Source organism: Lutra lutra, chromosome 12 (genome assembly GCF_902655055.1).
Source record: "Lutra lutra chromosome 12, mLutLut1.2, whole genome shotgun sequence".
In the NCBI taxonomy this organism is placed as follows: domain Eukaryota; kingdom Metazoa; phylum Chordata; class Mammalia; order Carnivora; family Mustelidae; genus Lutra; species Lutra lutra.
Window position 1 is genome coordinate 40,114,132 of NC_062289.1, and position 144,179 is coordinate 40,258,310.

The following is a 144,179-nucleotide window of genomic DNA, read 5'->3' on the forward strand; positions in this document are numbered from 1 at the left end:
GGACCATGGGAGATTTTATCAGATACCGGGTTTTTTCTCCTCCAGAAGCTTATAGTCTAGCTGAGACCAAAAATATATTGACCTAAATAAGAAACAAACATACAAAACAACATAGAAAGTGGAAAACAATTAATGTCAAAAGAGTGTTACAGGGAATAAGTACTATAAGGAAGTTAGAAGCCTGTTCTTTCCACTCCAGTAGTTCATTGCACATACTCTTATTAGAGCAATTATCACACTGTAATTATTCACATGCTGTGTCTAATTTACCTGCCTGTCTCCTCCATTAGAATGTTAGCCCCTTGAGGGCAAGAATGCAGTTTTACTCATCATCATATCTTCCACGTTTAGCACGTTGTCTGGGATGTAATAATACCTTACATATGGTTGATGAATAAATGAATGAAGTTCACAGAAGGCAGGCACTTCTTTCGTGGCTAGTGTAGCCGAATGGTTCATCTCTGGAGTCAGGTTGTGTTAGTCTGGGTCTTAGCTCTATCTTGGAAAAGCTGTGTGGCCCTGAAAATTTTACCTGATTTCTCTGCACTTCATTTTGCTCGTTGGTAAGATTAGAATAAAGGTACCTTTCTTTATTGGCTAATTTTGGGGGAACAAGTCACCCCCAAAATTAATGGCTCGAAACAGCAGCCATTTATTTCACTTAGAGCTCTGCATGTTAGTAAATTTGAGCTACATTGGTTCTTCTGTCCCAGCCGGGCCCATTCCTACATCCTAGGTCAGCTGGGACCATGTGGTTTCTCATCTGTCACCAGGTTAACCTGGGCTTTTTTATATGGACGTGGACAGGACTCAAAGAGGGGAATCTGAGGCATATAAGGCCTTTTGAGGCTCAGACCTGGAACTGGCACAAAGTTCCTTCTGGTACATTCTATTGATAAACAAGGGACAAGGCCAGTTCACTTTCAAAGGGTGGGGAGGTAGACTCCGCTCTTACAGGGAGAACAGCAGAGCCTCTTTATAATGGGGTATTTATATCCGGAAGTATAGAAAGTTGGCTCCATTTTTACAATCTACCATACTCTCTCACAGGATTAGCAAAAGGATTAAGAAAACAAACATCTAAAGGATTTAGGCTAGTGTCCACCAAACAAGTAATGAGTTCGATAAAAATTAGCTATGGTTATTCTGTCCCCAGTTGCCAACAAGAGTTTCAAAGTGGAAACAAATCTGAGTTTAGTCTGAGATTAGATGGGATTTCTCTAGGTAGAAAACCAAGGCCTCTCCTAAGGATACAACATAAAGATGTACTGTGAGAGTGGGGTGTATTTCAGAAAGCAGACAACAGACTTCCCAAAAGAGCTACAACAGTACCTGGGTACTGGCCAAGGACTTTGATTTGACCCTGGGACAAGAGTAAACCATTGGCTTTGACTAGATGCTAGCCAATTGTACCATTTCTTATCTTTTACTGTTATTTCAGACTTTTTGTTCTTCCAGAAGCTTCCTGAAGCTGCTGGTTTTGCGATATTTCTGGCCATGCCTACCCAAGTAGAAAACCTATCATTTTTCTCTTGGTTTTGGCACTCCTTGGCTTTGGGGATCTAGGGGGTCCTTCTTTGCTCAATTTTATGGTAAAATGGAATAATTCCTCCCTTCATCCATTTTACAAAGGTAACCACCATGAAGGTCAGCCCACAGGAAGTAGTGTTTACTCACCAAGAGCAACACGGGACAGGTCGGGCGTTGGTGTTTCTATAATTTGGTGGTCACTCCTAAATCTTAAAGCAGAAAAGTCAAGAACGAGGAAAATAAAGTTTCAGTGTGACTGCCCCTTCACCTGAAGCAGAAAAAAACCCTTCTGGAACTGTTCTGAAGATAATCTGAAGTTCCTCCAGTCCAGTGAGGTGGTCCTGAGATACCAGAGCCACTGATCCCCCCTGGGTCCCTGCCACCGGGGACGGCTGACCAGACAAGCTTCGAGCCAAAACTCGAGTAGAATGCTCAGTGGCAGCAGTTCCAGAATCTCTCCACTGTACATAGTTTAAATGCAGATTCACTGATGAATAATTTTGATAATTCTGTCGAAGTATGAAGACTGCTTGAATTAGACGACTACAGGATCCTATTTAGCTTTTTTCTAAGACAATTCGGGCTTCTCTTATGCCATGTGCAATCCGTCCTGCTGAGTGCTCTTCACTAGTCACGTCCTTCCTGCCATTTTAAAAACAATAGTGGCAGAGATGCAAGCTGCTGATAGTGCTCAGCAGGACAGATCAAACACACAGATGCAATTTCTGTACGTTGAACAGTGAAGTAGGATAAAATTCAAATACTTACAATCGCTTAGTAGCTAGCATCTGATTGCTGCAAATTGAATCTTTCATAACGGGATTTATTGTAAATAGTGTCATATCATTTGTGAGTTCTGCAATAATTTCAGTCAAAGCCAGTGCAAGATATTGGAGGTGTGAGACTTACATGATTTATACACCACTTTACACATAGATTATGAAGGGATGTTTAATCATCAATGTTATTTTTAGTTGCTTACAAAATAGCTGTAATTGTCATTTTTTCTCTGAAATCTTAAACATTCTCATGTAGTGTAACTTTAAAACCCAGGAGAAACAGCCTAGCCACTTCCTTTCAACAGCTGTTTTAGAATTGCAAGACCCCAACCCAACCCTTCTCTTCCCCTTCCACTCTTATTGTTAAATAAGCATCAAAATTATAGTTAAAATTCTTAAAATGTGCATTTCATGTTGTTTGGGAGCAACAAAGGTCCTCATAGTCGTAATTAGTGATCAATATAGCCTATTAGTAAAAAAAAAAAAAAAAGAAATTCAAAATCAAGATATTTTGAGATCTCACAGCACATCTTACTTCCTTTATGAGAACATGGAAAGATGGCGGTAGTTTAAGAGATCAATACTCTTATTCATCTTTGGATTTAGTTCCAAATACTTCACTGGAAGTTCATAATAGGTAAACATCAAAGGCATATTATACAAATTATACGGTTAGTGTACGAGAATTTGGTGATACTGCATGTACTTGATAGCTTTCATTGCTAATGCACAGAACCCCCCTAAAAGACACTATGTCACAATTACACAATCTTCCTGTTCAAGACCTAAATAAGAAAGGAAAATTCAAAGAAGAAAAAATTCAAAACAAATAGTAGGGCCAGAAGATTTGGATAATCTGTTCCCTTTCTTTTCCTGCTCTAAAAGAAAAAAAAAAATCCTTTTCTATTATTTTACCATGTATTTGTGTTATAAATATGAAATGTGAAATGCAGCATCTCTGCAAGATCTGAATAAAGTATCTTACTCTCAGATAACCTAGGACCTTGATAGAGAAGGGCCTTTGTGAAGAGTAAATGCTTCAGTTCGATCCTTCTTCATTTATTTAAGAGCAAATATCCCACATGCATGTTAATGTTTATTATTCTAAAGGGGGAATTCCCTATTTCTAAACCAAAGAATTTTCAGTTTTCTTCCCCTCTCTTAAGCAGGTGTCTTTCCATATCTCACAAATCAAAAGGGAAGGTGAGAAGACAGCCTTTCAGTGGTGCCCTGATGTGTATTTTAATACGTTTACTGATCAGAGCACATATAAATTAGAATGAATCATATTCATATATTTAATAGCAAAGAAAACTCAATTTAACTCATGTCCAGCTTTCTTTCATGTTCATTTTATTCAAGGGCATGTCTTCCTTTTTTTGCTTTTTTTCTTTCTTTCTTTCTTGGACACCTCCAACCCCCATTGACAACCGAAATGTAGGGCTATAAATGTAAGGGTGCAATACATCATGAGATAAGTCCAGAGAACATGTCCTCTACCAAAATGCACATGAATCTTTGGTACAGTGAAAATTCCAGAATCGTTTGGGGGTTCATTTTGCATGCTAAGCAGGGTCAAAAACGTGAGCTTTATGTGGTCATCCTTATATATCAGATGAAGTCCAAAGTTTAAAGGTGACATTTGTGAAATTGCAGCTGGATTTCCTAGCACTTGATTCTAGCTCCTGCAAATCAAAGACTCTTAGTTGAAAGACAAAACTGACAATATGATCATCTTTCAATTAAATAAAAATATGACTTCTGAACCCGTATCTGTTGAAGAGCTGACATAGAAGTTTGGAGATGGTTGTTTAACCAGACAAAATGATAGAGAAAATATATTTTCCAACAAGATCATAAGGTTTGAATAGTGCAGGGAAACAAATGTAAAGCAAAGGGCTGTCCTCTGTTCCCTCTACCAGCTCTAATTCCCCCACCCCCAGTTTGTACACTCAGTCACTCACCTTTAGGCAAGGGCTAGTGTCTTCCAAATTAGACTCAAACCCCAAATACCAAGACACTAGAAAGTGGCATCTTGGCATACTTTGAGATCAGGCATTTTCTGCATTTCATGGTGTGGGGGGAGGAAGCAGCATACCAATGTAGTGAAATCTGGAAACAACAGCATATATACAGACACAAAAAAAAAAGTTTGCATATTGCACAGAGCGCTTGAAGATCATAAATCTATGCATGAGAAAGATGTAGTGGAAATTTTGGGGGGGATTAGAGTTTATTTTTGTCATCTCTGTGAGACAGCTACTCATTCATCCAGATCACAGCTAAGAAAAAAGCTGGTCACAGAAATTAGCAGTTTCAGCTCAGCAGCGAAGTCGCCAGCCTGTGAAGGCAGAGAGAAATTGACTAATTAGCAATGCGCACTAAAACTTGACGGTTCTTTATAGAGAGAGAGAAGAGAGAGGGAGAGAGAGGGAGAGGGAGGGAGGGGGGGCTCGCTTTTTCCCCTTCTTTCTTCCAAAGATGTTTGAAATCGCAGTCATTTACGCTCGACAATTTTTACAATAGCCTTGAGCCATAATTTTGCGAGTCTCTCCAGCATCCATCCCCCTGTATGGTCTCTCTCTACTGGCCAAGCACGACCGTTTCTCTCCCCAACCGTGGATTTCCTATTACTCTCGTTACGACTCACTGAGCCCCAGGCCCAAGGATAATGATGTGTTGTTTCTTGGTAGCATAATTTGTCACACGTACATTTTTTCTTCTTCTTCTCTTGCAGAAAGCTCTGCTCCCTCTCTCTCTCTCCCTCTCTCTCCCTCTCTCTCCCTCTCTCTTTCTCTCTTTTCTCCCTCTCCTACATTTTCTTGCTGTTGCTAATTCATGGTGATCAAATGATGTACGACAAAATAAATTGTAAAGAGTGACTGCCTGGAGTTGGGAACCAGAAGGTGTTTTCCCCCTCCCAAGGAGAGAGCAAACCTTTAAAAAGGAAGGACAATTGATTTTTGGGGGGGAGCTTAAGTGAGCCTTGACTTTGCAGCTGGTTGAAAGCAGGTAAGTTTCTGGCCTTGTGTCTGCCTTGCGTGTATTTTGTTCTGTCTTTTGGGTTGTTGGCGGGGGAAGGGATGGGGAGGGAGTCTTTGGGGGGGGCGGTTAGTTGCCTGGCAAACGCTCATAAAGAATAAAACTCCTATTGCAAGAAATAAGCAGATAAGGGGGAAAGGCAAAGGAGAAGAACAAGAAGGAAGGGGAACAGGAAAAGATGGGGGGGGGGAGCGAGACAACGAAGCGGGGAAAGCGAGAGAGAGAGAGAGAGGTATGACCGGGTCCACTTAAAGGGAGAGACTCTGGGAGATGTTTCAGGAAACCCAGATCTTTGGGGGCCGGTGGGGGAGGGGGTCCTGCCGGGGGAGGGAGCTCGAGGGAGGTTAGGGTCCACCTGGAACAGGATGGTAAAGTGAGTCGAGAGGAGCCCAGTGTGGTATAAATAGGAAACCGGCGATCCAGGACTGGCGCCAGGCAGGGCAGAGTGAGCCGCAGTGGAAGGGGCAGGTCCGGCGGGATCCCTCGGAGCCGAGCGGCGGCGGTGGCGGCGGCGGCGGTGGCTCTCCCGGGCGGGCGGGCGCGCGGGCGGGATGTGGGCAGAGGGTCCCTTTCTGCTCGGCCCTGGAAGGTGCAATTACAGGTTAAGGACCTGGCGTATCGATTTCGCCTAGCCTCCCCCGCATCCTGCCGTCCTCCGCCTAGATGCGGGCGGTTCAGACTTTTTTTTTACAGAAGTAGTTCCAGGGCCAGGGGAGTGGGGGGTGCCCGAGTGGGGGGTCGCTGGGGGTTTTACCGAGGGGCTCGTGGGGAAGCTGAGGCTTCACGCGGAGATGCTGGGTGGGATGCAGAGACCCTGCACGGAACCTACCCCCCACCCTCCATTGGACAGCCCCCACCCCCTCCCCCAACACCTGCCAGTTAACTTGAACTTCTCACAGTTACTGGAGTTAAAGCCACTGTTCCTGGTGCCTTGGAGACAGAACCTTTCACGTGAATCCCTCCGGGCCTCTGGGGTCCTGCTCTAAATCCACCCCAGTGGCCCCACTTCCTCCCTCCTCGTCTCCCCGGTGCCGCCCCGCGAGAGAAGGGGAGATACGCGTCTGAACTTCCGCGCTTTGAAATGCGGGGGGCGGGAGAGAGGGGGTCGGGGGTGGGGGGCCGAAAGGATTCTCCTGCCAGGTTTACAGGCGTCTCTGGACAATTAGCAAAACTGAGTGGTGACGGGGAAGCCAACAGTTTGCGAAGCAGGCAAGCAGGCAGGGCCGGGTTGAGGGAAATGAGCTAGAATTGATAAGGACAGCTCCCGCCTCTGCCGAGTCCACTGAGCTGGTCCTCACCGCGCTCCACTGCACTTTCCCGGGAGAAGAAAGGGCTTTATCTGCTACCTCAGACTATTAGCCTAGGAGTTTCTCGGGGCAGCACGGATAATCGAAGGGGTTCCCAGCTTTTGGAGAGCTAAGAATCGCCCACCCGCACGCTTGTCGGGTCCCCTCTCCTACCCCCCAAACTGGACCAACTGCGAAAAGCAAAGCTGCAGGCACAAGTTGACCTGGAACCTCTGCCGACGGTCGCCTCTGCGCTCTCCGGGAAGCCCTGGCTCCCCACTCCCTGGCCTTTCCCTTTCTCAGGCCCGGCATGGACACAAGCCCACGAGGTGTCTCGGCCTCCGCCGCCACTTTACCGTCGCTGCTGCCACCCCTGTCTCTGCCAAGAGCCGAGCCAGGGTGGTTTTAGGAAAGTGAGGGACGAAGTGTGTGGGCGGTGGCGAGAGGAGTAGCACGGAGCTGAACCAGCGCCCCGACCCCAGACAGGGCCCTTTTGGTGGCGCTCACGGATTCAGCGCCTTCAGACCTTACTCCTAGGGTCGGGGTCCTGGGGCGCGCTGGGCAGGAGCCAAGCTGAACACTGATTGTTGTCTTCGCCCTCCCCTCCCCTCCACACCCTTCCCCACCCCGACCACACCCCACCCCCTCCACTACCCTTCACCCCTCCCTCCCATCCCCCACCCCTGTCTGCCAGGTTGGAGGAGGGTTTAAAGCCAGGTGCGCCGAGTCAGCTCGCCATGTCCAGATCCGGGGACAGGACCTCCACCTTCGACCCCAGCCACAGCGACAACCTGCTGCACGGCCTCAACCTGCTGTGGAGGAAGCAGCTGTTTTGCGACGTGACCCTGACGGCCCAGGGCCAGCAGTTCCACTGCCACAAGGCCGTGCTGGCCTCCTGCTCGCAGTACTTCCGATCGCTCTTCTCCAGTCACCCCCCTCTCGGGGGAGGGGTCGGCGGCCAGGACGGCCTGGGGGCCCCCAAGGACCAGCAGCAGCAGCAGCCGCAGCAGCAGCCGCCACAGCAGCAGCAGCCGCCGCCACAGGAGGAGCCCGGGACTCCTTCCTCCTCCCCCGACGACAAGCTGCTGACCAGTCCTCGGGCCATCAACAACCTGGTGCTGCAGGGCTGCTCGTCCATCGGGCTGCGCCTGGTGCTTGAGTACCTCTACACGGCCAACGTGACCCTCTCCCTGGACACGGTGGAGGAGGTGCTGTCGGTCAGCAAGATCTTGCACATCCCCCAGGTCACCAAGCTCTGCGTGCAGTTCCTCAACGACCAGATCTCCGTACAGAACTACAAGCAGGTGTGCAAGATCGCTGCGCTGCACGGCCTGGAGGAGACCAAGAAGCTGGCCAACAAGTACCTGGTGGAGGATGTGCTGCTGCTCAACTTCGAGGAGATGCGCGCCCTGCTGGACTCGCTGCCGCCCCCCGTGGAGTCGGAGCTGGCGCTCTTCCAGATGTCCGTGCTGTGGCTGGAGCACGACCGCGAGACCCGCATGCAGTACGCGCCCGACCTCATGAAGCGCCTCCGCTTCGCGCTCATCCCGGCCCCGGAGCTGGTGGAGCGGGTCCAGTCAGTGGATTTCATGCGCACCGACCCGGTCTGCCAGAAGCTGCTGCTGGACGCCATGAACTACCACCTGATGCCCTTCAGGCAGCACTGCAGGCAGAGCCTGGCCAGCAGGTAGGAGACAACAAAGAGGAGGGCGGGGGTTGGGGGGGGGAGCAGGAAAGGCCGGAGGGAGGGGAGGGGGGCAGAGAGGAGTGGGGAGAGGGGTGGGCTGCTCGGGAGGCTCTGGCGAGCTGAAAACAAACGCAAACAAACAATTCAGACTGCGTGGGGAAAGTTGATTTCGGACTCTCCGAAAGGTCAACAGGAAAGTGGCCTAACAGCATCCCTGAGCGCTGGAAAGCCCACGTTCCCAACATCCCCAGGGCGAGAAATGCGGGACTTGGGGGCTGAAACTGACAGGCAGGTGGGGCCAAAGGCCGGGGCAGTTCCCAGTGCCGCTCGGGAAACCTCTCCAAGCAGTCCTCCCTCCAAATCTCAAAATGAACTTCCTTGAGGAAAAGGATTCTGCAATGACAAGTCCCACCCCACTCCACCTCTTTCCTGCCTTGGGTGAGCAGGAACGCCCTGGCGACGCTCCACCAGGAGAGCTTTCATTCTTTCCGTCAGACACTCAAGGTCTGTTGTTGTTGTTGTTGTTGTTGTTGTTGTGTTTAGTGACTGAGTCTGCTGCTCCCTTTGGAAGTTAGAGCTCCCAAACCTTTTGTCTATTAGGGCCACTATCGGAAATTCCGGCATCACAGACCCAGGCAAACTTTCTGTCTTGTGGAAAGCCTTTCTTTTTCACTTTTAAAGGGGAGCAAAGCAAGAGGTTTCAGGGTGTCAGAGTGAATCATGCCTAGCAGCTCCCAGCTCTAAGGGGAGCACTGCTGAAAACTGGGAGGAGGGGAGTCTTCTGCCTCTCCAGTTAGGTCCTTGTGCCAGCTCTGAAGTCACAAAGAAGTTGGGGACTTGCTGTCGCTCTCTGGAATGTGTCTGTGTGTGCTGCAAATAGGGTTTCATGTCAGAGGGGAGAGGGAAATGATGACTTTTTAAAATGTGACAGATTTTTTTTTTTAACTTTGGAATCGACAGTCCTGTTTTATTGGCTCCAATCTTAAAACCCCTTTTAATGAGCCCTAGCAGAGCGTTTCTTTCTCTTTTTAAAAAAGAGAAGCAGTATCTTCTCAGTTTCTCATGATAAAACATCACGATTTCAGATGCCAGGCTACCCCAGCCTAATCCACTGGAGTGTTACATGGTTTAAAAATCCATCATGGCATTTTCCCATTCAGAAGGATGTCTAAAGTGGGGAAGGGGGGCCATTTCATGCAGCTTTGTGGAATTAAATATTTATTTTTTAGTCATGATGTTTCTACTAGACCCAGGTAGAAATGTAAGAAAAGGAAGATATTCTGTACAGCACTGGTGTTCAGGTGAGGCCCACAGAGTTATGGGAAACCTTAGACTTAGAAACCTTCTAAGTTGATTTTCTACTCTTATGTGAGAGATGAGTTAATGAATTGTGTCAATAAATGACAGTAGGACAATAGCACAAGCAAGAATTCAATCCCTTGTGTGCTTGAATAGTGAGCACAGGAGTCCAGGTGTGAAGAAGAACATGGAATGTACTTTTATTTTGTAAGAGTTTTTCATTTGCCTAAAGATGGAAACTTAGTGTAGTGGGCAAATGTCACCACGCCAATGGGCACTGGTGATTAATATTCTGTTCTTAACTTTTATCACTTTCAATAACTTAAGAGTATACTTAACTTAGCATATATTATACATATTCAGGAATATATATACATATTCAGGAATTCAAACAACACAGTTATAGTCCTGAACATACATTTATTTGTATTTTAAAAAACATGTAAAATCTAATAGAAACTCAGAAACCCAGAGGGATAATAAGATTAAAGTTTAACTTGTTTTAAGAGTGATTTTGGGATACGAGCATTACAAATTTGATCTTATAAAGAATTTCTGAAGCCCTCAATGTACTTGTGCTTAATAAGTATGTTCTAGGGCTCAGTATTAGAACGGTTGACTTTCAAAATGCAAAATCCATTTTCCACCTTCGTCTGGATTCAGCATACCAGCTGGGGCCTGCTGGTTCTGTCCTGGTGGATGGCTGAGATACCAGGCTGCCTGGCTCGGTGATGACACCTTCCAGCTTCACTGGGCCATATCATTTGAAGGATATGTAGTGGCGTCTGACCACTAAATGCTTACAAGTGTCATGGATGCTGAAGGAATCTGATACTTCTGCGGTAGGAAGAAACCTGTATTTTTCTTTAAAAGCAGAAGATACACGGAAGAAAACAGTTTGTGTGAACCTGTTGTTGATCTCAAAGTAATATAATTTAGCTTTTGTTCCATTATTGGAGCTGTGGCAATTTAATTTGGGGGGGACTAATTGAAGTACTCCAATTTTAATTTGCAGGAAGAATGTAAGACTAACCACCAAGATCTTAACTTTATTGTAGACAAAAATGCTGGAAGTTGTAACCAATAGTATTATGTTGGCCCATTTATAACAGCATCAGCAGAATATAAAAATGTTCTCTCAGACTTACATGTAGTTTAACAGAAGGATTAATGTGCTAAACAATTGCTTATGCAAATGAATCACTTTCATTGAAGACAACTGAATGGAGAGTCATTGTATATATTACTTTTTACCCACCTATAGTGTTAAAGTCTAAACATGAAAGGAGTCTTCAAATTTAGGCAAGGAGTTGAAAAATTAAAATTGATTAATCTGTTGGAAAAAGTACAAAATATAAGGAAATAGAATCACTTCAAAAAGAATTTATTTAAAAATACATGGTCATCTGTAGAAAGTAGGGCTTTAATGTAATAACAATATTTTAAATATTTTTGAAGATTATTAAGTAATTTTGAATTTTTATTACATCTAGAAAAATAAAGCAACCCAAGCCTGACAACTTTATAAATACCCAAATTAATATTTAATTTTTGCTCTAGTTGCCTTAGTCTTTCTGAGTATGCCATTTATGCTTAGATTCATGTTTTATTTTAGCAAATTAAGCATAAGAACAACAAATTAAAAATAAAAGACGTACTATCTTATATTCAAATATATGCATAACTAATTTAAGAGAAAAGGACTTAAGGAGACAAAAATTAAGACATCCGAAGTCTTATTTCTTATTTTCTTTTTGTTTTATTGCAAGAAATATAAAACTTAAGAAATAAGTTCTTGAAAAAGTTTCTGGAAGAGTCATTTTTAAAGGCTTTTAAAGCATGAAAATTTGATTTAGTAAGTGACATCACATGCAATGTTTAGTACATTAATAAGTAAATATTGGAAGACATACAGTCTAAGTTTAGCCTAAACAACTCCAGAAGTTTCTTTTTTATTTGTATTTTTAAAACTTTAGTGCATAATTTAGTAGTTGTTCAAATAAGTCAATTTGGCCTGGATTCATTAACTTCTTTTTTACATTTTCATCGCATCTCACATAACATAGCAGTTAAATAAATGCTTATTGAAAGTTGAAAGCATTGAGATTATAAAATAAGAAAGCTTCAGTGTTGCATATCACCAATATGCTCCTCGATTGCACATAACAAAAATCCACGGAAGCTTCTACAGGAACACACCTGTAATAGAAAAGCATTGGTGAAAATAATCATATTATTTAAAACATTCAACCACCAGCTATTACAGTCCCATGTACAGTCCCTATACTGAAGTGTAGTTTTCCAGAGATTATATTTTACAGAAGAAAGCAGGCTACCTTATAAAGATTTCACTCTCTAAAAGAGTCTATTTAAAGATTTCATATAAATTAATTTAAAAATCTACTTAAACATCATGAGCACAATTATCTATTGGCTAAAATGACTTGTAATGATTAAAAAGCCATTAAATTTCCTAATACACAGTTTTGATTCCTGGCCTTGGTGCTTAGAAAGCGTTTCTTTAAATGTAGGACTATATTTTCTATCAGTTCTCTTCCTAAGGCCTGAATAACAACCTTAGCAAAGCAAACTAATCTTGTATCCATGTATTCTCTAAATTGTTACTTCCCTTTATATCAATTTGATACCCTCAGATTAGAAGTTGTTAGGTAGTTAGATTTTTGTATCAGAAGTTACCCAACCATTCAGAATACAATTTGTTTATTATGTGAAACAGGACCATTGATTACAAAATTATATCACAGGTATGGGAACCAAATATTTATATCCTACAATCAAAAGGCAATTAGAGCAGATATTAATGTGTTGTATTGGCTTAGAGGATTTACTGACAAAAGTAGACATGTTCAAATTTTAATTCGTATCTTGTATTTTTTCCGTATTTATGAACATGTTGAAGTTCACTTATTACCTTAGCCAATTTCCAAGTATCTCCATTTTCTTAACTTAAAAATGAAGTAAAAAAATAAATCGCTTTATTTACAACAGCTACTTTATACCAGAGGATCTTCTAAGCATTTTACAAATATTAACTTATTTAATGGTCAAACAGCCCTAATGGATGAGTGCCAGCATTAGCCTCATTCTATAGATGGAAAAACTGGTACACAGAGAAGTTAAGCATGTTGCCCACGGTTGCACAGCTGCTTAGGGTTAGAACCAAAGTCTGAGCCTGGGCATTGTGGCTCTGGAGTCTGTGTTCTCATCCACAGTTTTCCTCTTCTTGCTATGAGCCTCTCTGTGCTAGGACATGATCTAGTGATCATCCTTAGTATTATATATAGACTTAAGGCTATCCTTTTGGAAAGAAACTTGTGAGGGTTAAATATTAATGTGTCTGACTTTAAAAGAAGTTAAGGAAGGGTATTTGTTCTAGGCCTGGAGTCAGAATTTTTTTCCTGTAAAATACCAAATAGTAATTCTTTTTGGCTTTAGGAGTCACACAATCTTTGTTAAAACTACTCCAGTCTTCCCTTGTGGCACAAAAACAGGACAATACGTAAATGAATGGGCATGGCTGTGTTATAACAGGACATCAGTTATGGGCACTGAAATTTTGTATAATTTTCACATGTCATGAAATATTCTTCTCCTTTTGATTTTTTTCCCCACCATTTGAAAATGTAAAAAACATTCAGGAAGAAGGGCATATACATAAACAGGAGGCATCCCAGATTTGTTCGGTGAGTCCTAGTTTGCCAACCCCTGTCCTAGGCACTTGGGATATATCAATGAGCAAAATGGACACAAAATTTTGTCCTTATTCTAGTGGGAAGAACCCCATTGATCTTCCTGCCTGTGCTTGGAAAGAATACAAGTCTCAATAATTTTACCAACTCCAAATTAGAATCTCAAATTTACATTTTAAGGCCTAAGAATTTAAATAGCTATCTCAGGAAAATAAAGAGTAATTAATTTAAAAAGTGAACAAGCTGCTCATTTTTTTCAAGTGTACGATAAAGAAAACAACTAACACAGATTTGGTCATTATTCAGAAGAGGTTTAAATATCATTTGTATGATATTTTAATGATTTCTAGTAGGAAATTAGTCAGGTATATTTAACACATTGCTAAGATTGACAGACACATGTCCAGCAGACTAATCAAAACACATAAATGAACACATGAACAATTATTTTTCTAAATGCCATCCCATATCTCCAGCTGCTTTGATCAAAGGGTACGCGTTGTCAGGACTCCTGACTTCCAAGTGAGTTAGCTGGACTGAGTACATCTGTAGTACCTCCCTGCCTTCTCCAAAATGAGTAACCTCTGGAGGAACACTCCTGCTGTTGTAGGTTTGGTTTAGGTGTCCATCTCCCTCAGTAGATCAGGTGCCTGACCTTGATCTAGAAATGTGAGCTCAGTTTGAATTAATATTGGTATTAAGTATAGTTGAGGTGGACACTTAGGATTTGGTCAGTTAAGTGTGAATTGACAAAGCCAAAGTTGAAATAAAAATGGAGGTTATTTTAAAGATGATCGACACACATACAGTGTTGTTTACCAACCACAATAGTAACTGTCACTGTTGAGTGACTTCTGTGAGCTTAACATATTACTTACTTTCATATTCTAGTCTTTGTAACATTTTTCTCTTCTTTTTAAATATTAGAAAATTGAGGCTCAGGGAAGATAAATAATTTGTCTAATTATATGGATGGGATTGAGTTGGGAGTCTGTCGTCATCATCTGAAGAATACTCCCTGGTTGTAAGTGTATTTAATAGATATGGCTTATACAGAAAGCATACTCAAATCTACAACTTCCGTATCTTTGTTTTACCACATCACAGAAGAGATTAAAAGTTACAACTTTCTAATGCTTCTTTAAACCCACCGGAACAAAAGGAGTGAGAGGAATATTTTGGAAAGCCAAAATTCTTTGCCATTGGTCTACCATACTTAATTATTAGTTCTGAGATTAAGAGGCTATATAATGGGGTTGCTGAGATTTTTTTCGCCACAAAATTAACTTACTAAAAATATGTTGAGCCAATATATTTTAAATAAATCAGTAAAAATAAGAACTCTCAATTTAACTATGGAAAATAATTGTGAAAATAAAAACAAACAAACAAACAAACAAAAAACAAAGCCTAGAAGCTTGAATTTAAACCAAGAGATTTTTTTTTTCCCCTAGATTTCTGTGCACTGGTGGAATACTAGAGTGGTATCAGCTTTGTTTCTGGGAGGACAATAGAAAGCCCTTCATGTTGGTGAAACTTACAGGTGATAAATACAACAGGTAGAAGCCAAAATTATAAAAATACCTGTATACTCTCATAACATAAAATAAGGTTACTCTAATTGGAAATTTATTGTTTATATTTTGTTTCAAGAAAATCATTTTAACAATTGTTATGCCATAAATGTTTATACCTTCTGTCATTCACTTAGAATTTCAGAAAATATATTCACTGTTATGTCCTTTCCATTAACTTCCAAGATAATTCATGATGCATGAATTACTAATGATGATTTCTTTTAAAAAAGAATACCCCACACACAACACTATTATGATATGGGCAGGAGAACGAGCTAACCAGAGGAAGAACCCTCAGTTGTAGCATAGAAGAAACAGTGAATATATCTATTTCACTGTGAATATTAAAACGGCCTATCTAGCCACAAATAATATTAATGAAAATACGGTTAGAACTGTTGGCAACATTAGAATTAAAGCAGAAAGTTACTAGAAAAAGCCTACAATCGTGAGGAAATAAAAATAGTGAATGTTTATGATGCAAAGAGAGAAAATAAATCATAGGGAAGTGAAAAAAGAAGAAAAAGCAGCAGTAAGGGAAATACAAGGAAATATGGGAACTCAAAGAAATTATTAAAAATAAAACCATCTGAAAAAGAAAGAAAAAGAGGACTAGCAGTACAGGAAGATGGGCAAGGAAATTTTAGAGCCTGGAGAGTAGGTGTTCAATTATCTGTTGTACAAAGAAGTACAAATTTAGAAGCATTTAAGTCACTACATACCCAACTAATATAGTTTACAAGGTTATCGATGGTGTTCCATTGAAAAGAGAAAAGCCAGTCCTTAAAAGAAACAAAAAAGACTGTTTCCCCAAGGAAAAGAAAAAGTCCAATCATGGTATCTTCACTCCTATAATTCAATTCAGTTCAGCAAGTACATATTTGTAAAATGAGTTAATTAAGATGTTTTATTAAAAACTCTGTCCTTAAGCTAGATAATGCAGGAGTTTCAGAAGTGTCAGAGTTCAAAGGGGACAGTCTGCTGTTCCAATAGGAGGAGATGAAAATATAGCTGCATTCCTTGTAAAATCATCTTAATTTTCAATATAATTGGAACTGGCAGTGAACCTGAGAAGCAAGGCGGCTCTTCTGAATCCATGCCTATGACCGCACCCTCTCCCCCCACAGTGGGCACTCTGGACAATGCGTTGCAGTATAAAGCCACAAGAAGTCCTGCTGTGAGCTATCCCCCACGTTTGTACTGAACATAAACCTATCATCCACCAAGCCCTGAGCTAGGTTCTGAGACACAGAGTTAAACAGGACAAAATGCATTGCTGATTTTGTGCAGTTTACAGTGTAAGGAAAAAGAATAAAGAATTGCACAAATCAATCAGACTGGTAATACATGCTGCGGATTAGCAAACTTCTGGGAGATAACGTATTCCAGAGTAACATATCCCAGAGTCTTGCAACCTCCCTGGGGAGACCAAAGAAGAGTTTCTCTACAAAGCGGTCTTGAAAGATGAGCTATCCAGAGTGATGGGTTTGCAGGAAGGCCAGGCGGTCGCCCAGGGAAAGCACGGGGTGCAGTAGAGTGTGCCCATGAGCACCAGGCAGAGAAGAGTTTGGTACCTTCCAGAAACTGAAAGAAAGTGTGTGTGGCCAGGGGTTGGGTGGGAAGGGTTGTTGAAATCAATCAGGAAGTTGTAGGCCCTGCTAAGGATTAGGATTATCCACTACATGGCTGAATTCCACAGTGGAAAAATGAGCTTTCTTTTCTTTTTTTTTTTTTTTAATTTGAGCTGAGAAAATAAGCAATAGTATGGTAGAAACACTGCCTTTGAAATCATAAACCTAACTAGGTGTCCCAAATTCACTTTCGCTGAGCCCCACATCAGTAAAATGGGTTAATAATTAGAGTTCTACTTGCCAGGATTTTGGTAAGGACAGGCTGAGACAGTGAAGAAAACTGTATACATAGAAAATGCTATTTAGAACTGACTTATTAATTTTCAAAGATACAATAAGTCAAGTTTACCTGAATACATTTTTGCCTATCAAGAAAACGCGAGTATAAATACGATTTCACTGGAGCACAGAATTAGAGAGTTTTCAGACCAGATGAACAAAGTTGAAGGAACCCGAAGGTGAACACAAGGGCATTAGAAGAAAGTGGGATAATAAGACTTTCTGACTGCTCTCAGTAATTTATATATAATTCTTCAAAGGGAAGATGATGGCCTTTTTAGATGTAAAACCCTTCCGTTTCTTCCATTCGTAGAGGAGACCCCCCTCTTCTTTTTAATCTCACTAACTCCGGCTTTGAGGCTTCCTTTTTCTGGGGTCCCCGAGCCCCTCATGTACATACGTCAGGTCCTGGGGCTCCCAGGGCTCCTGTGAGTGGGGTGGTAAATGACACCTGCGCGGGGACTCTCCGAGCTTCCCCACAGCTCAGCTGGGGCCACCGTATGGAGACTGGCTCACCGGAGGCTGCAGAGAAGTGAACTGAAGAATTACAGTCGGTTTCACTTCCCTGCCTTATGTGCCTTCAGGTGCCTCTGAAGACAGGCGAGGCCCGTGAAATGGAGAGGAGGAGGAAGAGAGACAGCACCAATGTTAGAGAAGAAAGAGTCCTTGCAAATGTAGGGGCACTGTAGAAACACATGGCTGGGTGGATGTGTATATCCACAGACACAGTGCGTGGTGCTCGGTGCCCGCTTTGAGTTTTCTGTACAGTGATTTCTGAGATGTGTTTTTAGCAGCCAAAGATCTGTTTTGTATGTGGGAATGGGAGCGGGACAGTCAACAGTTCCCAGTCTGGCACTGAGTAAGGAATTACTGCATTGGGAGGGTCAGTTTTTAGCCAGGAAGAAAATAATCACATTTGTAAATCCCACTTAGAAAAAAGCAGCAGACCACTGTCTGGCCCGGATTTTTAGCTGCCCCCCCCCCCCCCCGCCTCGAAACCAACCGTATCAGAATATCCAGGGCAAATGGAAAGGATGAGAAGCGAGAACGTAAAATCTGTGCGTCTGAGACAGAAACTTTGAAGGAAAAACTTTAACGCTTTAATACGCACACGAGGACTTTCTCATATGTGTCAACAGGGGTTCATTGATACTGTGAAGGATCCCAGACAATATTGGTGTATTACATGAAGGCAGAAGTGTGTGCCTCCTAGCAGAGACCAATTGGGTGGATTGGTTACTATGACAACTGTACCACTAGGGTCAGTGGCAATCCCTGTAATCTCCCTGTTTGAAGGTTTTCACAAGCGTTCCCTCCAAAATGACATTTATAGGTAGGGACTACAGAGTAAAGCTAGGAAATATACACATATGAATAAGAGAGAGGAAATGGTATAAGGGGAGGTACCAACAAAGCAGTTATGTTATAATGCAAGTCTTAAACAGTTCTATGGCAGAGTAATTAAGACCTAAAGGTCACACAGATGTGGGTCAGATCCCATCCTGACCACTTACAAGCTGGCTTTTTTTGGGTGATTTACTTAATTTCATTTTCAGATTGCTTATCTACAAACTGTACATAATAATACCCACTTCATTCAGGCCGTTGTGAATGTTGGAAGGATGTACATACAACACTTCACATAGTTCCTGGCTGTGAATACCATATAATGGGTAGCATTTATTTTTACGGGAATAGTTCTATTTATATCTAATTGGCTTTTCTGTTCCCTTATTAGGACTCCTAATTCCATACAATATGTTCCTTCTAGAGCTGGATTATCATAGCATGAATCCCAAGTGCTGCTCTGATAGTGGTAATGTCTCTGCTGAAAGTTTCCATTTTCTACATTTTTGAGTGGACATTGCTTAGGCAATGTCGCTTCCATCCTCTTGGTCTAGCCATGTCAGCAGTTGGGAAGGTGAGAAAAATCATGGTAGATTCACGTTGAATGGCTTTATTGAGATATAATTTATGTAATATACAATTCCTTTTACAGTGTAAAATAGTCATTTTAGTATATTCAGAGCTGTACAGCCATCAGCACAATTAACTTTAAAACATTTCTATCACTCCCTTCCCAAAACACCCCTTATCTGTAGACAATTAGACCCCATCCTGCCTTAGCCCATCCCCCCAGCCCTAGGCAACCCCTCATCCACTTCCTGTCTCCAGAGACCCATAGTATTGTTTGTTCTGGGCATTTCAGATAAATCGAATCCTGCAATATGTGGTCCTTTTTCTGGCTTCTTTCATATAGCATCAGGCTTTCAAAGTTCATCCATGTTGAAGGAATGAAGTAATAGTACATCATTCCTTCTTACAGCTAAATAGTTTTCCATCATTTGGATAGGCCACATTTTATTTATGCATGAATTGATGGACATTGAGGTTGTTTCCACTTTTTGCTATTATGAATAATGCTGTTATAAGCAATTCCTCTACAAGTTTGGGTATGGACTTACATTTCTGTTTCTTTCGGGGGATACACCTGGGAGTGGAAGTGCCAGGTCTTAGGGTAATCAGTGGACAATGAACAAATGTTTCACCTTTTGAGGAACTGTCAGATTGTTTTCCAAAGCAGCTGCACTGCTTTGCATTCTCACCAGCAGTTTATAAAGGTTCCACTTTCTCCACTTCCCCGCCAACGCCTGTTGTCTGTTTTTTGACCACATCATGGCCATAATGTGCTAGCTCACTGTGGTTTGCATTTCGCTAATGGCTAACGAGGTCTTTTCATGTGCTTATTGGCCACTTGTTTCGTTTGTTGGTTTTGTTTTGAAAAATACCTAGTCAAATCCTTTGGCCATCTCTTAGGTGGGTTATTTGTCTTTTTCTTATTGAATTATGAGTCTTTGAAGGATTTTTAGTAGTGTTTCCTGTGGCTCCTTGATCACAGCCAGGGCCCATCTTCTGCAGAAATTGGCTGTTGTGGCTGATAAAAATGAAAAGAAAATGCATGCAGATTATACAGGGGAAAACTCTCAAGATACTTTTGAATGACATCTATGTCTATTACTAAAACTCTTCAGTGTTGGATGTGACAGAGACAATATCTGTGGTCGATTTTGTTGTTGTTTTCTTCTCCATGTGATTATTCTGGCTTTGTTGGCTTAGGCATTATATTTCTCAACTAATAGTTGAGACTTGGTTTAGCAAAACCTTTATTTAAAAAAATCAATGACTTAAATAATTTATTTAAATTTTCTTAGAGGTACATAAGACATTTCTATTCAAATTGTGTTTATACAATATTTATTTTAGGGAAAGGAGGTAAAATTCTTTGGTTGCCAAGATTATGGAATGAGGTGAAATTTTGTGGTTGGCAAGACGATAATAACTCATGATAGCCACTGCAGAAGAAGAAATATGTAAAAAGAAAACAAGACTGCAAAACAGTTGCTCTCAATTGGAAAGGGCTGCAAAAGTGTTTCTTACAAGGATCAGCAGGGAACAGGACAGCCCAGGATTTTCGGTGATGGCTGGGTTTCACCTAAAGTCTTCACGACACATATCACCAAGGCAGTTTCTGCCACGGTAAAGCTAAATTTGACATGAGAATAACTTGCCCACTTTCATCCTCCTTTGCTACAGTCTCCTGGCATTTTTCCTCAGGGATAAAAAAAATACCTGCTACTCTTGACAAGAAATTACCCTTATGACTCATAGTAGGTTACATAATATTATTTCACTAACTATTCTTTTGAGTGTATGGATATTGAAGAACATTCAGCAAATCACTTCCTAAACTTAGTGTTTATGCTTTTGGATGGACAATTTCTAATCTGATTATGAATCTCTTTGAACAATCAAATGTTTACTTTCTGTTAAGGTTTACAATCTCCCTTACATAACAAAGGCAACTCCAGATCTACGACTCCATCGTAGATCTGGGTGCAAAGTGGTAAGAATCTTAATGTGGATTTCTTTATCTAGATACAAAGTGTTATCAAAGGTATATGATAATTTTATAGTTTCTAGTATGCACTGCCAACAGATTCCAACACAGCAGGTAACCTCTCTAAATTAGTCATTGGTGTAATGTTTAAAAGGCAGGCATCTTCTTCCCTCCGTGGAAGTCATACTCACATAGAGAAGGTACTAATTCTAGACAGTCACTTCAGTATTTCTGGAAGCTAACAAATTTCCACTGTCCCTCAGACATTCTTATATTCAAAACTCGGAAAGAGAGGAAGCAGACAAAGCAAAACTGAAATATGTAAACATCACTCTAATGCACTCAAAAAATTCAAGGTTTGAGATTTCTCCAGACGTAGAAATCAGCAAACTAAACCAGCAGCAAGTAGTCTAAGTAAAACTCTATTCCTACGAAGGGGCACCCCGTGTCCAGAGAGGAGCCCCTCAAGCCTTCCATCAGCCTAGTCAAACTGAGAGCCCAAGTTCCAGAAAACGATAGTCTTTTTGACCTAGAAGGAATAATTCTCAACTCAGAAAGATGTGTCTGGAAAATGCTTCACATTTTTTTATGGAAGGAGACTGTAGAGTCTCAGAGCAGAAGAAACATTGAAAATTTGTGAAAGCACAAAGAAATTCATGTCTGTGGCTTTTATAGACACTAATTAGAGTCTGCCACAAAAGCGGATGTGAATCACTTCTCTCAATTAGCTGTGTCTGTTATTATCCCTCCTGGCAGCCCTTCTTCCACTGAAACATCATTATCCATTACACTTACTACATACGTACAGGATTCGAACACCAAGCAGAGGAGGAAATAAGGAGACTCCCTCCCCACAGTCCAAATTCTCTGTATAGAGCGTAGATGGCAGGAGAGTTATTCTGTGGTAAAATTAGGAAAACCCTTTCTCAAGGTAGTTACGCATGTTTCACCATAGAGGGCTCCTTCTCAAGTGTCAGTTCTGGAAAGTGAGTATGGGATTCATCGGTTTCTTTCTGCCCTGTGCTCCTGGTGGCTGGACAGTTGTAAGGAAAGCTGTATTCATCAGCTTGAGCTGCCATAGTAAAATAACACAGACTGGATGGCTTAGTAACAGGAATTCGTTACCTCACAGTTCTGTGAGGCTGAAAGTCCAAGGTCAAGTTGCCAGCAGGGTTGGTTGCTGGTGATGCCTCTCTTCCTGGTTTACAGACAACAGCCTTCTGTGTCCTCACACGGCCCTTCTTCTGTATGCAGAGACAGAGATTGCTGGTGTCTCATCCTCTTCTGATGAGGACCCCAGTCCTATCAATTAGTGCCCCACCCTGATGACCTCATTTAACCTTAATTACCTCCTAAAGACCCAATCTTCAAGTATAGTCACAGTGGGTGTGGGGGGGCGGGTTTAAGGATTCAACATATGAATTTGGGGGAAACACGATTCAGTTTATAACAAGAGCTAATAATAGGATCCGGGAATTAGAAAACAGGTTAGGGAAGGTAACTGAATTGTTACTTTTCGACTAGCTCTATAGGGCAAAGTTATATAGGCAGCTGAGCAATGATCCAAGTCAGCACTATATTAATAGCTATTCCAGTAATACAAAGCTTGAAGAGAAAAATGTCCTCTTCCCTCGGCCTCATAAAGTCTTGCCTAAATCAGTAGTTCTCTTAAGAATCAACAACAGAGATTTTTAATAAAATATATCTTCCCTAGCCCTACCTCAGAGGTTCTAGATAAATTGATCTGGAATGTGGACCCAAGCACCTGCATATGTAGCCACATCCCAGGTAGTCTTGATACTACTGGTGGTTTTGGTCCACACTTTGAAAATCGTGAGATTAAAACAAAAAATTGCTTCTGCTTTCCAATTTGCTACATATTGGTAGAAGATGGGAGAACATGCTAACAGTAATTTACTGAAAGATAAGTTTGAGGGAAACATGTTGCAAAATTAAAAGAAATCTGATAAACTGACACGGGGAGGGGGGGATGAGTCACAGGGAAAGTTATTGGAATTACCAGACTCTAAGGGATTTATTTCCTGATTATGGAATTGGGGTACCTACCGCACTAGGGAATTTTCAGAATAATGCAAGCCACGCAGTAGAGTTTCCCCAGTTCAGCCTCAGAGAATGTGGTCAATTTCCCCAGCATAATTTGTTCCTGCCTGACAAAGATCTGACGATTGAAACCTATATTGTCATGGATTGGTTGACTGGGGGTGTCTGGGAGGCTTCCACACAGACAGAGGCCCTTCCCAGGGGGAACGCTGGGGAGCCTCTCAACCACCCAAAGCCCTGGAGTTAGGGTTTACTTAAGTATTAGCCCCTCCAGGGTTGGTGAAGCAGCAAAAGAACAGAAAGAACGGGCTCCCCACAGGGAGAGAGAGGAAAAGAGGAGGAGAATCAGAGATCCTTGTTTCACCCAGAGCAGCAGGGTGTCCCTAAGCTGGATCCCACAAGCCACACCTCATTGTCTCCACAGCACACACACCCCCGGCCTGCCTCTGTCCCTTGCTGCTTATCTGTCCAAAAGTAAGGGTAACCTTCTTCATTAATCTTAACCCCGGGATGATTTCATAGGCCTGTTCTTCCCCTCAAATCCAATTCTGGGCCCTTTCAGAAGGTATCAGCTGCAACTCCCTTTGCTTGAGTTGAAGATGGACACTAATTTATTGCCATGAATATTCCAAGAGCAGCCCGGAATGATATATTCGGTTACTAACTAACTTTTCTCACTGTCTTCCCGCATGGCCACTCCTGCAGTGTCTCTCCAACTGGAAACAGCCTGCTTGGCAGGAGGCTGGCTCCGGTTCCTCGGAATGAGCTTTCTAGTTTCCCCACAAGAAATCTCTCCCTGGAGTTCAGAGTAATGGATAAAACCAGGCTCTAGATCAGGAGGTAGGATCTGGCCATGGTCCCCCTCAGCATCATCCAGAATGGCTGGACTTTCTTTGGGATGCTGATTCCATTAATAGATTGATTTGACTGTTATGTCCTAGACCCTCAGCGACAAGTCATGGTAGCGGGGTATGTGATATCCTGAACTTGAATTTTCAACGTTATTCTGTGACCTCGCGTCTTTCTGCACTTTTTCTTGTGCAGCAGGTACCAGTCTCCCCAGGTCAGGAAGTCACTATCTTTTGGAAAAGTCAGCCAGATGGGTGCCCGGAGAGAGAAAGGGAGAGAGAGAAGTCTCCATAATGAGATTACTTCTCAGGGGGCAGCATAGTCTAATAATTGAGCTTTATTAGGAGTTCAAAGGCAGGCATTACTTATGAGTCCGTCGCTAACGCGAAAGTGCTGCTTTATCTCCTTTTGTCACCAAGCTGCACAGAGCTTCAGTGGCCCCTTTGTGACAGGCTGTGTAGAACCACTTCTCTCTTGAACAAGGAGAAGAGCTTTCTCTCCTATTGCACAAACGTTGGTTGTCCCTGCCAGCCCGTTCGGTAGCAAGCATCTGTGTTAGTGAGCGGTGAGATCCTGTGTCCCACTTGCAGGCGTGAGGATTAGTCCAGGAGGTAATACTTGCCACTCAACTTCCTCACAGGGATGCGGGGAGGATTAATGAGATGCTATTTCCGTTGCAATTTATGCTCTTCAGAAGAAAGGCACTAAGTACTAGGTATTAGAATTAAGGATTATATAGGTAATCAAGCAAAGAAGATATTCAACTGCTTCTAGTTACTAAAGGAAGCTTTAATGTGGGCGGTGTGGAAGGAGGGGGGAAAGGCAGTGAGTATAAACTTGGCCGGGAGCCATGGTCCCCCAGGAAGCAGAGGACCACGGATGGAGTGTGAAGTGCTCTGTACAGTATAAACATGGCCCTTTTGTGGCCCTGAAGGCTTTTGATCCAAGGGAGAGGCCTATGTTTCTTGGATTCAGATGAAAGCTTTCTTGTCACATCTACCTCTCCCATTATGAGCCAGTCTACCGCTTTGGTCCCAGAGAGAATGGCAAAAGCAGCTGCAGACTGCCCCATCCACATACAGGAAGACACAGTCACATTTCCTAAGTGCCTGGAATTCGTACATGCCAGGGAGAAATCACGAAAGACCCCGGCATGCTACAGGGGCTCAGGCAAGGAGTGAGGGGACGGGAAGATACTTAGAATTGTGGTGTGCAAAGCTGTGGTCCAGAAAGAGTGGACATCCTCACGGCCGGACGTAAGCAATAGCAGAGGTGGAACACAAGATGGTTTTCAGAGGTTCAGATCTTAAAGTCCAGGCTTCTTCCGCTTGTTATAGTGTGTCCTCAACTACGTTTGCCTTCCTCGGGTAGGATGGGAGACAATTTCAGATAGCACACAAAAAACCATTTTTAAATTTATTGTAATAATTAAGTTAGGTATTAGATTCAATTTGAGCATGTATTAGAAATAAACAATTAACCTGTGAAGTCCATAAGTCATAAATATGACTGCTTAGAGCAGTAATTCTCAATATTGCCCGCACAGTGGAATCGCATGGAAAGCTTATAAGGAACAAACAAAAAAGAGCAAAAAAACAGCGCTGGGCCCCACCCTCAGTCATTAAACCAGAGTCTCTGAGAGCTTGTCCCATCCTAGATACTTTGTAAAAGCTTTCCCAAGGGATCCCAAAGAGCCTCACAGCACTGGGAACCACTAAGACAGAATGGGGTTCACTTTTTTAAGTGAGCAGTTTTAAACAAAATATTAAATAATATCATAGTGTGTGGTAAACTTTCTATCTCAGGTAGCTCCCATTCTGTGAGACAATAATAGTCCTGAAGAGCAAAGAGAAAAACAGGGATATCCAATAAAAATCATGAATGTGGTGGTGGGACGACAGCTAGCCTGATTATTTGCACCTGCTCAAGGGGGCATAAAAGACAAAAGCATTGGGGCAGGGCAGAGTAAAGGTGGCAGGTTAGATCTGGTGTTTGTCAATAAGACTGTTGCCCAAAGTATTACTCTCTGACTCTGCCACCTTATAGTTCAGAAACCATGGCTTTTCCTCTTCCCCTTTTGCCTTCTGATGTCCTCATCACCACACTCACTGACTGAACCTTAAAACAAATGAGCAAAAACAAACAAAAAGGATGACAAAAAGTCAGTAATGATCTTTTGAAGGTGGGATTACCAGTGACTCTTTTCACCCATTCATTCTTTTATCACTACTTCATTCATACAAGAAGCATTTATTGACCACCTACTGTATACTAAGTCCTTTCTGCTCTTCAGTCTAGTCAGAATTTTTCTCATTGAGCATGAATTATCTTTACGATATGATCAAGACAAATCATCAAGTTACTTCCATCTTACAAAAATTGAATATTGTATATGACTAACCACTCTCCGGTCACTGCATAGCCAGGCTTGTGGTGGTAGGAAGTGGGGAAGCTCCAATGTCAGTAGATTGGAAGCTAAGGCATTTCCAATTATTCCTGACTCTGAGAATCACAGAAAGGGGGTGTGAGAAAACCCTAGAGACATTTCCTTTGTGAGATAGAGGAAATAAAACCCATCCTGAGGCACTGGGAAAGACGCCCAAGCCCTTTTTCCTCTATTCTTTCATCTGTTAAATGGGGATAATGATACTTTGTGTTTACCTACCTCAGAGAGACATTATCAGGTCTATTTAAAGGCTCTTCCGATGAAGGCTGCTGTGTAATTACCAAGAACAGCTATGATAAAGAAACCTAAATACAACAGCATATCAGCTGGAACAAATTCTCAAGGGAGTTTACTTCTCTGGAAAAATTTAAGAAAAGGGTAGCAGCTCTCCTCTGGGGACTTTTGGGTACCATTCTAGGTGGAAGTTTAGGGAAGGCTAGCTGATTTTCAAAGTCTCCTCCTGGCCAACCATTCAGGATCTTCCTCTGCTTACTTTTCCCCATGGTCTAAGCAGTTTCCATCTGAAATTCCTCTTTCAAGTTTTTTCAGACCTTAACTCAGAAACTCTTTTATCCCTGAAAAGAACTGCAAGCAAGGCATTTACCTGTGAGAGAGAAAGAGCGAGAAAATGGAAGTTATAATGTGGGGAGAATGTGCACCTCATAAATGATAGGTAACAGGGGGAACTCTTTGATAGTTTTTAAAAAGAAGACTGAAGTAGTTGATCAGTAACGCCAGACTTTGCTGAAACTTATTTGACAAAGTTATGGAGGGTAGAGTCAACGGAAGCAGGAGCACAAAAAACAGGGACACCACTCCTCCATCAGCTCAGGAAAGAGCCAACCCGGCAAATTCAGGATATTAGCAGTTTGACTGGAATATAGAGATAAGCTAAAGAAACATTACGGCTCTAGAATCCTACAGGACTTAGCAAAACATCGGAGATAGCAAGAAAATGGAAAAAGAATCAAGATTATCGTAAAACTTGGCGACTTTGATAAGGTTTGGCGACATCCTTAGCAGAGAGATTGCAGCCCAGAGAATGAGCAGATTGAAATTACTAATGAGATCTGAGTCCCTACCATTGTAGGAAACCCGATGGTTTTATATTTTTGTGAAACTTACTCATGCAGTAAAGATTCTGACTATTTATAAATAAAACCTATAGTTTCTGAAAGCCTTCTAAGCAATATCAGATAAAGCCAAATTCCAATGAGTGATTTTCACATGAATGATTGGTAAGGTTAATAATTATGCATAATAATAATAATAATAATAGTTACCATTTATTGATTGATTACCATGGGAACTACATAAATCTTTTCCATATGCAACCCAAGTGTCTGCTGGTGGTCTTCCCAGATCTGGTAAAACCGTTCCAAACCCCACCAATTTCATGGCCTATGGAAATCCAAAACCCATCATTACATCGGCGAATCCCTAGGAATTTGTGTCTCCCTGGCTTTTCCTGCCTCCCAGACTGGATGTGAAATTGCCCATTCACTCACTGCTTGTGTAAAATGCCAAGCCATCATAGGCTTTGTGAAGTCCATTGAGATCGGAAAATGATGAGACTGAATCATAACGTCTTCCGATCTTCTCCAGCCTCTCTGCACTGGATTATGTCGGAGGTACCCGTTTTTCTCTCCTTTCACCGAGCAGAGGCACTCATTTCCAAGGAGGCAGCAGCAGCACGAAGTACTTTCCATTTGTTAAAGTGACTGGCTCTGGAAGGTGGTTTTATTCACAAGTAACAACCATTCATTTTTCCATTGCACTTAACCCTCACAACATCCCCACTTTACAGATGAAGCAACTAAGACTTAAAGAGACGGAATACCAGCCCAAGGATATAAACCTATGAAGTGGCAGAAAAAAAATTTAAATCCAGGCCTGGCTGACTCTTACATTAAAATTAACGTGGTGTTTAGAGGAAGGGACAATGATTATCTACTACAGTTTACTTTGCCACTTCAAAATTGCTTAGTTTTTCCATCAAATCTCTATATTAAAAAAAAAGACAATATATTCTTAAAGAATAAAATATAAATAAAATATAAATAAAAATAAATATAAATAATATTTATATATTTATATATATATTTACATATATATATAAATAAAATATAAATTAAAAAGCTCTAGAGTAAAAACCCCAAGGAGTCAGTATTGTTTCAGAGAGAACAAGTTAGGATAATTAAAATATGTAAACAATGGAAATGCGGCACTATTATTTTTAAGTAATAAAACTGAGATAGGGACATAGTCCGCTAGCTTGTCAAACCTGCAAATTACACAAAGAAATAGCTGACACTGATAATGGCAATGAGGAGGAGGATGGTAATGATAGCACTTATCTAGCGATACTATGAGTGCTTTGCGAATATTATTTAATTTAATGAAAAAAAAAAAAAGACCTGTGCCTTGACTCCGTCATTATCCCTATTTTATAAATAAGGTTTAAAAGGGAAAAGAGCCTAGCCCAAGGTCATTCATCTCAAAAGAGTTAAAGCCAGGAGCATCTGGTGGCTCAGTCCTTTGAGTATGGGCTGAGTTTGGGCTCAGGTTGTAACCTCAGGGTTGTGGGGTTGAGTCCCACGTTGGGCTCTGTGCTGAACAGAGAGCCTGCTTGGGATTCCCTCTCCCTCTCCCTCTGCCCCTCTCACTGCTCACTAGCTCACTCTCTTAAAAAAAAAAAAAAAAAAGCTGAAGCCAGGGGTCTTCCCCAAGTTGTTGGAATTACACCCTTAACTTAGCCCTTAATGACTTAACACCCTTAACAACTTAATTGCTTCTAGAATCATGATGTTTCCAATAGATGTCCCCCTCTAGAATGGAAGTAAGTGCCATGAGAAACAAGGAATTTATACCTCTTGTTCCCACCGTTGACTCTAGTGTTTAGAACCGTACCTGGAACATAGTAGGAACTCAGTTAATAACTGCTAAATTATAAGTGAATGAAACAAAATATCTAAATCAGTAGAGGATATAAAAACATTTAAAAATAGTCACATGTTGGGGCACCTGGGTGGCTCAGTGGGTTAAGGCCTCTGCCTTCGGCTCGGGTCATGTTCCCGGGGTCCTGGGATCGAGCCCCACATCAGGCTCTCTGCTCAGCAGGGAGCCTGCTTCCTCCTCTCTCTCTCTCTCTGCCTGCCTCTCTGCCTACTTGTGATCTGTCTGTCAAATAAATAAATAAATAAAAATCTTAAAAAAAAATAGTCACATGTTGGTGTTTAAAATATTTAACCAGAAGAAATGTAGGATAGGAAAAACCTGGCTTGAAACATTTGTTTTTGTTTTTGTTTTTAAATCTGTATTCATAGTCCTCTGGAAGCTGAAGAGGAACCTGACCCTGCACTGTAACAGCTAAAAGACTACTGTAATTTTAGAAAGCCTTAAAGTATAGATTTTATAGATATACACTTACATATATACACATATACATTGTATCACATATCATATTTGTTATTTTGTGCACAATTCTGATCACATCTTAAAAAGGGGACAGTGAAAGTCTAGAGATTCTCAAAGGAAGTGAGTATGACGGTAGGGAAAATGGAAACTTTCTCAGAAAGAAATGAGGATTTTCAACAAAGAAGACATACGGCGACTATCTTGCGATATTTAAGGTGCTGCTGTGACTCAGAGATAGGCACTTGATCTTTTTTTTTCTAGAAAACTTGGGTAGATTTTTCAGCTCAGAGTAAAGAGAAAAGATATATTTAACACGACTGTCCAACATCGTTCAACCATATTTCAAATGGATTTGAAAAACCAAGGTCCATTTTGTTATAAATTGCCAAAATGATAAGAATAATTACCTGTGGAAAAAAATACTAAAAAGATCTCTACATTATGGAGAGGGACCAAGTCGGTTAACACAAGCCTGGCTATATGCTAATTAGAATCAACTGGAAAACTGTGAAACCGTGTTAATTTTTAAGGCATCATCCCAACTGAATCATAATCTCTGGGAGTGAGGACCGGAGAATCTGTATCAAAAATCTGAATTGTGTAATCCCCTCAGATGATCCTGGTCACTCGCCAGGCTTGGGGGTCACTGAACTAGATTACTTCAAAGTTCTCTTCTAACTCGCTGATTTAATGATTCTTATAAGATTGCAGAATGATTTCCTTAACAAATAAATGAAAAAGATCTGTGATCTGTAAAATGTACATAGGTCGCTCTAAAGTGCCAGCAGTCCACCTGATTCCTTCAACAGGTTAAAATTCTCCTTGCAATCTAGTTAGTGAAAACTTTTTCCATGTATCATAGAAAGGTAAATTTTATCTGGCCTGTTTCCCAATTATTAAAGTTCCAAACCACTGAAATATAAATAAATGAGACTTTACCGTACTTAGAACACCAGTATGATGAAAAATTTGTTTACACCAGGAGGTTTTAGGTCATCCTTCAGTCATTCATCCCCGGAACCAAAGTACCTATGCACGCGTGAGCACACATGCGTACACGCACTAACGCACGCGCACGTGCATGTGAGCGCGCGCGCTCCCCCCCACACACACACGCACAAATGTGACACATGGTAAATGTTGGGCAATTACTGAGATGGAACAAAGGAGACCTTCAAATTCCATTGCCTTTTTAACCTTATATTTTTCTAGGCAAGAATCTGGGAAGCCAAATCAAAGGCATCTAAATAACGTTATGAATCATGACATACTAAGCTCTTTGTCTCTAATTCCTTGTCTTTTAAACACATTACTTTGAAAAAAATGACTTTGGTCTAGGTGGTGCTAAGTTGAGGAGTAAAAAGGAGTAAAAGGAGTATTTTAAAGTATTAAAAGATTTGAAGAGATCATATTCACCTTAGCTAAATCGGTATAATGATTTCTAAAACGTATACCAGGTAGCCATTTGAAGGAACTCTAATTATTGCAAAAGGACTACACCTGTAGATTTTTTCCTAATCTAAAATTAAACCTATAAGGTTCTGCTGGAATCATTTAGGAAAGAATAATTGAAACCCCCTTCAGCAAGTTAATTCAGAATCTCCTAATTTTACTTTTCTGGTTCACAGGGTATCTTTTTTATCATGGTGTTTTCAAATTGAAGCTCACACACATCAAATAAATAGCATGATAATCAGAGGTTCCAATATCCAATACACATTCATTATTATCTGTCATTATTGTCAGTGTCACTATTATAATTGCACATGGTAAAAAGAATGGAAGCTTTTCCACAGGAATTATTCACGTGTATTATTTTCTAGGAGTAATTGAATAGTTGACATTGCATTTATATCAAAGTAAAATATGTGATGGTTTTCTCATTTGTTTTATTCTTAAGAAATAAGAAATATAGAGTAATCTCTATTAGTCCCCTTTATTTGGATCCAGAAAGGTTCAGTTTTATGTAATGTCCAAATGTGTATTTTCTTATAATAAGGCTCCAAAGGTATCCAATATGATTAAAGTGATAATTTTCTAAGAACATATAACAACTGAGTAGCGAAGTCCTCTTAATTAGCTTGTATTTATATACATGAACTCAACAAGAATCTCAGTAGAAAAGATTACTTTTCTTTTTTAACTATTTAATCAGGTTTGGTATGTTGAAATGAAGCCCACATTGTATTGCCAATATCTACAGATTAATAATAATTTCCCTTAGAGTTTACATAGAACTTTCACTTTATCATTTTATGTAATCCTCATGACAACCCCTTGAAGAGGCAAGTCAGATACTATCAATCTATTTAAATATGAGAAAACAGAGGCTCCAAAAAGCCAAGTAATTTATACAAAATTACTCTGCTGAATAGAAAACTGGTCCTAGAAGGGCTCTCCTGGGTGACTCAATCAGCTGAGGATCTGACTTCAGCTCAGGCTATGATCGTGGGTGGGGGGTGGGGGAATGGTGTAGAGGGGGTGTGGGGGGGTTGTAGGGGATGAAGCCCCATGGTGGGCTCCGCTCAGCAGGGAGTCAGCTTCTTCCTCTCTCTGCCCCTCCTCCTGCTGGTTTTCTCTCTCTCTCTCTCTCTCAAATAAACAAAATCTTAATTTAAAAAAAAAAAGGAAAAGAAAATTAACCCTAGAATCCTGGTCATCTGGATTTTTTTTTTTTTCTCCATCTGGATCTTAATTAGAAGTTATGGTAAAATAAAAATTTAAAAAAATAAACGTGAATTTTAGAAAGATCATAGGCCTGGTAGCATTAAGAGGCCAGAGTCTGAACACTCTTTATGCCATTTTATTTTACTATGGGAGCCTTCTAATGTCCCTTTAAAATGGAGTTACTTCTGTAGCTTTAAGGCTGTTTTGACAGTCAATGGAGGAGATGGGGAGAAAGACACATGTGTTCTGTGAATCTATGTGTTATTTCTTTCTTCTGTCCTCTACTACTTTTCACATGCTTTATCCTACTTTTGGTTTCTATGTGATTCACCTTCACAAAGTTGGTTTTTTTGTTTTGTTTTGTTTTGTTTTAGATTTTTTATTTATTTATTTGACAGACAGAAATCACAAGTAGGCAGAGAGGCAGGTAGAGAGAGAGGAGGAAGCAGTCTCCCTGCTGAGCAGAGAGTCTGATGCGGGGCTCGATCCCAGGACCCTGGGATCATGACCTGAGCCGAAGGCAGAGGCTTTAACCCACTGAGCCACCCAGGTGCCCCCTTCACAAAGTCGTTTTAAACTTTATTTAGACTTAAGTAATGTCGATACTGAGTTAGAAAATTGAGTGACACAAGCTTTAGAAACAAAATAATCTAAGGGAAATGCCGTACTGAGTTGAATGAATGATAATACGAATATAGGAATCCAAGATTTAAAATGTCTTTTCGCTCACTACAAGGCCATACATGATGACCTTAAAACACGGTTCCTTCACAGAAAACACACAACCAATGAGGAAGGGAGGTAGAGTTTCCTTTCCTTCCATGTAATTCTTCATCACATTCCCTGAGGAGGCTGGATGGTTTAGAGATTTATCTTAGTTTATGTGGAGGCTTTCGTGGCTCCTAGGCTAGCTAGCTAGCTCTCTGAATCCTCTCACTGTTGGCAGGGGTGAAGGTTGTTTCCATTTGCCAAATGTTCAGTGGCTTAGGTCTCGGTAGTCTCCGGCCAGTTCTTAAAGGACAGATGGCAGAGAGTGGCTATTTGGGCAGAGAGAACAAAGACTCTAGATCCTGTCGTCATCTCCGGAGATGGTCCGTCTCATTTGCCGTTGAAAATCACCCACGTGGATTTGTCCCGGGAAGCTGGCCTTATCAATTAATGAAACAACCTTACCCAGCATCATTAAGTCATTCATTCCTCTCCGTCTGTCATTCATGAAACATGTTTTAAAAGCAGTACCTTTATTTAAATGTCAAAACAGAGATTGAATTAGATTGCTTCGGTCCCACTATCACCGCCCTGAGTCCTTTCCTCTCCCGTCTAAGCATAGGTATTGGCCCGGCCTGTCTGCCGCCTCCGCAGTCCGGCAGCAGGTAGAGGTGTCACAGCAAGACAACCCCACAGTGGCACCTTCTATTGGAACAGGAGAAATCTCCACAGGGTACCCAGTAGCAGCGGCCTGAAAAAGAGTACTTGCTCTCATCTTGACTTGTTTTAGACTCACCGAGTGGTTGATTATTTGGACTAAAATGACAACAATAAAATAGTCCTCTATTAGTCCTGTAACCGTGCATTTAGGAAATTACAAAGAACATCAATGACGTATGTTCTCATTTCAAATTAATAGAAAGCTACTTACGACACTGAGTTTCCATCACCCCTCTTAGCAAACCACCCCAATCACCCAAATCCTCAAAGTATGGAGCTCTCTTCTGTTAGATTCCGGTTTTATTTCCCAACCACTGATCTGTAAGGCATATGAGTACATATGGGTACCTTAAATTCAAAGAAGCAAGGGGGCTTTTTGTGCATGACAAAATTAATATTGCAAACTGGTATTACATTAGGCATTCTTCTGGAAGTCCAGCTCCCCCTATCCATAATTCCCTGATCGGAGTTCCTCCAGAAGGCATTTTTTCTGCTGAGGCATAGACAATGCATTCACTGGCACCAGAGTTTCATTAAAGGAATTCTCCTGTTCCCTTCCTTCCCATGGAAATGTCATTAACTGTATTAAGTTAACTCTCCGAATGTTAGGTTCTTAACCAACAAACAGTGCTTCTCCACAAGGGCATACTTTGCCAAGCGTCCTGGAATCCGAACGATGGGCTGAATACGTCCTAACAGATTCAGAGCCCCCACGATCGGTCGCGATAATATTTAAGAGGGACCTTTTTGTATTTATTGACTTTTTTCCTTCCGTCATGGTTGTTCCCTTTCTTCCACCACCACCTTCAGCCTTTCAGGTAAATGAAAAGTTCAATTATATGTAAAGCGACCGTTAAATCAGCAGGCCTCTCGTGGGGGTCTGGCCCTCCCGTCCCCGCTCCAATCGCAAGTGTGCTCAATCCATTAGCCTTCCTGAGGATCGCACATCCATCAGGTCGAGTGTGCCGGCCAGGGTGCATCTTACAGCTTTTACTGCATATGAGACGTTGCAGGCCTGTTCTCAGGAGCTGCCAGGCAGACTGGGAATCACAGTCACGGTTAATAGCAGCGAATTGCCAGCTCTTGATGGGTGGGTAGTCACTCCTTTCAGTGGTTGCCCCCTGGGGGAGAAGGTAGAAAAACAGAGGGAGGGAATTAGAGTGACTTTGCACAGTTGAGCAGGTTCATGCCGCTGGATCAGTGGCAAGCATTGGCAGGGCTCCACTCTGGGGAGGCTCAAAACAACCTCACAGTCTCATTTTTACCAATTGGTGCTGCTGTGTCGCCAGTGGTGCCCAGGGATGGGGGGGGTGGGGGAGAGTGCTGGGGCAGGAAAGGGGGGGGGGCGCTGGAAAGAAGATAAAGGCAGAAGTCTCAGCTAAATTAAACAAACAAAAAGTCTCCCAGATACTGGTTAACCTACCCCAGTTAGCCCTGTGCTAACTAATTGTACCAAACTGGTATTCAAAGTTCCCTGGGTGATTAAAGAGTTGGCTCACAAACTCTCTGCATAACCTTAATTTTTTCAAGGTTCTTTGAGTGGAGAATGGCTTATAATAATGATTTTGACTAATACGATTTTTGACATGCAACTTTAATGCTTAACCTTAGTACAACTCCAGAGCATTTCATGTGTACTCAGCTGTAAAGAGTGATGATTTAAAGGGATAATATAAGAAAAAGGTCGTTCTAGAATGAACCTCTAACAAATTGCATAAAGGGAGCTTATTATTCCATGAGTATGGGGATATGCTGCTCTTCTGATCATTTTTCTGCTTGGTTCAAAAAAAAATTGTTGAGACATGAATGGGAGAAGAAACAGGAAAAAATGAAATAGAAATCTGCAAGCAAGGAACATTCTTTTGATGGTTATGATTTCGTCGCCACTAAAAAGGCTCTACAATAATGTGGTTATTCATCTCCTCTTTTGTTTTGGGTGAAGAATTCGCTCTAACAAGAAAATGCTGTTACTGGTCGGAGGCTTGCCTCCCGGGCCGGACCGGCTCCCCAGCAACTTGGTTCAGTACTACGATGATGAGAAGAAGACATGGAAAATACTCACGAGTGAGTGGCCTTCTCTCTTTATTTACCCACCTGTTTATTTCCGCTTAGAGCTGTCTCAATGAATTTGAAAACATGGCTAATCAAATTAGACATTTTATTGATTTGTTACCCTTTGGAGGTCTGTTTATGTATCACAGGGGATTTGGAGTAAAAGACTAAATTAACATTGCAGAGGTGGCCCATTTGGTAAACGAATGGGTGTAAATGAAACTGGACTCAAAGCCCTGCGAGAGTTTGTGTCTCTGTGACACAGAGGGGGTGGGTCACAGAGATGTTCCGAAAGAAATGCCTCCGTTTTGGGTTTTTTTTTTTTTTTTTTTTTTGCTTACCGAAAAGTGGAAGGTTGGTTAATAGCCCCAGTAAATTTTCTCACATCATAAGGGGTGTTTCATTCATTGTCTTTGTAACTAACGTTCATGTTGCCTTTTAGACATTTTCTGCTCATTCGCCTGTAGTCTGTGGGACTGGGTCTTAGAGAAACCCGGCCCCTCGATAGAGCGGTAGCAACAGCCACACAGTGTGGATGGACAGACATCCGCGGCCTGTCCCAGCTGCATTCCACTGTGCTTGCGAACTTCCACCCAACAGTCTCTTCCGCACCCCCTGAAAGGGTGATTGTGTTTTACAGCAAACCTCTTGCCTTGGGCGCTGAGATTTGGAACTTATTGTTACATCGGTTACGATTCCCAATCTGACTCAGTCATGGAATCAAAAATCATCATTTCTTGAGTGCAGCAGGCTGTGTGCTCCGGTCCCCTCGTGGGCACAGTGGCTGCACTGGTCAATAAAACTAAATTTTAACTGTCAAAATTGCCCAGAGCTGTATAGATAAAATAATAAATGAGTAATTTTGATCCATAAATCAAAGCCATACATTTAAAACCAACAAAAGAGAAAGTTAGATTTTCTTATGGCATGTGTCTTTTAAGCAGTTATATGTTTTATCAGATTTTAAAAAAATCATTTCCTTTCCTCGTACTAAAAGCCCTTTAAAATAATAGGAATAGGACAACAGTTTGCCCATAAGAGCAGAAGAGACGCAAAGACATGTGAGGTGGTGCTTGAAATAATGCATCTCGGAGCTGGCTTACCCCGGTGAGACCGCTGGTAGCATTGTCCAGGATCTGCGACGAGGAAGCTCCCCAGACACCCATACACTACGAAAGAAGTGGGGGGATAGTAGCGAGAAGCTTAAGGAGAAGGAGGGAAGAAAAATAAATTACAGATCCTTAAAATGGTTTTCACTCTCTTTTTTGATAAAAGGACCATTCATATCAACCATTCATAGAGATTTGAACATCTGAATGAGTGACCAAGCTGTATTTTTAAAGTAAAACCAAAGAATCGATTATCTGACACTGATCACTAGAGAAAGCTTACATAGAATAAGACACGGATGCTAGGCGGAGGAGAGAAGAAAGAGGAAAGACAAAGATTCCCGAAGAGAGAGGACAGAGACATAGAAGCAAAAGAAGTGATAGGCATTCACAAACCCATCTGCTTTCCCACATACACCAGGCGAGGCCCAGTTTGCTACTGGTTTGAAGCCCTTCATTAAAGGCAAAAGGATTAATTAAAACATCATGAGTAATACTCTAAGAAAAGTCTTAGGTTCATTTGAAAGCTTGTTTGGGGACAGAGTGATCATTTAGTCTCCAAATGGGGACACTTCAGAGCATGACATGGGGACCTATTGATTATGCTGGGACAATAGGGATAGACGGGAAAGGGAACGTAGGCTCACCCTGCTCAAATTTTTCACCTTAACTTAGAAGGATGTGGTAAGAAGGCATAAACTTGAAACAGTCAGACCTGAGTTCAAACCCATGTCTTTGACCTTGATCCAGACATATCAGTTTCCCAAGTCGTGGCTTCTTCATTTTGTCAGCACAGTTGGAGTATTTTTCTAAATAAAATTGTGTTTATAAGTCATCTAGCACATAGTGTGAGCGCAACCAACTGCAGGTGTCATGGCCATTATTATCACAACACCACCATTCTGAGGACAAGGACTGTGTGGACCTTTACACCCTAGAGGTGTGTCAACTCAAACTCTCCCTGCAGAGGGGAGACCAATTACAGGGCAACAGATACAGCACTCTGACCAGCGGTCCCGGAGCCAGGAACCTAGTTTCCGTAGTTTTCCTACGTTGCATGTGGTAATCTACAGACTCAGAAGGAGAGATAAATGATGGTCTGTCGATTCCATTCACCAGGTTTGAAATGGAAGAAAATAAAGACATGAATGTATAGAAAAGTTCTTATAATGGGAGCATACTCAAAGATCTCGAACCTCCTTTCTATAGTCAGGCAGGCTTACAGCTTTGAAATAAATATCTACTCCACTTACACTCTTGATTTCCCTGGGACTCATACTTTAAAAAATAGAGTTTATTACCTGCTGGGCTGTGACTACATGGCCCCAAGTGAAGGCATATTTTCCAGGTTTGTTGGAGAGAGATAGTTTATCTGGATGATTTCTGCTGAGGTATGTATTTTTTAATTAAGGCATCTTATTTGGCTAATAAATAGGACCGGTCACGGACAGATTTCCACGCTATTCGGGCCATCTAACAATAAAGGAAGAAATGTTTCTTACTGGAATAGAAAAAAAAAAAATCCAAATTCTCCCTAAATCCAGCGAAACATTAGGGATTGCAGAGCTTCCCACTGTCATTCTTTTGCCCCTGAAGGACCTCTAAACTTACTGGCAGGGAGATGTGGGTGACCGTTAATGCTAACAGACAGGGCCAGGCTTGGGGTCTGCTTATTGATTAAATGGCCATCCCCATAGGAACTGACAAATAAACTAACTAGCAAAAACCTAAAACCTGACTCAGCTAGAGCCTCTGACTCTTAGAATCCTTTGCCCATGTAGCTTGAACACAGATGTCGCAGCCTGTTTCATAAACACGCTCCTTCGAGAAAGATGGCATTCCACAGGCAGGAGCACAGAAACCCAGTTATGGGAACCACATGGCTTACCCGAATCAGATAACAAAGAAGAATGCAAAGGAAAGGCGTCGTTACTCTCTTTGGATCTTACCCTGTTATGTGATATTTTAGAATCACAGTTTAAGGGGTACACAAATAATAATAAATTGAACGGAGAAGGGTGAGTAGAAGGGAGAAAATGGATCGACAGGACATAAAAGAAAACAAAATCCAACCGCCAGCCAGTCAGCGGTCTGGTCTACCCAAACAGCAAAGAGAACAATTACTCCCACTGAAAAGACTGTATTGGTAACATGCTGACACAGATTGCATTTTTATCTGCCCCTTTGGAAAAATCATTTAATATAACATTATATAATTAATGTTGAGAATAGTGACGGAGCTCCGTGGTCTCTCGCAGAAAAAGTATTGGGAAATAACATGTAAAAATGACTGTAAAGTCCTTCTGTCAATGTAAAATGTTAAGTAGTAACAGTAAAATTGGCATTGTTTTTCTCTCGACTGTTAACAATAGAAGGGAAGTTGGGATGCACTTTCGTTCATTTTTTATTTTACAGTACTGCTTCCCCTGCATTTCTCACTCCTGCACGCAGCCTCCCGTTTCATTCTTAACTTATTAGAAAGCAGTACAGGAGACATGAATACTAAAACGGCCAGCATAAAAAACATGCCTCCTGCACTTTGCAGGCCCTAAATCCTTGGTGCAGAGATCAAACGAAACAATTCCCGTGACTGCTTTACACATTTTTATAACATTTTATAACACAAAGTTTTTATCAAGTCCACGTGTAGAAGTCCTTTATATTGCCCAACCCCCCCCCACCCCCACCCCACCACCAAGAGACAGCACTGAGGAGCCATCTACTTTCTTCATGCTGACCACTGGCCGAGTCCTTCACTGGTGGGGAGAGGCGTTTCCTGGGGCCGGACTTCCTTCCTCCTGCATTTCAGATGAGACATTCTGCTTGTTAACGGCTTGTTACTACTTTCCGTGAGTGATGAGGGGGTAAAGGACTTCAAAACAAAGATCTGTCCTTCCATGTGCCCATGACGACTTCCCTTGAATAATGTCAGGATGAAAATTAGAAGAACTAACTTAGAAAGGTATCTTCCTTCTTCTGGCCACCTTCATTCCCTTTGCCAGAGGTAGGGGGAAATGCCTTCTTTTCTCTCTTCCTTTCAGTTGACTTGTGGCTCTGTTCTCTTCCTGTTAGTGCAGTTGGGGGCCGTGTATTTTTCAGTGGCGGGACAAAAAGGAAACCACTGTGTGGAGATGTCCTGGGTGGACTCCTCTGACCCCTGGAGGACATTGAATTTGTTCCCATCCACACAGGACGGTTCCAGGGTCTGGGTGTCAGTGATTTCTTTTAGGAGAATCACAAAGATCAGAGGCTGGTGGACTCTTCTTCTTCTTCTTTTTTTTTTTTTTTTTTTTAAGAATGGGGAGTTGTTGAGGGCAAGAGAGATTGAGAATCCCAAGCAGGCTCCAAGCCCAGTGTATAGCCCTGCCAAGGGGCTTGATCTCACGTCCCCTAGATCATTACCTGAGCCGAGATTAAGAATCAGTTGCTCAAACCACGTGCCCCTTCATTCTTTTTTTAAAATATACTTTCCGGAAATGCCTGGGTGGCTCAGTCAGTTTAATCATCTGCCTTTGATTATGGTCGTAATCCCGGGGTCCTGGGATCAAGTCCCGCATCAGGCTCCCTGCTCCGTGGGGAGCCTGCTTCTCTTTCTGTCTGCTGCTCCCCCTGCTTGCGCATGTACTCTCTCTGTCTCTCTCTCTGACAAATAAAATCTTTTAAAGAAAATAAAATAAAATATACTTTCCTTAAATGTTAAAGGAATAGTACCAAGAAAGCAAATCCTATAGAAGACCGTGAAACTCAGTTCTGAAAGATAAACACAGGTTTGATCATACCCGATACCTAATAAGTGCTGATTATTCAGGAAGTAATAAGCCTGCACACTGATCCTTTCACCTGGACTTCTTTCCTTGGCCCCTCTGTTTTTTTGACTTTAGTTTATTTCTTTGAGGATATATGTTGGAGGGAAAGTCAAGTTAGTCGAAAGCTAATAATTATTTCTTTTGATTATTTATTTAGAAAGAATTAAAAAGTAAGTCAATTGAGGGTTTTAGAGCTGTGGGTTTCCTTTATTTATATTATCTTTAGATCTAAACCCCACAAATTAATTTTATTTAATTTCGTTTCTAGACAGGGATGCAGATCCCATACATAGTGCATTTCTCATTGCAGGGGAACCTCAGAAAACAATTAGGTGCTTCCAGAATGACTCTGAAACTGCCTGGGAAGAATTTAGAATTATTTACAGACGTCATTCCTTCATGTAACGAGCGATTACTGAATACGCACCCTGTGCTGGGTTAGAATGCAGATAAGATCATTTCCCCTCTGAAGAAACTAAGGAAGCAATTACAATATGGAGTGTTGAGGAATAGAGCTCAGGGTGCTTGCGGGGGGGGGGGGGGGGGCAGAGAAAAAAGACCCCAAATATGAAAGGTTAGGGAAACTTTCCTCAAAGTGACCTTCTGTAAAGTTGAAAAAATGGATAGGAAGTATCAAGGCAAAGAAGCGGATGAAAAAGTATTTTAGTAAAAGGGTCTAGTACTGGGAATGCCAAAAGGCAAGATAGAGTTGGTGCCTTCTAGAAACTGAAATGAATTTGTGTATCTGTAGGAGAGTCTGAGGCTGGGAAAGTAGGTGGTGTGGCTGAAGGAGTCAGCAAGAACCATATTATATGGGACTATTTCAGGGAATTGTTAAGATCGGTTGAAGAAGTAAGAGCTGAGTAGGGTGCCGGGGTGGCTCAGTCGGTTAAATATATGACTCTTGATTTTGAATTAGGTCATGTTCTCAGGGTCTTGATCTCAGGACTGTGAGATCAAGCCCCATGTCAAGCCCCACCTTGGGCTCTGCTGGGTGTGGAGCCAGCTCAAGATTTTCTTTCTCCCTCTCCCTCTGCAACTCCCCTGTCCAAAAAAGAAAGAAAGAAAGAAAGAAAGAAAGAAAGAAAGAAAGAAAGAACGAACTGAGAGGTGTTAGTGAAAACATAGTGATCTAAAAACTTTATACAATAGCAGGACAGTTGTCCTTTCTTAGCCTGGAACTTTTTATTTCAGTTCACGGAGTGATTGTTTCCATGACTTTGGACAAAGAAGAAGGAGAGAGAATTGTGTTTGGACTTTTTAAATATGTTAGCATCTAATTTTACCTTCAATGAGCTCAATTCTAATTTGAGATACATGGCTGCACATTGCTATATATCTTGAATTATTTGCTACTGTGTATTCACGCACCAGTGCATTAGTGGATTTTTCATAGATTTTTTAAAAAAATATGTGTGGTGGTCACTTCCAAAATACTGTATTTCAAGGAAGTTGGGTGCCTGGAAAAACTAGTTGGCTTCCTTTCTGGTTTATACCTCCCTGAAATATAGAAGTTGCTTTTTCCTCCAGACAACAGCATGTGTACAAATAATTCTGAGGCTTTCGTTACATACAAGCTGTGGTACTTGCTACTGAGTCTAGTACACAGCGGGAATGAGTCATATTTGCTACTTAAATGTACTCTGTGTCATTCTTAGGCAAATGCAGACTAAGTCTGGCCAAGCCAATGAATGTGAATGCTAGGAGATTAGATGATCTCTTTGCCCAGCCCTCTCATTTTACACATTAATTTCATTTATTCAATAAATGTAATTGATATCTTCTGGGTACCAGCCATTGTTCTCAATGCAAAGAAAACAATGTCAACTCAAAGCAAATATTATCATGCCTTCACCAATGTTTGAACTGGGGGGAGTACCGACATTAATAAATAATCCCAGATAGCAATATATAATAACAAAATGTGATAGTTATATGAAGGAAGAGCAGAAAGGTATAAAAGGTATGTATGTAAGATCTTGTAACAGAGAGACCCGATCTAGTTTAGCCTTCTTGGAGGATGCCATCCAAGAGGTATTTGAGCTGAGAACTGAAGGATGAGACAGTTAGCCAAGTAAAGATGTGAAAAGAAGATTGTTTCAGTTAGTTAATAATGAGTACAAAGACCCTGTAGAAAGAAGATGTATGGCCAAAATCAAAGAGCTGGGATTCTGAAGGAAGAGAGGACACGGGACGGAAGACATTCGCAGAAACCGGACCATGTAGGCTCTTCTATGGCAGGTTCACAAATTTGGCTTTTACTTTAAGTGACTGAAAGAAGGTGTCATACCCAGAGCCACACGATGATTTAGTGGCAGGATGAGGAATAGAACACTGGTCTCTGTATTTCCATCAAGCAGTGCTGCCTCATGGACCACACCAATCTGTCTCACCAGCAAGTGCCATTAGTCAAGAATCCAAGCAGATGAATGGGTTGTAATCTGTGCTGACCCATTTCACTCATGAAAATCTAAATGGATCCAATATACTTGTCATAGTACCACATTCAGAGAATAAAACTAGTATAGGTTAATTGAATGAATATCCTAATTCTAGAGATTAAGAATATTATCTTGGTTTATGGACTAAACTGCGAGTTATGATATGTAAGTGATAAAATTTGCATTTAATATTATTGACTAGCCATAATTTAATACAAATTTCTTGACATTTTTAACTTTGAGGCAGTGTCAAAAATGGAAAAACAAAACCCACCTCCTACACACACACACACACACACAGCCTCATCTTTCAGGATGGAGAGATCTAAATTGAAATTCACCCCCAGGCACTGGCTGACTGAAACCTTGGTATGCTTTTTTCACCCTGAGCCTTCTCACCTGCAAAGCAAATGTAATTCTACCCACCTCTTAGAGTTATTGTGAGAATTAAATCAAATAATACCCATAAGGTTGTGTAGGCTCAGTATTGGGAAGATCGTTGTTCCTTAAAAAATTTTTATTCTACTTTAGTCTATTTTGCATATAACCAGAGCAAAGCAAAAGATTAAATCTTGCCTTCTGCTCTTATCACCAGGAGTTTGGGAAAGAAGACACACCTTTGTTTCAGAATAAAATTTCTATCTATTTCTAGCATGAAGCCATGTGTATCAGTCAGGTTGGGCGAGATTATGCTGTGGTAAGAAACAACTCCAAAATCTCAGGGTCTTAAGCAAAAAAAAAAATTTTAATCTCTCATTCATGCTACATGTCCATTGCGAGTTGGCAGAGAACACCTGTTCATCAGAGGCAGGCAGGGATCCAAGCGTGTGGGGCTGCATCTTAACACAGATCTCTACCATCAACACCATGGGGAGAGCATATGCTGTTGGTGTCTTGCACTGGCACTTAAAAGTGACAGTTAGCATTTATGCTCGGTCACAAGACCACACCCCATTTTAAGGGGACAGGGAAGCGCAATCTTCCCCGGGTTCAGGAAGAAGAGAATCAAAGTATCTGGTGAGCAGCGCAGTGTGCCTACTATAATCTGCCCTCCTGGACATTAGATATTCCACGTACTCTCCTGGCCATGCTCAAAGTACCCTTGCTCCTCCACACAAGGGGGAGCACCACAAATCATCAAGTTCAGTGATGATCTCTGAGTGATGGACAGTCATTCCAGTATCGGGCTCATTTGTTCTTGATCTTGATCTGGAAACAAACTAAACAATCAAATTACCTAGTTTCCTCCCACATTTTGCAGAGTGATGGATTAGGGACAGGATGAGCACAAGAAGCATTTTCATCTGGAAAGAGCATAGCACTTTAGCAGGCCCACCAAACAGACATGCTGAAGGGTTGTGTTCCTTGATCTGGGCCCTCCCTAGTTCTGATCATTGTCCTTTGTTCTCCGTGGCCCCTGGCTCCACCTTATGGGAGACGCTTCTTTTTCCATTATCTTCTTTGGACATATCTGAAGAAAACTTGAGACTATGCTCTTCCTGGGGGCAGAAGAGTTTTTATTTTTTTTTTAATGTTTATTTATTTATTTGACAGAAATCACAAGTAGGCAGAGAGGCAGGCAGAGAGAGAGGAGGAAGCAGGCTCCCCGAGGAGCAGAGAGCCCAATGCGGGACTCGATCCCAAGATCCTGGGATCATGACCTGAGTTGAAGGCAGAGGTCTTAACCCACGGAGCCACTCAGGTGCCCCCGGAAGAGTTTTTAAGTACCTTTCATGTCTGTAGATATTTAAGTCTCTAATTTTCATAGCCTGTTTTAAACCAGACTGGGGGTCTTTTGGCAGTTAACTCCCTAGAAAGCGTAGCTGTCTTCTCATGTGATATCCACTCCATGGCCACTAACCACATCCACAGTTCTTTTCCAATATACTTCTTAGATTGCTTTTTCCTTCTTCTTTTTTTAAATTTCCCTTTCTCTCTCTCTCTCTCTCACACACACACACACCTTTGTACTCTTTTACTGGGTATCTCATCCTTTGTTGAAACTTTCCTCCAAGATACTCTAATGTGGTAAAATTACTGTGAAAGCCATATCTTTAATTTTATCTTTGTCAGATGAGTTGTAATTAAGCTATTTTGCTTAAAATGCACCTCATTTTGTGTATGATGCACAAAACCGAAATCTTTTACCAGGTGAGATTCAAAAAAATTACTTATTCCAGTACTGCACACTCCTGGATTTCTGGACTCCCATTTCCTTTCACTTCTGCTTATAAATGGGCCAACTTTGTTTGTGAGATCATCTCTTTTTTCTGTAGCTCTTGCTGGATGCTACGAACAGCGACCAAGGCACATTGTCAACATTCTGTCTTCCAACCTTGGAGTGGAAGATTATTAAAGAAGCGATCTGCTAAGTAAGAGCAAGTAGCCTTTACCAAGTGGTGTTTCGTGCCATAACACGCATTTCCATCCTTCCACCCCCGGGTCTCAGCTCTCTTGTCATCAGCCACTCTGGGCCTTCTTGATACCAAAGCCTATTATCAGTCAGATTAGGGGAGGCTAGACTAAGGGGTCATAACAGCAATCCCCCAATTTTTTTAAAGATTTTACTTTATTTATTTGTTAGAGAGACTGAAAGAAAGAGAGAGTGAGCACAAGCAAGGGGGAGCAGCAGGCAGAGTTAGAGGCAGACTCCCTGTAGAGCAGGGAGAATGCAGGACTCTCTGTGTTCATGACCTGAGCCTAAGGCAGATGCTTAACCCACTGAGCCACCCAGGTGTCCCAACAATCCCAAATCTTACTGGCTTATTTCTCTTCATGTCACCTGTCTACTACAGTAGGTTGGCTGGGATCTCTGTTCAAGTCCTTCTTATACCAATCCTCAGGTTCATAACAGTTCCACGATTTGACTTGTCATTCTTGCCGTGGCAAGGGAGAAGACAGTTTCGCTTGGACTCTTTAAGCTCCTACACTGAATTTAGCACATATTATTGGCAAAATAAATCACCTAGTCACACCTAACTTCAAAGTGGGTGGAAAAGTGCAATCCTCCCAAGCTCTCAGAAGGATTACCAAAATATTTCTTTATTTTTTTTTAAAGATTTTATTTATTTATTTGACATACAGAGATCACAAGTAGGCAGAGAGGCAGGCAGAGAGAGAGGAGGAAGCAGGCTCCCTACAGAGCAGAAAGCCCAATGCAGGGCTCCATCCCAGGACCCTGGGATCATGACCTGAGCTGAAGGCAGAGGCTTTAACCCACTGAGCCACCCAGGTGCCCCAAAATATTTCTTTAATAGCATTAATGATTACAACCCACGCACCTTTAAGTTCAACGAATAATTCGGTGCACTCTTCTTATCACATGCAAAATATCCTCGCTCCTCTTATGAACCGTTATGAGTTAGAACAGATAGCTCGCTTCTCTGTGCATCTCTCTCTGTTCCTGTCTCGGTGTGACCTCATCGGCAGGAGCGATGTTTATCCACAGAAGACTGGATGCCTCTATATTAGAGGAAATGTTTAAAAATACATTCCAAATATTATAATGCGTTGGGGGTGGAATTTTAAAAATTTTGCCTCTCTCCAAATGGTTTAATTATCTCTGACTTTATGTGATTTTCACTGTTTCTACTGCTTATTATATATACGTAAACTACTACACATCTATAATGTAGATATGCAAACATGTATATAGACAAAAATTGCATTGATACACATAATTCCCATAGAACAAAATGGTTTTATCATTTAAGGAGAACTCATTAAAAGAAGAATTGAAATAACCTTCAAAATTACAACCAAAAAATGGAAAGATAATTGGGGTGAGTGATTATTGTATGCGAATATCTCCATCAAAATAAAGGAGTAATTAAGGCAAAGTGCAAATAAGCAAACTCTTCCTTTTCAGATTCCTGAGATCACTTTGCACTGGAGTTCGGAAGTAAATCAGCATTTCATGACTCTCTGGTGTTACATATCATACCCAAGACGACCTCCCGGACTGGGGAACAATCACTTTGATCACACCTTTGTATTAATTATACTGTTTTTGATGGTACCTTTCGTGGAAGGTACCCTAAGAGCCTGGCCGAATTTGGCTGGCTTCAACAATGGTTTTGTTGAAAGGGGAGTGCCGAGCAGACACTTTTTTACCTCTGTGTCTGGATGCCAAGGCAAACTATTGCTCCTTATGGCGTGTGCTAATTATTAATCCTAACCGGCATGCCTTGTTTGGTCATTAAGTCTTAATCTCTTTTAAAAAAAATTAAGATTGAACTCCAGCTATTTGGCTAGGACAATAATCATTGTGAGTTTCAAAGACCAAAATCTTCCCACATTTTTATGTCGAGAACCGCAAAGTGCTTTCAGAAAACCCTACTGCTAAGGCAATGATGTATCGCTTTCGCTTTCATTATATGTTTTTAATCAGAGCATGACTTCACACTAGACAAAGCGATGCTTTATGCATGGTCTCACTTGTTTTTGCTAAAATCTTTTGACATGATTAATTTTACTTTAATGCTTTTGTCTTGTTGTAATGGTAAGGATGATGGGTATAAACCAAGCAAAAATACATGCTTTTCTATTATAATGCCTCTGAGCATTAAAAATATCTTAGATGAAAAGGGAAAAAAAAAATCACAGGAGACTGGTCTGACTGGAATTAAATTTCTTGCTACCTGAACACAGAGTACAGGAGATTAAAAAAAATGATTCAGTCATTGTTTTTAGTTTTATTTTTGGTATTTTTTATAGCAATTTATTCATCTGTATGATTGGATCTGAAGAGGAGGAAAGAGATTGTGGCTCACAGATTTTTTGATCTCATTTGTCACCTTGTAGCATTTACTTCCCTCTCAGTATTAAGGGACCAAAATATTAACCAATTTTATACGAAGTGTGCCTCCACCTGATGAGGGGAAAGCCCGCCATCATTTTCCATGGTGAAGCCCTGGATAGAGGTGCATTTTCAGCTATACTAATTTTCGGTCTAAAAGAATTAATACAGTATCCTTTGTCCAAATTACAGAAAAGCAGTGATGTAAATTATTTTATGAAGAAAACAGTAGGATCTTCAGTGAGACTTGCCTTATGAGCAGCTGTCCAAGTATAAATTCTACCATAGTCACTTTTTCTTTTTTCTTTAATAAATGATGGAATTATTTATTCATATTACAATAGTATGACACTTTTCCTTTTTCCTACACAACCTGTCCGCTTGTTCTACTTGCCTCCCAAATAAATCTTATCAATGATAAAAATATCATCCAGCATTGTCCAATAGAATTTTATGCGATGATGGAAATGTTCTTTCAAACATCAAAGCCCAATACAGCAGCCACTAGCCACATGTGGCTATTAAGCACTGGAAATGCGGCTACAGCAGAGAAGCTGAGTTTCGGGTTTTACTTAATTTTAATAAATTTCCACTTAGAGTCACCTCCCGTGGTAAGTGGCTTCTGTATCAATGGCACAGCTCCAGGTGACAGAAAGCTCTGTGATGCTTGCATTTACTCTGGAGAGCTGTCTGCCACCCAGCTTTGTTGGTCAAACCCTATTGCCCTCCATACCAGGAAAAAAATAGGTAGCCCTATGAAATAACTAGATTCAAAGAACAAGCAATGAACCACATGCAAGTCCTCTTATAGGTACTGAGTTTCATCTTTTAATGTCTCATTCTCTTCTTCCACAAGACCCCACTTTCTCATCTAGATTACTGGTGTATTCATTTCTTGGAGCTGCCATAACAAAATACCGAAAACTAGATGACTTAAAACAACAAAACGTATCATCTCTCATTGCTGGAGATTGGAAGTCTGAAGTCAAAGTGTCCCCAGAGCCACGGGCCCTTCCCAAGACAGGAGGGAGAATGCTTCTTCTCTTTTTCCTGGCTTCTGACAGTTCCTGGCAATGCTCAAGATTCCTTGGTTTGTAGCTTCATTACCCCCATCTCTGCCTCGTATTTGCATAGACTCCCTCCCTGTGACACTCTCCTTAGTCCAAATCTTTCTCTCCTTTCTTTTAATAAAAACATCTCTCATTGGCTAATCCAGTCTGACCTCCTCTTAACTTGATTACATTTGCAAAGACCCTACTTCCAAAGAAGTTTATGTTCTCAGGTCCTGGGGGTTAGGACTTAAACCTATGTTTTTGGAAGATGCAGTTGACCTCACTACCCCTAGCAAATGACACAGATAAGGAAAAACCACAACACAAGAAAGAGACACTTACTATGTGGAAGGCACAGGGTCTAGTCACTTCACTAGCATTTATTCATTTAATTCTTACAGAACCACTAGAGTATTAGGCACTCTGATTATTTCTGCTTGAGATGAAGAAATGGAAGCACAGAGATATCAAGTCATTTACTCAGGATCCCACAGATGGTAAATGGCAGAGCCAAAATGTGTACCCAGATAGACCTTCAGACCCTGCACTCCTATGTTTCTTACTACAGGAGTAATCACAGAGTGCATATTATAAAGAGTTAAAGGCAAAGCAAGGCTGGGCAGACCATTTCAGCACTCTTTGTGGAATAAAATGGAATGTTATTTGTACAAATTGATATATTAATATCATAAATACACATATTTGTTGAACTTTCTGCTATCCCCTTTGTTACTAATTAAAGATCAAATGAAGAATATTGTATTGAGTTATTCTTGGGGAAAATCATTCTAGAATGAGGTGAACTTCCATCCTAGGGGACTTACAACTCCTGCCACTGCTCTCTTGTCTAGCTCTCCCCTGGAAGAAGTCCTAATTGTAGGATCTGTGTGCCAAGACGTGATTTGCTAAAGAGGGAAAAGCTGCACATGTCCGCTTCCTTGCTTGTCTGTTTCATCTTGTATTAATGACGCAGGTGGCCTCCTTCGTCTGAAGCGTGTTGGTAAATCTTAGATCTCCATTTCCTGTCCAGTCATAAATTTGTTTGAGGTGTTTCATCACTAAGTTTACCAAGTACCAGTAGCTGCTCTTGTGTGCACATAAACATTTCCTAGGATTAAATTACTTCTTCCACGTTAGAGCTTTCATTTAAAAAAAAAAAAAAATGATAAAGGTTCCTTTTTTGTCTTTATTCTTGTCAAAAAACCCAAGTCCTTTTTTCCTGACCTGAGTGATAATCAAAAGATCTAGGTGCTGATGAATTAAGAATTGTAATGGTTATGTGCATTCAATGTTATTAAATTTGCAAGGTCTGATATCTTACATTGTGTTTGTCACAAATACATGTAAATGGGTTTCTAGATCTAGTTTCTAGATCTAGTCCAGAAAATAACCCAGGATGGTTCTTCTATTCCGTGGACATGTATCTCTGATGTGCAGTTCCTATGCTAATCTCCGCATCAGGGTTTCATCACCATCTGGTCTCCGCCCTAAACTGAAAAGCTTAGTAGACGTGAGTCCAGGATGAAGCCAAAAGGGGGCACTACCAAGATCTTTCACTACACAAAGTAACCCTTCTTGACCTTTGGAAAACTGTTACGTTTCCCATACTGTTTTCAAAAAGAAAACAGAAACGTGAAATATTTATCTTTTTAAGAAGCAACTTTTGTTCTCTTATCCAACTTTAGTCACTTACAAATATGAGAGCCAATGCCTGATTGTACCATGATCTAAGGAAAGCAAAAGATAAGAGTTCCATTCCCTCTACATCTCCACTGGCTCTATATGGAGGGAATGCTTTTTCAAAGCCAGGGGCTGTGCCCTACAGCTTCGTATAGGCATCTGTCACTGTTGGTAACGCAAGCCCGCTGAAAGAGAGGATGGAACGGTGTGAATCCATTAACATTGCTGGAAAATACCAGGACACTGATTCTGCTGAAAGCTGGTTAGTGGCACCATCTCGTGCATGTTGCTTCCTTTAGAAGAACTGATGAGGGCTGGGAGGACATAAAGTAGTACCGTCTGAGGTCATCTGAATTTCACTTGTTTGCAGTGTATGTCACTTGACAGAATGCAGACACATGAATATAACACATTTCCCAGAATAAAGAATATCTACCACAACTTTTCCTTTTGAGAAAAAATATGCTAGTAGTAGCTGTCTATCCAGGGGTCAATGAACTTTTTCTGGTCTCTGTCACCACTACTCAACTCTGCCACTGTAGCATCAAAGTAGCCATAGGTGACACAGGAACAAATATGCACGGCTCTGTTCCAGGAAAGCTTTATTTATAAAATAGGTGGAGAGCTGGATTTGACCTACAACCTGTAGTTTACTGACCTTTGCACTCTAATCTAAGGACATAACTATTTTATTCATAAATCATACTTCTTGGTAGTGAAACAATGCTTAGGGTCTCATAACTAACATTTTTTAGACTAAGCCCTTTACCTGCATTAGCTCATTCAATCCTCACAACTATCCCATAGCACAAGATCTACTATCACTCCCATTTTATAGGGGAGGAACCAAGGCATTAAGAGGTAAAATAGGGGCGCCTGGATGGCTCAGTCAATTGGGCATCTGCCTTCAGCTCAGGTCATGATCTTGGGGTCCTGGGATCAGTTGAGCCCCGGGTCTAGCTCCCTGCCCAGTGGAAAGACTGCTTCTCCCTCTCCCTCTGCCTGCTGCTCCCTGCTGCTTGTGTGCTCGCACCCTCTCTCTGTGTCAAATAAATAAATAAAATCTTAAAAAAAAAAAAAAAGAGGTAAAATAATTGTCCAATGCCCTGAGTAAGAAGCAAAGCCAAGAGGCCCCTGGGTGGTGCAGTTGGTTTGGTGTCCAACTCTCAGTTTCAGCTCAGGTCATGACCTCAGGGTCTTGAAATCAAGCCCCACATGGGGCTCCATGCCCAGTGCAGTCTGCTAAAGTGTCTTCCTCCCTTCCCCTCCCCCTCACTTGCTTGCTTTCTCTCTAAAATAAATAAATCAATCTTTAAAAAAAAAAAAAAAAGGAGAAGGAGAAGAAGTGAAGCCAAGATTCAAACTCAGGTAGTCTCGCTCCAGAGATCACACTCTTAAATCACAAACCATACTGACTCTCAGGGAATATTTTGTGAACTTCCCTTTTAACTTTGGAGATAGACTTTGCTCTGAGCATAAATGAAATACTTCCTCTGCCAGCAGCAGGAAAGCAGACACTCTGTCTACCTTGTTGACTCACTCCACTCCCCTGCTGGCTCACAGGACACAGCCCACAGACAGTGAGCAAAGGCTGAATAGAGGGATTGCCTCTCACTCTTGCCCGCGCCACAAGCCCGTCCCCAAAGTAGCTAAACATTGGCTCAACAGCCATTTGGGTCCTCCAGGAGGTTATCTGCTGCTTGTGCTGAGACACTGTCCGCCTTTCAAAGATACGTCCAGCCCTTAAATGTATGCAGTTACATTTTCTGGTTGTCTTAATTCTGTCTTTGAACTTGCAAGTATCTGCTATGTAAACCAGCCTCTTTTCAGACTATAGATGCAAAAGCAGTAAAGGATAAAAAGATAAGGAAGGGAGTTTTAACTTTAGCAACACCAAAATGAGCACAAACATTTTAATTGAGCGTTTATTCTGTGGCCAGCATTGTGCTGAACAGATTGCGTACATCTTCTTATTTAGATCTCATTCTAAGACAGATAAAACTACCCTGGTAAGGATTTAAAAACTAAAGCTTAGGATGGCTAAATAACTTGTCGAAAATTACAGTTAATATTCCAAGGCACGAGTTTTCTTACATCCAAGCCTGGATGCTTAACTACTGTATGACACTGTCTTCACTGAGATGCTCTCTCTCAACCTCCATGACTTAAGGCTAAATAGGTCGCGAACTTATTTTTGTAAGACATTGTGCTGCATGGGATACTCAGCATGACAGTTTGAGCTTGGTGTCATTATTTTTCCATTTATTAATGGGAAACCAAGGTCAAGGAGTATTTCCCAGATAGTTTGGTGGAACCAGAATATGGAACTAACCAGTTGTTTTCTACCTCTTCAACTGAGTGTTGTACTGCTTTTATCTTATTAGTATAATTTTAAGCATCAGAGTAGGCATGTCCAGAGGGCTTTCCAGGATAATGGAACTTTACATGTATTTATTGGATACATTTTATCCTCATAACAACCCTGGGTGATACCCCTATCCAGTCCTCACATTTGGAAAGCACGTCCAAGTCTATCATTCATTGAGTCGCCCAGAATAACCCTCTGAGATAAACAGGTCAGGCATTATTATCACTGTCTGATATATGAGGAAACTAAAGTTCAGAGTGGTTAAGTGACTTGTCAAGGTCATGCAATAATTGATGAATTTGTGACTCAAACCTGTGGCTTCTGACCTAATTTAATTTAGTGTTCTTTCTATTAGGCCATGTTCTATGAAACCTTGTTAGGAGTTCTTTGACCTGTAACTGACATTATTTGATCTCTTCCTAACACAGTATTTTTTTTTTCCAACTGGATTATTTAGAAAAGTATATATCAGAATCCTTTAATTCACTGGAGCCATTTTTTTTTCTTTTAAAGATTTTATTTATGTATTTGACAGAAAGAGATCACAAGTAGGCAGAGAGGCAGGCAGAGAGTGGGAAGCGGGCTCCCCGCTGAGCAGAGAGCCCGACGTGGGGCTCGATCCCAGGACTCTGAGACCATGACCTGAGCCGAAGGCAGAGGCTTAACCCACCAAGCCACCCAGGTGCTCCTCACTGGAGCCATTTTGAATGGAAAGTAATTAACTCCTTGTTGCAAATTATGCAGACATGAGAACTCACAAGGTGCCATAGGAAAGTTGAAGCATCCTTGATGAATTACACAGGATTCCAGCAGGAAGCAGAAATTAAGAGCTGCTCCCCTCATGGAGTGGTGCACCCCGCTTTCCAATGCCCCCATACAAATGGTGGGGCACTGTTTCTCATCCAGGTCTGAAAGGCAAAGAGTGGGGGAAGTTAGCAGAACCAGGGACAGAGGGGCTGTGTTGAGGAGATTAACAGGACCTTCATTCAAACCAAAGATGTAGCCCACACTGACCCAGAAGAAGGAAGCCAGGGAAGCATATACCCTGACCCGCCTCTTCCCCTCCCCACAGTCTTCTGAAACTGAATCCAGTCGGTTAAGCATCTGCCTTTAGCTCAGGTCATGAGCTCGGGTCCTGGGATCGAGCCCCATGTCAGGCTCCCTGTTCAGCAAGGAGTCTGCTTCTCCATCCCCCTCTGCTACCTCATGCTCACTTGTTCTCTCTCAAATAAATTAATAAAATCTTTTAAAAAATGAAGTAAAAATTAGTGGTCTGATTCACCTTTTCCAGAAAACCCTATTGGTGTCTTGTAGCAAGAACTAAGACTGCTGTCTTCAGTAGTGTGGCTCACTGTTGGGCTCTGTGAGTTCCTTATTCACAGAATACCACTCTGCTCCTATATTCGCTCCTCTCCATTTTCCCCACGTCCCTCTTGGTTACATTTTCCTCTCGCATTTTTGTCATGGTTGTTCCTATCATGTTAGACTTGAGGCTCTGTTTGTGATAAAGCAAAGGCACCATGTATCTGAAGGATATCACAGGTTTGAGCTGGGGCTTCCTGCCTGTCACTAAATGTAGAAAGAAAAGCCATTACGAGGAGGGTCCTACGGGAGAGTCATCCTGTCTGTTTTTCAAGGTCAGATGGGTAACTGCGGATCAAAATGGTGAGTCAGGCAAGTGTGTTCCCTGTGCTTGTGCTCTGAGACAGACTATTAGAGAAGGCTTCCCAAAACTTGTGTGAGAATTAAGTGTTCTAACATTCTTCACCACATAAAGATTTTTAGATTGGTAACTGAGGAAGGCCAGCCATGTGAAAAAGAAGAGCTTGATTAATTAGCCATTTAAAACAAATGTGTCAAGGTTGGGGGAGAGGAGGCCTTCCCTCCAGTGAACAAAAAACAGGTAAAAATGTAAATTTTATGGGAATCAAGCCTGAACAAATGCTCAGTGAATGTAGATGTCAATAACGAATCCTTCTTAATGAGTATTATTAACTTCAATATAATTCTAGTTTGAAAGTCATTCTTTTCCTTTCTTTTATCCCTTAAATAGATGGTTCTCATTAGGAGGAGCTTACCTCTTACCTTTTGCCTCTGCCCGGTCTTTACCTCTGCTGGCAGATGCCTGCTGCACCCCCACATCTCTCCAAGACCACCCAGAGATGTGTACTCCTCTGCAGACTCCCAAGAAATGCCCAGGGTTTCTGTTGGCGGGATTTTAAATATGGACTTTGCCACTTTCATTGTCCCCCGTCTACTAATGTTACCTAAATGTCCAGAGGCATGGAACTGAGGGTAAAACTGTTAGAGTGGCTTAAAATTCACCAGTCTCAGAGCACTAGCATGCTGCTGGCCAACATGGGGGGCAGGGGAGCCTTCTCTTCAGAGAACACACTTTGTTCTCTGCAACTCTACTTGTCACCTGGCCACTGTGCCATTACCATTCTCCCACATTTCCATTTAATAAAACCAACGTGAAGATCATCTTAAAGATTTTTTTTTTTCCTTTTTTTGACAGAGAGAGATCACAAGTAGACGAAGAGGAAGGCAGAGAGAGAGAGAGAGAGGGAAGCAGGCCTCTTGCTGAGCAGAGAGCCCGATGTGGGACTCGATCCCAGGACCCTGAGATCATGACCTGAGCCGAAGGCAGCGGCTTAACCCACTGAGCCACCCAGGCGCCCCTGAAGATCATCTTAAAATACACGTTTTACCAAAGGAGAAAAATAACTTGAGGAAGAGGAGAGGAAGGGCATTTTTTAAATTGTTAATATGTGAGGCAGCCTGGTGGGCATGGGATTGAACTCATGAAGAACAAGGAGGGTTTTGCTGGGCGGTGAGTTCGATCCAGGGAGCATCCATTCCACACTCCTAGAACTTTTTTTTTTTTTCTTTTCAGTGTAACAGAATTCATTGTTTATGCGCCACACCCAGTGCTCCCTCTATAATACCCACCACCTGGCTTCCCCAACCTCCCACCCCCGCCCCCCGCTTCTTCAAAACCCTCAGATTGTTTTTCATAGTCCATAGTCTCTCATGGTTCATCTCCCCTTCCAATTTCCCTCAACTCCCTTCTCCACTCCTAGCACTTCTGATACATCCTTCATCTCAACGAAAGCCGCATCTATCTGGTGAAGTCATCTTCTTACTCCGAAAAAGTAGCTTTGGGAAAAATGTACTTTCTCAGGTGCCTTCCTGGCCGCCACTTTTCGAGTTACTCTTCAGGTACTAGTGTTTGGCAAAACATCATGCCTGCCCTCTTCGCATCCCAAACACCCTTCCTGCATTGTGGCATCCATGGTGGTTGGTGACAGACCACCAGTCTATGTTTTCTTCCCAGACCTCTCTCTTGATAATGACTACTGTATTTCCAACTGCCTTCACACCCATTTTCTTTTTTCTGTATTGCAGTCATCTTCATCTCCCCAACCTGAAAACTTAAGTTTCACCCCTGACTTGTCCTTCTCCTCTGACCCCTTCTCCATTCCGCCAATAAGTGTTATCTTTATTATCTTCTGTTTTTTTTTTTAATATTTTATTCATTTGACAGACAGAGATCACAAGTAGGCAGAGAGGCAGGCAGAGAGAGAGGAGGAAGCAGGCTCCCCGCCAGGCAGAGAGCCCGATGTGGGGCTCGATCCCAGGACCCTGGGATCATGACCTGAACCGAAGGCAGAGGCTTAACCCACTGAGCCACCCAGGCGCCCTTATTATCTTCTGTTTTAATTCATATCTTCATCTCCACTCCCATTGCCTATCCCTTTAGTATAAAATCTTTGACACAGCCCCAGAACACACAAGGTGAAATTCACCTCCTCGACATGGCTGCTTCAGAAGCTGCTTCAGAAAGTTGCTGCTTCCTCTGGGGTGGCGCAGAGCGCTGCCCACACCTACCTGAGAAAGCTTATTGTTTTGTGTGGTAGTTGTTTAAATGTCTGCCTTCCTAGACTGCAAGCAAGAATCTTGTGTCTTATTTATCTGACAGCCACTGTGTCAAGCACATGTAGTCATTATTGAAGAAAGAGCAGCTTAGCAACCTTGGCAATCAGTAAACCCACAGGCACCAAGGCCACTTTACCTTCACATTGTATTGATACACTGATCAGTGTGGATGAATGTTACATCAACTTGTTTGAGGTTTAGATAGATTGATTGACTGATTGATTGATTTAGATATAGACATAAATAGATATATAGATACAGATATACACACATATACATGCATATGTATGTACATAATAGTGTTATATATATAAATATATAATGTCATATAGTTAGGCTCCAAGTGCTTATAGTTGTTAATGATGAGAGAAATATCCAATTTATCCAGATCTTTGAATAGTGGACTTAAGGGATATTAACATATTTATAGTTCAAGTTCAAAAATTGTGGGCAAGCTTTGAAAGTGTATTCTTTCCTATAGACTGTGTAGTAATTTCCTATCAGAGTTGCACAAAACAGATACTAGCCAAATATTTGTTGAAATAGTGTGCTTCTATCAAATTGTAGCACAGTGTATTATACATTTTGGTGAAACTGGCCTGTGCTATTTTTACAAAGTATTCATGAAAGCGCAACTGTAGCAATACTGTTGAGTATAACTATGTCACTATAAAAATAGGCGAGGATTAAAACTAGAATGGAGCATAGGGCGTCTGGGTGGCACAGTCGGTTAAACCTCCGACTTATGATTTTAGCTCAGGTCATGATCTCAGGGTTGTGAGATTGAGCCCCACGTTGGGCTCTGTGCAGGGTGTGGAGCCTCCTTCAGATTCTCTCTCTCTTTCTCTTTCCCTCTGTCCAACCCAGATGTCTCTTAAAAAAAAAAAAAATCGAGTATGAGCTTATTACAGTGACTATAAAATACTGAATTTTTTAAAACTCTGATTAGTGTAATAAATCCAATTTAAGAATTGGCTTTCTATGTAAAAAAGGCCTCTGGATAGAATATATGACACCAAATACTGATGGGATCCTATATTCCAAGTTCATTTCATTCACTAAAAATGCTACACCTCACTCTAATCTGTGTTTTGGTGCTAGTGCTTATTGGCATTTGTATCTGGCCTCTCTTGCTAATCATAAAATCCTCGGTAACCCATTTATGTGTTCATAGCCTTGGTTCTTTCTATTTTAAACTCTAGAAAATAATCCCTGCCTACCTCACAAAACGTGCATGGGAAAGTCCCTTGTAAACTGGCAAGTGACATACAAACGTGATGAGTTGTTATTCTGGCCAGAGAGAGAACAACATGAACAAAAGCTGAATGTGACATTGCGTTTTAAATTGAGGAAACCACAAAGAGTTGGGAACTGCTGAAAGGTGGGTTGAGAACAGGTGGAAAGGGTCAAGTGAAAACCATTTAGATCTATTCTACAGTCCGTGGGGAGTCACCAAAAAAATCGTTGAGGAGGGAAATAACATATAAACTGGTATTTTAAAAGCTAATTTAGGGTGAATTGGAAAAGGAGAGATGGGAGACAAGCTACCCTTTTATTGTATAACCCAGGCAGGAGATAATAAGGGCCTGATTTACAGCAATGGCTATGAAAACAATGAAAGAATGGCAAAATTAGAACTCATTTTATAGAGTTAGACTTCATATGGTAATGCTGGGCAGTAGGAGATAAGAGACGGTCTGGCTTGGCCAAATTGAGCTGATGTCTTTCCTCAGAAGAGGAAACCAAGAAGAAGATACAACTATAGTAGAGAATAGATTTAATCTTAAACATTTGTGTTGCCGCATCTCTATGCATCACATCCAGATTTGTGCCTGGTACATTGTTGGTGACTATTTGATGAGCATACGAATGAAGTAAGGAAGATCTAAAGACTGGGAGATATTTAAGGGACTGTATCCAGAGAGGACAAGAATTGGTCTATATGATGGAGAAGAAAATGCTAGAAATACAAATTGTGAAGTTACCATTGAACGAATAGTATCATTGACATCGGCAAGGGCAGAGATGGGGTCAAAGGAAATTAATGGCTCAACTCTAAGAAAATAAGATTGTCATATAGACCTTCTCCCTTCCATAATATTTTCTTTCCAGTTACTTAAATCTATCAACCAATTGCAGTTATTCTAGATTGTTCTTTCCTTAAGACTGCCCATTACACCACAGCAACAGGAACTTTTCGTAACACTTTTTCATGCAGTCAGAGTGGGCCAAATAGAACCAAAATATTCAGTCCACTCACTTCAGTAACTGTGACCCATATATACAACATGATGCATAAGAGGTTTTAAGAGTTATTGGTCCAATACCTTGACCACCACTGGGAAGGCCAATTTGGAGAGTGAGGATATTTCAATCTCAACATGAGTTGATTTTGCTTGTATGAGCCCAGCCTAGACAGGCAGATGAGGACAGCAGGACAAATAATATGTAAAAAAATAAATTAAACCCAAAGCCTTCAGGAGTTACAATGTAAAAGATTCATATCTATGGAAGTAATATTTAAAAAATTAAATTATAAACTAGATCTAAAATGATATTAAAACAATTTTAAATATTAATTATACAAAGTAAAAGACTAAAATTGATTGTTAAAAGTTAAGCAATCTAAAAACTTCACCATTTATAGAATCAAATCACCTTATCATCCTAGTCTTTCACCACACATGCCTGCCCAAAAAGCAAAGTTTTTTCATGGCTGATACATGATCAATTTATTCACATTTACCACTGCACTTTGGCTTTACCCACTCTCTGAAGGATTAAATAACCAAAGGACAGGCTGAAAGGAGGCAACAGAAGAAATAATAATACTGGCATAATATATGAACCAGACCACTGGTCATTGAATAATCATGAGTTGACTATATTTCTAAAATTATAGTCATCATTTATCATTATAGTCCAAGAAATCTCATCTCTCAGCTAATAAAAAAATTTTCCTTAAAATTACTTCTAAATGTCAGATGAATGTAATTCAAAAAATGAGAACATAAAATTAGTGTCTGTTTTCAGAAACACCATTAGGGCCTTTTAGTAATTTCACTGACTTTTTAGATTTTCCAACTGAAGATCCACCTAGAGATGTTTTCTTCGTCCCATTATTGTGTCGAGGAAATGAACTTTGAGCAGTCCGTGGGAGCTCTGAGGCCCTGTTGGTTTGAAGATGATTTTCCCCACAAAGGATGATCCTATCCATTTGCTACAGTCATCTTTGACTATTAAAGATTCAGAAAGTTAACTGCTACTTGAAATGAGGAGCTATGATTCATATAGGACTTAGGTTAATATGACAAGAAAGAGTAGGATATATGTTGGAACTACTTAATCATAAAAAGATCATCCATAGTTTAAATGCATGTATTATTTTTAAAAATTGGAGAGTAATTTAAGGTAAAGGGAAGGACTATTTTTTATTCTTTTTTTTTTAACTTTTCAAGTTTTTATTTAAACTCCAGTTAGTTAACATAGAGTGTAATAGTAGTTTCAGGAATAGAGTTTAATGATTTGTCACTTACATGCGACACCCAGTGCCCATCACAGCAAGTGCCCTCCTTAATGCCCATCCCCCATCTAGCCCATCCCCCACCCACCTCCTTTTCAGCACCCCTCAGTTTGTTTTCTCAACTAAAATGTTTGCTTCTTAACAGAATGCAGGTTACTTTTTTTTTAATTAATTCAATAAAGAGTAAAAGGTATGTTGAGGCTACTTAAAAAAAAAAAGTCATCTACAGCTCAGTGCCTTTGCATATGTAAAACCCCAAGAAAGAACTTTAAGGAAAAGGTGTTTATTCTTTCAACTTCTCTAAAACGTTTGCTTCTTAAAGCAATTTATTTACCATTTAAAAATGTTGTGTGAATTACTCCCTAAAAAGCAAAGAAAACCCAATCATTTTTCCCAACCATGTACACACTATATAGAGAAATACAAGTTTATATTGATGCATGGATCAAAGTTGCTTGTAGACAGAAGGGCAGCTCTAGATTCTAATTCATTACACCTGTGCCACAAAACACCACAGGACTTACCTGCAGATCTTTCAATTATTGGAAAACCTGGCCTACTTTAAATACCTCCCTTTAATACTATTAGCATAGGATAGCACTGCTAAGTATTTGTTCATATGAGTTTTTGTTTTGTTTTTTAAAGATATATCCATTTATTTGACAGACAGAGATCACAAGTAGGCAGAGAGGCAGGCAGAGAGAGAGGAGGAAGCAGGAAGCCCAAAGCAACGCGGGGCTCCATCCCAAGACTCTGGGATCATGATCCCAGCTGAAGGCAGAGGCTTTAACCCACTGAGCCACCCAGGCACCCCTGTCCATATGAGTTTCTAAAAGAGGAAATAAATGATATTGCCTTCAGCACTGAGGGGTGAAGTTTAAAGATAGGTTACTATGAACAGCAAGAGAATCAAAGTGAGATTCTGGTCCATCTCATGTGTTTGGAATTACTTGAGAAAAATGAAGTGAAGAAAATAATACTGATCTTATTCTCCAGCTTGGAGTGATCTGCATAGAAAAAAAAAAAAAAAGGAACACTAGGTTTTTAAAAGATCCCCTTAATTTTTGTCTTACTGTTGTACTTTTCCTCTTTGTTTTTGCTGGCCTCACTTACAGCCCCATCTCTGAGCATAGTTCTTGACGCTTTTTCTGGGGGGCAAGCAAAGAACAGCGTACACCATCTAGTGGCTCAGTTCAAAATTGCAGCAGTCCGGGGAAGGCGAGTTTGAGCAGGATGCCGTCATGGCCGTCTGCAGCCCTGGCAATGAACAGACAGTTCTTCCTTCAGCCTTTCTCCGCCCACCTGAAGAGCACTGAAGTGGTTGCCATGAATTCCAGGGGGAAGCCCTCAGTGCACATAAAAAGATTCAATCTCGGAAGTTAATTTAAATAGCCCACAGTTAAAATCCTTCTTTATTCCGATATGTATCTATAATTACTCTGCTTTAATGAGAACTTTTTACTTGCTTGCTTAGTACCGGAATTAATATTACTACTGTAACACTTTGTTATATCATGAAGTGAGCAACTTGGATGAAAGAGGAAATGGGTTCCATGCGTGATCATATGCTAAGTGAACTGCGTGTCCAAATCATCATCAACTAAAGCTGTGGCTGGCAGTCTGTGAACTCTGGAGAGCCACGGGGTCATTGCCAAGGTCCTTGAATCCACGCTTGCAAGGCTCGTCTTTCTCCTTAAGCGGAATCTGTGATGTCTTCTGCATACGCTAAATTCAAAACTGCCATTGAAATGTAATTAGTCAAGGAGCATTACTAAATTATCAGTAGTTTATTTGTTATGTCATTTTCATCAATAAATATTAGTATATCACTCTCACCTAGGAATCTTGAAAAAATATTTATTTATATTTATGTAATTTATTACATAAAAAGATAGATTTTCAGGAAATATAATGGTCCTAGGAATGCCTGGGTGGCTCAGTCAGTTAAGCCCGTGACTCTTGACTTTGGCTCAGGTCATGACCTCAGGATCCTAGAACTGAGACCCTCATCAGGCTCCGTGCTCAGTACAGAGCCTGCTTGTTCCTCTCCTTCTCCCTCTGCTCCCGGCCCCCACTCATGCGCGTGCTCTCTCTCTCCCCCTCTCTCAAATAAATAAAATCTTTTAAAAAAAATTCTCTCTCCCTCCCTTTCCCTCTGCCTCTCCCCTCCTCTAAAAAAAAGTATAATGGTCCTCATTTCAGCAGCCCTAATTCTAGGAATTTGTTCTAAAGAAATAATCCTATGTTCAAAGACATAAACTTCAGTGTTGTTTATCACAGCAATGAATTGAACTCATACTCGTGTTTGATAGTTAGGGATTGTTGAATAAATTTTAGTTTGTCCGTAGAAAAAATAACTTATCACTATTAAAAACTATAAATGAAGATATATATTCACTGAAATGAAAATAGTTTACCATATATTCACAGTGGAAAAGAGCAGATTAGAAAAGCGTATCTAGGGGCACCTGGATGGCTCAGTGGGTTAAGCCTCTGCCTTCAGCTCAGGTCATGATCTCAGGGTCCTGGGATTGAGCCCCGCATCGGGTTCTCTGCTCAGTGGGGAGCCTGCTTCCCCCTCTCACTCTGCCTGCCTCTCTGCCTACTTGTGATCTCTCTCTTTCTCTGTGTCAAATAAATAAATAAAATCTTTAAAAAAAGAAAATAAAAGAAAAGCCTATCTATCATAATCCATTTTTATCTCTTTGTGAGGAGGCAAAGAAAAAGTCTAAAAGGATATCTTTAATCCCAAGAGGAATAAATACTGTATTTTATCAAACATAGCATGAGAGAAAGAAATCAAAGATGCCCCCTCAATTTTTTATCCTAAACAAGTGGAAGGACAGGGTTGACACTGACTTGGTTGGAAGGGGGAGTCGTGGAAGGGGAAAGCCAAGGGTTGATTTGGCACATGTTACATTGGAGAGCCCATCTCATACCCAAGGGTAGCTGTAAAGTCATGTGGCTGGAGGTAGTGAGTACTGATAGAGGTGGGAAGAGATTTAAAGGGCATGCTTTCGGGACATGCCAAGGTTTACAGACAGGAGATGAGAAGGAAGCAGCGAGGAGTGGGACCAAGAAACAGCCAATCAGGAGAAGGAGGACCCAGAGAGAGTGGTCGTCCAGAAGGACACAGGTGGAAGAAAGAGTGATCTCCTATGTCAGATGCTACAGATCCTGTGAGACGAGCTCTGAGAAGAAATCTCAGATACAACAACATGGATGTTAATGTAACAACAGCTGTTTCAGTGGAAGGATGAAGCTAAAAGCCTAACCGGAAGGGGTTTAAGTGGAATTGAAAGGGAAAAAATTGGAAACTTTGAGTAAAGACAACTCTTTTCAAGGACTGTTTATGCAAAGAGAAACAGAGAATTGAGATAGGAAGTGGAGGATATTGATCCAAGGAAATTTTTTAAAAGATTTATTTATTTACTTGAGAAAGTGAGAGAGGAAGAGAGAGAGAGAGAGATGGGGGAGGGGCAGAAGAAGAGAGAGAATCTCAAGCAGACTCCCTGCTGAGCGCTGAGCGCATGGGTTGGGGCTTGATCTGAGGACCCTGAGATCATGACCTGAGCCGAAATCAAGAGTTGGACACTTAACTGACTGAGCCACCCAGGTGCCCTGATCCAAGGAACTTTTTTTTTTTTCAAAGATTTTATTTATTTATTTGACCGAGAGAGACAGAGAGGCAGGCAGAGAGAGAGGGGGAAGCAGGCTCCCTCCTGAGCAGAAAGCCCGATGTGGGTTCGATCCCAGGACCCTGAGATCCTGACCTGAGCTGAAGGCAGAGGCTTAACCCATTGCACCCCCCAGGCACCCCCAAGGAACTTTTTTAAGGTAGCAATTTACAGCATTTTTCTCTGCAAATAGGAGAGATCTGATAAAGTGGGGGAAAAAAACTAATGATGCGAGACATGATAAAATTGCTGGGAAAATATCCTTCAGTAGTTGAGAGAGAATGGAACCTAGTACATGAAGGGAGGACTTGGCTTTAGAAAGGAGCAGGGACAGCCCATCCATCCTTAATAAGAAAAGGAAGCAAAAGCAAAGGCAGAGTATAGGTATAATGATGTACGTAATTTGGTACGTATGATGCTGGGAGCCTGTGGGAGTTTTTTTTCCAAATGTTTCTGTTTTCTTAGTGAAACAGAAAACAAGGTTATCAGCTAAAAGTAAGTCAAGGAGCAGATGTTAAAGAGTTGGAGAGAGAAGATGTGAAATTATCATTTAGGACAGAAGTTTTCATTTAGGACAGAAAACGTTTTCTATAAAGGGCAAGATAGTAAATATTTTATCATTTGCAGGCCATTAGGTATCTGTCACAACTATTCGACTCTGCCATTATCACATGAAAGCAGCCATGGACAATATATAAACTGATGGGTGTGACTGTGTTTCAGTAAAATTTTATTTACAATAACAGGTGGTTGGCCAGATTGGTCCCATGGGCCACAGCTTGTGAACCCTTAATGTAAAAGAATAGAAAAAGGAATGACCTAGAGAAACATGGCAATTAATTTCAGGCAACAATATCATGAATTTAAAATGAGGCCTGTTCTAAACCAGGAGCAAAACCAGCCACTTCCCCATCACACATGGTGCCATTGGCCTGTGGGTCCCAAATCTACAGTCCAGCCGCCCTCCTACCCCAAACAGCGTGCACCGCTTGCCACCTGCTCAACACCAAGTCCACACCCCTGCACCCCAGATCAACAGGGACTCAATCTGAGACTCTCCCCCTCAAATTCCAGCGCCTGTACTCAAATTTGTGTAGAGAAGTAGACATACCAGCAGAATGAAGCAATCCAAATGGTGACACTGATTCTGAGGAACTTGTAATGGATAAAAGGATTGTGCTGGTTTGGGAACATCTTCAAAGAGCCCATAAAAGAATACATACAGCATGATTCTGGTTCCTAAAAGAAACAAACCCAAACCTGGCCTTTTACATATAAGTTTGAAAATGGATTGTAGGAGGGGCTGGTCCAGACACCAGCCTCTGGGGAGGGGCGGGCTGGGGGAAAGGTGAAGGAAGCTTTTCCTTGTATACATCCTTCTGTATATCTTTTTAAGTTTCTAAGACCAAAGGTAAAGTAAGCAAACAAACAAAAATTAATTAGTTAAAAAAATAAAATAAAACGAGGCCTGTTCCCATGATGGTATGAGGGTCTCCAGCCGCATTCAGTTGTTTGGGTAACAACATAGGGCTGGATATAACCAAGATTTGATTTTGCACTGCAAGTATGAAAAATACAGAAAGGAACAAGAGAATTGATTATGGACACCAGAAAATTATTATGAAGATGGGCAATGAAATCTAAGCTGAGTCAAGGGGGAGATGAAGACACAAGGGGTAGAGCACTGACAAACAGTGAGAAGGAGGCCGGTTTTAATGGATGGGGCCTTTCTATTAGCCTTTGATGCTCAGATACTCTTCCTGAGGAAAGAGGGCACTTCATTAGCTATTTTATTGAGCTAAATAATGACTCAAACTTTCTTGGCTCACAGTGCATACAGTAGTCATCATTCTGTGGGGTAGATATAAAATTACTCCCCATTTTATCACCATGAGGAGAAAGAGAATCCAAATCCAATTTGGAAGTCGTGTTTAAATGACAGTTTTGCTTACAATTATGTCTAGTTTCTTAGGGACTAGAACTATTCCCTCTTTTCTTCGCCTTTATTATATAAAAATTTTCTTGTCTATTCTCGCTCCACAAATAATGCTTATACCTATGGATATAATTTCATCAATGGTCTTTCTTTTTTTCTTTTGATGTCTCACCCTCCCATTTTCTTTACCTCTTAGCCTTTACATGTGGTTATATTTTACATTTTCTGAGCGGACGCTTGAAAGTGTTCATACTTTTCATGTTTTTTCCCTAAAGAACTTTCTCTCTTTCACTAGATTTATGAGCTTTAAGATGACAGCTCTCCTTATTTTAACAGAAACACACCCAAGTGAAAAAGAATGTTAGCAAGATCTAAGGACAGGATCTACCCCCTGTTCACACAGTTCATGCCTTACTCCCCTCCCTAAACCTTCCATTCCTCTCTACTAAGAGTTGTAGACTCTTTGGTATTCGGGGACCTCTGTGACCTTGTCTCTCGCTACTTTTCCAACTTTACATCCCATTGCTCCTCAAACTCTACTTTACACTTCCGCCCCACAGAACTGCCTAACAGTTCCCCAGCCACTATGTGTCTGTGCACACAGATGGCATTGACTGGAATTCCCTGAGCCCCTCTGCGTTGGTTCCTTTCCCACTCTTTCCTTCCCAGACCCAACACATATCCACCTGTAGCTATTATTTTACAGGACAACCAAAAAATTTACTCTTCACTTGCCTTGTCTTTCTCTGAACTTTGGACGTCTATCATATCATTAACTGTAGTCAGCTTTGCGTTAAATGTACGTACGTACTTTTGTAAATGTTCCCTCTATGGGATTTAATCAGGGGCTATGCTTGTGTTCTCTGTTTCACACACAGCACACTGTGGGTGTGTAATATATGTTACTGAAAAACCAAATGAAAGCTTTTATACTCATGCGGTGTGTTTTTAGGAAGTGAGTTTAAACCCCTTTAAGTGTGGGGACCCATGCCTCTTCATCCTATGCACATACTCAGATGTGATCTTCTGGGAACCACATATTCCAACTCCAATACATCAAAACTCTATTTTAAGTCCATTCTCTATCAAATCCATGCTCTAACAATTTCGTGCTTTTATTAAGTAGTTAATATCACAAGTAATGGAACTTTGCTTGTCTGGAAATATTTTGCCTTTTGGAACATTAAACAATGTAAAAATATTTGGTGGAAGAACCAAGGAAAAGGGAAAATAAAAGAACTAATTTTTAGAGCTTGTCTGTAATGAGCCTGTGCATTACATACGTCATCCAACTTAATGGATGAATCCTCACAATAGCCCTGTAATCCACATCTTTCCGATGAGGAAAATCGAGATGCCTAAACTCATACAGTTAAAGGATATAAAACCTAGATCCATATGGCACTGTACCATCTTCCATCTTAAAAGGCAGATTGCCCATAAGTCTCCATATTGAACCAAACAGCTGAAGTCTCATGCTTAGTGAATTACTATTTCACCTTAACCAAATTGCTTTACTTTCTCCATCCAAAACATGGAACTATTGGTTGCCAGTTACAGAAATCCAGTTCAGTATAACTTAAACTAATTTGTCACTAACAAACATTTATTGGGTGCCTACTATGTTCAAGACGTTGTTCTGGGCACTAGAGATTTGGTGACAGGCATGATAGTCATGCACTGTGCAGCTAGTTTGTGGCCCATTTGTTAGTATAGAAGTCATTTGTAAACAAAAACCCTGTATAATGCTGGGCATTATCAAGTGCCCCGGGAACATTAAAGCAGAGTGAACAAGTGGTGAATGACAAGAGACGCCTTTTGTAATGGGATAGTCAGAGAAGGTCTCTCTTTCTAGCAGACCCTTGGGTGAAGGTATGGAGTGAGCCATGAGAACACAAAGGAAGAACATAGGAGACAGAGAGACCAGCAAGTGCAACGTTCCTCAAAGAGGAATGTGTTCGTTGTGTTGGGGAGATCCCAGGGAAGCCAGGGTGACTGGAGCACCACTGGTGAGGGGAGAATGGTAGAAAAGAAGGTTGGTGAGGGTGGCCAGCAACCAGAGCATATGGTCTTTCTGGCCATTCTGAAAACGTGGACGTTTATTCTAAGGGTGGTGAGAAGTAAAGAAAAGACTGAGTAGAAGTGTCGTCATCTGACTTGACTCAGAAAAAGGATCGTTGTGAGTGTTCTGTGAAGACTAAGCCAGGAAGGAACAACAATGAAATCAGGGAGGCAGGGGGATATTGGGAAGGTCCCAGGGAGAAGGAGAACTACGGGACCACCCCTGCAGGAGGGCAGGGCTGCACTGTCCTCACACGGGACTCTGAAACAAAATTTTGAAATCCTATTGGGATTCTTTCTCTGTGAGTCTCTTTTCTCCCCGCTACACAAGCTCCTTTGTTCAGACAAAGGTTCAGACCTTCTTCCGCATTGCCACAAGCAGCTCCAGGATCTGTGGTCAGAAAGAAAAGATTTCTTCTTGTCAGCTCCAGTACGAAAATCCCTCTGAAGGGACTGGCCGGGTCATGGGACCGTCTCTAGAGCAATCATTCACCGTGTCCAGCACTGCGCTTGTGAGACCAGCTTTGTGGCCCAGAGAGTGGGGTGCTCTAAGGATAGCTGGAAGGACCCACAAGACGAAAGAAGTTTGCATTCTCTAGTTTTTTAAAAGCCAAGGCAGGGCCCCCATAAGGATGCAGAAGGATGTGATGGCTGGAGAGAGATGGAAGGTAGCATACTACTACCTAAGCCAAGGCCCAGGGACTCCTTCCTCCTTTAGATTTCTTTGGCTCAATGCTCCTACACCACTGTGTTACTCCTTCCAAATGGTCTCAAATATGTCTATTTAGTATTTCAACTAGGCTGTAAATTTTCTGAGGAAATTAACAAGGGCCGTAGTGTTAATTTCTTTGACAAATCCTCTGGCACCTCTGACAGGACAGAGTTGGCCATTAGTGGATTCTCAGGAGAGATTTACACTTTGATTCCAACCAGAGGAAATCTGGAACCCATGCCTCTACAGCTAAAAGAGTTCCTCAGGAATCCAGAAGCTGTCTTGTCATAAACACAGGCATCCAAAATTAGTCTCTTGAAAGAGCTTCCCACATATCAGGCCAACCAAAAACAACTTGCATTTTTCCAACCACTGATTTTTCAAAACCTCTCTGTTAGATGTTGCATCTTTCCCTGAGGCTATACCTCAGGACATCCTTGAAGCAGCCTCAGTTACACTGGGATGTTAAATCAAAACCTTATTCTCTCAATATACTTGCAGGGTCTCTGTCTCCTCTTGTATCAGAGATTTCCAAGACCACCCTTAGGTTTAGTGACTCACTAGAAGAACTAACAGGGTCAACATACAGTTGTATTCACAGCTATGACTTATTATGGTGAAAACATATAAAGCAAAATCAGCAAAGAGAAAAGGTGCATGAGGCAAAGTCTGGAGGAAACCAGGTGCAAGCTTCCATGAGTCCTCTACAGTAGAGTCCCCCAGGAAAAATTCATTTCCTCCAGCCTCAAATTAACGCAACACCTGTGAAATGTTGTCAGCCAGTGATGCTCGTTGGAGACTCAGTGCTCCAAGTTTTCATTTGCGACTGGTCAGGTAGGCCTCCAAAATTCCATATTCCCAGAAGACAGGTGTTCAGCATAAACCACATTGTTTTTCAGTTTGGGCACAAATAGCCACTCTTGGTTAAGGTAGTGGGAACGGTCCTGAAATCTAAATTCCCTGGCATGAGCCAAAGGCCAGTCTTTCTAAGAAAGGCCAGACCTTTCTATGGATAACGGTCTCAGGCCTGGTGTTAGCCCTTTCCTACACTCATGCTGATGTGAGAGTGAGAAAGGCTGGCCCGCCCTGGAAGGAAAATCAGCCATCCTGGGTCATGAGGCTCCACTAGGCTCCACCAGGGATAGATTTGGAGAGGAAGGTGCAGAGAGAAAAGTTCTTATTTACCTAGTGTTTTTCGAACTTGGCTTTCAAGAGACGAATGCTATAAAGCTGACTTTGTTTTTGATGAACTGTCTTCACAGGTTCTATTCTAAACCTCTTTTTTTTTTTTAAAGATTTTATTTATTTATTTGACAGAGAGAAATCACAAGTAGGCAGAGAGGCAGGCAGAGAGAGAGGAGGAAGCAGGCTCCCCGCTGAGCAGAAAGCCCGATGTGGGGCTCGAACCCAGGACCTGGGATCATGACCTGAGCCGAAGGCAGCGGCTTAACCCACTGAGCCACCCAGGCACCCCTAAACCTCTTTTTAAAGACTGCACATTAGGGGCACCTGAATGGCTCAGTCAGTTAAACATCCACCTTTGGTTCAGGTCATGATCCCAGAGTCCCGGGATCGAGCCCTGCATCAGGCTCCCTCCTCAGCAGGAAGCCTGCTTCTCCCTCTCCCACTCCCCCTGCTTGTGTACTGTCTCTCACCCTCTCTCTCCCTGTGTCAAATAAATAAATAAAATCTTAAAAAAAAAAAAAAAAGACATCGCATTTTACCATGGGCTATCCATCACGTAGCTCCTATCAGGGTCACCTTGACCTAGTAGTAGGGTGGAGAATTGTCTTGTGACTGTCCCATTCAAGCAAGCTCCCCACACATCAGCTCAGCCTGCAGGAAGGTACTGGGTACCATTGCCCCACAAAATCCAGAAATACGGGCCCCTTCTGCCCCAGCTCTCTCCTTCCACGTTCCCATCCCAACCGGCTCCAACCAGCTTCTTGCCTTCACACTTCTCCTTGTGCCTGCCAAGCCCCATGAGACGCAGAAACATCTGGCCCAAGACTCTTCCACCAGTTTCTGTCTTTGGGGTGAAGGTGGGAGGAGTGTTCTCTTCTCCTGCAGATGGAAAATGCCCAAGGCTCCAACAAATTCCCAAAATACTCTCTTAAGGAAAATTCCCCACTCCCTAATAGTCTTCCACGTCATTGTATATACAGGCTAAATAGGGGTGTGCGTATGGATGCACGCACGTGTGTGTGTGTGTGTGTGTGTGCACATGCACACGTGTACACATAAAACCAGACAGAACAAGTTTAGGGGCCACCTTTAGCTAGTCCTGCATAAATGGCCCGGCATGTATCTTTAGATTAGCTTCAACCTCAGGGTCTCAGCCTAGATTCCAAGACAGGAAAAAGTGCCAATATTTGTGCACATTCATAAATATATTTATAAGTAAATATCACTCAGCATTCAATGGCTGTCTAGTTTTGCCAGTAAAAAATGGTGCCAAAAAAAAACAAGAAGAGACAACTTCAGTATTCATCGTATTTCCCTATAAGCTTCTGTCTTTAGATCTGCACAGCCACAGTTCTCCACTTTTCCCCAGCAATACGGGTTTCAGAAGTTTCTCAAGACGGCTATAGCTTTTTGCCTTTCCCTGGCAAGTACCACCCACTGTGGGCTCCTCTCCAAAGATCGTGGGCTGCGCTTTCATTTCTTCTGTGTGTCGTAAGCTGTTGACTTCGTATACTTGTCACTGCTAGGCTCACCTGCCCTGGTATTTCCCAGATTTGACACACACACAAGTTTGTGTGAGTGGGCCCAGGCACACACCATGAAATGGTCATGGGAGGAATATACAACAAATCCTTCTGAATCTTCGCAGTGACAGATCCTTTGAAGTCAGATAACTACAATAGCATAATAACACATGGAAGCAATAAGAGCACATGCGGGGAGATGTGGCCTGAAAGGAACAGACGTATTGCTCACAGTTCTAATAATCCTACCAACTGCTTCTAGAAATATCAGGTGACTCCAAATGTTGGGAGAGATTTAATTAGAACGGAGGCCATTATTGCTGGATTGTCTAAGGAGAGAGTGCTCCAGAGGGAATCTGAGTTGGGCAATAGGACAGCTGCCTAAAAAGACAGTATAGATAATGGTCCATCCCTTTTATTCGTTCCCACACTCCCGAACACATTTCCTCTGGCCTCAACGGAAACAATTAATATTGCAGTATTATGATTGTAATATTCAGAACATTTTGGAAATTAATTTTAACAATCAATTTTTATTAAGTAATTTAACAAAAACAAAAATAGTATCACTAGTGCTTAGTCCAAGTTCCGGAACATAGTAGGAGCTCACTTAAATATTGGTAGAATCCATGTTCCTTTTGCTGATAATAAATTTTGTTGCTGTGACAACCTGGAAAACGGCCTTTTTAGCCCTTCTGATTTAGCTTAAGCCCCTCTGTTTCTCCCTGAAGTTCTAGTCCTTTCCTCCCTGGTGCTTCTGTTGCTTTTCTCCTCGAGCAATATCTGTGTATTGTACAGTACAATAACTGTGGATCCTGTTTTGTTGTTTATATGTTCTCTTTCACTGTGAGCTCTGGAATACAGAAACAGTGTTCCAGAGGGGTACCTGGGTGGCTCAGTTGGTGAAGTGTCTGCATTTATCTCCAGTCATGATCCCAGGGTCCAGGCCCCCCCTGCCATGTCCGGCTCTCTGATCAACAGGGAGCCTGCTTCTCCCTCTTCCTCTGCTGCTCCCCCCTACTTGTGCTAGCTCTCTGTCAAATAAACAAATAAAATTTAAAAGAAAAAAAATGGCGGCCAAGAGTTTAGCACAATAACTACTAGTTCCTCAATACATGTTTGTAAAAGAAATGAATGAACAAATGAGCTGATAGACGAAGAATTCTTAAATGTACCTTTTGCTATCTCATGGGTTTTAATGTGAACCACTAGTGTTCACTGTCCAATATTGAGTTTATGGGATCTACATCAAAAAAACTCTGTGTAAATCCTCATTATATAGACCACACCCATTTCCTTTTCCCTGACCTCAGTGATCTGGGACAACTAGGGGGCCATCATCTAAGAGACTTTAAACTATTTAAGGAACATATTTGCTACCTTGTAAACAGTCCAGCTCCCTTGACCTTTACCAAAGGTTGTATTTTCACAGCTTTAAATAATATGTGCCACTCTGCTACTTCAATTCATTTGAAGAGTTTACTGTTTTTTTAGTGAGGCTTTGTAGGTGCAGAATGAAAGGGGCCATTTCTCACTGCTCCAGAAAGATAAGAACAGGAAGCTAACAAGGAAGGAAGGGGTTTGTAGGAAGGGGCAAACATCAAACCACCAGCACGTTTCATCAACCTGTCCCTGCAAACACAACAGTTTATAAAACAGAAAACAAAACAAAACACAGAACTAATCATTGGAAGAGATTGTAGTTTTTATTCCCAAAGGCCTTTTACTTTCCAAACGTAAAAATCAAACCATATTTAACTTCAAACTAACATGCCAGGAAGTCTCCAAAATTAAATAGTTAATATTATAATAACATCATCATAATTTAGGGACATATTAGTGAAAATAATCTAATTAAAATAAAATAAGACTTTGAAAGTCAGTTTTGTTTAAATAGGTAACAAAAGTCCTACTTTAAGTCCCCTTAGGTTTGCTGGTTGTTAGTGCTTCCCTAAGTAAAGTGCTCAGAGCTAAAACTGTAAATCAGCAAGGATTTAATGAAAGCCTTTGACCTTGGCACAATTAGGTCTATAATAGTCCCTAAAGAAATATGTCACAGTTTTTGAGGAACTTTCAGACCTCCTTCGTTTAAAACATATGTATTGTTTACAGGGTGACATCTCTCCTAGAAGTCATAGAATCTGATCAAAGGGACAACTCCCTTTTCTTTCTTTCTTTTTTTAAAAGATTTTATTTATTTATTTGACAGAGAGAGAGACAGCAAGAGAGGGAACACAAGCAGGGAGAGTGGGAGAGGGAAAAGCAGGCTTCCCTCGGAGCAGGAATCCCAGGACCCCAGGACCCTTGGATCATGACCTGAGCCTAAGGCAGAAGCTTAATGACTGAGCCACCCAGGTGCCCCTCAACTTCCCTTTCTTCCTTCAGTCCCTCCCTCCTTCAGATCTCCTGGAACCCCTCCTATCTTGCACACCTTCCAAAAAGTAAACTCCACAGTCTCTCTTAGCTATCATCCACTTACTCATGCTACTAACATTTATTGATTCACTAATATCTTTTTTTTTTTAGATTTTATTTATTTATTTGAGAAAGACAGTGTGTGAGCAGGGGGAGGAGCAGAGAGGGAGGGAGAAGCAGACTCCCTGCTGAGCAGAGAGCCTAATGTGGGGTTTGATCCCAGGACCTGGAGATCATGGCCTGAACCAAAGGCAGATGCTTGACCAACTGAGCCCCCCAGCTGCTCCAATTCACTAATATTTCTAATTAATGTATTAGGTATAAAAGCTCAAGCTAATGCCCGAGTTTGACCCGGAACTCTGTATTGGGCACCGTGCTAGGCATAAAACTATAAAGATGACACAGTCCAGCCTCAAGGAGCTCACAGATCTCTTACTGGTAACAAACATAAGGAAGGCAACTTTAATATACTGTCATGATTTGGAAAGTGTACAATAAAGGCATGAATTTAGTACCATAGTTACAAGAGAGGAAGTATCAAAGCCATACTCTTTGTCAGGAAAACTCTCCAGTAGATACAATTCTGAACTGTAAGAGAGAAACAGGCTCTCTTGGTTCATGCATAGCATCCAAAACCTACTACACATGCCCTCTTTTCAGATTTATGTATCATGAACTCACTTCAATAATTTTGTCTCCAGTGGGACTCTGGGAACCTGGCTCCGTGTGCTCAGAACAAGTTGGGGACGAGGGAGAAAATGTTGGTAACCTTTGGGTTAACTCAGAACTTCAGCCAGCTCATCACTGGACTCAGACCATGTAAATTTCTTACAGGGCTTAATTTTCCAGACTAATTGTCCTTAGTGATCAAGTCATCCCCCAATATACAAACTACTACTGGTAGTTTGCAGAGATTGTACAATCCAAATATGACAAAGAAAAGTAGAGCCTTTTCTTTGAATTATTTATTCAACAGTATCTATCCAGCCCCTGCCTCATGTAAAGGGTTTTATTATGCATCTGTTTCTATCCCCAGGGAATCATTGGCCAAGTTGATAGGTCTCTGCAGAAAGAATAAAGGGTAGTATTAAACTAACTAGTAAATTTTTAATTATTTATTTTCTCAATTACACTTGCTATAAAGTTGACTAAATTGTTTTAAAAAATTCCTCTATGGAAAAAAAATTCCTCTATGATCCAATGGCAAGGAATACTCATTCAATATTATTAAAGTGGGGCATCTTTCTTTCAGGTTATATTTGTTTACAACAACATGTAAATGCTATTTGAATTTGCTTCAACGAGTAAATATTTCACAACTATACACTCTAACAACATCATGCTTACAAAATGTCATTTTTATTTTGCCAGTCTAGATAATGCCATAGAAAAGAACACTTCAAAAACAGAAATCACATAATTATAGGTAACATAAATTCTGATATCATGAAATTGAAAATCCCACAGAAAAAATATATAAAAGACAGATTTCAGCGCATGTGGCTGGCTCAGTCACTACAACATGAGACTCTTGATCTCAGGGTTGTAAGTTCAAGCCCCACATAGGATGTAGAGATTGCTTAAAAATAAACTCTTTCAATAAAAAGATAGATTTGAAATTTATGAAAAGATGCTCAACCTTTAGCCTAATTCAATATGGGCCCATTTGTATTTTAACTTGATCCCAATTGCTCACCTACCAAAGATATCACTATAAAAAGGGGTACAGTTTAACAATATCCAACAAAATCTAAAACACAGCCATCCTTTGGCCCAGAAATTTCCCTTAGAGGAATCAGTCCTACAGATGACCTCCCATGTGTGCACGCTGCTTGCCTCCAAGGACACAGCAGAGCACCATTGGTAGCAACAACCTTCCACATATGTCCCTTCTGTCCATCCCTAGCTTTGCTTCCTGATCAGGCATCCATCACCTCCCATCTCAGCCACAAGAGTGGTGCTCTACCTAGTCTCCCGCTTTCCCCTTTCTCCCTCCCCCATCTACAGGAGCCAGAGTAATGGTTTTAAAACAGAGATCGGATTACATCATTCGGTGGCTTAAAACCCCGCCAGGGCCTTTCCATCATGCCAAGAATGGAATCCATTGCACTTACTATGGCCTATGAGGACCCATCTACCCCGCCTCAGCCTCCTGCCTCCGGCCTTCATCCCGCGACGCTTTGGCCTTACTTACCTTCAGAGTCCCAGACACAGAGACCTCTCCGGGCTTCCCAGGCACGCCCAGTTCCCTTGTGCTTCAGGCTCTCTTGGCGTGGACTCCTTGCCCTCATTTTATAACGGTGCCTCCCTCTAGCCCTTCAAGCTCTATCTTAAATGCCATTCCTTGGGCACCCCAGCTAGAGCGATAACCAGGCACGCACTGTGTATACACAGAATCCCATTTTCTTCCTCCTTACATCATCTATTTTCATTTGGCTGTGTTCCTGTTCATTATGTATTTGTTTACATACTTCCCTCCCCTGTCATGTAAGCTCTAAGAGAGCTTAGTTCCCTGCCACATTATCAGCAACCAGAAAAGTGTCTGCCCATAATGAGTGTTGAATAAATGCTTGTTGAATGAATGAAGAATGGAATACATTATACCATCCCCATCAAACAGAACACTGTGCAGCTGTTTAAAAAAAAATGCAGTGGTGGACATTCCAAGTGTTATCTTCTGACCAAGCCTGCACTCTCGCACCTGCCCTGCCCTTGGCCTCCATCTCAGATCTCTCTGTTCCAGTCTTTGTGCCATTCTCCATTCATTCCACACCTGTGCCTCAAGGCCTTTGTGCTCGTTACTCGCACACCTCTCCCCTGCATGGTTCCCTGGCTCACCTCGGTCAGCTGGGGAGGACTCAGAAGTCTACTCACAAACGCCTTCCCTAACCACTAGCGACATCCCCCACCCCCGTCACTCTCTGTCTTCTGACCCTGCTGTACTTTTCTTCACTGCACCTGTCATTTGAAACAAAAGTGCCTACTTACTCGTGGACATGTGGACATGCGCACTTCGTGCTTCCCCTGACTGGAACGTTCCTTGATGCTCTTTTCCGCCATGACCTCCCCAGCAGGCGAACGCTGCCTGGCATAGAGTAGCAGCTGAACAAACACTTGACTGGTGGAGAAAGAGGAAGTGAATGCATTCTTGAGCGCAAAAAAAGCAAGGTGTGCCCAGAGTATGCCGCTGCCATTTGTATTAAAGATAATGACTCCTATATATAAGCTCTCTAAAGGGAAATCCAAGATCATGCTAACAGTGATCGCCTCTATGGTTGGAACTGAAAGGCTGAGGGGCAGGGATAGAAGGAAAACATACGGTCCTGCATATCTCGACTTTGAATAAGATTTCATTTTTACCATGGGCATTAATTTTTTTGAAAAAAATTTAAGAATTGGGTGCCTGGGTGGCTCAGTGGGTTAAGCCTCTGCCTTCAGCTTAGGTCATGATCCCAGGGTCCTGGGATGGAGCCCCACATTGGGCTCTCTGCTCAGCAGGGAGCCTGCTTCCTTCTCTCTCTCTGCCTGGCTCTTTGCCTAGTTGTGATCTCTGTCTGTCAAATAAATAAACTCTTTTTTAAAAAAAATTTAAGAGTTATCTCATATTGGACAGTTTTGCAAGGTTAAGTATTTGAAGCCAATAGAAAATCAAGGCCCCTCATAGCGTTACAGCCAAATGATAAGCTCTCAACAACCATTTATCTAGCAGACCTGTAAACTTAGCACCGCCCTATTCAGTCTCTTCTTTGGATGTTCATGAAAATGTATTGTTCGGAAGGATACTTATACTTTCTGCGGGAAGAGATATATGTTCCTTAAGACATATATGGGAGGAAATAGGGTCGTGTGGGTCTCTACCAGGATAAGACCCACATAAATACAACAAGCCTCTGTACATTTCATATGTCAGGAAAAGCACCTCTATACCCAAGATATTTTGAATCTGCTTACAAGGTCAAAATACGACCTCAGTGTTTTTTGGTTTTGTTTTTGTTTTTTAGATAAAAACTCTCCGCCAATAGACTCTACCCATCCTTAACTGGCTGATTTTTTTCAGTGTTTTTCTGACCACTGGCTTCATCAAACAACCATACCTTACTTTGAGAAAACCAACTCTTTATCTGGATTTATTTAAAAAAAATTATAGGAGTGTCCCCTTGCTCTAGTTAAGGATTCTTTTCAATATGAAAATAATAAACTTTTAAAATATGATTCAATACAAAAAAATTACACAGAAATTTCAAGAGCACCATCATTGAACACACAGGTACTCAGTAATTACTTGTTGGTTGGATGAACACACCTATTGAAAATCAGTAGAGTGAAATGGACAAGAGCGTGGGTTGGGATCCAGTTATCCCTGTGTTCAGATTCTTTCTCTGCCGTTCATTAGCTGAGTATGACCTTCAACAAGTGACTTAACCTCTCGATATTCCTTACAGAGATAAAACAAGTGAGTAATGCCTCCTTTGAAGTTAGTTGTATTAAATGAAAGATGTGGGTAAATAAAATCTTGATATATTTTATCACATATTGCATTTTATCGTGTATTATAATGTCAGATATGATTTCATTTACGTAATTCCTGCTTGCCTGAATGGAAGCAAATGAATGGCAAGAAAAAAACAAAACTGTTGTTATATTTTTGGAAATACAATACAGAAAACTATACATGAATATAATTACATATTTAATTTCTTCCTATGTATCTATAGCCCCGGAACAGTGTCTGGCACATGGTATATGTTCGGTAAATGGTGATTAGCAGAATGAGAAGGAACACAAAATAGTCTTGAGGATTTGACTCTCCTTTGTCATATCCACGAAGACCAATTTTGTGCATAACATTCTCTAGGACACTTCATTGCACTGGTACAGGGAGGGGTAAAAGACCTTGTGTAATTGAGATTTTTTTTTTTATGGCCTTAAATTTAGGAGAAAACAATGAACAAGTATGTAAGTAAATTATGGCCGCTTGTAACAGTTGCTAACATCTCTTGAGTGTGTGATGATTAGTCATTCTGCTGAGTGAATACTGTGACTTAATATCCTGTCCAAGTTATTTTCATAGTGTTGCTTGCTTCCCACTTTCTTAATTAAAAATACTAAATGTAAATGCTGTATTTAATGTCCCAGACTAGGATAGTATCTCAGGTGTTTGGGGCAGGAAAGGGAAACATGGTACAAATTACTTCCGATTCAGAGACTGAACAAATGTGTTCCCTCAGGTGACGAAGGTTTTTTTTCTTTTTATTTTTTGGCTCCCTCCGCCCCACTTTTCCTTCTGGCACTTTCAGTTTGTTTAGTAAAGTTTAGAATTCTCACAAAGGGCCTTATAAACACGTGTTATGAGATTTTAAATCTGATTTGAAAGTGCCTCTCTCCTACTCCCTCTGAGTAAAGTGACCTTTTTAAATGGAGGGAAGTGGGTTTAGATGACAGTCATGATAAATGCGGTCATGTTCACTCAATAAAATAAGGCCCAGTGCATTTGAGGATAAATCAGTGAAATGTACAGCCCCACCTGTCTGTCTCCATCATTCATTTCCACTGTCACTTTCACAGTGGCTGATGGATCACAGTTGCTGTAAAATTAGACAGCCTTTAATCTCATTTCATCCTGATTAGCTTCTCTTTACCCTTTCCCTCTAACTCACTGACTGACACGCTAAAAACTCGCACTGGGCTGTATATGAACATGAGTACAAACTTCTCCTCCAATACCCGCCTGTGAGGGCAAGGCAGGCACCCACCTCTCGAGAAATCTGAAAAGGGTCAGGCCTGGATTCCTTGTTATTTAAAAGGTAATCAATACGTGCAGGGCCCAATGCCATTTTAAACAGATGTTTGCTCTCGTTCACTGCCCTATTTATTTTGTTTTGCTTCAGGTTTAATCAGAAGTCAAATTAGGTCTTTTGCAAAACGCAAACATTGATTTAATATAGATTTTTTCTAATAAATTTGGAACGTTACACACTCAGAATAATTTCAAAGAGTTATTTGTGTGTATTTATAGCCTCCTGATTCACGGTAATAATTTAAAAAAGACAATAATTCAGGAATGAGAATACTAAAATACTCAGCCAAGATATACAGTGTATGAGGTTTAAAAACAAGAGCAAAAAATGGGAATGCCTTCAAGTAGCCTTTATACGAGGACTTCAAAAAGCTTCTCTCTTATTTTGAAGTTTCCATGGTTTAGTGCAATAGTTTTCATTTGTTTGCATAAAGCATAACAATAGGGGTAATCAAATGAAAAAGAGGCTTAAGAATAAATCATCTATTATTTCCTTCACTTAATTTCTGCTTGCCTGAGTGGGAGCAAATAAACGGCAAGAACAAAACGCAAGTATTGTTATATTTTCAGAGATCGCGCTCTATTATCGAACTGGACTTCTAGTTAAAAAGATGGTAATACAGGTTTTCCTTATTTATAAAGTTTGGGCACTGAACTGACCAAAAATTCAAATATTGCAAGAGTGGCAGTCATAACAGAAGTTGGTTATAGCCCATGGCTCCTACCCGCGTCCCATGAGAATAGATGCCTGCCGATGACAAACATGCTGGGAGTCTACACTGCCCAGATGATACGAACAAGAACTGGAGTGGCACCGGGCTGTTCCCGATGGACACAGCATCCAGCACATATGAGTAGCCTAGTTTTCTGTTGGCTCTTTGGGAACTGGCATCATCATCTAAACAATGATGTTTTTTTTTTTTCTTTTGATGTTTGAAACCCATTCCATTTTTGTTGGTCTGCAAACTCAACGCATATTCTGCCCCACTGGATTCTGAGAAACTAGATGGTGTCCCTGCAGAGCTGTATGGTTAAAAGCATTTTCCAAAGAGATACCTTAGGGTAGAGGGACAAAAGGACATCCCCAAGATGACTCCTCAAGTCAGTGACCTAATTAATGGACCATACAAATCCATACCTAGTTTTCCACATTATCACAGAAATCAGGGGTTTCCGTACCAAGGCCTTCTGGTATTATAGACATAAGTTCAAAAGCAATGAATATTCATAGTAAAAAATAAATAACTAATAAAATAACCCAAACTCCTAAAATCCTTTAGTAAGAAGCTTAAATGATCTCATTTGCTCTTTCGGAAGCTGTGTTACAGATTTCAAAGCTATGCCTGTTCCTTATTCATGGTATTTACATATCTTAGCCAGCATAAGTGCATTCTGAGAAAAAGAAAAGGTAGGGAAAACAAAATGAAATGAGAGATATATATCATCCAAAATAAGTTGGCTATAAGCTAGGCTCTCTGTCTTTCAGCACCAGCAAAAGAGCACAAAGTGAGAGCCGGCCCTGACTCATACTGATTTCCCACTGCACTGGTTTCTTAAGTGCTCTGTTGATCCGTGTCAAGCAATAAGTTCCCTGCCTGAACATGCACATCACCTCCCCATTTGTCCTCACCTAGATTTAAGGTGCCCATATGACGAGCTGAACAAGGACATCATTTTTCCTACTGGTGTCACTGGGTCCAAACCACCGCATGTGATATGATAACTAATTCCGTGTGAGTTTACATTTGCCATATGAGACGATAATAGCAGAGGCCAGCGCTGTGCGGCACACGGGCTGACCGGGCTGTCCTGGCCTCCCTGTGCATGTCCCCGAAAGAGAATGTAAATGAAAACAGACAAATGCAGAGAAACCTGGCTTGGGTGGGTTTCTGAAGAACAGGCCCTCCTCGAAGCCACCACATTGGGGCTGGGGAGGGCCGGGGGGTGGGGGTGTGTGGGGGGAAGGGCGAGACCAAGGGAATGGATATTTGTGATATTCCTGACAGTTTTTATCTTTGTTCCAGAAGAGCTCCTAAGCAGATAGATAGAAAATGTGTGATTGTGCTGCTAATGACATTGTACAGGAGATTAAGCGTATACATTTGGAGAAGGCATTAAATCAGCAGGACCTTAATTTAAAAACTTAAAACTGTATGGAAATTCAGCTTGCTCATTGCTGTGGAATAGAAAGCTCCCGAGCACCCTGAGTCTGTTTCTGGAAAGATTGCCAGCAAACCAAGTCTGGGCAGAGCATCTTCATGGCTCCAAGTGTATGCGGGGTTATTTCTTCCAAGAAATAACCTCTAGCTCTGACCACTTGGGAGGATCGGTCGTTGTTTTAGAATGCAATCTCCGTCATCAGGCAGGTGAGGAGAACTTCAGAATCGAAAGCGGCATGACAGGTTGTCCTTGACTAATTTGCCGGATAACATTATGTAAAATTAGTCAAAAGGGGTTGGGTTTGAAATTGCCGGGAACACACAAGGCTGAGTCCCTGTGGATGGGTGGGTTCCCCGCTCTGTTGCTTATGCTCTCGTCTTCCTTCCGACTTACTCTCACATTCTGTGCCCTTTGGTAGAAGCAAATAACTAGGGCGCCAAGGTATCAAGTCCTGAGATGGAGAATTTCATGCGTCTTTTTCTCCCCTCCCCCCCCCCAATTCCAGTTATGCCGTACAACAGTGCCCACCACTGCGTTGTGGAGGTAGAAAACTTCTTGTTTGTGCTGGGTGGAGAGGACCAGTGGAACCCCAACGGTAACTATTGAACTCAACAAGTATGTGTGTTGTGGAAGACGCCGGTAGCAGCCCGTTTCGCAATTACTGTGGAAAATATATTTCTGTGCACAGGGACAAATGAAACAGTCGGTAAATTGGGCTGACAATTGGAGGGAGGGTCAACCATTGAGCCGGCAGAGGACACACGCAGCAGAGCATTCGCTCATTGACTGTCTGGGGATTTGGCTTCGCAGTGACGCCCCGGCCCCTCTCCTTATCCATCCCCTGAGGAACGCCACGAGCATTAAGCACAGACTCCCCAGAGGCAGGTAGCAAGCTGCAGCTATTAAGAATTCTCACCACCTTCTCCACCACTTTTCTCCCGTTTTATCAGTACAGTAAGGCAGTTTCCATAAATTAGCTTTATCTGCGGTCATAACGCCTAACCCCAGCTCAAGTTCTTTGGCCTTGGGGTGGCTGCACCTGGTGCGAGGGCCCCTTTCAAAGACCATCCACCATCCTCCCCGTTCACGGGATTACTTCATAAATTTATCACAAAGAGAAACTGAACATTTTAACACACTTCCCAAGCCAACACAGGGAGAGCACTGTGCCTTGCAGAATTCACAAAATTATCGAGATATTTTTGGAACGCCTGTGCGTGAAGGAGGAGTCGCAGTTGTAGCCTTCTGTGTAACAGAGATCATTATGGCCGAGAAACCATAAAACAGCTTGCAGGTACACATTTTTACTCTAAAACCCCCAGAACATCCAAGCGAAATTACATATACTGCATATATTTTATTGTGAATGCTCTCTTTCAGCATCTGCACCAAGGCAAATTATAGAAAATTGTTACATCTGTTCACTCTAGAAAATCTTCAAGGAAAACAACCCAGGCCACCCTCTAGGAACATTTCTTTGAGGAGAGCAGGATGTTCTTTCTCAAAACCTGCCACTGTGTTGGTTCCTCTCTTCAGCGTTCCAAAGGGGACAATTCCTGAGCTTTGTGAGTAACAGGTTTAGAACAGGAACAAAAGGGATATTTAATATCTCTCCTCTAACTTATCTTTGCAGTGACAGACTTGACGTGTCCCCAGAAAAAGCTGGCAGATGTGCAATCCGCTGTAAACTCCCCATTTACTGTTTAACCTATTCTCCCTTCCTCAAATCGCTGAAGTGATCTGAATTGAATAGAACCTTTGTAAGTGAACAGTGCACAGCCATCAGGTTTATCTAAGCAAAAAATCTGCGGGACAGTCTTTCTGAAGGCCAGCTTAAAACTATCACGTGACAAGAGAAGGCTGCCAAGTCCTGTTTCTGGGGACGATACACTCTTCGCCGGTGGAGCAGGTCTCTGTTAAAATGTCCGTATCGGTGCGACCACTTGGTGTTCACAAAACACTATGAACTTCCCATTCCTCTGAGACAGATCTTTTCAGTGGCACAGAAAACCTGCTCCCGGGGTTATGCCCCCTCCTCCTCAAAAGAACCTATATCTGCTTACTGTCCCGCATCTTCTCTACCAGAGCTGAGAGATTGAGTGGGGCAGGGTGGGTAGGGGAGGGCATAATGGACATAGTCCTTCCTCTGGTCTAGAGAGTCTAGGTTTTAGCTCCAGACTAATTCAGACCTCCATAAAACTATGCCATTGGACCTCACCCATCTGCCTTTCTCCACTCCTGAGAGGAACAGGAATTCCGTTGAAAGCCCTCAATGAATATGCTGCCACAAAAGACGGTAGAAAAACAGTGTTGCCTTCATGGCAGGGACACCTGTCACTGTCACTACGCAGTGTGCCCTGTGTGAAGAGCTATGTGACAAGTTCTTGCCAGACTGTAGCACTGAGGCATTGTGTGCTTTGGACAGTTGCCACTAATGCATTCGTGTGATTAACGTGTCTCTCTTCTTTCGCTTTAGCCACTAGGGGGCTCAGAATTGAATTTTTAGTAAAACTTCTGTTTTACGTTTACTCTCAATCTGGGGCTGGCAGCTAGCTCTTTTTCTGTTAGACCCCCTTGTGGAGCTCTGGGAGCCCTACCTGCAAAGCTGAGTCACTCTATTCTGTCCCTGATGTGTCTGGCACGTGAAGTCATTTGCATAGATCTGGGCAAATGTTGAGGAACCACTGCTGTGGCTCTCCTAAACAGAGGAGAACTGGTCACGTGAGGAGGCAAGCAGGCCAGTCTTCTGTCATTGGCTGAGGCCTTCCTCCAGGTCAGGGGGAGGGTGGGCAGAGATATGGCCTGTACAGCTGAGAGCGATTCCCCAGAAAGGGAGCAGCTATGACAGTGAGCGACCTGGGGAGCACAGCATCAGTCTGGTAGAGGTATCAGGGCTTGGTACCAAACACACCTCTACCACGGTCTTTTAGACATTTTCCTTGAAGCTTCATATTCCAACCATCTGGTCAACTATTACACACACACACACACACACACACACGCACACATACACACGCCCCTTTTTCTTTCTTACCATGAACAGTAGTAGTTACTGAACACTATTTGCTAAACACTCATCTGCATATTTTACTTAATCCTCCCAACCATCCTGGGAGGCCTGTTGCATGATTGTTCTAGCTTTGCTATGAGGAGTCTGAGCCTGAAGAGGTGACAGAACTTGCCAGGACACACAACTTGCACCAAGATGGGCTGATTCCAAACTAGGTCTGTCTGCCCCCATCTTCAACCATTGTATAACATTTCCCTCTCAGGCAGACATAATGTACTTTGTTAGATACTAAATAACAGTCATGTTTTTGCCTTTGATGTTGTAGAAATTAAGTCAGTGGAAAGTGGCTCTTATTCTCAAAGAACTCCTTATCACTTCTCATTTAGAAAACCATGCAGGGACTCAGTCATCTCAAAAATACAGGATTTTCGTATTATAATACCTTATGCAATTAAAAAGTAAGCAGCTAATACCAAAACTTATAAAGAACAGCAATCCTATGATAATATATAACTTTAATTTCATTGCTACCAGGGAGGAAAATTTTTAAAAACGTGAATTCAAATGCTTTGGATATGTCAGTTCCAAAAACAAAATCTTAAGTTAAACTTCAGTTCTTAGAAAATGATGCCTGAGATGCATGTCTTTGAATGAAATACAATATTGTAAATTTTAATACATGCTCATAAACCATGTATGTACTCATAAAATACAAATATAATCTCAGTTATCTATTATCCTGATTATAAAACCAAAATTTGAAATCACAAAACATATTACTTACTGGAAATTTAAACAGGATACTCTGTTTTTCTAGTCAGCTATAGATATTAAATCCTATTAACTCCCTTCATGTCATTAGTGATAGGAATGCATTATAATTTTCTAATACATATGCATATATTCTGTCAGTGCCCCAGCTTACAGAAAACCGATTTACATTTGTCCCTTACTGATGGTCATGATTGACTCCCCAAAACACTGCTTGGAGGAGACTTCCTTTCCTTCCCCTTTCTTCCCTTCACCACTGACTGAAAACTGCCACTCCACACTCCGCTTACCTATCAGCTGAGGGATAGTCAACAGCGGTGTCTGGTGATAGGGCATCATCACACAAAGAGGAGAAATTGGGGAAGAGTTAGGAAAGAAATGGAAAAGATCAGAAGAAATTAAAGGAGTAGAGTTCCCTCACTCCACCAACACTCATTTCTTCTGATGTTCATTATCTCCTCCACATATCCTTTGCCAACTCCAGAATGCCTCCCTTCTTTTTCTCTCCTCAGTCCTCCATCCTCACTCCTCTTTCATACCACTGATCCTGCCCCCTGGAAATTCTTTCTTCAACTTCTATCCATATCACACCAGGCCCTGGTTTAGCCTTTTCTCTGAGTGAAGGCCACTACCAATACAACCAAAGCAAACATCGCTCATTTCTACCAGAAGGCACTCTGTCCCATTCCTGAATGGAGGCATATGTCTTCCTCCACACGGAAATTCTAAACCAGACTTCACAGAGAAACACTTGTATGTCTGGCGGGTATGCTCTACATTCCTATAAACAACATTTATCTTCCAGTGCTTTGGGGAATTAACCTTGGAGCCTATCAAGAATATTTTTTTTTTCCTAGAGTGAAATGTTTGCACATTCTACAAAAACTCCATTATAAACCAACTCTAGGTGTAATCCTTCCTTAAGCTGGAGGCTACCTTTGTGGAATCCAAGTCTTTTGGGTCATTCTCACTCTTGGAACTCTTAAACCCCCAAATGAAATGTAACTTACCACCCAATCACACCACCCAGACCTTTTCACAAGGTCCTTGGAACTCATGATATCACATCCACAAAATCCCCAGAATCCTTGAACTCTCTTCTGAATGGTCACTTCCATTCTCTTTTAGTCGAAACCTGGCAATCTTCTGAGAGTACTGTTTTCCCAGCCACTCCCTCTAAAGGGCACTGGGTTCTGCCCCACCATCTGACCCAAAACTTCTTATTGGAGGCAGGTAGCTTTATACTACCTCTTTATTGTCACTCCCACAACCTTAAAACCCACCACTTTAAAGGATGTCTTCAGGTTTTACCACCCACTGCCCCTTCACGTGGCAGCTACTACTCATCCTGGACGTGACACTTCCTTCACTCTATCCTCCACTTTCTCACTATCCATCTTCCTCTGATGTCCTTACTTCCTTCCTCAGTAGCTTTATTTTGCTCACCCACAATCACATTAGCACATATACCTGCAGCCCTTGGCATCCATCTCTCCTTCCAAAATGCCTGCCTGGTAAAGCCCTGGCCAGGACTTAAACCCAACACTCTTTGCCCCCGCCCCTGTACCTGAGTGACTAAATGTGGATGGAGAAAACTGCACAGTCATACCAGCTTACTGATGAACCATACTGGCTACTAGCCAACCACACTAAATTTCCCTGGTCAGTATACTCTCCTGCCCTCTAAGTTAGCCATCTCATGTTTTCTTTCTCCTCAAATGCCTCTTTCTCCAAAACCTCCCTCCTCACTCTCAGCTGATGGCCTTGCTTCATAGTTCGTTGAGAATAGAAGCAATCAGAAGATAAAATCTTCATCTTGCCCTGACTGAGTCCAGTGCCAGTTATCCCATTGCTACCCATGTATTTTTTCTTCCCTCTTATTGATTCTGCTCCAACCTAAGTCCTACGTATCATTCTCTCTGGCCTGTTCAAGGACTTTCCAGTACTTCTGGACTTAAAAACCAACTAAACTACCCAACAAAACCTTCTCTTGATGCTGCATCCTCCAACTATCATCTTCTCCTTTTTACACCCAAAGTCCTAAGAAGCATTGCCTTCCTCTTGCATCTGTTTTCTTAGATCTTAGTCTCTCTTGAGGAGTATCCTATGTGTCCACTGAATCAACACATGTCAAGGCCACCACCAGCCTCCATGTTGCCAAATCCTATGGTCGATTTTCAGTTGTTCATTCGTCTCTTTGAAGCACTCTTCGACATATCTTCTAAAATATCATACTTTTCCTCCTATCTCTGACAATTCCTTTCTTTTGCTGGTTTTTCTTTTTGTATTCTAGGGCTCAATCCCAGGACCCATTATCTTCCATGCCCATACCTTCTGCTTAAAGGGTTTCATTTTGCTCTATGATTTTAAATAATTTCTCTAGACCAATGACTGAAGTTTGTATCGGCAGCCTCACCTAGCCAGTGGCCTACCACACTTCCACTTTGAGATCCTATTGGCCTCTCAAGCTTAAGTCCAAAACAGAACTAATGGTTTCTCTTCCCAACCCCCACACTGCTCTTGCCTGGTCTTCCCTACTTCAGTAAATTTCATGACCTTCCATCTGATTACTCAGGCTAAAAATCTGGCAGCCATCCTTAATTACTTACTTTTTCTCATACCAATATTTGGAATATTGGAAATGGAATATGGAATTTGGAATATTGGATATTGGCTGTGCCCATATAATAGATCCCGAACTTGGCCATATCTGAAGTCTCCACCTACACTCTAGCCACCATCAGCTCTTTCCTTGACTGTTATAATGGCTTCCTGACAGCTTCCGTGCTCCCAGAGTGGCCCCTCTATAGTCTGTTCTTCACATAATAGCCAGAGTGATCTAAGAAAGAAATTAGGCCATGGTCCTCATTTGCTCAGAACCTTCCAGTGGCTTCCTACTGTTCTTAGAAGGCACAACCCTATACCAGTCCTCAAGGTACACTGTATTTTGACCTTGTTATGCCTCTGATGTCTGTCCAAGTCACCCCCGCATTTTGCTGGTTTTGAACTCATGGCCAACCCCAGGGACTTTCTACTCACCTGGCCCACTATGTGAGAGACTTATTCTGCAGATAACATGCATGGCTGGCAGAAGACATCTCTGGCAAGGAATGATTCTTTTTAAACTAGCCTCCCCCATCAATCCCTGCTTTTCTTTATAGCATTCACCTCTGCTTGAAAATATATATTTCTTTATTCATTTACAAGAACAGGGACTTTTCCTTTCTTGTTTACCAATATATTCTCAGAACCTAGAACACATAAGACATATAATAAATAATCAGTATATTTATGTAATTAGTAATTGTGTTGGATATACATGCCTGTGTGAGCATGTACACACACACACACACACACACACACACACACACACACACTCTTATCTGTTTATTCCTGTGGTGGAGTTTGGTACCTGTATTTCCGTGTTTAATTACACATGTAAGAACAAAAGCAGACTTTCAGAGTTAAAACTTCAAGTGCTTTAGATGACTGTCATCTCAGGTGCTACACAGAAAATGCTTCCATTTCTTGCTTTGGTGTCAATCTGTGTGAAAAATAAAATTCATTTTAATGCCTTGGAGGCATCGCCATGCTTCTGAGGCTCAACAGAGGGGATAAGCTGGTTCACCAGCTCTGAGGATTCCTGTTTCCCATTTCACACATGTACCTGCAACTGTGCTTCCCTCAAACTCACGTGACGTGCACAAGCTAAACCTGATTTCCTAAAACAAACTCTTATTACGTTGATCGCTGTTATTTCCATGGGGAGAGAGCTGACTCAACCACTGCTAGGTTCTTGGATCATTAAAAAAAAGGTGGGGCTCTCACCAGAGATAGCACACAAAGCAGTCTCTGGGACTGATTATTTACAGACAATAACTTCATGTTTTTAAAGCCAAAAAATACCAAACCCAGAAATTTGTCCCCTAACTTTGTGGTAAAATTGGTTTGATAAACATACTTGCTTTTATTCTCATGGTTGATTTAGTTTTATTCTGACTCCTTCCAAAAGAGGAACAAAAGGAAGGAAGGAAAGAAGGAAAGGAAGGGAAGGGAAGGAAAAAGGAAAGGACAGGACCGGAAAGGAAAAGAAAAGAAAGGGAAAAAGGGAGATGAAAGGAAAGTAAAAATGGAGAGCAAGAGAAGAAAAAAAGGAAAAATAGTTGAGGGGCACATTTATTTTTCCACTGACATACTGCTTCTCAGACTGTGTTAGATAGTCCCGCCAACCTAATTCATCTGTGTGTGACACCTGAGAACAGAGACATCTTATAAACACTATTAAATGTACAAAACAACAAAGGAATCTAAGTTTTAAATGTCTCAAATATATTTTTACAGGAAAACACAGTACAAATTTTGTCAGCCGATATGATCCGCGATTTAATAGCTGGATACAACTTCCACCCATGCAAGAAAGGTAAGTGTTTATTTCTTATGTCTGAAACATTTGTGGCTGCTTTACAGGAAGTATGGATGTTGAATGATTTTCTTTGGTAAATTATGCTAAACAGAGCCAATGAAAGACATATGAGTCAAAATGCAAATTTTGGCCTGGCCAATTTAGAATAACTACTTCGTTAACTCAATGGAGAAAAACAATCAAATAAGTCAATCATTGGTTCCAATGGAAGGAGAAAAAAATTGTATGACTTGTCTTCTATTACTACATTGCTTTGGATTTTTGGCAAGTGGAGCTAAAATTGCATCTCCTTACCACTTTTCTCAGTGATAATATACTTAATTCTATAAATGAAATCTAGAACGCCATTCTTACAATGGTATCCATTTTCATGCAGAAATTGCAGTATGAAATTTTCTGGTCTCACTAACTCAAATCCTTGACATTTGCCTTCTCAACTATCCTCCCATCATACATTCAAGAACAGGTCCTTTGCTAGCTTTAAAAAAAAAAAAAAAAAAAAAACAGTTTTGCAAGCTGTCGTTTTTTGTTTTTTGTTTTTTTCTGATATTTGGTGTTTATCTCACCCCAGTCTCCTGGCTGCCAAGGGACAAGTGGCTACTACTTTCATACAGTTTGCCTCTGCAGCTGTTACCTACATGCAGCCGCATCTTAACATGCACATGCAAACTCCCATGCTACATTTTGTGCACTCAGGGCGCCCGGATGGCTCAGTCAGTTAAGCCTCTGCCTTTGGCTCAAGTCATGACCCCAGTGTCCTGGAATCGAGTGCCGCATTGGACTCCCTAAGCAGGGATTCCCCCTTCTCCCTCTCCCTCTGCCATTTCCCCCGTCCCGCCCCCCCAGCACCGCAAACCTCCGCTTGTGCTCTCTGGCTCCCTCTGTCTGTCAAATAAATAAAATCTTTAAAAAATAATAAATTTTGAGCATTCGATTCTTTTCAGATAATACTTCAGCATCCTCTTAAGCAACATATCCAACATAATAGCCATAAGCTACAACCTATTTCTTCTTCTCAAATGAATTATTTAAGAAATAATATTCTTTCCTGTTTCACTCATGACTCTGCATCTTTAACATCATTTTTATAAACATTCAGTTAGATTACATTAAGATCAACTTAGAGCCTTAATATTAAATTGCAAGTGAACGGAAAGTTTTCAGGTAATATCATTTATTCAAAAACGTGCATCATTGCAGGAAGACAGTATGCATCAATGCTAGGAGAAAACTCTATATTAAAGCCATCTTTAATATGTATCCTATACATAGGAGATGATGAGGCACAAGATAAGGACCACGACACTTTTAGGAACGTGTACTTCAAAGGTACCTCAAGAAACGATCCAAAGTCAGTTAATATCCTGACAAACTTCTCCGCCCCCCTCTTGTGCATACACGCACGCGTGGAAGCCTCCTGATGTGTTTCTCCAGTGCGCCTTGTTTCTCTCCCTTTGGGCTTATTTCTTCATGGCTCGGATTGTGGCTGCATCACTTTACCCTTTAATCAAAACCATTCCAAGAAGTTTTATTTAAAAAAATATTTTTAAAATAAATATCCACAATATGTTTGAAATGGCAACATCTCCTCACCACGGTCCCCTTTGCTGGGGGCTGCGCACCATGATAATTAACCTTCACGCCTTGGGTTTGGGAGGCATAACTCACGTCGCGGTCAATTATCTCACTGTAGAGCCCCTAAGGACGAGAAGTATTGCTGCAAAACCTAATTAGTAATTTTTTTAAATGTGTATTGTTTACTTGATATTCTATAATGACTTCCTCTGAGGCACTATGGCCTATCATGGCAGGGTCCTACTTAGACAATTTTTAGCAGCTCATTGACCTGATAGAAAGACCTGCCATGGTCTGTCGGCGCCCGGCAGCCACCGTTGACAGGATGGACTGTTTAACGTTTCTTTCTAAGTCATTATGGTATATCATGTCAGGTCCCTAGTAAGAGAAGTTTTTTTTTAGATCTCGAACAATCAACCCGATAGACCAAATAAAGAGCTCCTTATAGAGCTGAGTGGGGAAAGGCAGATTTCACAAATGCCCAGTCAATCTTCTAGCTCCAGATCTTCTATGGGTTGATTGATCCAGGCAGCAATCCATAACTTCAAAGGAAAATTTTCTGTCATTGCCAAGCCTCCATTCTAAGTAGCAAGTACAATCAGTGACTGGCGTGGCTTAATTGTGATTAAACAAAAAAGAAAAAGAGAAGAAAATACATGAGACACCCTTTAGATTAAAAAAAAAAAAGTTTCTTGAAACATTCAAATGAGTTAATTCTGCATTGTATAGATCATGAATCAGGCTCACCAGACGTTCCACCACCTCCCTCCTTCCTTTAGTTGCTACCAAATGGATGAGAAGTAGTTATGCTGAGAAATTACCAAACTGAGAATAATAGAAACATGTTGAAAACCGCCTCTGGGGTAACCTACTCTTAGAGCTGACTGGACAGACTCTTAGGATAGCTCACCTAATCAGAGCTTCCCAAAGAGTGCTGTAATAAAATAGCAGAATATGCCCCACCCACCTAGTTCAGCCAGGAAATGGGCACACTGCCTCTAGGTTTACTCAATGAACTCACAAACTGCATCCTTGCTACATATGAAATGATTGCAGGAAAATATACGTTTAAATGTAATGCTACTGAGTTGTTTCAGTCTCAGATATAGGATTTGATTCCTCCCTGAAAAGGGGTTAAATGTCGAGACTAGGATCAATGGAAATGTTTGGCGACTTTTTTTCCAGTAAAAATAGACATTTTAGGTATCACTCATATGGAGACCATATCTCCTAGCTAGTGCAGAAAAAAGAAAAAAAAGAAGAAGAAAAAGAAAAAAAAGAAGAAGAAAAAGAAAAAGCACTTTGGAGAGCACCAACAACAAAGTTTATATTTCATAGAGTAAGAGAAAAGCTAGAAGCAAATACATAAAACATTGTTTCCAAATTCAAATATTTTGTTTCTAGAAGCCTTAAAAGGAACAACATGAGACAATATTTTGTTTGAAAAATCTGTTGCCTTCTTTAACCTGATGGTGAAAGTCAAGAATTTAAACTGAGCTAAGGTTATAGTAATTCAGTCTCATTTTTTAGGATATAAACTGACCACCTTAAGGGGTGAGAAAGAACTAGTAAAGACCTCAACAATATGCAAGGTTCAAAGTATGTTTGTAGAAGTTGCTGGGAGGTTGCTGTCTTTTTTTAACTTATCACAATGCACTGAATTTTGCCTCTGGTGTTGGGGAAGGAGGAGCTGGAGGAGAGAGAGAGATGAACAATTTGAAATACACATAGTGTAATCCCATTTAAAAATCCCTTTTTTTTTTAATTTAAAATCCAATTTTAATTTAGATTATACTCATCCAAATTCCTACAACAAATACTCCACCTCAACAACTTAGTTTGGTAAATGCTCAGAGTCGCCCTATCCCCACCACGGGGGTCAGGCGGTCCCATGGGTGTCCCTGTACATGAGCCAGCACGTCACAGGCAGCCTCGCTTCTCACCCGGCTGCGCCGATGGGGCGGCCCCCGTGCTTGCAGCTGTGATCCAGAGGGTGTCTATGCTGAATACAGAAACTCCCGTGGCACTGGTCACAAGCCACCTGCATCATCTCTTTCTTCCTGCACCCCTCTTTTGAGCACCAGAACGTAAAAATCTTCTCTTTCTTCCCAGGATGACAATTAATCTGGAGTTTACTTAAAAAAAAAAAAACAAACAAATAGCCTAATCCTGTGTTCTTCATGTGGGGAGGAGGGTCAGGGAGCACTCCCAAGAGAGACCTGGTATGGTAAAATTTTAGCCTGGAGCAAATATTTGCAGTTGCTGACAGACCATTAACTATCCAGGGCTCCTATAATGCATTTCGTGAATTCTCACTTTGGGCATGCAAGGGAGTACGTCAGAGGCTCAGAATCTTCACCATTGGAATTTCTACATAAAAATGCACTTTTAGGGGCGCCTGGGTGGCTCAGTGGGTTAATCCGCTGCCTTCGGCTCAGGTCATGATCTCGGAGTCCTGGGATCAAGTCCCGCATCGGGTTCTCTGCTCAGCAGGGAGCCTGCTTCCTCCTGTCTCTCTGCCTGCCTCTCTGCCTGCTTGTGATCTCTCTCTGTCAAATAAATAAATAAAATCTTTAAAAAAAAAAATGCACTTTTAGTCAGGAAGTGAAACCGACTGATTTTTTTTTTCCCCATTTAGATCCTAACAGTGACACTGTGTGGATAAAGTTAGGAGTACACACAAAGCATCAAATTAAGAAAATCTTGGCTAAAAAGAGAGCAAGTTCTGACAGGCTCACTCAGTATCGCTGAGGAAGGAAGGAACCAGGACAAAGTGAGAGAACAGAAATTTAGACTGGATGAAAGGAATTCACACTACCATGAAGAGATCTTGCTCTTATTCTCCATTATCTAAACTTATTTAATGGAGGGTTTTCAACGCTTGTCATGACTAACAGGCATTTTCTCTTCTAGACCAGTATATGGCACATAGAAGAACCCAACACCTTATAGCCCACATAGTCCAAATTATCTAAAGGTGGTAAAATTAGTAAAATTATTTCAGTAAAATTATTTCAGAGGTTCTAAGACCTGTTAGAGAATCCTCATATGGAAGAGGGATACTGACATACTGTTGTGTCCACGCTGCAAAGAAATATCTGTGTTCCTTCAATCTATTCCTGTGTTCATGTCAGTCTTTCCAAAGAAACATTTTAACTGAGAAGGTAAAAGCACATGTAGGACAGCTGTGACCTAACATATTCAATGAGAACACAACTGAAGTCTAGTCAGAGAAATAGAAAGAAGCAATGAACATACGTGGGCACTTAATTTTGCAACTGTTTTGAACCTAATATTTATAACCTACTATTATATTTAACCTAATATTATATTTAAATGGGTTTTTACTTTTCTGTAGTAGGAAATCTCAACATTTTTAAATCAATGATTGCTCTGATAGTCCAATTAAAAACTTCCTCCAAATACCTTTCTCCAGACTTATATGTGGAATCTTAAAAAAAAAAAAAAAAAAGTCAAAATTACGGAAACAGAATGAATGGTGGTTGCTAGGGACTAGGGAATGAGGGAAACGAGGAGAGGTTGGTCAAAAGGTACGTACTTTCAGTTATAAGATTAAAAAGTTCCAAGTATCTAATGAATAGCATGATGATTATAGTTGTTATTGTAGTGTATACTTGAAATTTGCTAAGAGGGCAGATCTTAAGTGTTCTCACAAAAAAAAAAAAAAGTAGCTATGTGACACGGTGGAGGTGATGGTGGATGGGTTAATTCACTTAATGGTGGGAACCCTTCCACAATGTATGCATAGATCCAATCACTGCAGTGTAACTTTAAACACGTTACAATTTTATTTGTCAATTATCCCTCAGTAAAGCTGGAAAAAATAAAACAAAACTGAATCCATCACCCTCTATAAAATATACCATTACCCATATAGTAATAAACCACCTATACAAACATAAAAGAATTTAATAAATGTCACTAGGAAATGTTCCCTTGCAAACATCTTGATGGCTGATTTTTTTTTTTTTTTTTTTTTTTGATGGCTGGTTTTTTAAAAACCTTTTTATCTGGGTAATGTTAACTGATGGTTCCAAAGCATGAACAAAATGCGGGATCCTATGATGGCACTTTACATATGGACTTGCCAATAACCCTGTACGGAAGGTACCGTTAACAGCCCCCTGTTACAGAGGAGCAATCTGAGGTCGAGAGGGGCTGAGTCACATGTCAAAGGTTACCCATCCCATAAATCACGTAGCCAGGCAACCTCTTCCAGAGACTAAATTGTTAATCGAGATGCTGTTTACTGCTTCCCAGAGGCTTTGGCACTTTGTAAACACAAGTAAGAGAATCTCCCGATAGAAACCTCTAGGAGTCTTGATCTTACTAATCCCATTGCCTGAGAGTCTTGGCACTAATTTTTATGAAGACTATACATTCATCAAACAAATCATATTCTCTGAGGGGCCTGGCACTTAAACACTGTACTTATTCAGTATTGGACCTCATGTTATCCCCATAAAGTATATTCCAGTAGCAGCAATGAGATAAAAGCAGCAAAGTGTCCAGGACTTGCTCAACATATCAACCTAGTCATCCTAACACCAAATTTTTTAGTCCCCTGTTCTCCCTCCGCTCTCATATCTTACTAGTTGCCAAGTCTTAGATCTTCCTTTAATATATCTTTAGCCTCAGCTCTTGTAGGTTGTCCATAAAACTCTCATTCAGGTCCTCAACATCTCACCCCTCTCTTATGGTCTACCTCAGAATTGGTCTCCCTGTTTCCAGTCCTTTCAACACAGCTGGTGCCTTTGGCCTTTGAAGGCATAATGTGAAAATTTAATAAATTGCCACTCTTGAAAAGATACTAAAAAAATCCTATAGTTTTGTAAGAAGGCACCCCAAAAGGCATATCACTAAACTTCCTACAATATGTTATGTAAGAGCAAAATTTCAACACTAAATTCAGTTCACGAAAGTTTCTCTATTTGCAGTAGTACTGGGAAGGAAAAAAATGATAATTGAAGAAAAATTTTGATGATGTAGTTCTCTTATAAATTGGGAACAATGACCCTTGAAGGACCGTGAAAAAAGTGAATGTCAAGATAATTTATTATTGTTACATTATCTACCTCATTTTTCACTTTGTCTTACTGAGCTGTGATATCCTTACAAGGTACCAAATATCCCAAACATTAGTGAACACTCTTTACAGTGTATAAAAAAGGATCTGAAACAGAGTTGGTGAATTCTCCTCCACTCTTACTTTAATACAAAATGTTAACCAGAGGCAAGGCATATGATTACTGTCAAGGTCTCAGATTTAGAAGGGGCTGTATGTGTAATTTCCAAGTTCCTGCCACCCTTTCTAAAGCAGGATTTACCTCCTTTGCCTGACTGAGCTCCTTTTGTGATTTACGGTGGGTTGTTGTTTTCGTTGTAGAAGAGCCAGTTTCTATGCATGTCGGTTGGACAAACATTTATACGTTATTGGTGGAAGGAATGAAACCGGCTATCTGTCCAGCGTGGAGTGCTATAACCTAGAAACAAACGAATGGCGGTATGTGTCCTCCCTGCCACAGCCTCTGGCAGCTCACGCAGGAGCAGTGCACAATGGGAAAATATACATTTCAGGCAAGTCATTCCTCCACTTTCTGTTACCAAATTCAGTTCCAAGGCACTTTCTTGACTTGTATGTATATGTTTAATTCACAGGGGGTGTACACAATGGAGAATATGTCCCATGGCTGTATTGCTATGACCCTGTAATGGATGTCTGGGCTCGAAAACAAGATATGAACACAAAACGCGCCATCCACACTTTGGCTGTAATGAATGATCGCCTGTATGCAATTGGAGGAAATCATTTGAAAGGTCTTTTTTCTTTTTTTTTTTTAAATCACAATATCATTTGCATCTTATGTTTCTTGCTAAGGGGGTTTCTCGTTAGATAATCATAGTTAACCAAGTAAAAAACATGTTGACCAAATAAAAGCGACTCTGTGTAAATTAGCTGTACCCTTGGGCAAGCATTTATTTTGGCTCCTCTGCAGATAGGATTATTTTTAAGTTACCGCACACATTAAAGAAATGAATAATGATGTCAACAGAAAGTAAAAAATGAGAGCATTAATAACTGAAAAGCACAAACAATTTGTTGTAACAATGAATTCAGTAAAATAAATTATTCCTTATCACCAAAGTTATAGTAATAAATTTTTCCAGAAAATTGTTTTTTGTAGTAATCATAAAGAACTTCAGTCATAGATGCTCAAAGAAGCTAATACGTGATTTTTCTTAAAGAAAACATTTCGTAGAATTTCATGTCAAAATTTAGAATTATTTCTTTGAAGAGTTGGATTCCAAACGTTCTATGACTCTCAAATTCTTTGTTTTATTAATAAAAAAATATTTAAAACGTGGTATTTTTAGAGTTTCGTCTGAGCTCCTTTCCTTCTCTGTACATGTGTATGACGACAACTTTCCGTAGTTTGTGTGCGTGTGATGTTACCCACATGCGCAGCACACTGGGCACAACAGGGAAGCTGAGAGAGCTCTGGTGTTGAGAAGAGTCCCTGAACTACTGGTCTCCTCACCTGAAAATGAAGAAACTGGTCTAGCTGATCTCTAAAATCTCCTCCAGCTCTGACCTGCCATGATCCTTGAAATTGACCCAAACGAGAAACAGGTCATCCACGTGTGGTAGCTGAGGATTTATTTTTCCATAGTACACCCATCTCAAAAAACGGGTTAGATGTAGACATTCCTTATGGATTTCCTAATACATATGTACCCCTAGTGTAATTAAAGACCACACAGGCTTAATGTTTATGTAAATATTTCCAAGTTCCTACTCAATCCTAAATGTCAATATCCTGGTCCTTGCTGCTCATCTTTGTGCTCAGTGGGAGATTATCTTTGCTGCTGTAACTCTTCCTTTTTTGTTCTTTTTGTCTCTCACTGCTGCTCCTTCATTTCAATCCAAACACCATTCCTTTACATCAGAATACTTGTATATAGTATTACCTTTGTGGCTTTCTATATTAAAATGTGAATTCCGCTAATTTCTTTTGCATAATAATGACAAAACATTCTAGGAACTCTTGAATTTTGAGGTTAAACTTGAACAGAAAGATTTGGGGAATGACAACCTAAATGAGAAATAACACACATCAAATTAGGTTGGCTCAGGGGCACCTGGGTGGCTCAGTGGGTTAAGCCTCTGCCCTTGGCTCAGGTCATGATTTCAGGGTCCTGGGATCAAGCTCCACATCGGCCATCTGTTCAGCAGGGAACATGCTTCTCTCTCTCTCTGCCTGACTACTTGTGATCTCTCGGTCTTTGTGTCAAATAAATAAATAAAATCTTAAAAAAAAAAAATTAGGTTGACTCAAGGAGTCATTATGGCTTAGAGGGAAAGGTGTGGGTTTGTGTCCCAGTTATGCACTTGGAGTTGTGTGGTCTTACTCAAGACACTCAACCTCACGTCTATAAAAGAGGGATAATTATCCTTTCCTTGGTAGCTTTTGTGTGAGGCTTACAGTCAACATATGTAATACATGTACTGGGCACAGTGCCTTCTGTGATACCACTAGAACTTCAGCCCTGGGAATTTGCTCCAATCTTCAGTCACATATATTATCGTCAATAATCTTAATGGTAAAGGAGAGGAATACACCACAGAATTCCAGTAAGCCCTTTGTTCTACTGTTCCCTATCTGATTTATTTTACATAAGAAGTTACGTAAGAAATTCAGTGGCCTGAAATAATTTGTCCACCTCTTCCAAAATGAAAATTACTCTACTTTTTGGTCTATCTTCTCAATTACTTTGAAGAGTCAGTAAGTTGATTAATTTAATGTATGCATTGTAATTTCCAGCTAGCAAATATCCACTGCATGCATTTAAATAGAGGAAAATTTTACTTAGGATTTGGTCTGCTCAATGACCATGAAGCCCTCCCTCTACAGATTTTTGACTTCCTAAATTAAAAAGCAGGGCCCCAGTAGAGTCCCAAGATCTTAAGTTGTTCTCTGCAACCTGCTTACTGACCAGTCACTGAGAAACTTCATCAGAGTAAGAGAAGAAGCCCTCAGCAGAAGTAGCCCCTGACTCTACCTTAATCCTTAGTAGATATTGGAAACCACTCATACCATCGTAATTATTTATAAACATAAACTATTGGGGCAGCTGGGTGGCTCAGTCGTTAAGCGTCTGCCTTTGGCTCAGGTCATGATCCCAGAGTTCTGGGATTGAGCCCTGCATCGAGCCCTGCTTTGAGCCCCACATTGGGCTCCACGCTCGGCAGGAAGCCCATTTCTCCCTCTGCCACTCCCCTTAATTGTGTTACCTCTCTCGCTGTGTCTCTCCCTGTCAAATAAATAAGTAAAAAATTTAAAAATAAATAAGTAAATAAATAAATAAACTGCTAAAAAGGTAAAAGTTGCTAAACATCATGTTTTTAGTTAGTTAAAACATTTGGAGAGAGTTAAATATTTGTTTAGGAAAAATGATACAGTTTAGTCTGTAAGAATATGAATTCCGAAGCCCCTTTGCCTGAGTTTAAACCTCAGCCTGTCTACTTGCTGGCTGTGTGACTTATTCAAGTCATTACCTCTCTCTATCCCTCAGTTTTCTCATCTGTAAAATGAACGTAATATTTAACTATCTCAGAGATGGGATGAGGGGAATTAAGTGAATTCATCTACATAAAGCACTTAGCAGACAACTAGCTTATTATAAGCACTTTATAAAATGTTTGCTTTTAATTATTTTAAACCTTTTTAATCCAAGGTTTTAATAAACATTTTAAAATAAGATCTACCCCCATGTAATCAATGTTTACCAATGACATCGAGTCAGACATTCTTGCTTTGGATTAATTGGAAATACCCAGAGTTTGTTTGTTTGTTTGTTTTAGGTCTCTGTAACATGTCTCCCGATTTCACTAGTAAATTTATACTTTTGTCTCTTTAGAGACACAGTTAGCTATTTCTTGGCTCTGGCGCTTTTTTAAAAAGAAGCCCTAGCCTTAAATCAGGACCCTGAGAATTCATTCTTACGTGCTTCCATTTTGCTATGTCCCATAGGTTTCTCCCACCTTGATGTAATGCTCGTGGAATGCTATGACCCAAAAGGTGACCAGTGGAATATTCTCCAAACTCCCATTTTGGAGGGTCGAAGTGGTCCTGGCTGTGCAGTGCTCGATGACAGCATCTACCTTGTGGGAGGCTACAGCTGGAGTATGGTATGTGTCCACATTTACCTCACCCTCCTCCTCTCTGTCTTGTTCTTGCTTTGTGTTTCCCTCCATGTGTGCAGAAACCTTTGAAGAGTATCGTGTTTTGGGGCACCTGGGTGGATCAGTTGATTAAGCATCTGTCTGCCTTTAGCTTGGGTTGTGATCTTGGGGTCCTGGGATTGAGTCCCTCATCAGGTTCCCTGCTCGGCAGGGAGCCTGCTTCTCACCCCCCTCTGCTGCTCCCCACTCTGCTTGTGCTCTCACTTCTCTCTCAAATAATTTAATTAAATCTAAAGAAAAAAGTGTGAGTATCATGCTTGTATGCAAACTATAAGTTACTTCAAGTAATAAAAAACAATCAGTGAATTATTGTCGAACTGACTTGCTCTCTCATCCACTGTTTCACGAAATGTGGTTGGTTCTCCGCCTCTATCCTGTGCGCATGCCTTTGTGATTCTGGCTTTCCAACTGAAAGTGAGACAGAAGTGGTTTTACAAACTTTCTGTTGAAATTGTTTGCAGAGTTCATTGAATTGTTTGAATTGTCCAGAAAGTTTCTGACCAGGGAGACATAAAAACTAGAAATTGTTAAATATCCACAAAGTCTCTTTAGGATATATAATTTGCCATTGCTTTTGACTTTGGCCTGTCTTTATCATGAAAATTTCCAAGCTCACACACACAAAAAAACGAGAGTACAGTGGACTCTCGTAAACCCAGCCTCCGGCTTCAATATCTGTCAAGATTTTGCTCTACTTTATCTGTCCTCCCTTTTAAAATTTTGACTAAAGAAATCTGAAGCAAATTCTAGACATCATATTATTTCACCCTAAATGATTCAGTACTTATCTTTTTAAAAAATCATTCATGTGTTTAAACATACCATCAACACACCCAACAAAATTAACAATAATTCCTTCATATCTAATCTATATTCAAATGTTTCCTATAGAAATATATATTCCAAGTTGATATGTTCAAGTCAGGATCCTATAGTCTCACTTGTATTTGGTTATTATATCTCATCCACCTCTTGCAATCTGGAAAATTACCCCACTCCACTTCTTCTTCCATACATGAACTTGTAGAGAAAACAAAACAAAAACCAGGGTCAGTTATCATAGAGAAGAGCTGGTGTTCTGGAATGGGCGAATGATGACCTTGCGAGGTCATTTAAAACAGTCTCTGTCTCTGTATGGACTATAAAACAGACACTTAGGCATAAGGACTTAATAATTAAGATCAGCTTTTTTCTGTTTAAAATTTCTTCTGTTCTTTTTTTTTTTTCTTTTTTTGCCAACAACACCTGAGGAGGTGGCCATGTAGTTGGAATTATATCACATGAGAGCCTTATAGGGCCCTGTGGTCAACATATTCATTTTTTAAATGATGAACGTCTTCATATTTTCGTAGTTATAGATTGGTATTACAAGATTAAATGGGGGTTTATTTGTTTTGGATCAAACAAGGTTGTTAGATAAAGTTGGTTTTTTTTAAGATTTTATTTATTTATTTGACAGACAGATATCACAAGTAGGCAGAGAGGCAGGCAGAGAGAGAGGGGGAAGAAGGATCCCCGCTGAGCAGACAGCCTCACACGGAGCTCGATTCCAGGACCCTGGGATCATGACCTGAGCCGAAGGCAGAGGCTTTAATCCACTGAGCCACCCAGGCACCCCTGTTAGATAAAGTTTTAGGGGAGTTTTCAGTGGATATTAGTTATATGGAGGCAAATATATATTGATATACAGTAACTAGATATTCAGACCTGTGCTTGATCACTGGAACACATGAGTAAGCTCCAAAAGCGTACGCATTTGGAACCAGACACCAGCAGTCCACTTTCAAAAACTGATGACTAGGCTGGTTAGAATTTTTGGGTTTTGCCTATGATAAAAACCAAATGGGTAAAAAAAAAAAAAATACAGGTCTGGTGATAGAAGGGAAACCTTACACAAGCACTACCCCCAGATGTTAACAAAGGAAACAAGATTAAAGACATTTTTTATTTCTCATGTGGCCCCTTGAAAATCAATCAGTCATTCAATCAATCAATGTGCAAAGAAGTTGGCAAGCCCACTTTTCCAGTTTATTTTAAGCTAGTTTTGAATGCCAGCTCTGATTCTCTATGGTAGTAAAATGAAAATGGAAGAGTGAGGCAACTATTTCAAATCCATTGTACTGAAACTATTTGAAAAATTAAAGATGGGTTTGTGGGGTGCCTGGGTGGCTCAGTGGGTTAAAGCCTCTGCCTTCGGCTCAGGTCATGAACCCAGAATCCTGGGATCGAGCCCTGCATCGGGCTTTCTGCTCAGCAGGGAGCCTGCTTCCTACTTTCTCTCTGCCTGCCTCTCTGCCTACTTGTGATCTCTGTCTGTCAAATAAATAAATAAAATCTTTAAAGATGAGTTTGTTTGTTTGTTTGTTTGTTTTTAACTTAAACCAGCTGGACAAATTCAAGTTTTTGGTCAATTATTTTAAAGGATTTGCTGTTCATCCAGGTGTTGTAGGCACTTGACTGTTATTATTAATTACACACACACACACACACACAGAGATTTTGAAATCTCTTGACTCTCAAATTTCCTCTTCGAATAAAACAGTTTAAAATCCACTGCTTTCAGGGAGAGGGTGGTGGGGTTATGGACATTGGGGAGGGTAGGTGCTATGGTGAGTGCTGTGAAGTGTGTAAACCTGGCGATTCATAGACCTGTACCCCTGGGGCTAAAAAAAACATTATATGTTTATTTTAAAATTTTTAAATTTTTTTAAAAATTTAAAAAAAAAATAAAATCCACTGCTTTCATTTGGAACTTTTCAGCAAGAGCAGAGAATTGATGTTTTCTTTCCAATGTAAATGTGATAAATAAGATTGTTGTCACACTTCTCTGAACATTCTTCCCTAAATGCCCCCTGCTCTGCCATTACAGGGGGCCTACAAGTCATCTACAATATGCTATTGTCCGGAAAAAGGCACCTGGACAGAACTGGAAGGAGATGTAGCAGAACCACTGGCAGGCCCAGCCTGTGCAACGGTTATCCTGCCTGCCTGTGTCCCTTACAACAAATAACACCAGCAAGCCCTGGAATGGACAATATCACATTCTAGGAGACAGTGACAGGTGACATCGCGATCATACTAGGAACAGTGCATTCTAATGGTATAACTGCTGGAATCCACCCTTGGTTTCTAACAATATTTCCAAGTAACTACAAAAGAAAATGACCTGTTCTTGAACAGATAACCGTGTCTGGAACTCGGATCACACCAAACGTGCTGTGGTGACAGATGCTTCCATTTCAGACTGGTTTTAATTCGTCCCAGCTTTCCAAAAACTCCTCACATGGATTTTAACTTTCAAAAGGAGAAAGATAAAATATGGAAGAGTGTCCCCAGAGAGACCTAAGATCAGTATTGTGCATTGTAGTCTACCTGCATGTGATCTATGTTGAAGTTTTGGGGATATTGTGTTCATGAATGATTCAGAATTTGACCCACTAAAATACTTACTGCATCACAGGAATTGCCACTTGATTTTATATTCTTAACCTGTGGCTACTTCACAGACTTCATAGGCAACACAATTGTAGAAAATCATATGAGATTGAAGAGGAACATGTTTGTTTCTATAGATCTTCATTTCATTTACCTTCTGCCCCTCACAGCACTCCATGGGATCAGAGAAGAGAAAGATGTTGGTTCTTGTAGCAATTGCTTCCTGCCCTGTAGGTTCTAGGCCAGCCAGTCATAATCTGTGTCCTCAATTTTATATGAAAGCTTAAAGCAAAATATATTATGTCACTGTTCATTCCAAAAAGGCTCAGGTTTTTCTCATTTTTTACAGTATATAAAAAAGTAGTGAACACACCTGTCATTTCCTCCAAAAAGTAGGACTGAAAAAATTGCTTGTCCAATATTGAAGAGATTCTTATTGGTTAACACATCTGACCCAAACTTAACCCATAATGAAACTGGGAGATGCCTTTCAGGAATTCAGGGATAGAAAAAATAATAATTTCTTTTAAGTACAATCCCGGTTGTCTCTTTGTCCTGAAGACACACAACTTAAAAGAGCCATGAGAATGAATCATCCCTCTTAACATATATTTCTCCCTCTTCCTCACCTTTGGCTCTAGAAATGGCTCTAGATTTGACTCTAGAAAAGCACATGACTCACCCTGATTGTTCTCCAACTCATCATACTCCTTTGTTATCACCAAAGATGCCTGAGCTCAGTTAGGTGAGCAATTGCTAGTTGTCTTTAGGAGCAAGAGGAAATTAGGAGCAGAAGGTCAGGAGAGCATGAGATGGTTTTCGGTGCAGCCAGTCAACAGAGCAAGACTGGAAAGAACATAAATTTGATTTTCAAACCCTTCGGAGCTGGAACAAAAACAGTTAGGAGTAAATACTAGCATAAAATATCTCCCCATCACCCAGGGGTATTGTTGAATCCCTTAACAAATGTGTCATTCGAAACAACAACGTGGGGAAGCCACAGATTAAAAATGCTTTGGTGATAAACTTTCACCATGGAGCATGTCAAGATAGATGGGCGTACTGGCATCTAATGCCTTTTCTGCAGTAAAGTGCAATCTTTGTTGTTATTGTATTTATTTGTATGTTCAGATCCAAAGGATCCGTTGTAAAAATATATATATAAATATATATATATATATATATATATCTCCAGTGCAATCAACTTGCATTTCTTTTTCCTTGAAAACATACATACAAAGAAGGAAAGAAAAGTTACAATACTTTGCGGGGAAGATCGTAGCTGGCGTGCTGAAGAGAACAAGGTCGGCTTCAGAAACTTTGTCAACGGCTACCATTTCTTCTGAAAGTCACAGTTTATACGAGGATATTCGCCTTCCTTAGACTTGTTCTTCACTTATTTTTTATTTCTAGGCAAAATAAATAAGAGCATTTATGAGAACTGTAAGTAAAGCTTTCTGTATTTCAGAAAGGCACAAACTATTAGAAGTGAAAAGTGAGTACTTACTTCGCAGAGATTGTAAATTTTGTACAGTATTAGAATGTGTAAATGAAGCTTGCTTGGAAGGGGAAAACTTTAAATAAAAACTTTATGTACTAACTCAACTGTCTCATATTCCTACCTATAAGGCATACGTATAAATCTCTATGGTGAATTGTTTAAAGGTTTACAATATTGAAGTGCCTAAATATTGTTATTCTGCTGATATGCTTTGCAAGTTTATTTAGCTTCCTGGCAACATGTAAATGTATATGGTATGGACAATGCAAAAAATGGTGGAATGCTTCTGAAAAAAATGTTGTGAGTTCAAAATTATGACTAGAGGGGTGCCTGGCTGGCTCAGTCAGTATAGCATGTGACTACTGATCTTGGGGACGTGAGTTCAAGCCCCACAATGGGTGAAGAGCTGACTTTAAAAAATGAATTTTTTAAAAATCATGAGTAGCATCTGATTTATCCACTGCAAGAGTGCTGTGATGAGACATCAGTGACCTAAGATCTAATAATTAAATACTTATGTGGATTATAAGAAGCACCATATGTATTAAACAGTACTTGCAAAAAAAAAAAAAAACAGTACTTGCACACTTTCTAAAGAATAAGTGAATCACGCACTAAATTAGATCAATTATCTTAAAACATAGTACTTAAGTGTATTTTCTTTTTAAAAAATCTGAAAAGGAAGTGCAGGGGAAGAAAGAGCTGTGGGAGACAGTAGGGGAAACTGAGGTATGTAGCTGCAGATAGAAGTTGGGCAACCTTCTAGGCAAAGAGCTATGAAGGGTTGGAAACGATTTCCTGAAGCCTGCAAGAAAAAATTTAATTTTTCCCAGCTAAATGGACCTTTATTGATAACTAAACTCACAATTAAAGGATCATTTGATCCCTCCTGGTATTCCATGAAAGCAAGAGTAATGGCGTTTCTCTGTTCTTCTGCTGGCTCTCCAGCTTTCCGTGCTTGCTCTCTGTGGTGGCCTCTGGTACCATCTTCTCCTGAGCCAACTGACTAGTTGTTTCAGGGCTTCTTCCAAATGCCCTGTATCCCCGAAAGCTCTAGTACTGACCAGATACCATGGGCAGTTAAGCAAAAACATCTCTTTTTCCTTAATCCCAAGGAACCACCTATTTTAAGTCTGTAACTAGACTGGCAAAAACTGGGAGAGTGAGATGGGGACCAGGTTTTTTAATTAATTAAGCTGTGTTTGTAGGTTTAAAATTAGTACCTGTGTTAGTGCTCCCCATTAGGGCCAAATTTATATTTTTCCCAACTACTTGATACTTACATCACCTAGCAAATTGTCATCATTATCGACATTAAAAGTATCAAGTATTTATTTATTTTTTTCTAAGATTCTATTTATTTACTCAATAGACAGAGATTACAAGCAGTCAGAGAGACAGGCAGGGAGAGAGGAGGAAGCAGGCTCCCCACTGAGCAGAGAGCCCAACGTGGGGCTTGATCCCAGGACCCTGAGACCATGACCCGAGCCAAAGGCAGAGGCTTTAACCAACTGAGCCACCCAGGTTCCCCGAAAATATCAAGTACCTATTTATTGAACATAACCCAAAAGGCATCACTATAAATGCCAGAGTTCTCATTAAACTTGGTTCTCTGGGTCAAAGTATTTTTTAAATGAAATAGAAAATGAGCTAAAATAAGGTTGGTAAAGCATCCCAAAGCCAATTAAAACACACTGGCAGGTAATGTGAAAGACTGATCTCCTATAGATGAGGTAGCGGGAAGATCAAGACTGATCCAGCCTGACTTCCAAGAAGCACCTGACCTAGAGGATGTTGAAACTGTGATAGGAAATAAAATGGCAGGGCACCTGAGTGGCACGGTCAGTTAAGCATCAGACTCTTGATTTCGGCTCAGGTCATGATCTCATCGTCATGAGATTGAGCCCTGTGTAGGGCTCCATGCTCAGCGTGGAGTCTGCTTGAGAGTCTCTCCCTCTACCCCTCCCTCCACTCACACTCATGCTCTCTCTCTCTCTCTAAAATAAATAAATCTTTAAAAAAAGAAAATAGCAATGAGAAGAAGCAGAAAGGTCAATATAAAAAGATATCTAAGTAGTATGTCTTTTTTGTGTGGTTGCACTGTATACAGCTACTCTGGCTAGTACAGTAAATACAGGCCAAGTAGTGGATGGGGTTCTTAATGGAGATATTCTACATGTTGAGTTTACGGCTTGGCGCAGTAGCAAAATGTTCAGTTCTACAGATGAGTATGAAAAATACCCTTCAAGAATGCAACACAAGGGGCACCTGGGTGGCTCAGTGGATTGAGCCGCTGCCTTCGGCTTAGGTCATGATCTCAGGGTCCTGGGATCGAGTCCCGCATCGGGCTCTCTGCTCAGCAGGGAGCCTGCTTCCCTCTCTCTCTCTCTCTCTCTGCCTGCCTCTCTGTCTACTTGTGATCTCTTTCTGTCAAATAAATAAAATAAAAAAATCTTTAAAAAAAAAAAAGAATGCAACACAATGGTGTAAGAATAAGAAAAAAGTCTACAAATTGGAGTTTGAGTGGCTTATTCTACTCTAGGTTATTGTCTGGCATATATTAAGGACTCAGTAAATGTCAGTTCTTAACATTAGCATGATTAATATTAACCCTAGTAGTAATAAGTAATCTAGCTCACTAATGATGCTAAAAACAGGATGATTGAAGTGAGTTAACATATAGAACTGTTGACTCCTCAGGCTGAAAAGAAATATATAACTTCAGATAATAGACTCTTGATTCTAACCTCCCCTTCTGTTCTTTATTTATTAGGTTAACTCTTCCTCTGTGGCCTTTCAAATCCCCCACGTAAAACAAAATGACGCATGGGCTGGGGAGGTAAACATTGAGCTGCAGGATGAAGTCATCCTACATTTAGAGAGATGGAGGACTTCTTGCTTCCAGACAAGTCACTCAGATCCAGGACATTTGAGGGGGTACCTGGGGGCACAGTTGGTTAAGAGTCTTTCTTCAGCTCAGGTCATGATCACATGGGTCCTGGGATGGAACCCCATATAGGGCAGCCTGCTTCTCCCTCTCCCTGTGTCCCTCTCCTCCCCCATTCAAGAGCAGTCCTCTTGCCTGCTCTTTCAGATAAATAAATAAAATCTTTAAAAAGGAACATTTGAAAATTGAACTAAATTAGGAAAAAAGGAGTAAGAGAAATAGGGTTTGGTTGTTAATTCAAACTTATTATGTCAACAATATTATAATAACATAACACTTCCACTGATTGAATGTTTATTATGAATTAGGTGTTATGCTGGCATTTTATACACGTTTTCTCATTTACTCCTCTGAAGAGTTCCATAAGGTAGATATTATTCATAGATTAGAGGTCAGGACAATTTGGCTCAGAAAGGGTAAACTGTGTGATAAGGTTAAAGAGCTGATATGTTGTAGAGCTAGGAATGGAACCAAGACTTTAAACTTAAGTCATCCTCTGACCACCATCTTCTTCCAACAAAGAGACTTCCTAAGTCAACCATTTGAAGTCATGTAGGAACTCTTGATGAATTTGTCCTAGATGAAGAAGATGTGCTGGAAGGGAGAGTGAAAAATTAATGACGATGCATCATGGCAAATGCTATCTATTGCTGGTGTAAATTAACTACAGGGAAGTGCAAGACTGGGCAAAAGGAACTTGTTCTGTGACCCTGGGCGGTCATTGAGCTTCTCCAACTTGAGTTTTGCCATCTGTATATGGAGTGATAATCTCTCATGCAGAACATTGTCATGAAAATCACAAGTAAAGAATCTGAAAACTCCTTGCAGCTGGTAAACTCGAGAGTGAAATATGCAAATCAGCTATTGGGACACAGTGACACAGTCTAACTTTTCCCTTGGGATGCAAGATACGTGAAAACCTGGCTTCTGCCTCACTTCTGGTTCAGTTTTCTTTACTACTGTGTTCACTGAGCAAGGTGAATCCTTGCTTTTCCACAAACACGGCTATGCTTTTCCATCTTTGCCCTTTTGCTTGTGCATTTTCTCCACAGAGAATGCCATTTCATGCTCAACACTATCTATTAAAATCATGTCCTTCAAGGTCCCGTTCAAACTCCACTGCTTTCATTAAGCCTTCATGATCACAACAGTCTTGTGTGATATTTTTCATCTGACTTACTATGGCTTTCTAACTTTATCTATTCCATACTGTTTGTGAGATTTTATGTCTTACCCTTTTACTAGATTCAGGGTTCCTTGAGGGTAGAGAGAATATACAATGTGCCTTTGAAAGAAAAACAAAGGCCATAAAGTATTCATTGAATAAAAGTACTATTTTTTCTAATCATCAATAAAATATAATCAAATTATGGGCACATGGGGAAATACAGGGGGAAAATGAAAAATACCTTTGGTCCACCGTTAGCACAGTAACTTTTCTCTTTAGGGTCTGATCTTACCTGTCTTTTTCATTTGACATTTTGCATTCTACACAACTGAATTTATATCTTGACGTCTTAAATTTTTTGCATTTCACAAGCATGTTTCCGTGTGACTAGGTGGTCTTTATAGTAATTTTTAATAATTTCATAGTGTGCTGAATGAACACTCAAGCATTGGCAAATTTTGATTTATGTACTGGTGTCACAGAGTCCTCAAATGGCATTTGTATGTGTTCTTTCGGATTCCCTCCCACCGATCTCACTTTACAGTTCATGTTCCACCCACTGCTAATATTGCTTCACTATAAAAAACACTTTGAAATACATAAAAGCTCTGGTTCTCCAGAGATATTGCTCATTAGGTTCATCTCCAGTCCTTTTCGTCACTTAACATTTCTGATGAGAAATGCTACAGCTCCCCCCACCTCCAGGCTCTTCCTGAATAGTTGTGGTAACTTGTACACTCCTTGTGAATGGACTTAGACCACCAACACCCCACTTCAGGCCAGATGGCATTTATATAGTTTGGCAGGAAGTTCTTTACTTGTCTACAAGTTTTTCTTAAAAGCAATCCAGACTATTAAAACCAGCTAGGATAGGACACCATAATAAACATATTCATTTGTTTTCCAACATGATTGGCCATGTTAATCCAACTCACAGGAAAGAAAAAAGAAAGAAAGGGAGGAAAAGAAAACTTTAAAATCAAAGGCCTTTTAGGCTACATGTCTGATAAGAAAATATCATTCAAATCTCTGACTAGACCATACTTAGGGTAGTCATCATTTCCTTTAAATCCTTAAAATATTTACTACCTATACTGGTTATATAACATTAATAATATACTTTATTATATTGATAGCATTATATGACATACTTATTACTTGTTTTAACTCATCCCTTTGGTGTAGATGGTATAATGCCTGAAATGTGTTTTCCCACAGTGCCTTGCCCATAGTTGTGTTTAATAAATGAGAAGAAATTTGATTTTTGAGGTGTTAGAATCTGTGAAGTAGCAAAGTCATTTCTGACTGAGAAATTTTATGCTCATAATCTTGAAAATGCATGCTGAACATGGATTTTCCCAAAAACAATTCTGACTGCTGTGAATATGACAAACTCTACAATAGCCTCTGTCTGTAAATGTGGGCAAGCTAATTGTCTTTGTCATATTAGCCATGTTTCCTCTATTTAATGACTGTGAAAGCCAAATTTTAATGCAAAAACCTTTGTTCGGTTGTATTAAAACCTTACTATCATGGAAGTCTTTGCCCCAGTACCCAAATGAGATAGTACTGGTATAATTCTGGACTCTAGCTCTGAAAACATTCACAAATATTGCTTCTCAAGGGGATCTCTTCACAAATAATGATGAATAGGTAATAACTCTTTTGGCATCCCAAAGAGTATCTCCAATATTATGCTGTCAATTTTTTGCTCATTTATTCCTTTCATTATGGACAAAGCTCTATGATGTGCCTGATAAAGAATATAAATGTAGTTACCTACATTTATACTATATATGTATATATACTATATAATGTATATATAATTTATACATTTATAACTATAATGCAAGGTGTATATGCAATAAAGATATATGAATAAGATGATGTGGGAGTTTCTAGAAGGAAAAGTTTATGTCCAACCAGTGGTATCAGGGAAGGCTAGGGCAGATGGAATAAAGAAAGTCAATCTTAAAGAACAGGTGGAAAATAAATAGAATTTTTTCTCTTCAGTTAATGTTTGTAAGGTAATTCTTGAAAATACAGTAACTAAGTTTCATATGGAAAACTGCTAGATAAAAGATACTATAATCATCTCCAGAGCAGAGTATGGAATGGTGGTATAAATGATGATGAAAATGAAGAAGTGTAAAGACAAGAACTTTTCATGTTTAGATTGAATGAAATAATCCACAGCTGGCCAAGATAGTTGCCATGGCAAATAACAAAAAGAGAATAAATTAATTTTTTGAAATATTTTGCAAGGCATCAGTGAGAACTGAAAACAATTGGGACTAAATGAACCAAAGTTCCAAAGAATGGAACAGTGTTCTGAAGTGAGCCAATGATGGCCGGTAATTTTTTTTCTCTGGGGACATTTTCAAGTCCGGCCACAAGTTGATCAGCCTTGGCCCAGGCAGAGAATCTGTGCTGTGGGAAAGAAAAACCAGCCAACTTTTAGTTTTCATACAGAACTGGAGTGACAAAATGAAAACTTGAGGAATCCTAAACACACAACCAGTTTTCCCTGAAGGGAAACATTTGGAATTCTGGTGTTGGTCAGGAGAATGGGGAACTAGACCAAAAACTTCTAGAAGGCAGAAAAAAATTCCCACAATCTCACAATGCTCAGGAATTAAAGATTTGCTAGGTGAAGAGAACTGTTTGAAATATATGATTCCTCATTCCCTTAAGACATTTGTGAATTTTAAAGTTATACAAGTTAGGAAGATAAAAAAAAAAATTAGCTGTAAACCACTGGAGAGAAGAGCTGGATCTTCTTTTAGACTTCAGGCTGAAGACACAAAGACCAGACTCTCAGCCAAGAGCCTGGGAGAGACTGCCCTAAGAATAGAACCAACAGTAGACTAACAAATCCTGAAATGAGCCCCAGCAAAGCTCAAATTGAGATAATACCTCCTCACTCTATCTGAATAATAGAGTTAGGAGGAAACTTTCCCTAATGGAAGATAAAACTATATTGAGTCACTACAGTTCTTTTATACACAAAACCACACATTCAGTCAAAAATGACTAGACAGGAGAAAAAAATACAAGACCATGTGACCTATAATCAATGGAAGAAAAAGAGAAAACAAATAAACCCATGACTGATCCAGATTTTTGAGTTAGCAAATACCTATGATCAATATATTAAATAAAATGTAAGAAAAGTAGACAAAATAAATGAAAGGATGGAAAATTCTCTGAAGAATTAGAATCTGAATTTTATTTTTTTTTAAGATTGTATTTATTTATTTGACAGAGAGAAATCACAAGTAGGCAGAGAGGCAGGCAGAGAGTGAGAGAGGAGGAAGCAGGCTCCCTGCTGAGCAGAAAGCCCGATGTGGGGCTTGAACCCAGGACCTGGGATCATGACCTGAGCCGAAGGCAGTGGCTTAACCCACTGAGCCACCCAGGTGCCCCAGAATCTGAATTTTAAAAGAATCAAATAGCTATTCTAAAACTAAAAAGAAAAAAATACATATCTTAAATCAAGTCAATGGAGTTAACAGCAAATTAGATACAGCAGAACACAAGATTGGTAAACTGAAAGAAAGATTAATAGAAAATATCCAAATGAAGCACAGGGAGAAAAAAAGAATAGAAAAAAGTATATATGTGTGTGTATTATATATATTCATATATAGGTATACATATATATATGAAAGGATAAATACTATAGGAAGTATATTTATAGGAAACTATAAATGAATAATGACCATATAAAATAACTGCAAATAGTTGTGAAATTTAAAATATGTAGATAACTAAATTCTATAATGAGAATAATTCAAAAGACAAGAAGGAGTGATAAATAGAGTTCAAATGTTCTAAGTTTCTAGCAGTATTAGGGAAGAAGTAAAATAATAATTTGTAATAAGTGAAAGAGACATGTTGTGGTCTCTGAGTTAACCATCAAAGGAATAATTAAAAATGCAAAATTAAGAAATGAATAGGAGAAAAATGGTATAATGAAAATAATTAAATCAAGAAAAAAGAAGAAAGGAGATAAAAGAGGATACAAAGCAGATTAAATAAAAAGCAAATAATAAGATGGGAGATATAAAACCAAATAGATCAGTAATTTCATTAAAGGTAAATGGACTAAATATTCTAAGTAAAAGAATAAGATTGTCAGACTGGTTTTTAAAAACTCATTATATGATGTTTACAGGAGACAAAATTTAAATGTAGAATATGCCAAAAGAAAACGGATGTAGCTGTAATACCACTAGGTATAATATAAACATAAGTAGAATTTTAAAAGTTCAAAATGGGCAAGCTTAGCCCCCTGTGTTGGTGATATTTGGCATATTAGATGGTGTTTTACATATTACGAATCAGTTGTAACTAATCAGTGTTTTAAGAAATGATTTTGTACAAAAAATATTTAATATGAAAGAAAAAGGAAAGAAAGAAAGAGACAGAAAAAATAGAAGATAGATAAATAGAGAGAGTGTGTGTGTGTGTGTAAGGTGATCTTGGATATTTATTACAAGGTCTCCCAGAATTTATTTGTGGCTCAAATTTCTAACATGACTCTTAGATCTTCAGGCCGTCCTCACAGTATTGTTTCTTTAAACATGGTTCCTAGTCTCCAGGAGGTCTCCACTGCGTGTTCCCCAACATGTACCCACATGCAAACACAGCCATCTCAGTAATGTTTAGGAGAAAAAAGATACTATGTCGCCCCAAAATCCTAAAACTCGGAGTAGAGATGGAGGGCATAAAATAATGATAAAGGCAGGATGACATATTCTGAGAATAAAAAGAATCTTGTTTTGTAGGAAAGAAATATATAAAGAAGTATTATTCATCCCCAGATGAAAACAAAACAAAATCATAAAAAGCTCTGTTTGGGGGTAAATTGTCAAGGAATATGTCTGATATATATTACCTCAGTTATCAGTTAGATTCTTAAATTGAGGTTTGACTCCAAAATGCCAGAAGAAGCAGACCAAATGAATTGTGTGAAAAGTGAGTAGTTAATGGAAGAGGCAGATAGTGTTAATAAATTCCAAAGGGCTTGTTCCATCAAGAAAGATTCCGTTAATCTGCAGAAGCCTAGCTCATAGGACCTCATAAGACACATTCTGTTAGTGTCAGTGTTCCACACCAATTACAGATTTCTGAAGGGCCATCAGAGCAAAACTACTCCCTTAATATGTAAGCCGGCACTGCTGTAACTAAGATTGCAATTGGACTGGGACAAATCTCTATGATCTTGATATATGAAAATCCAAATAGATGGTTTCCACAGAAATGAATAAAAACATTTCCAAATTACTTATTCAGAATTAATCCACTGCAGCTCTGCAAAGCAAATACATTTGATGAGGCTCAGTAAAGCAGCCAATGAAAAATAAACCAAAATCACCCAATAAGGTAGTGCTGTTCACTAACATGAAATCCATGCACAGTTAAAATAGGAATTTAGACAAAGTGTTATCTTTTAATTTCAAGTGTACAAATCCATAAAGCTAATAATTGGAAATACCTTAAAGATCACTGGATACAATTTTAACTAGATGAAAAGAGCAAAGGCTGTAGCCACTGACCCTCCTACCCAAATCTTGATTCTGTTGTTTCCTAGCTAGGTTAACATGGGCAAATTAAATTCTTGTCTCCCAGCCTTAGTTTTATCATCTGCAAAATGGGAGTAAAAATACTTTTTTCTTGGGTGTAATGAACTAATTTTACATCTTCAGATGAAGGAAGGATAATACAGAAAGATGAAGGGTTGTATTCAGGACCATCATTAGTTAAGAAAAAGAGAAATTTAAGAGTCACAAAACTGGCCTCAGAGTCCCAAATCAATCCTCTTCTATTTCTGTTCTGTTTCCTTTATGGTTGAGTTTCCATTCATACAAGCAAACTGAGCTAGAAACCTGGGGAATTATCCCAGGAATCTATACTAAAGTGATTTTTCTTCAAATATTCTGTTGATTCAAATCTACCCCCCCCCAAAAAAAAAGTTTGAGTTTCAGATACCTGGCATTAAATCAAATATTTTAAAGTTTGAACCCATGACATATGTAACACGATATGAAATGGACTTTTTTCTGTTGTTTCAAATGAAAGTTTGGGCTAAGTCCTCAGAACTGAAGACAGTGGGTATTAAGGGCAAGTATGTGTTAGTTTAGTTTTTCTAAGAATCAAACACCAAGACGTGAAGACATGAGAGAGACATATTGAGGAAAATGCCCATGAGGAAAAGGAGGGGATACCAATAGAGACAGGAATCTTGAGAATGCTATTCAGGTCTGAACCCAGTGAAGGAGAGAGGGAAGAAAAGAAAGTTGGGCAGGGAGATTCTCAGCCTACAGCAAAGATCTAAGGTTTGCAGAAGGCCAATTAGAAGCTCTGGAGGCAAAAATCACTCTTCAGAAGAATTCTCCATTTGGTAGGAACTAGCCTGTCTTAGCATCCCTGACATATTCAGTTACTGGCTGGAAGCAATCTGTGGGAAGTGTGGCTTTGGCATAAACGCAGTGACAGATTCTGAGCACAGCAGCTGGGACTGTCAGTCAAGTATGTTCCGTACAGCCAAGGCTCTGAGTGGCTCATTTTTATGGCCGCTGCATCACATTTTCTATATGTGACTGCCATATCCCCAGAGGACTTGCTCAGAAGGAGGCTTACTGATCCAGTGACTATAACCTTCCAACACTTCTGAAAGCAAAGACTGTAAATTAATTAGAGGGAGATCTTCAAAGGGAATTTGTAGGCAAGAGGGTGCTGAGACATTTCATCTCCCCTCAGACATTCATGGGAATTGGAGTCATCTGATTGAGTAGAAACTGAGATCCCTACCTCCTCCCCCAAGCTACCATTCCTACTATAAAACACTGCTTCCAGAGCGGAAAGCAGGAGAATCCTTGGGAGATCATTGAGTTAGGGACCACAGAGTAATCAATATCTTCCCTTAACCCTGGCGAAGCCTGAAGGTGAGATTCTTGTAGAGCCCCTGGCATGTATGTATTAGACACATCCTCTTCACATCAGATCTCTCTGTTATTTGAGAGACAGCTTTATATAGCCTCAGAGGGGGCAAAGGCAATGCAACTGCACAGTTCATTGCCTTGTCACTTATTTCGACTTGAAGTACATTATTTTACTCTCTTGAGCCTCAATTTCTTCATCTATAAGAGAATTGTAATTTCTACTCCAAAAGTTTGTTGTCAGAATTAAATGAGATAATGTATGTGATAGCCTGAGAAACCTCCACAAAAAAGCAACTCTGTTCCCAAGCAAAGAAGTAAATTTAGTGCTTTGTAATCCTGGCCGATTGTACAGTTTGAGAAAACACAGGTTTTGTCATTTAAATAGCACCTTTAAAGAACTTGCTGCCCTAAAAGGAATTTATTGAACACCTGGGGACTCAGAGCTACTTAGGACAGCTCAGGAACTTCTTTCAGTACTCTTACTATTTGAGGACAATATTTTCAAGGGTCCCAGTGTTTTATTATTTAATGGCTGTAAATTACTGTACAGATTGCTTGGAGTTAATGATGTGACAGAGTGACCAACCGTCCCGGTTGCCCTGGGATCTTTACAGTTTTGCCACTGCAAGCATAGCAAGCAAACCATGACATTGGGTCAGCTCCTTGTTAAGCTCCTAAAGCACTGCCTAGAATATATTAGGCATTCAGTGAAAGTTAACATTTGTTGTTGGTTTTTGTTTATTGAAATTTGATCTTTACAGCACCTTTACGTATAATAACCCAGTTGTAGAGATAGCCAAAATGTCTCACAGGAGGTAACGTTAAAGAAACAGCCATATATCCATGACATGGAATCAACAGAAGGATCTACTGATACGTGGGACGACCTCCGTAAATCTCCACTGGATGAGGCTGGGGAATCTCAAAAGATCACCTGCTGGGGGTACTTTTTACACAACATTCTTAAATGACAAAGAATAGAGAATAGATGAACGGTTGTGAGGGGTTAAGAAAGAGGTGGGGGGTAAGAGGGAAGGGGACACCGGACACTGTGAGAGGTCCTTGCGGTGAGAAACATTCTGCATCCTGACTCTATCATTGTCACTATCCGAGTTGTGATATTGTTCCCTACTTGCCAGATGTCACCGTTGGTGGCAAACTGGGGAAAGGGTACAGGGGGATCTCTCCGCATTATTTCTTACAACTCCACATAAGTCTACAATGATCTCTCCCTAAAACATGTAACTGACAAGAATCTGAAAATGCAAGAACACCAGGGTGCCAGGTCAGCCTGGAGTTTATTAGATTGCTTTTTTTTTGGACCATGTGATAGAATAAAAAGTGGAAAGTTTCAGATGAGTAGTTGCAAAAGTCAACTGAAGCTTAAAAAAAGAAAGAAAAATACAAAAACACCTTAAAGATTCTATCGTGACTTAAAATATATGCATGCCCCTTTATTTGATAACCTGTTGTCCTAGTGCCACAGTCTGTTCTTTGAGTGTGAAGCCTGGGCAGAGCTCCCGGTGTGGCTGCGCTGATCACCATTGCTAAGTCACTTCTTTAAAGCAAAAAAAGTTTAAAGAATTTGGGACACAATCCACGTGCTCCAATTCTAGGTTTTTCATAGTTTTTTGTTTTGTTTTTTTTCTTCTTTTAAAGGTATTTTCTGGTTATCTCCCACATGGGTCCGATTCAACACTTTTTCAAAGCAACTTTCTGGTTCTCTCCAAAGAAACCATAAAAATGTAATTACCATACTAGCAATCCCTCCACTGGGATAACTACTCTTAATACGTGGTACAAACCCTTCACTGAAGATCTAATTCCAATGTATTTTTAACTGAGGTGAATTTTTAGATGTGCTTATTTGTATTTCTTTTCTATATGGTATGTGCTGCTTTTGTAATAAAAGATAAATTGTTGAAAAATAAGTTAACATTCCTATAATTTAAAAATCAGATAAATAAGTTCATGTTTTGTAATAAAAAAAAGTTATCAATGTTCCCATAGCCTTCCCCCGTACCCTTCCCACCATCACAAAAAGAGGAAATTTCTGTCACAGACAAGTTTTGTATCCAATCCATTTTTCCATTACACTCATTACCATCTTGGACCACCTTCCTCCAGTCTCAGGAAATATAAACTAATTTTCACACCCACAAAAATAAAGTATGACTAGAATAGGAAATATGCATTATAGGTGTTACATTCTAAACCTGAATGTAAGTGGTCTGGGAGAATTGTTGGCTCTGTTACGTTGCTGCATTATTAAGCTGATAGAAAGAACTCATTAATGAAATAACTAATCTGCAAAGGTGAAAACATACAAGGTATTCTCACTTGGGGAGTTAGCCTAATAGTTGAATAATTGCAGTCACTCCTGTGTAATAGTAATGGGTTGCCCATGTTTTGAAAGTAGTGTTTAGGATCACCTGGGACCTTTGTCCTTCCTTGCCTAATTCAGTCAAGCTATACAGAGAAGCCTGGTAACAGATGTGTGTGTGTGTGTGTGTGTGTAGGAAGAAATCAGAAAGGCAAACGTGTATAGCTTGAAGTAATGGACTATGTGCATCTGTATACAAAAGATTGTCGTCCATGTGTGGGTGCATCCTTGCACCTGCGGAGAAGCCTAAAGCTTTTGATTATACATTGAGTATACATTATAGACCACATGACGTACTGGAAAAAACACAGGAGGAGAATTTGGGAGACCACCCACAAGCTCCATCTTTGACAATCCAATTTCTACGCTTGACTTTGATTTCCTGCTTCAAGCACCAATGGCCCTGCAAGCAAACTACCTGAAGACAGTGATTTCTCAGAGGACGCCCAACAGGAAAGAGGAGAAATTGACTGAAAGAGAAACAAGTGCACTCAGGATGAACCCCACCAGGGAAAACGGAATCTCAAGGTTTAGAATTTAATTTTTCTGGTAATGATGTGATTCTGCTCTCAAGTGAATCGCTCTTTACTCCACTTTATTTTGCACATATTATCTTGAAGTCACAATTTTTAATCTCTAATTATCTTACATGTAATTTAGACCTTTTATATAGCAGTAAGGTACGTGTTACATAAACTAGTCTGGTGCTAAACTGTTTTGCTGGGGTAGGTCTTATCACACCCATTTTTAAAATATATCTCTTTGTTCAGAGCCCAACTTGGTGAAGCAATGCAACGGTGTAACCTGCATGACAATGGTTGTGAAAAATATTAAAACAAGCCTCCAACAATCTGCTAAGTCAAAGTGTGGGAAACGTTGCTCAGAAAGCATGCTTCTTTCTGCCAAGAGAAGTTTAAAACCTCTCATCTTACCTCCCCTAAGAAGCTAAGAGGTTTAGAGAGCATGAAAGTGGATGTCAGGCAGAGCTACATCAGGAGGAAAAAGGAGGGAAGGGCAGGAGAGAAACAAGGAGTACTAAGTGCAGAAAACAGACAGAACCGGAAAGAACAAAGTGTAAGCAGAATCAGGACAAAGAGCATTCTTTTAGGGCGCCTGGGCTAATAAAATCTTTTAAAAAAAAAAAAAGAGCATTCTTTCAGTCATCATGACTATGAGATAAAACCAATTTCTTCAGCATTAACTTCCTCTGTTTCCTGTAGAGCACAGCATTGTGCTTACTTACAAGACATGTGCAAGAAATGAAGGAAGGAAGGGAGGAAGGAAGGAAGGAAGGAGAAAGAAAGAGTTGCTTAATGACCAATCTTTTCTGTGTTTGGTGGGACAGGAGCTCTTCTACAGGAAAAATATTAACAATCTTCTATTCTCCTTCTCCAGGTCTCCAAACAAAAACACCCCAGAAAGAATCTGCTCCTCTTAGTCTTTGTAAATTACATAATAAACAGAATCTCATTGGAAATTTTTGCTCATGTTTTGGGTCAGACTTTCGTTTTTGTCCTCCAGTCTACTGATGATGTAGGTGAATCTGAATTTTTTTTTTAAAGATTTTATTTATTTATTTGACAGTCAGAGATCGCAAGTAGGATGAGAGGCAGGCAGAGAGAGAGGAGGAAGCAGGTTCCCTGCTGAGCAGAGAGCCCGACTTGGGGCTCGATCCCAGGACCCCGAGATCATGACCTGAGCTGAAGGCAGAGGCTTTAACCCACTGAGACACCCAGGCGCCCCATGAATCTGAATTTTTATTAACTGCTTTTCCTTAGCATGTGATTACTTTGGGAAAATAAACTGACAGTAGATTCTAAGCAATAAACTGATGCAAATCTGCAAGTTTGGGTCCAACCTTTTACCGTCCAAAAGGTCTAACACTGAATTTCCATCTCTAGTGAATTGTGTGTGTGTGTGTGTGTGTGTTTTAAGATTCTATTTATTTATTTGAGAGAGAGAGAGAAAGCATGAAGCAGGGAGAGGCTGAGGGAAAAGGAGAAGCAGTCTTGCCACTGAGCAGGAGCCCAACATGGGCTCCATCCCAGGACCCCAAAATCATGACCTGAGCCAAATGCAGCTGCTTAACCAACTGAGCTACTGAGGTGCCCCTGCAGTGAACTGTATTATGCATATTTTACATAATGCAGATTGTAAGGTCTAGCAATGTAATGGAAACATTCGCTTTAAAAAGAAAAATAAGGGGTCACCTGGTTGGCTTACTCAGTTAAGCATCTGCCTCTTGGTTTCGGCTGAGGGCATGATCTTGGGTTGTGAGATTGAGACCTGAGTAGTCCTCCCTGCTCAACACAGTGTCTGCAGAAGATGCTCGTGCCCTCTCCCGCTACCCCTCCCACTCGTGCTCGCTCTCTCTCGCTCTCTCTCTTCTCTCTAAAACAAATAAATAAATCTTTAAAAAAAAAAAAAAGATAAGATGTTTGGTGCCTGTAATTTTATGTAAAGTATATCCTTGAGATGTGGTAGATACTCAAAACACATCACCATCAGCATCCGAGCACCAAGCACTTCCCACTTACTCATTTATGTAGCAGTCTCATTCACAAGACTTGGAGATCCCATGCTCCTGCCCCATTCTTATTTGAGGCACTCCTACTCCGGGTCACTCCGCTGCCAGACGGCTCAACCAGCCTTGACCACTGACATGGACTTGAGTGCCTCATCGCCTCCGCCTCCCAGTGTTTCCAGGTGCCCACTCCTTCACTGATCTCAAGACTTCTGTATATTGGCTTCGTACCAAGTTGTGCTTAAACTGTTCCAATGTGCATAAATACTAAGCCTTCCCCTAACACACACACACACACACACACACACACACACACACACACACTAGTAAAAGGTTTCATTTGCAGTGAATATCGATACCAGGACATTACAACAGATAAATTAAGGAAGAAAATATTCCAAAAAATGGTGGCTCTCAACACCCATGTACATTACTAAAGTGCTTTCTCCTCCCTTTTATTCCAGACAACCTTTTCTCCTACCTCTTGTTCCAGGTAACCTTATCTCCAACACCCCATAGAACGGTCACACAGTGTGGATGGCTCCATTTCAAACTGTGTTTGTCCAACAGCTTCCCACATTTATTTCCCAATAACCTCACAAAGCTCATTCACTTATTCAGACAGCTGAAATAATTCCATCATTAGGAATCATAATTTAGATTTATAGAATAGTTAATACACATATGCTATCCTCTACGTATATTATTCCATTTAATCAGCAATATAGCATTTTAAAGGTCCTCTTTTAAAATCCGTATGAAAATCAGTGCATCACAGGATAAACAACCAGTACTCACTATATTTTGATCATAGGATCCCATAAATTAGTACATTGTTATTACGTCCAGTTGTATATGCTTATTAACATTCCTTCTGAAAACAGTTTGCATGGAAATACTCTATACATCTTGGTTTTCCCAAGAATAACTCCCAGCGTCTCTGGGTGTCACAGTGTCTTCTCCCTGTAGGGTAAAAACTCTGATGTTCTCATCAGTGTCAGCCATGAATAATTTTATAACCTCCCAGTAGGTTATGTGCTTTGGAATTTTTCATTGGCCTGTGAGACATTTATTACATTCTGAGAACTTATTAAGCATGGTATAAAACATGGAAAAGATATAGTCCCTATCCAGTACCCTTTTCATCTAAATAACACAAGCAACCAAATAAAAATAGTGTGTCGCAAAGATTGGTTTCAATTTCCTTCATTTCTTTTTAGGATTATGATGTCATTTTTCAAAGACCATGTCCGGGAGCTTCCGTCTAAGGAGAGCCTGTGGTCATATGAGATTAGAGGCTGGTTCACCAAAGAAATGAGTTTTGAACAAGACCCACTGAAGCAGAATTTGGGCCATACATCAGAAGAAACACTGAAATGGAGCTTAGCATAAAAGAACTGAAACACCAGCTTTTTTTTTTTTTTCCTTTTGCAGAAACATCTACTAGATAAAATTCTGAATTTGGAGTAAAGAAATGTTTCAATGCTTGGTCCTTGCTCTTAGCAATGATGAAGTCCATGACCTCAGGCAAACAATTTTACCTCTTTCTACTTCTGTGTCCCCAGGTATGGAAAGGGGATACATTTTTGATCCTGTGCTATTTGCAGAGATGACAGAAGTACGTAGAATAGATACACAGCGAGCATTTGAGACCTTGGTTGTAGGGGCCTGAGGACTTCGGTTGCTAACACGGGTTTCTCTCCTCCCATTTATAAGGGGCAGATTGGGAGAGAAGCCAGAAGCCTGCACAGGTCCAGTCTCGAGCTTGTGTGCAGGACCCGGAGGAGAGTACTTCTCCCATTGCTTCTCCCCTAGATCTTCTCCCTAGCACAGGGAGAGGGCTACCACCCCCGCAGTCATTGCACTGCACCTGCCTGGGATGGGCTGAGGTCTGTGGACACCAGCAGATGGGGAGCTGCTCCCTGTCTGGGACCATATGTACAAGATGGTCATGGGCTGCGGGACTTGCTGTTCGTCCCGCTCCAAGTTATGTTCACTAGCATTTACACAAAGCTTGATCATTTATCAACACTGTTTTATTTCACTGGGCTACCATAAGAACTCCAAGTGCTATCATCCAAGAGCCGCAGAGCACCAGGGGACCAGACAGGTAGTCCTAGGTTAGCATTCCAGCTTAGCCATTCAACGAGTATGTGACCCTGTGCAAAGTTCTCAGCTTCTGTAAATCCCAAATTTCTGTCTACAATGTCAGGATCACAAAAAGGTATCTAAGAGGGCTCTGTAAGTATGAAGTACAAATTCAAGTAAAGCATTTGTAGTGCCTGTTTGATTGTAAGCACTCCATAAATGCTGGCTATGTTTGTTTGTCTTTTATTCAAAGTTTATTTTTTAGAGCGGTTTTAGATTCACAGGAAAATTGAGGGGAAGGCACATAAATTTCCCATATATCCCCTACCCTCACCCTACCCCACCTTAACAAACGCACAGAGCCCCTCCCATTACCAATACCCCTTACCAGAGCGGTACATTGGTTACAACTGATGAACCCACATTGACGCATCATCATCACTCAAAGTCCATAGCTTCGTTATGGTTCCCCCTTAGTGTCGTATAGTCTGTGAGCCTGGACAAATGACATGGACCCATCATAGCATCATACAGAGTATTTTAATTGCCCTAAAAATCCTCTCTGCTCCACCTATTCTTTCCTCACCCCAACCCTAAATAACCACGGATCTTTTTACTGGCTCCATAGTTTTGCCTTTTCCAGAATGCCATATAGTTGGAATCATACGATATTCAGCCTTTCCAGATTGGCCTCTTTCACTTAGTAATGTGCACGTACGTTTCCTCCATGTTTTTTCATGGATCGATAGCTTGTTTCTTTTCAGTGCTGAATAATATTCCGCAGCCTAGATGTGCCACCTGGCTATATTTGTAATGGCCCTGTAAAACAGACACCGAGAGGTAGTAATGTGCCCAAGAACAATTACAGCCAGTAAATAAGTCAGGACTTGAACCCATGATTCCCTCGTCAGCACTCCAGCAGTCCCAGCTCAGATGAGCCCATGTAGCTGGCAAACACAGTTAGACATGAAAACTGTAGCCCCATTTCCAGGGAATGGTCAGTAGACTGTGCATTTCTGTTGTTGGAGAGAAATTCTCATTCCCCTTGCTTAGAGAGACAACCATTACCAGGGAAAACACAGAGTGTGCTCCAGAGGTGCCCATTCTTTCTCTCAGCCAGTCTGCTAAATCAGGGCAAAATTTTGTCTTCCTAACAAAATTCCAAGTGACACCATGCTGCTGGTCCATCGACCAGACTTTGTGAAGAAGGAGGCTAGCCTATCATGCTCTGAGAGAGAAAATGTCAATGGTTCAATAATTCATCCAACAATTCTTTATGAGTGTCTATTACAGGCTAAATACTAGAAATCCAATGAAGAAGGAGGGAAAACCTGATATCTTGGGCATTCTCTAGGCAAGGACAATTAAACAAACACATAAAAGAATAACAAATGCTACAAAGGAGAAAAAAAAAACAGGGCAGATAAAACAACAAAATAAACAAAAACAAAAAACCAGAGACAGACAGTGAAATGAGGATGTTCCTTAGCCTGGTTAGAGAAGACCTCTCTAAGAAGGTATCATTTAAGCTGAGACTTGAAGGATAAGAAGAGAGCTCTGCAAACAGCAGAAGGGGAACATCCTGGGCTAGAGCACTTGTAATGTCCCTAAAATGGCAAGAGAGGAGAAGAGGAATTCTGAATTGCATTTTAATACATCCGTTCTATCTGCTGGGTGAAGAATGGGCTGTAGGGGGGCAAAAATGGCAGCAAGGAAACTGGCCAGAGGCCACTGCGGAGGTTCGGAAAATAAATGATGGAATTCCAGGCATGTGGGGCTGAAATAAAGCATCAAAGATGGCCTGGCAGAAGAAAAGGCTTAAGTGAGGGCAAACATCCCAGACTCTTCCATCTTTGTGCCCAGCGTCAAGTCAGTCCACCACTAAGACAACAACAAAAGGATGACAAAGAGAGAAACTACTCACGATACAGAAGGGCTGGCCCCATGGAGAGGACACTTTGGCAGGAAGACTCTCCAGGTAGTAACAACAATGATGCAATTAGGGCAACGGCTCAAAGTTCTAATGCTACACTGTCTAGCTCCGGACCCACCAGCCACACATGGCTATTTAAATTCAAATGAAATAGCACTAAAATTGTAATGAAAATGTAATAAGATTGAAGTTCAGGTTCTCAGGCTCACTAGTTTTGAACAGTAGAGATTCACAGAACATTTCGATCACCACAGAAAGTTCTAGTGGACTGCTCTAGATGGCTAAAATAAAGGAATGATGACAGTTTGTAAGCTATTCTCTGAAGGAATGTTTGTTATCTTCTGGCATATGGACTATACCCAGGTAGTGTGCCCTGGGGTCTATTTGCTATGAAAGTAAACAGGAGGAAAAAATGTGTAGTGGGGTTTCCATGGGATGAAGATTGGAAGAGCAGGTACCCTATAAAGACAGGTGGGTAGGGAATTAAATGTGCTGATACAAGAATCATTCCATGGGCCAATCCAAGGGACCTAGGCCAGGCAGGAACTTAACTAAAGCCAAAATGAAAATAAATAGATTTTGAGAACTGAGTGTGTGAAAGGAATGTGAGATCTGGATGTTGGTCAGTAATGAATTCAGTCAGTGAATGGAGCGGGAGAAGAGAAGGTGGAAAGTGAATTCAGATAAGGAAATTTCATGATCTGAAAGCTTGAGGAAGAAATAGTCCAACATGTGGTGTTGCCCATGGTGGTGATGTGGAAATAAAGATCATATTCAGGAACTGTAAGACCGGAGGGTCATCAACATAGGTTATCTTAACTTTTTCTTATGAAAAATCTCCAGCTTATGTAAAAGTAGAAAGATGGTATAATAAGCCCCAATATACCCTTAATCTAGCACCAACAGTTAGTTAACTCACAGTTAGTCTGGTCAACATGGATTTTAATGTCACCAAGACATTGGGAGGTTGTGGTGGAGAGAAAGGAAAGCGGAAGCAGGCGGCAGGAACAGAAAAAGGATGGGAACTTTGGGCAACTGTGGCAACTCAACAGAAGAGGTGAAATTCGAAGCAAGAACGGGGCTAATGCAGGAACAACGGGAAGCAGGCAGCACAACATCTGGTGGTTCGTAGAGACTCGATAAATAAGAAGGCCGAGAGGAACAGACAAGCGGGGGGCAGGGGATGGCCTATCCCATCTCCCTGTATCTGTGGGGGATTTCCCGGCAGGAGATGGACATGGGGAAAGAACAAACCCAATGGAAAAACTTCAAACTTTCAGAAAATCTAGGTTGCGGGATAGGTACAGCCCCCATAGATTATGATAATCTGGCCAAGCCACATTAAAGCCATAAAATGTTGAGCAAAAACAACACAGCATAGACGTTCGTTCCCTGCTGATACTTGAAAATAAAGCTCAGCAACAAAGATCTGTCTCCATGAACGGGAGACTCAGCTGACTCTCCATCGCCCTCAGCTCTGTCCTGATGAAGATCAGTGTCACCTCTACAGTGCATCCTCAAGAAGCACAAAAACTCTCCCTGAGCCAGCGAGTTACTCTTCTAGGGTCAATGTGATAGGAACAGCTGCCCATGCACAGGCCTTTGGTGCCTCAAAAAGCTTCAATGGTTTTCTGTATTTCTCTCAATTCTAACAGAACCTGTGAGTGAAGTCCACAGTTGCACCAAATCTTCCTCCACAGTTTGCCTCCTGGAGCCTTCAGAGTCCTCAAACTCTAGACGCAACAAGCAAAAGGCACAACGAGAGCATTCCTGTGTGCTTAAAGCAAGACTCTAAATTTGTCTTCCCTCTCCTAGAGGAAAACACGCCACAGTCTCCCGACCCCGGAGAAGTTCACAGCTTGCTTTCCTTAGCCACTTTCCTGGTTCAGTTTGGGTCTGGAAGTGCACTGAGCTGGGAGGGAGGGTACCGCTAATACATGTGGTTTACATTAATGCTATTCATGATGTTTATCCGAACTCCACAGGAAGCGACTCGCCGTATGGTATTCATGTTTGTGCATCGCTAAAATACATCCAGAATCCCCATCTTAAAGAAGAATTCATCAGCTGCACCATAAATAAAGCACATGCCTCTGCATTTGTTCCTGCAAAGGCCACAGTCAATCAGAGAAACACTGCAACAACACACAGAGAGCACCACGTCAAAATCACAGGTCTACCCAAGCCTGCATTGTGACTTGGGGATCAGTTGATCGCTACAAAACAAAATAGATGCTTAGAGGGGAATCTCAAGCCAGTAAGAGTTTGGTGGCTTCAAGGAGGAGAGCAAGCGATTCAGTGCAAAAAGGGTAAATTTCCTCAGCACCTTCCTAACTGAGGACATTGTGCTCATCTCAGGCGGGTACTAAGTGGTGCAGTAAAGCAGCAAATTAGAAGAATGTAAATTCTTTAGCAGGAATTGCACGCCGGGGGAAAATGCCTCCTAATGCTTATATTTGTTTTCATGTAAATAATGTACACTCTTCCTAAAATCAGACTGGCACAGACCTAAGTAAGATGTCAAAATCGCCCAAAGATAATATGCTGGGCTCCAAAATGGCAGAGAAGCAGTTATCTTCCTTCTTGGGTGCCATTCTCGCTGGCAAACGAGGGAGAGCTCCCCAACGTTGAAACCCAGAAGTTTCGGTCTTTTGCTTCCTCTCTTATTCTTGGTAGGCACCAGTGTTCTTGCTCTCATTCTCTCTCTTTCTCCCTCTCTCTGATTTCTTATTACACTAAATTGTATGCTAATTGGTTGAGTGATCCCAGGTGATATCATTTCTATTTTAATTGGTGTAACTGCTATTGTCATTCCTCCCTCATCCCTCTGTTTGCCGCCCTTGCACAGATCTGTGGAGGCCCGGAGCTCTCTCGGAGGTCAGTCAGAACCCCACAATCCCACATGGACTGGTCCCCAGGAGCCCAGTGGGTGAATCCCAATCTCTTAGGACTGGGAGACTTAGGACAGGGGCTCGGATTCCCATCTCTAAATGTCTTTCATTGGCTTTCTATCAGCCTCACCGTCATCATTTTTCTGTTCCTAACTGTTCATGACATGTACAGACTATCTCAAAACAGAGCATCTAACTGTAATGTGCCTGTGTTGTCCACTGGGGACATTATTCTCTCGTAGGTTAACCTTATCGTCCTCCCAAGAAAACTTCTCAAGGTCACACATTGCCGAGCACAGGACGCTGCCTCCTGCCTTCTGCTCTGTCCTGTCCTTTAAGAAGGTCCAGCCCTGACTCTCAGGGAGGTCCCAAGCTAGGGCCCCAGACAAAGGAGTTAACAGAGGAATTACAAATAACGGCGTTCAGAAGGCAGTTAGCAGAGGGTGTGAAAAAGCCCTAGGAGGAAACCTGGGATATCTGGAAGCCCAGATCTCCCTGTAACAATAGGATGATATCTCAGATTTCACAGATAGAATTAGCAGGATGACTAGCAATTAGCGGGGAAAGGATTGAGACGGAACCATCTCAGGCAGAGAACAAAGGTCAGTGTCTATGGAGAGATGTGGGTGGGGAGTTCAAGATCTCAGCAAAAGTGGAGGGGGAAAAAAAAAAAAAAAACAAGGAGATGAATCATATGAGATTACCAACCTTCACCAGAAATTTCTGACCTAACAATACATCATTTTCATACATTATGAAATTTGTACTCTTATCTATCTTTGTATTTCCCAGTTATGCTACCTGCGATTTACTTTTACTTTAAAATATTTTCCCATAAACAGGTTTATTAGGTGTTCTCTATCTAGCTGCAAGGAGGGAGGCCGGGGCCCTGATTGAGAATACTGGTGGTGGCCGGAATTTGAAAGACTCTAATGGAAACTTCACCTTCCACATGAGGCTCTAGGCTGATCAGCTCCAGAGACTTTCTTTGTTAGAGTAATGGATATGAGAAATGATTTCTCATTGGTGAAAATGAGTGGTGATCAAGATGTGTGTATCGACCGAAATATTGTACAGGCATTCCCACTCATGCGTGAACGGGGCATGAGAATCCAGCGAGCCCAATAGCCTGTGCAATTAGGAGTGGCGCCTGAGGCTCGATTCGGAAATTGTCCTGGGTCTAGCTGCTGACTCAGAGGATTCTCCTTGTCTGAATCTGGCTGGAATGTTAGCTGAAGCCGGCTGCTGAATTACCGCCTCTTCGCCTCTAGTGAGCCATCCATGCGAGGAACCGTTGCCGCACTCAGAGGGACCTAGAGCTGGGACTTTATCAAGCTCGGAGTACAGGTTATATGACTCTTTTTCGTGTCTCCTGGCTAAAAGAAAAAAAAAGAAAGTTTGTATGTGCAGTAGAATTCAATCTGAGCCCTGCAGTCATTAAAACCTGATGTTCTGGGTGTCCCAATCTAAGAGATCTTAACCCTCCCAACTTTCTGCTGTCGAAGGCTACACTATCGTCCCCAAGAGGCTTACTGGGGATGATCATATTGGCATAAGTCAGCTCATAGCACCTCTCCAGCATAGCGCCCAGCACAACAACAGGCATGCAGCAGGGAGACTGTCAAATCGTTAGTTAAATTAGGGTTTTGGCACAAGGTAAGACAAAGGATTATAGTTGCATATAGGCTAGTAAGAGCAAGTTAGAGATTTTTGGGAGGAGGTTACTTCCATTCCCTCAAACATGAGACAGAACAGCCACTTTCTCCTCCAAGAGGTTTTTTGGAGCCATAATAAGGAACAGCCCTGCCCAGATGTAGCACCATGGAATTAGACTCTGGCCTTCACATCTTCATGAAGACCTTCATTTCGTGAAGAACGTTTCATTAACGTATCAGTGGGTACTCATGATGAAAATGATTGCATAAAGACGATAACACTTCAGAGATGAGCCCTTCCAGCCCCTCAGTTAAAAGAGAAGCAGAGACACCACGGTCTCACTGATAATCCATGACAGCCCTCATTACAACCCAGGTTGTTGGAGTCTTAGTAAACTGTCCCTGTCACCAGAGGTGGCCCTCACACTTGTGCCTACATCACAATCCCTGATTAAAACACATATCCTGAGGCTCCTGGAGGTTCCGTCCACTAAGCAGCTGACTTTGGATTTCAGCTCAGGTCATGATCTCAGGGTTGTGAAACTGAGCTCCATGCTGGGCGTGGAGCCTACTTAAAATTCTCTCTCTCCCTCTCCCTCTGCCCCCATCCCTCTCTCTCTCTCTCTCCCCCTCTCCAAAAACAAACCAACCAACCCCACAGATTTCTAGGTGCACCCCCTGAATGCCTGATTCAGTGGGGCCGGGATCAGGCCCAAGAATCTTCATGTCTAACAACTTTCCAGGTGACGCTGATGTTGGGTTCAAGAACCACACTTGGAGAACCCCGGTACTACACCAGACTCCTTTCTTGCTTTTTCACTGTCCCACACCCCCCCCCGGCCTCATCCAAATATACCTGTCTCTGTACAATCTGGGTCAGCTCCACTTAAATGACCTCCATCGGCAAACAGAACCAAACACCTTCAAAACAGCGCCCCCATCTTCCCATGCTACTCAGCAGAGGCCCTACGTTCTTACCACGGGCTTAGCAAATGATCCACCTTCAGGGAACTACAAGGACATGTTTTGTTTTCTTCTCTTTTCCAAAACAGAAGGATGTCTAAGAGGAAGTGATGCAAATGGACCTTGGAAAACAGGGTTCAGGACACACTCGGTCTGGAATATCAGGTTAAGGCATAGGGTGACCAACATGGCCCAGTTTTAGCACTAACAGTTCCATAGCCTGAGAAACCCCATTGCTCTGGGCACACCAGGATAGTTGTTCATCTTATAAAGTATGGAGTTTGGTTTGCTATTGTAGACAACAGAACCCAGCCATTCCTTCACTGGCCCTGTGTTACCAGGCTCCCTTCTCAGCCCTCTGTCAGGCCCAGGGAGACAAAACAACACACCACTCCAGATCCTCACGGTCTACTGAAGGAGAAAGACAGGCAGACAACACAGTATCTTATTATACGCTTTGCACTTTAATGGTGTTTCTGCACCAGAGTTAGAGGGATAGGATTGTGCTTTAGAAGTATTAGGAATCCAATCCAAGGGAGGGAGACTGAGAGGAAAAAAAGAAACATGTCAGTTTCAAGACAATGTTTTGTTGTCATTGTTTAGGGTAGAGAATGCTAATGTTGCTCACAGGCAAGAGGGTAGAGAATGCATGCAGAGGGTTGAGAATCGTTCATGGCTGGGGAGGGGAGAAGCAGCAGGGATGGTAGAATCACCTAGAGAAGGTTTGACTTTGCTTTAATGACACATCTCGTGCTCCTCGCTGACCCTCCATGTTGAGAGTGAACTGCGTTGGGGACACTGTGCAGCATGAAAGACTGAAGACGTAAAAGCGAGAGGGAATGCTTGGGAGAGCCGGTCCCAGAAGAGGCAGGAGGAAGCAGAATCAGTGGCAAAACCGGAGGGGTTATCTTTGAATCAGGGCAGAGCTCCCTCCTTCTTGGAAACCCAGAAGGAAGAGTCTCTGGGATGTCCCAGTTCCCTCTGTTCAAAGCCCGTTAGCTCCAGGTGCCCACTGCTCTTTCTCTCCGAATCCCAGACATACCCCAACCCTGAGGACTAAACCTCAGGAAATCATCTAACTTCCCTGAGTCACAGTTTGCCTATTTATAAAGCAGAGATAGTAATGCCTCCCTCAGCGAGACTCACAGGAGTCAAGTGAGAGAAGATAAGTCAGAATCTCAGAGACAAGTATCTAATTTACAGTATCTGCTCATGAAACAACTTCATTTCTTTCATCCGTGTCTTTCTCTCCAACCCCATGCAAAATCCTATTTGTAGATCTTCTTTCCCTTCTCTGTGATTATGTAATATCTTTTGAGTTGAAAACCCCCCTCCCAGAAAGTGCTTATCAATTTTGCATACAATTTCAGGGCACTGACCGACCTTTTTTGGAGCCCATCCATAAGATTTTCCAAGTTTTAGAGCAGGAATCTCTGAAGCTGGATTATTTTGCTTAAAGGTGTATAATTTATATACATTTATGGCTTCATTGTTATTTGTGTGTTAGCATAACATATAATGTTGGTACTATAGTATACGTATATTTTAAGGTAAAGACATACATATTTGGGGGCCTTCTACAAATTCACTTAGAGGCACTCTAAAATTACAACCCCCTCAGAGGAAATGCACATTTTAAATAACTACGGTTTCAATAATAAAAGAAATCACTAGAATTTCACAGTGACCGGTACCTGAGGGGCACTAGCAGACAGAAGGCCTTTTAGGCCTTCCTGGAGGTCTTCGTGGTACCCTTGAAATCATCCCCACCACGCTGCTGTCTGCTCTTTTACTGCCGAGGCAGAGTCCCAAGGGGAAGGAAGAAGAGAATGATTGGTATTATCCTAGCCCACAAAGACAAAGAGAGAGGAGTTATTGCTGCTCAACACTTCAGACCTCCATAGCCTGCCATCATCCATCCCCCCTTAAACAAATGCGGTTGTCATCGAAATGATGATTATTACTGTGCAGGCCAGATCCTCTGATGAATCAAAGCTGATGAAACACTCCTCTCAAGTAAAGAGACTAAACTATTCCCAGGTGGCCTGATTTATTCCCTGGAAGTTGTGGTTTTCCAAGTGGAACCCTGATCGCCGAAAAGCATTCCCTCCTGGCGTTAGGATGGAACGTTAAACCTGAAGAGTTTGCGTCTCTGGAGCAGGAGCGCAGGGGCGGGCACCGGCGCCCGCGCAGGCGGCCAGAGAAGAACGCGGCAGCTCCCCCAGGAGCATCTTACAACCCCGTCCACACACTGGAATGTGCGTGAGAACCTACTGGCGGGCACGTGAGAAGTCTCCTGGACCCCATCCCCAGAGATTCGGATACCATAGACCAGGCAGGGCCCAGGAACAGCTCGGCTGCTGGGGCGGCCTTCACCCTTTGGGTACAGGCAGGCGCGGGGCAGAGACCCCTGACCCATGTGACATTGATTCCCTCCCCCACAGGTCCCCCCCCTCCCCCACCTCCGCCCTGCTCCTTGCTGCGGCTTTATTACTCTGCTGGTTGCTAGAATGATCTTTCTAAAATCAGAGTATATCACTCCCTTATTCAAAATAATGTTGGCTTCAAACCCTAGTGAACTCAATGGCAAAATCCAAATGGCTTAACATGGCACAAGGAAATACAGAGTACAGCAGCCAAATTTGTCTTGTTTTGTTTTGTTTTCAGCCCCAACTGCATTCTGGTGGGGTGCATGTGCATCGTCTCTCCAGGCCTTCGTCTTCCTTCTATCAGAGGAAACTTGTGGATGCTCCGTCTTGCGGTTGCCCCACCAGGTCCTATCAGAAGGTCAGGGAAGTGACACTCATCGACCACGCTCTGTCTCCTGGGTTCACCTTCTGTAAGACGCCCTCCTGCAGCTCACGCTGCTATCTTGCTCTCATCAAAATGAACACATCCCTGCTCCATGGTTTTTTTCTTAACTTGCTTTTGATAAAATGCAAGCGTTTCCTTTCCCAGGAGGGTTCTAGAGATACGGAGGTCACCCCCAGCAAAAACATTGTTGCTTGTCAGTACACAGGGAGGATTTAGAACACTCACTCGCTTGGTTGTCCTTTCAAAGCTCTACTCTCACAAGTTCTCCTGTGTACCTCTTTTTCCCAATAAGGAGGCATCAGCAACTCTGCATTGGTGATCCTGTTAATGCTCCCACCTCGTGGGGAGTAGGAGAAACTGAAACGGAGTCCTGGCTGTGGAGAACGAACACTAACTACATCTGGGTTGCCCATCAAACACCTCCAAAAGGAATTCTAGCCGGAGACCTTTTGTTTGAGTAACCACTGAAGCACCCGAGAGAAGTTGGGGGAGAGCTTTAAAAACAGGATTACATAGTTTGGATTCTCCTGGGGGAGAGCTTTAAAAACAGGATTACATAGCTTGGATTCTCCTGAAGATGGTCTAGGAAATCCTTGCTAACAGGACCTTCCCAAGAAAATGTGGCCAAGCCCTAAAATTCCTGTATCTGAGATCCAGCCCTGCATCAGAACCTGCTTCCATCATTCTGGTCCCTCTGCTGAAAATCCCAAACCCACAATTTTCTAGGAAAATCGTTCAATTGTTAAGTTTTAGAATTTCTAGTTAAAATAAAAATTGTGAATATGCTTTCCTTAAAGAATAAATTGATCTGATTAAATATCTTTGAAACCTAGGCTTATCGCCAGATTTATTTAAATGTTTGTTACCTAAGAAAACTGGCCCCCCCATTCATATGTACATTAATGTACACAGGTGTATAGATATAGATGCAAAAGCACAAACAACATGCCAGGGACTTAATTCACTTGCTATGTTAACAATCTCATTGGTACTCTCTTATCTTTCAAGAATGGTACGGTTGGCTGCCTTTATGGCCTCATTTAGCATCTCAAAATGGGCACTTCTTTTTTGAGAAGGGTTACTATGACTCAGCCACTTAGTTAATCTGACTAATTAGCATTCTGTCACCCATTAACAGCATTAAAAACAACAACTAGGGCTCTGGATACTTCTCAAATTTCCAAACAGACCTTTTCAGTGTCAAGGACATTTGTTGCTCCCTGACCTTGGGGAACTTTTGGCCTAGTTAATACCCCAGAAGGAGACCTGCTACTCTCCCTAAAAGAGAAGCCATCATTTTAAATGGCCTCCTAATTTGTCAGCCTCCTAAATTGTACCACCTTTCCAGAAATACAATTCCAAATTAAAATTCTGCGTCAGGAGGGCGCCTGGGTGGCTCAGTGGTTAAAGCCTCTGCCTTCGGCTCAGGTCATGATCTCAGGGTCCTGGGATCAAGCCCCGCATTGGGCTCTCTGCTCAGCAGGGAGTCTGCCTCCTCCTCCCGTCTCTGCCTGCCTCTCTGCCTACTTGTAATCTGTCTGTCAAATAAATTTTTAAAAAAAAATTAAAAAAAAATAAAATAAAATTCTGCGTCAGGAGGAAAACATTAACCAAATTGCAACCGTTCTTATGAGCCTCATTTAACTCAGGTGCATGAAGTTGAGAAAGCAAATTTACATAAAGCTTGTTTGGAGCTTTGAAGTTTCTTTTTTGGGGGTGGGTAGGGGGGATTTATATATTCATAACTATGAACGGGCTAAAGCTAAAATTTAGATATAACATCACAAAATTAAAATTCAGCCTTTGCTCCAGGGCAGTGGGGAGAAAGAAAGGGAAAGCTAGCTAAATACTGAGGAGGCATAACTGTGTGGATTGTGTGCCATGCAAATTTATCAGGTTTTCCCTTACTCAACCGGGGAAACTTAAAACAGCAACTTTGAAGAATTAAAAACAGATTCAAAGTACCCAAGAGTCAAAGCAGTTTTTAGCCAGTAAAACTTCTCAAAAACAGTAGTCTTTGGAATTCAAACCCAAGGGATATCATAAACATCAGATTAGACACAGATAGCTTCTAATTACCTCCTAAATTTTTGCACATTTTTATAAGGAAACATGCCCTGCCTAGGATCCATTGCTATACTGTTTGAAATAGTGAAAAACTAAAATCAATAGGAAGAGTATGAAATATAATGATACATTTTTACAGTGGAATACTATTCAGAAGTTAAAATAAATGAACCAGATTTACATGTATAAATTTGTACAGATGTTTGATACATTATAGTAGTGAAAAACATAAGTTACAAAAAAGATGAAGTATTATGCCATTTATGTAAATTTCTAAGACTCAGAATACAACGCTCAGCAGTTTGCTCATTTACCTATGTTGAAAATATGTACACATGGATCAGAATAGTATGCGCCAGCTGTAGAATGTTCCTTACCCTACGGGAGGAGGGGGAGGGAATGGGAGAGTGGGATTGTAAGAGCTTCAACTGTGTCAATAATTCTATATCTAAAATAGAATGTTTTGGGGCTCCTGGGTGGCTCAGTGGTTAAGCCTCTGCCTTCAGCTCAGGTCATGATCTCAGGGTCCTGGGATCGAGTCCCGCATCGGGCTCTCTGCTCGGCGGGGAGCCTGCTTCCTCCTCTATCTCTCTCTGCCTACCCCTCTGCCTACTTGTGATCTCTCTCTGTCAAATAAATAAATAAAATAGTTTTTAAAAATAATAAAATAAATAAAATAAAATAAAATAAAATAAAATAAAGTAGAATATTTTAACTGGAGCAAAGATAGCACCCATACACCAGAACTTACTTTCAGATCTGCAGGTTGGTCGGGTTCTTTTTTTTTTTTTCCTGTCCCGTGCCTTTGCCTCAGCCAGGGTCCAACCAGAGAAGGAAAACCTGCTCTACTGACCATATGACCCAGCAATTTCATTCCTATGTATATACCCAAAGGAACTGAAAGGAGGGAGTCAGGCAGAGAGCTGTATGCCGATGTCCATTGTCGTGTTATGTGCAATAGCGATGAGATGGGGACAACCTGTGTCCGTCCCCAGATGACTGGGCAGACACAACATGCTGTAGCCACATGATGGAACAGTATTCAGCCATGAAAGGGAATGAAGGGCTGGTAAGTGCTACAATGTGGATGAACTTCAAAACTTTATGCTGAATGAAATAAACCAGACACAAAAGGACTATAGGGTTCGACAGAACCTGAAAGTACTATGGAAGCATTTTGAAAAATATGAAAAATTTTAGTGTGTGATATGAGAATTATTAGTATAATTACCCAGTGGCGTTTAATATCACCTGACAAAAGATGTGAATTAATGTGTTTTAAAATGTTCACCATAAATTCTGCGTTTACCCTTTTAAAAAAGTCTGTGGGGGTGCCTGGGGGGCTCAGTCAGTTGAGAGTCCAACTCTCGATTTGGGCTCAGATCGTGATCTCAGGGTCGTGAGATCCAGCCCCACACTGGGCTCCGTGCTGATCTCCACGGAGATTCTCTCCTTCTCCCACTGCCCCTCCCTGCTTGTGCACTCTTTCTCTCAAGAAAAACAAAAAGTCTCTGTACCAGGTTTAGAGCTTATATTGACGATATTAAAAGCAATAAGGCACAAGGCTAGGCCTCAGGGAGTTTATTCCTATTTACCTAACAATAAAACACAATTTTTTGTTAAAAATTTTTTTATTTAATTTTTTCCCCCAGTCACTAGAGGCTGGACTCCGCTGACTGGGCCTGCCCTCCAGTCCATCCAGGTTCAGATCTGTGAAGCAGCCTCTAGTCCTCGTTTTCAGAACCTTAGGCATCAGCCTATGCCAGTTGGAAAATTTAACAGTAAGAGATGGAAACACCTCCTACCCTTTCAGAAAGATTACAGCCATTTCTTCATTAATTTTTTTTAAGATTTTATTTATTTATTTGACAGACAGAGATCACAAGTAGGCAGAGAGGCAGGCAGAGAGAGAGGGAGGCAGGCTCCCTGCTGAGCAGAGAGCCTGATGTGCGCTCGATCCCAGGACTCTGAGATCATGACCTGAGCCGAAGGCAGAGGCTTAACCTACTGAGCCACCCAGGCATCCCTATAATTTTTTTAACATCTTATTTATTTATATGTCAGAGAGAGAGAGAGAACACAAGCAGAGGGAGAGTCAGGCCCCCCGCTGAGCCTGGAGCCCGACGTGGGACTCCATCCTAGGATACTGGGATCATGACCTGAGCCAAAGGCAGATGCTAAACCAGCTGAGCCACCCAGGCACCCAAGCTTTTCTTTTCATGAAAAGCTTCCCAAGTCAGAATGCCTTCAAAGAAGCAGAAGCTAGATATCTGTTTCTCACTGAGATATAAGAAAACAATGGTCCTGGCACCTGAGGGAACTGAGGATACCTACCTATTTATCTCCTCAGCTACTTCTCATTCCTCCCCCCATGTGCTTGCCTCTGTCTTTCTTTGCCCTCAGATGCCTCTCTTTTCCTCTTCTCCTGCCCTTTCATGCCTTGGGGCCACTTCCTGTGGCCAACGCTAAGCCCCCAGGTCACACTCCTTGTTAAAGAAAATGCCACAGTCATTCTCTAACCCAAAGGGTCATGGGATGAAAAAAAAAAAAAAAGCAAAGCAAAGGAAAACTGTTCAAGACACAGGTAGTCTTAAAATTCAGTTTCCCTTCAGTTGTTTGATGGTGTCAGTTTTTAGGGATGTTTCATAACAATTCATGTGATTGTAATAACAGACCACCAATGTCTTCATTCTTTTTTTTTAAAGATTTTATTTATTTATTTGACAGAGAGAGAAATCACAAGTAGGCAGAGAAGCAGCCAGAGAGAGGGGGAAAGCAGGCTCCCTGCTGAGCAGAGAGCCCAACGCGGGACTCCATCCCAGGACCCTGGGATCATGACCCTCTGCTGAAGGCAGAGGTTTTAACCCACTGAGCCACCCAGGCGGCGCCCCGATGTCTTCATTCTTTTAAGAAACTTCATGAAAAGACAACCCCTCCTCCAATGTTGCAGCATATTCTTTTTTAAAGCTCGGTTCTTTTTCTCCATTTTTGCCTCCTTTAATTATTGATTGCCTTTGAAAAAAATCAATAATTTGCAAACTGAAACTGTACAGTCTCCAACCTTATTGAGCATCAGGCAGCATGCGATCATGCGTGTAAACTTAATTGTGAACAAATAATTCAGAATTCTATTAAAATTAATTTAATTACGCTCTCAATGTTCTTGCATGGATAGAATGTGCATCTAAGTCCTTTAGGATAATAACAGGAGTTACGAAATCTAAGCCAGAGGAGCAAAGAGTTCTTGGTTGTTGTGTTGAAATCGTTTCATTTTTTAGCCCCGTCAGAAGCCATTTTGCCCAAGTGAGCAGTTTCCTCACCATGTGAGAGGATAAACTGAGGCAAATGGACTATCAGCCAGGAGCTGTGTACCCACTGTGACAACATCGCCCTGTATCATTTGCCTTCTATGCTTTGAAATATCAGGGCAATGTTGTGTGCTGTTAGGCAACGCAGAATCCCAGCACTGCATATTCTCTGACATTTTAGTTGAACAAATACCCACAGGACCCTCCCAGGTGGATGTAACTTGGCTCTGGGCAATTAGTGTCCAAAGCCACATTAATGTTGTCTTCCTGAGTCTGCAGCTTGACAGTCTGATAAACAATAGCACTGAGAGAGGTGTGAACTTCCACTATTTATCTCAATGGGCTGTTAACTTTGAAACCTAATTATGATCACTTAAATGCCAACACTGTTAATCATTTCACTGCTGATCACTGTACCAGAAACATCCAGCCACAGCAATGTGCTTCTTCCTGAGGCTGCTGGACTCAATTGCCATGTCCTGATGTGCTTTTTCAGAATGTCCTCTTGTTAGTAGTGTCAACCTTCGACTGTTTAAATGGGTATATTCAGTGCTTGAGCCCTTGGGTAAGGAAAGCACCTATGACTCTGGTTAAAACAAAGAAAAGAAGTGGATATCTGCTGTCCTTTCATTTTGTTTGTTGGTTCTTAAACACTGGGAGTGATAGTTTTTCCTCATGGTAATCTCTTAAATCCCGTGAGTCCTTAATGAAATCTAAATCCTTTGGAATATGGGTCATCACTGGGAATAACGTCAAAAGGAACAGAGAGGATGATTTTCCAAAAGTCACTGGGGCGAATTCACAGTATAACTGAATTTGAGGAAATCCTGATATCATAGACTCCAACCTCCCATATAAAGTGGGAATCATTTGAATACTTTCTGGGTTAGGCAGCTCACTGCCTCACAGAAAAACCCATTAGGTTGCTCGCCGAGATTTGCTTCTTAGAAGGTTCTTCCCTGAATTTAGTGTAATTCCCCTTCGTATAATACTTAGCATTTGGCCCTGATTCACTTATTGCACATAAAATGGTCATCCCCTCATCCATCTTCAAATACTTTTGTTTCCCAGGGGGATTTCTGGTCCTTCCTTAGATACTATCTATTCTAGAGAAATCATTAGCTCTCTCTGTCCCGTAAAAGGAGGACATACACTGTTTGCATTCCGAAGGATGTGTAGAGTGGGTTGGGGATGCATGTCCTAGCAAGAATAGAAGCCAGGTATGAGGCAAAGGAAAAAACAAAACAAAACAAAGCAAAAAAAAAACCCAGCTTTTTCTCTCATGGGGATCCCTTCAGTTTCCCTGTCTTAGGGTCTTGGCCTTAAAGTTTATGCAATTTGTTGATGTACAACACTCAGAAATTCAATAGGTAAAGTCTAAGAGCCAAAGGAAACTGGTTCCTTCCCACTCCAGAGGAGGTCTGCGTAACATACACTATTTTGTCCAGGAAAATTGCCTAAAAATTAGTGAGTGTTGCTTCACATTTGAAGGAAAAAGAAATGATGCAAGAGTAACAGGGAGGAAGGCCTGCACCTGAGTTCACTACCAGCTAAGGCAGGGCCACACTTTAATTGATGTAAAATAGGAATACAGTAAAAAACAAAAATCAGAAGGAATTGGAAGGAGGGTCTCCTGGGAAAGAAAAGTTGTTCTCTTCCTAAGGCCAAGATGGAAAATAGCCTTAATATTTACCTCTCTAACAAGCTCTCCCTCCCAGCCTAGAGGCCCTGTTTAAAATCCCACAGAACGGATCTAGAGTGGTGAATCTTGAAGTCTGGTGGTCTGACCGGCAGTATCAGCGTTATTTGGAAACTTCTTAGAAATGCAGAACCTCAGTCCCACCCCAGACCAAATGAATCTGACACTGTCCCCAGCGCTCCTGGGACTGAGAGAGCTAGTCCCGCACGGGGTTCAGATGTTCACCAAAGTCTGAGAACCACTAGCCTATGGAAATCTGTAGTAAATTCACCGTGACTGCCCCGGCCAGGATTGCTCTTATTTGAAACCAGCTACCTTGTTCTCTGCATCCATTAACCATTAATCCAATTGCAAAATTAAAAAGAAGGAAATCCAGGTGCCCATATTTAAAATCTGTGCTCTAATGAGCCACTGACTAGACCCTGCCTGGGAGCCTGCATATTTTGGCTACTTTTTCACATAGTGTCCTGAGTAAGCCCTGTGCCTGAGCTGCTAAGCAGAAAATTTAGGGAGAGATGAGATATGTGCCTGAAATTTTAAATAGTTTGAATAAAACCTTTGGGTTCACCCTTTCAAGGACATGCTTCTTGCATGCAATTTAGGTAAACATTCCTAAAATCTCCTTCTGGAAGACCCAAACTCTTTCTCTCCAAACTCTGAAAATGCATAGTAACCAGAATCATTTCATTTAATTAAAATTATTACCATTCTCTAATCATCATTTTATCTGAATAAACTAAAAAGCATAGTTTCTCCAATAAGCTTCTAAGCTTCTAAGATTTTCTAAGATTTTCCCAAGCAAGTGTCATTTATTCCAGAATAACTCTTCTTCTAAAATCCTGTACCTCATTAGATAGATTCTGCTGTTGATGGGACATTAGGTAGATTCTGCTGTTGATGGATACATGTCAAGCTCTAAATTAAGGGCAAACCCAGACTGAGTGAGCTTCCCCTGTGTTTATTTTAGCCACTAAAATGAGTCTACATCCCTTAAGGGCACCAAGCAAGGCAACCCAGCCATGTGCCTTTCTATTTCGCAAACTTAAATTAGAAGCCCTGCTTCAAGATATTCTTAACCAGAACTCTGTTTCTAGACTGTCCACGGAGAGTCAAATTCTCATTTATACGTTTTATTTGCCATCTAACAGAGACACACCACACCTAAGGTTATTCACTATATAAACTTCTGGAAAAAATACTTCAGAACCAGGCAGTCAGTCGCTCTGCTCACAAGACGAAGGGAAATGCGAGAGATCCTTGGAGGAGTCTCTCCCAATCATGGTGAGAGCCACAGGCAGTGGAAGAGACCGTGTTTCGGGGTTCAAACCTCAGCTCATAAGTACATCACTTACTTTTTCACCTGTTTCTTCAACCATAAAATAGAGATAATGATAGGAAGCATTTCAGAGGGTTGCTGTACAAAATAAGTGAGATAATACCTAATACATGTAAAGCCTTTTATACAATGCCTGATTTAGAGTAAGCATTTAAATGTGGTTATTACATTTCTGTTATTACCATGGCCAGGAGTATTGAGGGGAATATCCTCAGATGTCACAGAATTCCCCATTATAGCAGGCCCCTAAATTTTCCAAACCCTAAAGAAAATGAAACTATAGAAACTATGATACGTAATACTACATGAATTATTAAAAAACACTTTTCTTGGGGTGTCCGGGTGGCTCAGTCCATTAAGTGTTCAGCTCTTGATTTCAGCTCAGGTGGTGAAATCAGGCCCTGCACTGGGCTCCACGCTCAGCAGGGAATCTCCTTGGGATCTTCTTTCCCTCTCCCTCTACCCCTTCCCACCCTCAAATAAACAAATAATATTTATTTGAATAAATAAAATAAATAATTAAGTAATAAATAAATATTAATAAATAAGAATAAATAAAATAAGAACAATAATGAATAAATAAAAATAAAATCTTTTTTAAAAACCACATTTCTACTTATTGTAATGTTTAAGGGTCATATATATTTCTTATCAAAAAGGAACCAACAGGGTGGTTCAGTGGCTGGTGAACCTGGGTGGCTCAGTGGGTTAAAGCCTCTGCCTTCGGCTCAGGTCATGATCTCAGGGTCCTGGGATCAAGTCCTGCATCAGGCTCTCTGCTCTGGAATATATTAAAAAAAAAAAGGAACCAACAAAAAACAAGTGCCATCTTGTGAAAAATCAAACCCTATCACTTCAGACTATCCTCTTCCTCCTCCTTTGCCAGCACACCTAAGACTATCTTAGTCCTAATAAGACTAGAGAAACTCAGGTAGTGTGTTTGAATTTCAGCCAAATATTTAGTAGGGCCTGTCCTGGTGTCCTTAGACAAGATGCAGAAATCTGGTCTAGAAAGATATCTGGGCTAGAAGCAAAGGCAGGTCGGTAAATTTGTAGGAAGCGACCATTCAATAAAGAACTTCAAGTAATTAGAGGCAATTTAATTACTGGTAAGAGCATGGAGTTAGATGTAGAATCTAAAATCAGGTCCAGCACTTGCTAGCTGTGTTACCATTATGAAAGGTTGAATGCAGTAATATATGCAAAGAATCATTTGTAATGGCAGGTACCTGGTAGATGTTCCTTCTGTTTCCCCCATTAAGTGATCCATGTCAACCCACAGGAAATGCTTCAAGACTCAAGAGCTTTGTCTTCAACCCTGTCTTCTCCATATTTCCAATCAATTATGTGGATGAAAGTGTCAGTGGCACAAAGCTGGGAGAAACAGGTAATACGGGATGGTTAAAACAGTATTCAAGAACTCCGAACAGCTTTGGAAATATGGCCTATTTCAAAATCACAAGATAACATTAAATAGAGATGACTATAAAGTCCTCTACTTGGTTCCAGGTTCCAAAAGCCTAACTACAAATTACAGGATAGATAAACTCAGAAATGTGTTCCAAAAAAAAAAAAAGTAGAATATGACTCAAAGTTGAATATGATTCAGTGTTTGTGCAAAAAGTAAATTGTGGAGGTCTTTAAATACCAGGCTAT

The 144,179-nt window shown here is 41.1% G+C and overlaps 2 protein-coding genes across 2 annotated transcripts; one reads left to right on the forward strand and one right to left on the reverse strand.

Annotated features, from left to right (window-relative positions):
* Positions 1-3,213: 3,213 nt before the first annotated feature.
* On the reverse strand, positions 3,214-6,949 carry LOC125081741 (WAS/WASL-interacting protein family member 1-like). Its single transcript, XM_047696487.1, has 3 exons — positions 6,830-6,949; positions 6,249-6,593; positions 3,214-5,933 (listed from the first exon to the last, which is right to left on the reverse strand). The coding sequence occupies exons 1-3, from the start codon at positions 6,947-6,949 to the stop codon at positions 5,421-5,423; spliced, it is 978 nt and encodes a 325-aa protein (XP_047552443.1). The 3' UTR covers positions 3,214-5,420.
* Positions 6,518-104,321, forward strand: KLHL14 (kelch like family member 14). Its single transcript, XM_047698031.1, has 9 exons — positions 6,518-7,050; positions 7,332-8,324; positions 35,529-35,650; positions 82,326-82,415; positions 89,943-90,021; positions 97,007-97,197; positions 97,279-97,437; positions 100,653-100,810; positions 103,734-104,321. The coding sequence occupies exons 2-9, from the start codon at positions 7,375-7,377 to the stop codon at positions 103,872-103,874; spliced, it is 1,890 nt and encodes a 629-aa protein (XP_047553987.1). The 5' UTR covers positions 6,518-7,050; positions 7,332-7,374; the 3' UTR covers positions 103,875-104,321.
* Positions 104,322-144,179: the final 39,858 nt, after the last annotated feature.

Excerpts from the sequence above, each read along its gene's own strand:
- KLHL14 (XM_047698031.1), top strand. The coding sequence starts at position 7,375 with ATGTCCAGATCCGGGGACAGGACCTCCACCTTCGACCCCAGCCACAGC. Across the intron at positions 82,416-89,942 it reads GGACCAGTGGAACCCCAACG|GAAAACACAGTACAAATTTT; the intron begins GTAACTATTGAA and ends ATATTTTTACAG. Across the intron at positions 100,811-103,733 it reads GAGGCTACAGCTGGAGTATG|GGGGCCTACAAGTCATCTAC; the intron begins GTATGTGTCCAC and ends CTGCCATTACAG.
- LOC125081741 (XM_047696487.1), bottom strand. The coding sequence starts at position 6,949 with ATGCCGGGCCTGAGAAAGGGAAAGGCCAGGGAGTGGGGAGCCAGGGCT. Across the intron at positions 6,594-6,829 it reads CTGCAGCTTTGCTTTTCGCA|CTCATTTCCCTCAACCCGGC; the intron begins GTTGGTCCAGTT and ends TATCAATTCTAG. Across the intron at positions 5,934-6,248 it reads TGGCTTTAACTCCAGTAACT|GGCCGAGCAGAAAGGGACCC; the intron begins GTGAGAAGTTCA and ends TGCACCTTCCAG.